Consider the following 144,179-nt stretch of genomic DNA (forward strand, 5'->3'; position numbering starts at 1 on the left):
AGTTCTCCAGCATCACATCCCTGTAGAGGTACCTCTGAGCAGGGGTCAACCTTTCCCATTCCTGCCTGGTAAAGTCCACAGCCACATCTTTGAATGTCACAGATTCCTGAAACAGCAAACACATTCATGTGCCTCTGAAGACCAAGCCTCTCATGGACCTGGGAGAAGGAGGGAGAAGTTGGCAGGGTTTAAGGAAACTGGGTAAAGTGGGTGGGATTCTGAGCATTCAATTGAAATACCCTGGAATTAACATCAGAATATCTGGGTTAAAGATGCCTTGCTCTATGCAATGTCCCAGAAGGCTCAACCCTGTCAAATCTGGAACTGCTCCCCCCTCGAATGCCTGACTGGTGAATATTCTGTGTATAATTCACATACAGGTGGGAGGATAAAGTAAAATATGGAAGGAGCACTGGCTCTGTGACCAGAGGGCTTGGACTCTTCTATAAATTTTTTAATTTTAGTTCAAAACTTTCTCCCTTTACCCCCACTCCCACTCAATGCAATGGCCAAAAAAAAACAAAAATGATATCCACTGTACATATAAAGTCATGCAAAATATATTTCCAAATTAGTCATGTCCTGTAAAAGAAAAAAATATGCTTCAGTCTGCACTGATAGCATTCTTCATCATTACTTTTGCATTGTCCTAGATTGTTATATTGATCAATTACTATCTTTTTCAGTTGATTATATAGCTGTTACCATGTACATTATTCTCCTGGTTCTACTTCATTTTGCATCAGTTCGTATAAATCTTCCCAGATTTTTCTGAAATCATCCCCTGTTATTCTTATAGTACAACAGTATTCCACATTCACATACCAAAACTCATTCAGCCATTCCCCAATTGATCTGTTTCTAGTTCTTTACCAACACAAAAAGAGATGCTATAAATATTTTTGTACATATGGATCTTGGTCCTTTTTCTTTGGGGTACAGAACTAGTAGGGGTATTGTTGGGTCACAGGGCCCATGGGTATTGTTCCAAATTGTTCTCCAGAATGGTTGTACAAGTCTACAACTCCACCAACAGTGTATCAGAGTGATTTTTGTTTGTCATGCCCAACACTTTCTGACCCCATTTAAGATTTTATTGGCAAAAGAACTTTGAGTGATTTTCCTTCTCCAGCTTCTCTTCACAGGTCAAAAACTAAAGGTTAGGTGACTTGCCCAGAGTAACATAACTAGTAAGTGTGTGGGATTGGATTTGAACTCAGGAAGAACAGTGTATTAGTATACCTATTTTCCCACAGCACCTCCAGCATTGATCATTTTCCTTTTCTGTCACCTTAGGCAATCTGATGGGTGTGAGGTAGAACGCCAGACTTGTTTTATTTTGCATTTCTCTTAATTATTAGTGATTTTGAAAATTTTTAAATCTATTGATAATTTTAAATCTATTGATAATTCATCAACCAAACTCCACTTAAATTCAATTCTTATGTGTATATGTGTATAAATTGTTTGTGTACATATGTGTATATGTATTTAAACACATTTCCATGTGTTTAGACATGTGTCTATGTATGTACATTGATCCATATATATAACATGCAGCCTTCTGGACAGCACTGACTATTTCACATCTTCAGGTGGTATAAATCTCAAATCATGCAACACAATACTGAGCATGCACCAAGCCAAAAAATTTCTCTGAATAAGTGAATGATGAGTAGCTACTAAGAAATGAGACAGGGGCAGCTAGGTGGCGCAGTGGATAGAGCACCAGCCATGGAAGTCAGGAGGATGTGAGTTCAAATCCAGCCTCAGATACTTAACACTTACTAGCTGAGTGACCCTGGGCAAGTCACTTAACCCCAATTGCCTCACTAAAAAACAAAGAAATAACTCCAACTCACCTGGACCCTAGTTGTGAGGAGGGAAGGATCTAATCCTTCATCTCCTGTGATGCCACTTTGGAAAAGGGCAGAATCCTGAGAAAGTGGAGCTTGAGAGAAAAAAAAAATAAGTCAACAAGAATTTATGAAGAACTTGCTATGGCTCAGGCACTTTGCTAAGCACTAGAAAGCCAAAGAAAGGCAAAAAAATAAAAAATAAAAAAGTCCCTGCTCTCAAGGAACTCAATCAATCTAATGAGAGAAAGCATGCAAAACAGTATGTACAAACAAGATATCTAAGGAACACCACCATTGCTTTTCCCCAAATCCCTGAATACTAGTCTTTTCCATCTGAGATTATTAGATTATGAAGAGTTTGAGATTACAGTTTCTTCTAGTTTCCAGGGTTGGCAAGTTACAAAAGGGATGGCATAAATCTCTGGCAAGAAAAGGAAGTCCTCTGAGGATTTACATTGAAATAGAATAACCACATACCCCTATCCCTCCCTCCAGAGAAGCCACCAATGGAAAATGTCTTCCTCTCTGTGGTTTTCATATATTATCACTGTTATCCATAGAAGAGTTTAATCAAACATATGGTACTGGATGCTATGATGGCATAGGCTTGTGTTAAGACCACAAAAAAGTGGTGTCGCTACAGTGGGCATGATCTGCCTGCCCTTTAACTTTATTCTGCAAGGGCACTTCCCTTTAGGTAGTTATCTTTATATCTCTTCCCCTTGACTTCCCCATTCTGCCTCCTTCCCCCCACCCCCATCTTTCTGCAAATTTTACCTCCCTTTTCAAACATCTGGGTCAAATGTTCCACCAGGATCATAACCTGTTCGAAGTTTTCCCACCAGCGGGGCTTGATTTCCCTGGGCAAGTTGTTCAGGAATTGCTTTGGTACATCAGCCACAGAAGACACAGCTCCTGCACTGAGTTCAATGCTTCATCGGCTTAGCCATTTGGTGAGTACTGGAACCAGAAGACTCAGCCAGAACACTCTCTTCCTTGTAAATTATATGTATAGCTAGGATCTCTAGAACTGAAGAAAAACGTAGCATTTCGGCAGCTGGGAACCTTCACATTTTTAAAGGTTATCTCATTCAGACTCAGGGAAGGCACAGTATACTTTTTACTAATGAATTCTGTTAAAACAGAAGATTCAGATAGGTAGAAACAACCCAGAAGCTTTGATCTCCCAATCTGTACACCAAGAACCCAGAAGACCCAGAAGACTCCACGTCCCTCTCCCTCTCCTTCCTTTTCTCCTTGTAGGCATAAATAATTAAGAATACAAGGGGCAGCTAGATGGTGCACGGATAAAGCACTGGCCCTGGAGTCAGGAGGACCTGAGTTCAAATCCAGCCTCAGACACTTGACACTTACTAGCTGTGTGACCCTGGGCAAGGCAAGTGTCCTTAAATTAGTTCTACAAGTTGACCCCAAACACAAGAAAATAGAAAGACAAAATAAAAATTTAGGACCCTTCTCTTCCCCAAGTCAGCCACCAACAAGCATTTAGTTGCTTAGTATGTGCCTGGCAATAAGGACACAATGATAATGGAAGATGCATGGATTCAGTCTAGAAAAGGAGACACGATGAAAAATACAAAATTTAATTACTCATTAAAGATACAGAGTCTGTTACTCCAAAAAGATCTTGATGACACAAGTCTTTTATGAGGTCTCTTAAAACTGCTAACAATTTACTGCATTCAGGCCTTCAGCTCTGACCTAGATTCATGGAAGGATCGCCTGACTGCTCTTTGCCTGGAGTTTCCCACTAATCCAGTTGATCTGCGACTAAAACCACTACTCTAGGAAATTTTTGTGGGACAATGAGGGTTAAGTGACTTGCCCAGGGTCACATACCTAGTGTCAAGTGTCTGAAGCCACATGTAAACTCAGGACCCCTCTAGGATAAATTATAAACTGCTCTGCTTGGCTTTTAAAGCCCTTCAGAACCGATCTTTTCTAGTCTTATTGGACACCATATATTGCCATATGTACCCGTCGTCTCCCCCATTAGCTCCTTGACAGTAGGGAGTTTCACTAATCGTATTTTTATTTCCTGCACCTAGCACAGCACCTGGCACATACTCTGATCAGGTCACTTAATGCCTACAAGTCTCTGGTTCTTTAAATGGGGCTAACAACGTCGCTTAGATCCAGGGTTGTTGTAACATACTAACTTGCAGGTGTGCCCTCAGGGGCGGGGCTAGTAGAGCCGTTTCCGGCCACAAGTTCCCCAGCTTCCGGTCCAGCGAAGCTCCCGCGCACATCTTTCTCCGACCCCCACATTCCTGTCCTCCTTCCCCTTAAACCTTTTCTCCCAGCCATAGCAAAAAGCCCATATCCCTGCGCCAGGACGGAGGAACGAACTACAGCACGAACTGGGACGCCCCTGAAAGCTCTTCGTACCTGATGGTCCCGGGTCGAACTCTGCCTGACGGAGCCTCCTGCCCAGGGACAACTTTCCGATGGCGACTGCCCGGCGTTCATGCCACACCCCGCCCACAGCCCAGTGGGCCTGCGCAAAGCCCTTTGCGGAACTACATTACCCAGAGTTCTTTCTCCTTTCACCGAAAACTGAAATTTCCCATAAACTTTTGTTAACACATCTCTGAACAAAGTTTCAGCCGGCCCTTTAGTAACTCGATAAAGCTGACTGTAGAGATCCACAGGAAGTGTTCATCAACCTGGAGGGCTGTTCTCTGCGCTCTCCCTCTTTTCGTGAGTCTTATCACTTGTCGGGAAACGAAATGCAACAATCCTTTAGTGGTCAATCCCACATGGACTCAACTTTTTTGTTGAAAAGTACCGTTTTCCCCCTTCTCAAATTTGGCCCACACCGACCACTTCCTGGCACTTCTACACCGCTTTTTTTAAGGCTTTACAAAATGCCTTATAAACCTCATTCTAACAACCTTATCCTGCAGTAAAGCCATTACCCGGATTATACAGATGGGGGGGGCGGAGAAAGTGGGGAGAAAAACCGGTTAAGTGCCTTACTAGCCTGGTTTTACACAGCTCTTATTTTCTAATTTCTGAGGTCAGATTTGAAGTCAGGATATCCTGACTCTCAAATCTAGCTCACCACCCACTAGAGCCTGAGGGGCAAAGCCACAAAAATCTTGTCATAATGCAAATGAGGCCACTTCATTTGAAAGTGAAAATGGGCACTTTAAAAAGTGCCTACTTAACTCCCCATTGCCCCACAAAAAAAAAAGTGCCTACTGCATGCTAATTGCTGGAGATTAAAAAATAAAATCTCCGTGTTCAAGACAGTCCCTGCTTTCAAGAACATGGCAAGTCTGTTGGTGCAACATGAAAAAAAACTATAAAAATGTAAGGAGGGAAGGGCCACACTTGTAATGAGACGCATGTAATGAGTGGGCCCACGTGTACCAAGGGATGCCTTTTGGACAGCCAGACATCTGTCTTTTCAATCCACCCTTCAAGACCTTCAAGTTCCTGCCAGGAGTAGGGCAAAGTGTCCTCAGTAGGCAGGATACATTATTCAAGTCCTGGAGGCCTCCCCCCCCCCCATCTTCTCTATTCCTCTTTTCCTGCTGAGTTAAGTTAACCAGTAGAGGATGCTCCTCTCAGATAAGAACTACAAAGTTCAAGTCCTTAGAGACATGCCCACTCCCCAAAACTTCCTTCCTTTCCCTGCTGAGGTTCGGTGGGGGGGGGGGAGGGAGGAAGATACTTATTTAGAAGTGTCACAAAGAATGTGAACCTGGATGGTTGAAATACTAGATATGTGCTGAGTAAAACTCAAATGTGTGGAAACCTATTCCTGTCCTGTAGGAAAAGCTAGCTAAGGTTTTTACCTTTCCCTGCAGGCCTGGAAGAGGGGGGGTCCCCACACACTGCTCCAAGCTGGTAGTATTTTATTCAATGAATGAAAGGTCAGAGTTCAGATGCTCTGGCAAGAACATCCAAATAACGCCTGGAAAATGCCTGGAGCAAAACTCACAGAAGAATGTGCTGAAATCTAACCAAGAACCACTTTGAAGGTCAGGAGGGAGCTGCTGTGCTGATATAGGAGTCGAGCCCAACCTCAGTCACCCTGACACAGATCCAGTCCCATATATATCTAAAGCTTCCAAGAAAAATATGAATTGGTCTCAGGCCATAGGAGAGGCAGAGGAAAAAATGGAAATAGAAATGAGGGTGATGCAGGGAAGACATAAGAAAGAAGCCAACAGCTTGAAAAGTCAATTGGCCAAATGGACAAAGTACAAAAGCTCTAAGATTGAACAAATGGAAGCCAGTGACTTCATGAGAAGATCCTAATAAAATGGCCTTGCACCAGACCTGGAGTCCTGCCAGTTTCTTTTCTGTTATGGACTTGGGGACTTGGGTAGTTTTCTTGGGGAAATCAAGCAATCTTGAGAAGCTAAGCCAAAAGGACAGACACCCAATATGGCCCACCACCCTTCTTCCAGTCTCCCTCATCCCTTGTGGTAATCAGAGCTGCCTCTGGACCAACTTATCCCAGCCACCAATAGTGGAGGATAGTTCTCCCTTGGTTGATCACCACAATAAGGTATCCATCTTGGTCCTCTATAAAAGTATTTCCCTGTTTCGTGATTGAGGAGATGAGAACCATGCTCTGTTCCTGTCTGTCTCATCCCAACTGGGAGCACTTTTGGTTATCAAAACTCACAAATGTGCTCTGAGTAAGGATTAGCCAGTCAAGGTTTTCTGGTGGAATATTCAAAAATCAATTAGGTTTCAGAAACAGCCTTTGCATGACATTCTCCTTAAGACTGTCTCTTCCTAACTGAGAACACTTAACCTTCCTAAATCTTAATTTAAAAAAATAAACACCAAACCTATCCCAAGGGGAAACTTGTATGTGTCCCTGGACTATCCTGGCACCATGCCTTTGTTCTGCTTCTAATTCCTGACCTGGCCCGGGTTGGTGCAGGGATCAGTGACATGATGCAAGACAGTCCCAAGGGAGTATTAATGAAACACACTCCAAGAAAAGAACAAAAACTGATGGAAGACAGACTGAAGCAGCTATTGCTTTTCATTTCAAATCTAATAAATGTTAGAGTGAGCAAGTCACTTGCATGGTATTATCCTAACTGAGGTCACTTATCTCTCAGGAGTCTAATAAGACTTAAGAGTTATTTTTACTACTTCAGAGCACCAGTGAAGGTCACATCAGTGGGTGACTCCCTCCTCTTGTCTGTCTCATGCCAATGAGGACCATTCATGGTCTGCTGGTGGAATGTACAAAAAGAACCCAGTAGGTACATTAAACCCAAGGTAAGTTTCCCTTCCAAAGAATTGTCCTCAGACTACCTCGCTGAGAGCACTTATCGTTCACAACAGATAAGTGCTGAGTTGGGGTAAGGCAAGGAGAGATGCCCTCTTCTTGTCTGATCAAGATCACCTTGTAATTTCCAAACAATAAAAGTTCTAACTAGAGACCAGAGGCTTCTTCCATTTACTTAGTCTGGGAGATAAATAGGGAAAAGGTTAAAAAGGTTAAATCTCAGTTTGGTGGAACACAGACTGAAGCATGCTATTGCTTTTCATTCTTATCCAAGTTTCCATAATTTATGTATAATCTGAGAACAATGGGGATAATTTTCTGAACTTTGAAGTGAAAGTTACTTTATGCAGAGCAATACCAGAGAATTTGCCACAATTCTGTGAAGAGTTCCTCAGAGCTTTGGAACCTCTGGATTCTCTGTTCCATCACTAGGGGCCTTCTTCCTGTCTGTCTCATCCCAACTGGGAGCACTTTTGGTTGTCAAAACTCACAAAATGCTCTGAGTTTGGATTAGCCAGTCAAGGTTTTCTGGTATTCAAAATCAGAATCAGAGCTGACCCTTCAAATTCAGGTTTCAGAAACAGCCTTTGCATGATATTGTCCTTAGACTGTCTTCCTAACTGAGAGCACTTATCCTTCATAAGAGTCTTAATAAATGCTCAGAGTTAGGATGAGCAAGACTGGCTTACTTGAGATTATTGCTTGAGAAAATTCACTTGACCTGCACTCACCTGTGACGGAGCTTCAATACTTGAGCTGATTGATACCCTAACTAGGGTCATTTATTCTTTTTGGTCATGGTTTGACAGTGGTATGTACACAAAATATTTTAACCTGGGGAAACAACACACCATAAAGTTCAGAATCTAATAAACCCATTAGAGCAAATGCAATGTTGAACAAGTTTTTCATGAAGAGGTCCTGGATACTGTCTCATCCCAACTGGGAGCACTTGTCAAAAGTCAAAAAATGCTTTCAGTTAGGCTCGGCAGTCAAGATTTTCTGGTGGAATAATCTCAAAAATCCTATCTGATGAAAGCTTCTCAGCACTATTAGATCCAATGGAATGTTGAACACAGGTTTCTGTGAAAGAGTTGTCCTCAGACTCCCTCATCCTAACTGAGAGCACTTATCCTTCTGAAGAGGATAATAAATGCTCCCAGTTAGGATAAGCAAGACAGAAGTTACTTCGTGGAGAGTATCAGAAGGTCACTTGCCATATTCTTCTGTTAAGGGATCCCCTTAATAGATAAGTATTTCTGTTGGAATATTAGGATGAGCAAGACTAAGCTATGTTGTAGAGAGTAATGCTTAATTCCAGGAAAGGTCACTTGCCACCCTCAGCACTCAGGATCTGATTCTAAAGTCCATTGTCCATTACTGTGTGAATCCTGCCACCATTGAGGTGACCCTTCCATTCAGGTTTCAGAACCCAGTAGGTCCATTAGATGTCCTCCAATGTCATCCTGAGGGAACTTCTGAAGAGTAATAAATGTAGTAATAAATGTACCCAGTAGGCCCATTAGACAGTGCACATGATACTATCCTTAGACTTGAGGGCATTTATCTTCCTCAAGAGTCTAATAAATGCTGAGTTAGGATGATCATCAAGACTAGTTATTTTGTGGAGATGATTACTTGTGAACAGTGAAGATCACTTACCACCTCTAGGTGAACTCAAAAGTGCTCTCAGGATTGGCCAGTCAAGGTTTTCTGGGGCAATTTCCAGGAAAAGTTGACTGTCTCATCCTATCTGGGAACACTTTTCCTTCCTGAGAATGCTCAGACTTAGGATGAGCAAAAATAACCTATTTTGTAGAATTACTGCTTGAGAAAAATGAGAAGTTCACTTGACACTCACCTGTGATGGAGTTTGTCAGCAAACATGATGAAATAACAGTTTGTCATTATGTGTGGAACTTGCTCCTGTCACATCTGAGAGCAGAAAAAAAGTGCTCAATGAAGATTCAAAATTATTTGAATCTGGAGATATACATACAGAATCTTAAGCTTTCAAAACGCAGTAGGCCTATGAGTCAATGCAATATTGAAGATTTCTCTTCCACAGAATTGTTCTCAGACTCCCTCATCCTAATTGAGGGCACTTATCCTTCTATAAGAATAAGTAAGACTAAGTTACTTTGTGGAGAGTACCAGAAGGTCACTTGCCATTCTTCTGTGAAGGGATCCCTAGCACTTTAGAATCTGATATTCTGTCCATCACTAGGTGATGATTCCTCCTGTCTCATCCCAACTGGGAGCACTTATTGTCAGAATTATTGCCTTTAGTCATGATTGACCAGTCAAGGTTTTCTGGTGGAATCTGCAGATTTGGAGCTGCCCCTTCAATTCAGGTTTCAGAACCCAGTGGGCCCATTAAACAATTAAAAAATTCCCTTACATGGTATTTCATCCTTAGAGCAATCATCTTTCTCAGAGTCTATTAAGTGCTTTGAGTTAGGATGAGCAAGATTGACACTATTGCTTCAGAAAAGCTGAGTTCACTTGATGTACCTGTGAAGTTGTTTCTCAACTGACAATGAGCAGATTGTTCCTGTCACATCCTAACTGGGAGAACCCAAATGCTGTTAAGATTTACCAGTCATGGTTGTTTACCAGTGGAATATACAAAATTTTAATCTGGAGAAACATCAGCAACCCATCAAAACCCAGTAGACCCATTAGAGCCAATGCAATGTTGAACACAGGTTCTTCCACAGAATTATGCTCAGACTTCCTCGTCCTAACTGAGAGCACTTATCCTTCATAACACTAATAAATGCTCCAAGTTAGGATGAGCAAGACTAAGTTACTTTGTTGAGAGTAATGCTTGGTGTAGCACCAGCCCTGGATTCAGGAGGACCTGAGTTCAAATCTGGCCTCAGACACTAGCTGTGTGACCCTGGGCAAGTCACTTAACCTTCATTGCCCTGCAAAAACAAAGAAAACCCAACAACAGAGAGTAATGCTTGAGGGCAGAGCTAAGATGGCAGAGGAAAGACTCTAGCTCTCAAACACAATTGCCATAGGAAAATGCCCAGAGCAGCAAAACTCAAAGAATGTGCTGAAATCTAACCAAGAAGAGCTTGGAAGGTCAGAAAGAGGGAGCTGCTATGCTGAACAAGCTCAACTCCAGTCACCCTGACACAGATCCAGTCCCAAGAAGGCCTCAGAGAAGGAGACCCCCCGAGCCTCTGAATCAGCTGAAGCTCCAGACTAAGCTCAGTCTGGTGAGAGGACTGAGCCCTGGGGTGGGGTGGTGACTAGATGGGTCTATGGTGCTGGGGCAGTCTCAGGCCATAGAGGTGCTCAAAAAGGGCATGAGAGGTAGAGGAAAAAAAATAAAGAGAAATAAGGGTGAGGCAGGAAAGAAAAAAGTCAGCTTGAAAAGCCAAATGGAAGATTGAACAAAGCCAGTACTGTGGAGCCCCAGTCAGGATAGCACAGGATCTAGCAGCTTCTACATTAAAAGACCAGAGGACATGGGATTACAACCAAGAATCACCTACCCAGCAAAACTTAGCATCATTCAGATATTTGTGATGGAAAGACCTGAACTGGCAAATTTGACTTTCAAATACAAGACCCTAGAGTTGGGAGACATACCTGGGGTCGTACAGTGGGTGACTGTCTTGCATCTGAGCCCTGGTTTTGGCTCTGATTCTCCTGGGTCCAGGGGTGGTGCTTTGTCCACTGTGTTGCCTAGCTGCCCCATACCCTAGGTCCTCATCCACTAGGTGATTCCTACTCACCTCATTCTAACTAGGAGCATTTGTCAAAACTCACACAAAAAAAGCACTGGCCCTGGATTCAGGTGGACCTGCGTTCAAATCCAGCTTCAGACACAACACTTACTAGCTGTGTCACTTAACCCTCAAATTTTTTTAAAAAACCCAACAACAACAAAAAAACCACAGAATCTGCAGAATTATTGAGTTGATAGCAGAACCCAGTGGGCCCATTATATAGTCGAAAGTTTCCCTTATTATGCTTATTTTTCTCAGGAGTCTACTAAGTGCTTTGATTTAGGATGAACAAGACTGACATTTTGTGGAGATTACTGCTTGTGAGTTACCAGTGAAGGTTACTTACCATATTCATCTGTTAAGGGGTCTTGATAGTCTCCCCAACTGGGAGCTTGTCAAAATGCTCAGTCATGGTTTTCTGGTCAAATGTACAAAAAATTATTTGAATCTGGAGAATCATAGTGACCCTGAAGTTTTCAGAACCAAGTAGGCCCATTCGAGTCAATGTAATATTGAAACAAAGGTTTCTCTCCACAGAATTATCCTCAGACTTCCTTATCCTAACCAAGAGCACTTATCCTTCATAAGAGTCAAAATAAATGTTCAGAGTTAGGATGAGCAAGACTTGACTTATTTTGGAGATCAGAAGTTCACTTGACAGATGTGAAGCCGCTCTGATGACTCTGAAGTTGTTATCATGAGCCGATTGATCCTGTCACATCCTAACTGGGAGCACTTATTCTTTTCAAAACTCAAATAAGTGCCCTCAGTTAGGATTTGCCAGTCATGGTTTGCCTGTGGAATGTATACAAATTTGAAGAACCCAGTAGGCCCACTGGAGAAAATGGAAGGTTGAACAAAGGTCTCTCTTCCACAGAATTGTCCTCAGACTGCCTCCTCCTAGCTAAGAGGACTTATCCTTCATAAGAGTCTAATAAATAAAAAACTAAGTTACATTTTGGAGAATAATGCTTGAAGTTAGAGGGTATTTGCCATGGGCATCTGTGAAGGTCTGTTCAGATCTCAGATCTCTTCATTCTTTGCCTATTCAGTCTGTCACCAGATCTCTTCATTCTTTGCCTATTCAGTCTGTCACATCAACTGGGAACACTTCCTGGTGGCAAAACAGGTGCTCTCAGGACTGTGTGACTGTCTGAAAGTGTTCTCATTTAGGATTGGTCAAGGTTTTTTGGTGCATACAATATATGCACATCCTAACTGGAAACAGAAAAAATTAAAAAGTGCTCAATGAGGATTAGCCAGTCTATGGTTTGCTGTGGAATGTATAAAAATTTGAATCTGGAGAAACATCGTAAAGAATTTCAAAACTCAGTCTGTCACATCCCAACTGGGAGCATTTACTGTTGTCAAAACTCAAGTAAATCCTCTCAGTTAGGATTTGCCAGTTATGGTTTGCCAGTGGAATGTGTAGAATAAAGTTCAGAAGCCAGTAGGTTCATCAGAGCCAATACCATGTTGAACGTAGGTTTCTCTTCCAGAGTTGTCCTCAGACTCCCTCATCCTAACTGAGAGCACTTATCCTTCTAAGAGTATAATAAATGTTCTCAGTTAGGATAAGCAAGACGAAGTTACTTTGGAGAGTACCAGAAGGTCACTTGCCACATTCTTCTGTGAAGGGGTCCCCAGTACTTTAGAATCACTTGGGAACTCTGTCCATCACTCGGTGATTCATCACAAAATTATTGAAATCTGCAGAACCACTGGCTTTCCATTCAGATGGAAGAAAACAGCGGGCCTATTAGATAATCATTTATTGGATATCATTTAGATATATTATATCTAAATACATTAGATATCATATATTAGATATCATTTAGAACTTGCCTTTCCCTTTGGAATGTACCCAAAATAATTTGTTAAATCTGGAGGACAATCAGACTTACCATTCTTTTCAATAGAATAACCTTCTACACTGCCTTCATCCCATCATTAATTTAGGGATTACTGCTTGAGGGTACTAGAATGTCCCTTTAGAATGGCCCATTAGAGCCAATGCAATGAACAAAAGTTTCTCTTCCACAGAACTGTCCTCAGACTGCCTCTAATAAAGAATCTAATAAATGCTGTTATGTTGTAGAGAGTAATGCTTGAGTGTACCAGAAAAGGCCACTTGCTATATATTTCTGAAGGGGCATCCTCAGCATTTCACATCTCTTGATGTGAATCCTCCTGTCTTCATCCCAAACTGGGAGCACATATTGTCCAGTCAAGGTTTTCTGGGGCAATTTTTACAAAGTATTTTTTGTACCCTTTGTACGGTATAGTCCTTAGACTGCTGGCCCTAACCAAGCATTTATCCTTCAAAGTCTAATAAATGTCAAATTAGGATGAGCAAGAGTAAGACCAAGGGGTCCTCTTGGTACTCTGAACATCACTAGGTGATTCCCTTTTGTCTGTCTCATCCCAACTGAGAGCATTTTTGTCAAAACTAAGAAAAAGGACTCTCAGTTAGGAGTGGCCAGCCAAGGTTTTCTAGTGGAACATTCATAATTCAAATCTGCAGAACCATTGCACTGAATTCAGGTTTCAGAACCGAGTAGGCACATTAGACAATGTACTGAAGAAAGCTTCCTTGCAAGAATTATCCTTAGACTGTCTCATCCCAACTGAGAGCACTTATCCTTCATAAGAGTCTAATAAATGCTCAGAGTTAGGATGAGCAAGACTAGGTTAATTTGTGGCGATTACTGCTTGAGAAAAATCAGAAGTTTACTTGACACTCACCTGTGATGAAGAGTTTCTCAGCACTTTTGGACTCGTCAGAGCTGATTGATCCTGTCACATCCTGAGAGCACTTATTCTTGTCAAAACTCAAATTAAGTGTTCAATTAGGATTTGCCAGTCATTTCCTGTGGAATGTACAAACAATTTCTTAAAATCTGGAGGAACGTTACACAGAGAATTCCAATAAATGCTGAAGGTCATGTGCCATACTCATACTGAAGAGGCCATCAAATGACATTTTGTCTTTTAATTCCTCCTGTTACATCCTGTGCCTGGGAGCACTTGTTGTAAAAACTCCAGTGTCCTCAATTATGATTTGACAATACAGGCATTCCTGTGGACTGTACACATAAGCAGAAACATTTTACTGGCCCTTCACAAAGTTTCAGAACCCATTAGGGCCACCATCCAATATATTTAAGAAAAGTTTCTCTTCCATAGTATTGTCCTCAGGCTGCCTTATTCCATGGGGAGCAGCTAGGTGGTGCAGTGGATAGAGCACCGGACCTGGAGTCAGGAGGACCTGAGTTCAAATCCGGATAGTATGTTGTCAAGTGTCTTGAGGCCGGATTTGACCTCAGATCCTCCTGACTCCAGGACCTGACACTTACTAGCTATGTGACCCTGGTCTAGTCACTTAACCGCAATTGCCTCACCAAAAATAAAAATATTATATATATTATATGTATTATATGTATAATATTAAGAATTGCTTAATGAGCAACTAAGTCATTGACTTAATACCAATTAAAGACTTTTGAAGATGCTAATGAATGGATGCAGAGAATCTTACATGTGTGTATTTTATATACATTTTTATATTTATACATGATATGTTTATGTCTAATGGTAGCCATCACTTTTCCTAAAGATGCCTTGAGCTCTTATTGAAAAATTCAAAATTAGGATTTATTTGGAAGCCTAGGATGTCCTCTGAGCACTAGATATTGGCTGCCCAACTGTGCTAGACAAAATTGGGCTACTCAGCTGGTGGCAGCCACCCTAGCCTTCCTTGCTAGGAATTTAAGCTCTGTACTATGGCATTTAGTATGTAGATTACTTAGCATTTACATGGATTCAAGGAGTGATTTACTCCCCTTTATTCAGGAAGGAAGGAGCTCATTCTCATGCAAGGATGTTAATATCCCAAGGCATGCGACTTGCTCACAAAAAGCCAGGTAAAAAAAGCCAAATTCTTTTCAAACTATCCAGGAATAGCCTCATTCTTTCCCTTATATCTTTTAGCTTACCCCCCCAGTTATTTGACAGGCCCAACACCCCTCTGTACCTCAGATCCCTTATTTCTAAACAGGGGAGTTCTTATAGCTTCTAATATATCATTCAACTCTATGACTCTCCAATCCCTTGAGTGTAAGCAGTCATTATTAAAGTGACACTAAGTACAAATGATTTTACCAGAAAGTGCTAAGTTCTGAGGTTTAAGTGACTACCACAAAGCTCCTATCAGAGACTGGATTCAAACCCAGATTCTCAGAGATTTCTCTTTCAGGTCTGTCACATTGGCAAAGGCTTTAGAAATGATATGGCTGGAGCAGCTAGGTGGTGCAATGGATAGAGCACTGGCCCTGGAGTCAGGAGTACCTGAGTTCAAATCAGGCCTCAGACACTTAATACTTACTAGCTGTGTGAGCCTAGGCAAGCCACTAACCCCAATTGCCTCACTAAACAAACAAAAAACCAAAAATGATATGACTTACCAAAGTAACCAAATTTCCTTAAGAAATGTTTAATATGCTAATGTTTTACATCACCATGCATGTATAACCCATACCTGATTGCTTGTAGCCTCAGGTATGGGGGGAGGGGAGAGAAAGCATAATGGAGAGAAAGAGGAATAAAAATAGGAACGCATAACTATTATCCATAGTTTTATACTTTTATTCAAAGTAAAGACTAAAAATCTTCCAAAAAAAAAATCCAAGTCTCTGGCTCTTCTTTTTTTAAAATCTAGGTTCCAGATTCAAGGCAGATCTACATTCTCACCCCCTAAGATTTTGGGCTGGTGACTGCAGAGGATGTGTAAAAGGAGATTGGGATTTTAAAAAAAATTTCCTAGCTCTGATTATGGAACAACCCCCTCAGGAGGGTAAGGACCAAATTAAGATACCACAAAGGCAGTAAAACTGGAACACTCTAATTTGAGAAGAGTACCTGTAAAAGAGAAGGGAGAAGAGGAAGAGAGATAGAGACATTCTCAATCCTGGAAAAGCTTTATAAGAGAAACAAGTAAAGGAGTTACTTACCTGGGTCAAGTCTAGGAAAGTTCCTTCTAATGAAAGGAGTTGAGGCACCAGAGTTCCAAGAATCTTCCAGAGATCTGAATTCAGAAGCCAGGAACCCATCTTATATCCCTGCCTTCCACTCTATCTTGCCCAACCCTCCTCAGCCCCCACCCACCTCCTACCACACCCACCTCCCACCTCCCACCTCCCACCTCCCACCCCACCCAAAGAGTTTGGACTGCAAACTTCAGGACCTGACTTCAGTCATTTAATATTCCCCTCCCCCATATGTCAAAGCCCCTTTAGATTGCTAGCATTCATACAGGCATTTTACATATATATTCTCATTTGTGAGGTAGGTGCTACTGATATTCCCATTTGAGAGATGAGGAAATCCAGGGAAAAAAAAAGTTGATAAATATCAGAGATAGAATCTGAGAGCCCAAAGTCCAGGCTTCTATCCACAGGTCCACCCAAATGCTTTGATCCAGTCTGCACTAGAGTAGGCTGGGAATCCCCAAAACTAAGCCAAACTTTACCATAACCATTAGCTTTGGATTCCCAAAGACTGGGGGAGGGGAAAGAAAGCACATTCCATGACATTATAAAGGGCAGCTACAAGTGGGAGGCTATTTCTTTTCAGACAGTATTCCTAAAACTATTTAAAGCTTTCTAAGAGTCTTAGAAAGACTATCTCATTTAATTATTACAACAACCCTGGAAGAGTGTTGCTATTAACCTCATTTTACAGTTGAGGAAACTGAGGCAGACAGGTCAGATGACTTACCCAAGGTGACACAGTCCAGTGAGCCTGAACATGCCAGTCTGGGTACAAAAAGAAGAAAAGTGAAAGAGGTTGGGGGATAAAAGGAAAAAGGGTAAGGTGTCAGAGGGTTGGGCATAAGTTTTCTCTCTGCCTCCTACCCCCCAGCAGCAATTCCAGACCACCTTTGGCACCTACTTTGCCCTTACCCAGGCTTTCCTAGGAGGGTAAGTGAGATGATCCTGGTTCTAGATCAATAACCCAATTAAATATTAAGTAAAATAAAACAATCCCTACCCCCCCCCCAGAAGTTCTAATGGATGATACAAGAATCATGTTAATCTAATTGGTATATATGAGATGTGGAAAGAGAAGGTGAAAGGTAACCTTAGAGGGGTAGGTGCTCTAGGTAGGGGGCTTGGGACATCTCTTCACCTAACCCAAATACCCATGGTATAAAGCCCATGCTGGGGGGTGGGAATTTAATGCCACCCCTCTCCCACAATCCAGAGACAGAGATAACAGGGTATTTCCCAGACCGCCTCTCTAACCTGAGATTTCCATGTTGTTCCTCCCCAAGTAGAAGGCTAACTCTGGGAGGCTAGTTTTTTCCCCATTTTTTTTTAGTGAGGCAATTGGGGTTAAGTGACTTGCCCAGGGTCACACAGCTAGTAAGTATTAAGTGTCTGAGGCCAGATTGGTACTCCTGACTCCAGGGCCGGTGCTCTATCCACCCCCAATTTGTTTTGATATCTGTAGGGCTTGCTTGCCATCAAATCCAATTCCCTGGTTTTCTGGATGAGGAAACTGAGGCAAAATATGATTAAATGACTTGCCCACGTGGGTCTGGTGGTATATGCTCTTAGTCCTTTCTGTTGGAGTACCTGGCTGGTGGATAACTTAAATCCAGGAGTTCTGAGTACCAGTAGGGCCAAAGCCAATCAAGTGCCACATCAAATAAAACATGATATAGTGAGTCACCAGGAGTGGAGGGGTCCTTGGTTACCTAAGGAAAGGTGAACCACACCTGGTCAGAAAAATGGAGAAGAAAATGGTAAACCACTCCAGTATCTCTGACAAGAAAAACTCACATGACTTAAAGGACTGAACAAAAATAAAAACAAAAAAGTTTCTGTTCCTATCAGTATTGAGATCAGGCCTGTGACTTACCACTGTACTTCTAACCTGGAGGAGATAGGGAAATTTCATCAAAATTAATAATAAATGACTTGCCCAGTCACAAAGCTGATAAGTTTCTGAGGTCCATTTGAAATCAGGTCTTCTTGTTTTATTCTCTATCTACTTTGCCTCTGGAAGGACAAGAGCCTCAGATAGTAGGCATTCCACAAGTATTTGTTAAGCCTCCCCAGCTTCTTTCAAGTCCAAGCTCAAATCCTATCTTCTATCGGAAAACTTTCCCAATTTGCCTTAATTTAGTGCATTCCCTCTATTGACTATTTCTTATTTATTCTGTATACAGCTTGTGTGGAGAGAGAGAGAGACAGACAGACAGACAGACAGACAGTTGTCTCTCCCATTGAATTGTGAGTTATTCTCTTGTCTCTTTTTGCATCCCCAACACTTAGTAAGTGCCTGGCACACCAAGGTCAAGAGTGTTGTGTGTGGGGAGGGTGGAAGTGTACACCAGGTTTAAGGCAAATGAAAATTGGAGAGGTGGAAGGGGTTAGATTATGAAGAGCTTGGAATGACAGACAAAAAGTTTTCTATTTTATTTGGAACGTGATAGGGAAGCACCAGGATTTATTTAGTAGAGGTGACAAGATCAACCCTGCACTTTAAGATTAACCCTGGGCAGCTAGGTGGCACAATGCATGATAAGTACTGGCCCTGGATTCAGGAGGACCTGAGTTCAAATGCAGCCTCAGACACTTGATACTAATTAGCTATGTGACCCTGGGCAAGTCACTTAACCCTCATTGTCCATCAAAAAAAAAAAGAAAAGAAAAGAAAAGAAAACTATTCTTTTATGTAACTGGGAAATAATGAAATACTCTAATTAAAAAAAAAGAATGGGGAAAAAAAAGATTAACCCTGTGTTTTGGTGGCTGAATGGAGGGTGGACTGAAGTGTGGAGAGATTTGGGGCAGGTAAAATAAATAGTAGGCTATGTCAATGGACAAGAGTGGGGAGATGAGGGGCAGCTAGGTGGTGCAGTGGATAGAGCACCTGGAGTCAGGAGGGCCTGAGTTCAAATTTGACCTCAAACACTTAACACTTACTAGCCATGTAGCTGTGTGACCCTGGGCAAGTCATTTAACCCCAACTGCCTCACCAAAAAAAAAAAGAGTGAGGAGATGAGAGTCTTCAATAGGGTGGTTGAAGTATTATAGAATAGTAGATGAAATCAGCAACAGATTGTATATAGTTAATGAACAACAGTGAGGAGCTGAGGGGGAGGGTACTGGGAGAACGATATTGAATTCAGCTTTGGACATGTTGAGTTTAGGATTTTCAAAATGGAGTTCTAGTTCAAAATGTGTGAAAGGTAGTTGGAAAGGCAAGAGAGGAGATTAGCAGAGGGGTTAAACAGAATAAATAGATTAAGTAGGATGAATAAATAAAGATAAATAGATTTGTCAACCATTAGCATAGAGATAATCATTAAATTCCCGGGAGCTGATGAAATCACCAAGTGAAACTGTACTGAGGGAGGAGAGGAGCCCCAGGACAAATCTCTATGGGATGCTCTTGTTTACGGGCTATGACATGAATGAAGATCCAGTGAGTGAGATGTCCTTAGGAATAGAACTCCGAAAGGGTGGTGGCCCAAAAGCCTAGAAAGAGAGTATTGAGACCTCTACAGAATCAAAGGGTATTGAGATTTCTTGGAGGCCCAAAAGCCCGGGGGCCCCAAGGCAAAAACATAATGCTAATTAAGTCAAGCCACAGTCACTCTCTCAAATGCAAATACTTGGAATATCTTCTGCACGTGACATCCCTTGCGATGAAGCTACAGAGCTGGCACTAGGAATGAGTTTAGTCTGAATTTACTGGCCCAGATCCTTACCATACTTCCCAATACCTCCAATCCCTATTCAACAATGTTGCATCCATAGCACCTTCACCATCCCAGTGCCTGGAAGTGGGGACACCAATCAGCTAGTATATCCTTGGTCTCATGCATGACTAGTAAATCCTTATTCTCCTTCTCTACTTCTCGATCCCATGTTGCAGTCTTCTACTTCTTCCCATACTTTCACACAGTGATGTAAGTCAAGAGTAATATAGCCCAGTCTCTTTAACCTCTGTTCTTCCTGCCCCTTGTATCCCCTAGAACTCCCCTTACATTGTCCCTAGTATATCCATGCTATTGAATGCTCAAGAATCAGGCAACCACTGTAGAAGAAATCCAGCAAAAACTCAAGGTACCTTATTTCAATTTGTCCCTCAGTGCAATCCTTTTATAGTTTCTTGGTTGATTATCTTACTCTCCTCTGCAGCAGTTCCAAACCTTTTCTCTTCAAGCCCAAATGCTACCCTAAGGGGAGACAGATGACCAAGGCTCCAGGATTCCTGAAAATACTGAAGCCATTTGTAATAAACTCCATCTCTCCTACTACTTCAAATCCTTCAAATTCCCTCCATCTTCACTTATCTTCCTCTCTACAGTCATGAAGAGGGTCCTGTCAAGTACATTCCCTTAATTGTATTCTCAATATCATCCAGTCTTCTCTTTTAAAAATAATAAACATGGGGCAGCTAGGTGGCGCAGTGGATAGAGCGCTGGCCCTGGATTCAGGAGGACCTGAGTTCAAATCTGACCTCAGACACTTGACACATACTAGCTGTGTGACCCTGGGCAAGTCACTTAACCCTGGTTGCCTCACCAAAAAACAAAATACAAAAACAAACAAAAAAAAAATAATAAACATTTTTATTTATAGTTTTGTGTTCCAATTTTTATCCCTCCTTCCCTTCCCCTCCCTGAGGTGGTAAACTTTCAGATATATGTTCTACATGTATAATTATATAAAACATTACCATATTGGGCATTTTGCATAAGAAAATTTGAATAAAAATGAAGGAAAGTGAAAAATATCATCTGTTAGTCTGTGTTCAATCAATATCAGTTCTTTTCTTTGGAGGCCGATAGTGTGCTTCATCATTAGTCCTTTGGGATTACTTTGGATCATTGTATGGCTGAGAATAGTTAAGTCATTCATAATTCATCGAACAATATTGCTGTCACTGTACACAATATTCTTCTGGTTCTGCTCACTTTACTCTATGTCAGTTCATACAAGTCTTTCCAGGCCTTTCTGAAATCATCCTGCTTGTCATTTCTTATAGCATAATAATATCACATCATAATCATATACCACAGTTTGATTAGCCATTCCCAATTGATAGGCATTCCTTTGATTTCCAATTCTTACCCACCACAAAAAGAGCTACTCTATTTCGAGGATGTCTCTGGGATAAAAACCTAGCACTGGTATTGCTGGATCAAAGGATATGCACAGTTTTGTTTTTGTTTTTTTTTAGTGAGGCAATTGGGATTAAGTGGCTTGTGTAGGGTCACACAGCTAGTAAGTGTTAAGTGTCTGAGGCCGGATTTGAACTCAGGTACTCCTGACTCCAGGGCCTGTGTTCTATCCACTGCACCACCTAGCTGCCCCTATGCACAGTTTTATAGCCCTTTGGGCATAGTTCCAAATTGGTCTCCAAAATGGTTGGATCTTTTCACAGCTTCACCAACAATGGATTAGCTCCCCAGTTTTCCCACCTCCCTTCCAACATCCAGTATTTTCCTTTTTTGTTAAATTTGCCACTCTGATAGGTGTGAGGTGATACCTCAGAGTTGTTTTAATTTATATTTCTCTGATCAATAGTGATCTAGAGCATTTTTTCATATGACTATAGATAGCTTTGATGTCTTTGTCTGAAAATTGCCTGTTCATATCCTTTGAGCATTTATCAATTATGGAATGACTTGTATTTTTATAAATTTGACTCAGTTCTTTAAATATTTGAGAAATGAGACCTTTATCAGAAATATTTGCTTCAAAAATTCTTTCCTGGTTTTCTGCTTCCCTTATAATCTTGGCTACATTATTTTTGTTTGTGTAAAAACTTTTAAATTTTATATAATCAAGGGGGCAGCTGGATGGTGCAGTGGATAAAGCACCAACTCTGGATTCAGGAATACCTGAGTTCAAATCCAACCTCAGACACTTGACGCTTACTAGCTGTGTGACCCTGGGCAAGTAACCGAACCCCTACTGCCCCGCAAAAAAAAAAATTATATAATCAAAATTATCTATTTTATATTGCTCTCCATATCTTCTTTGGTCCTAAATGCTTCCTCTATCCATCAATCTGACAGATAAACTATTCCATGCTCTATTAATTTGCTTATGGTATCAACCTTTATGTGTAAATCATGTACCCATTTTGACCTTATTTTAGTACACACTGTGAGATGTTAATTTATATCTAGTTTCTGCCATACTGTTTTCTAGTATTCCCATCAGTTTTTGTCAAATAATGAGTTTTTGTTCCAAAAGCTTGGATCTTTGGGTTTATCTTACACTAGATTACTATAGTCATTCACTGTAGTGTAATTTGTACCTATTCTATTCCACTGATTGACTTCTCTATTTCTTAGCCCGTGCTAGATTTTTTTGATAATTACCAGTTTATAATAGTTTGAGATCTGCTACTGCTAGACCACCTTCTCTCATATGTTATCATTAATTCCCTTGATACCTTTGAACTTTTTTATAATTTTTCTATAGCTACAAAATATATATTTTTTTTGGTGAGGCAATTGGGGTTAAGTGACTTGCCCAGGGTCACACAGCCAGTAAGTGTCAAGGGTCTGAGGCTGGATTTGAACTCAGGTCCTCCTGACTCCAGGCCGGTGCTGTATCCACTGCACCACCTAGCTGCCCCTTACAAAATATTTTTGATAGTTTTATTGGTATAGCACTAAATAAGTAAATTAGAATTGTCAAGGAGCTCACAATCTAATGGGAAACCACAAGAAAACAAATATATCCGAACAAGCTAAATACAGGATAAAAAAGGGAAAGACATTGGAATTAATAAGGATTGGGAAAATTGAATTTTAATCTGGACTTCTGTTGAGTTAGAAATACCTTGGGAGCACACAGTGGGAGGTGTTCTTTTTTTTTTTTTTTCCTTTTTGGTGAGGCAATTGGGGTTGTGACTTGCCCAGGGTCACACAGCTAGTAAGTGTCTGAGGCCAAATTTGAACTCAAGTGCTCCGGAATTCAGAGCTGGTGCTTTATCCACTGCACCACCTAGCTGCCCCCAGGACTTGTTCTTTAAACTCTTGGTGGTGCCTTCACTTTTCTTTCTCTTCATTCTCTCCCTAGGGTTCAAAAATCCTATCTATGTAAATTATTCACAAATCTTTTACTCTACCTCTAATCTTCCTCCTGAATTCCAGGCTACCAGTTGAACTCATACTGAATGTCCCCAAACTGTCTTAAGTAAACATATCTAAAAAATTGAATAAATTATCCACCCCACCCCCCTATATCTCTTCTGAACTTCTTTATTTCAATCAGTAAGAATGTCTTAAGTACCTACCATATGCTAGGCATGGTGCTAAATTCTAAGGATACAGAAAAGGTAAGACAGTCCCTGCCCTCAAGGGGCTTACAATTAAACAGGGCAAATAAAAGGCAAATAAATATATACTATATAGAGAGCTACATATAGGACAAGTAGGAAATATCAGAAAGAAAGCACTAGAATTAAGAGGGTTTACCCTACCCTTCTCCCTGTGACCCAGATTAATAGCCTCAACATTAGACTTTTCTGCTCCTCATATTTGACTGGATCTTCCACCTCTAGACCTCAATCCTGGCTGGCCCCACATTTGTCTAATGTATACATCTGTATATGTATATTTTATTTCCCTCATTCGAATGTAATCTCCCTGAGCCAAGGTTTTCCCTTTTTTCTTTGTCTCCCCAAGACCTAGTACGGTACCAGGCAGATTGGTTGTTGTTGTCATTGTTGTTTAGTTGTGTCTGATTCTATGTGACCGCCATGGATTTTTGTCCATGGGGCTTTCTTTTTTTGTTTTTTTGTTTTTAGTGAGGCAATTGGGGTTAAGTGACTTGCCCAGGGTCACACAGCCAGCAAGTGTTAAGTGTCTGAGGCCAGACCTGAACTCAGGTACTCCTGACTCCAGGGCCAGCGCTCCATCCACTGTGCCACCTAGCTGCCCCCATGGGGTTTTCTTAACAAAGATATCGGAGTGATTTGCCGGTTTCCCTCTCCAGTGTGTCTCATTACAGATGAGAAACTGAGGCAAACAGCTGTTAAATGACTTGCTTAGAGTCATACACTCAGTAAATATCTGAGACAGGATTTGAAATTAGATTTTCCAGTATTCTATCCACTGTACCACCTAACTGCCCAGCCAGACAGATAGCAGGTCCAAAATAAAAGTTTGTGGATTGATTGATCCTTCTTCCTTTGCCCTTATTTCCCAAATCCAATTAGTTGCCAAATCCTATCAGAACAAAGGGCCTGGGAGGGAGTGATTCTATTATGTATCAATATCTTTAAAAAAATAAAAAAGAATGGAAAGGGAAGGAATGAGAAATATACTGAGTGAGAGAGGGAGGGGAGAGGGAAGAGGCAGAGGTAGGGGGAGGGGAAATAATTAATGGGAGTATCAGGTGACACTTGAACCACACCCACACCCAATCCCCTCATCCCAAATTGTCAAAGGAGGGAAGAATACACATGTACACACATATACACAGGGCTGGCTACAGAAATACATTTCACTCAACTGGGAGAAGGGGGAAGTACATGTAAAGACCAACAAACTACATTATGATAAAAGGAGCATTAGATAATGAAGCAATATCAATATTCTGTCCATTGCCACTTACTTTAGTTCCAGTATCTCAACAGGGGCAACAGAGTAGAAAGCACTGGACCTAGAGTACAAAAGACCTGAGTTTACATTTGACCTTGGCCAGTTATTAGCTATGTGACCCTGGGCAAGTCACTTAACCTCATATATAAAATGGGGATAATAATAGTACCAATATCGTAGGATTGTAGTGAAGATCAAATGAGATAATACTTGTCCAATGCTTTGGAAACCTAATACTCATCCATAACTGAATACTATTAAAGAGCTATATAAATGCCACTCACTTCAATAATTTCAAAAGTTTCCAAATTAATAATAATTGCTGTTGTTTGTTGTTCAGTTAGGTTCAACACTTCCCACTTGGGGCTTTATACTGGATACTGGAGTGGTCTGCCATTTCCTTCTTCAATTCATTGTCCAGATGAGACAACTGAGGCAAACAGTTAAGTGACTTGCCCAGGGTCACACAACTAACAAGTGCCTTGAAGTCAGATTTGAATTCAGGAAGATGAGTCTTCTTGACTCCAGGCCTAGAGACTGACAATTAACTGACATCACCACCACAATAACAATAACAATAATAATTGGGGGGCGGCTAGGTGGTGCAGTGGATAAACCCCAGCCCTGAGTTCAAATCCAGCCTCAGACTCTTGACACTTACTAGCTGTGTGACCCTGGGCAAGTCACTTAACCCCCATTGCCCCGCAAAAAAAAAAAACAACAAAACAAAACAAAAAATAATAATAATTAACATTTATACAGTGCTTACTATGTGCTGGGCAACTGTGGGAAACTCATTCTCCAACGTGACCTTCACATAGCTATTGCAATAATTTCCCTAAGAAACAGGGCTGGTCCTGTCACTTCTTTTTTTTTTTTTTCCAATAACCATTTATTTTATTTTTTCTAGTTACATGTAAAGGTAGCTTTCAACATACATTTTCATAAGATTTAGAGTTCCACATTTTTCTCCCTCCCTCCTTCCCTCCCTTTCTTCCCCCCTCCACAAGACAGCAACCAATCTGATATAGGTTATGTATGTACAATCCACAGGTGCTCTTTTTATCAGTTCTTTCTATGGGAGTGGATAGTAAGCTTCCTCATTAGTCCCTTGGGATTGTCTTGGATCATTTTATTACTGAGAGTAAAGTCATTCACAATTGCTCCTTGAACAATACTGCTGTCACTGTGCACAATGTCCTCCCAGTTCTGCTCACTTCACTATACATCAGTTCATAAATGTTTCCAGGTTTTTCTGGGATCATACTGTTTGTCATTTCCTATAGCACAATACCATTCCACTACAATCATATAGCACACCTTCTTCAGTCATTCCCCAATTGATGGACATTCCCTTGATTCCCAATTCTTAGCCAGCACAAAGAGTTGCTATAAATATTTTTTGTACAATTTTTCCCTCTTTTTTCTTTTTCAGAATTACTATTGTTAACTGTTTCCCTCCATCCTTTTCCTTTCCCCAAGATATTTATTCTATTATCTATCTTCTTTCATCCCATCCCTCTTCCAAAGGGATTTGCTTCTGTCTGTCCCCTCCCCCAATCTGCCCTCCCTTCTTTTGCCCCTTTCTCTTTATCCCCTCCCCCTCCTATTTTCCTTCTGGGTTAGATAGATTACTCCACCCAATTGAGTGTGTATTTTATTCCCTCCTAGAGCCAATTCTGATGAGATTGAGGTCTTTGAGCCAATTCTGATTCTTTTCTTTAATAGTACTTTTTCCCAATTACATGTAAAAATAGTTTCCAACATTCATTTTTGTAAGATTTTGAGTTCCAAATTTTTCTTCTTTCCTCCCTTCCCTCCCTGCTCCCAAAGCCCTCAAGCAATCTGATGTAGATTATATATTACAATCCATGGAATTCTCTTGTCAAAAAAACTGAAGTCATCTGTTATTTCCTTTTCCAGTGGATTAAGGCAAATAGAGGTTAAACAGAGGCCAGATATGAACTCAGGTCTTTCTGACTGCAGATCTAGCACTCTATCCACTGAGCCAGCTAGCTGCCTCCTAAACAGTGTGCCTAAATTCACACAGTTGGTAAATGTCTGAGGCCGGATTTGAACTCAAGTCTTCTTTCTTTTCTTTTCTTTTCTTTTCTTTTTTTTAGTGAGGCAATTGGGGTTAAGTGACTTGCCCAGGGTCACACAGCTAATAAGTGTTAAGTGTCTGAGGCAGGATTTAAACTCAGGTACTCCTGACTCCAGGGCCAGTGCTCTATCCACTGTGCCACCTAGCCGCCCCAAACTCAAGTCTTCTTGACTCCAGGCCCTGTAGTCTACCCACTAAGCCATCTAGCTGCCCCCACCTCTACTTCCTACTGAATGTAGTCAATGGCTATTCCTGTCTTTACATGGGAATCTTGGGATGACCAGAGAGACCCATTCATTCATGATCAAGAGTTTAATTGTCAAACCAGAAATCTGCCACATCCCTGAGAATCCATCAGCAAGGTGGTACAAGTTTGGTTGTGACTGCTCAAGGCAGATAACTACTAAATGCCCAAAAGTGACTTTGCTGTACCTCTGGAGATGCTGGCAATTTGGTTCAGTCATGGCACCTACTGGTCCAGATTGATCTAAACGGTGGAGATAGGTATATGTGGCTGGGCTTTATTAAAATCACAGCCTACCTTGAGAAGAAGGGACCATGAATCAGGCCTGCAGTGAGTCACAACTGATCATCCTTCTGACCACTCCCAAAGGTACCCTTCTACAAGGCCCTCTCTTAACTCCCCATCCTCTCCCTCATTCCTTTCTGGAGACTGGTTTCCCATTGTTCAGCACCAAATACTCTGGCCTCAGGCAGGAAGCCCTCCTTAAAAGCAAAACTCCAACTCCATCCCTGGAGTGAAGCCTCTCAACACTCTTCTTCTTCAGTTTTGTTGCTGTACCCAAAGGTCCACAGAGGTCTTTCTATCTGACTCACAACTGAAAGGTCCTCTATTTGTTTTCTTGTAACACAGGCTCCTTGAGGATTGTCTTACTTTTTCTCATGGTTTTCCCATTCTTTAGCACAGTTTAGCACAGGAACCCCTAATAAATGCTTTGTTGATCATTCATACAAAGTAAACAGAACCGGGGGCAGCTAGGTGGTGCAGTGGATAAAGCACTGGCTTTGGATTCAGGAGGACCTGAGTTCAAATCCGGCCTCAGACACTTAAAACTTACTAGCTCTGTGACCCTGGGCAAGTCACTTAACCCCAATTGCCTTTCAAAACAAAACAAAATAAACAGAACCAAGAGAACAATATATGAAATCACTACAATAATGTTAAGAATAAGACACCATCTTAGGGAGCAGAGTTTGAGTTGTAGTGACTAGTCTTTCTCAAGGAAAACATGCCTCCCTCCTCTTTGGTTGGAGCTGCATAGCCACCCAAACATTTGTTTTAAAAAGCTCTCTGTCCTGAATCTACCAAGGGCCAAACTCTAAATAACCTGTAAACATCATGCTGCACTTAAGGTACAAACTCTAAATTTCCCCTGAGTGAGCAGTCATAATGCACTAAGGATTCAGAATTGGTTGAATGATATGACTCAAAGATTTGTGAGTGGTTCAATGTCACAGGGCAGGAGGTCCAGGGCAGTGGACTCCAGAAACATACACTTTGTCCTGTGCTATTTAATGTCATTATCAATGACTTGGATCAGTGTCTGGATGGCTTATGCAAGAAATTCCTCAATGTTGCCAAGCTGGAGGGATAATACAGCTGAGGACAATGTCAGATTCCGAAATTCCTGGATTCCTTGATTCTCCCTGACCTCTCTGCAGCCTGAGAAACAGTTGATCACTCTCTCCTGCTTTTCCTCTGACCTGTCTGACCATTCCTCAGTCTCCCTTGCTAGATCATGACCTCTAACCCCGCGTGGGCCTCAGGGTTCTATCCTGGGCTCTCCTCTTTTCCTTCTCTACTGCTTTTAACTAGGTGATCTTATTAGCTCTAGTACTGATTTAATTAATTTGGAGATTAAATTATCTCTATGTTGATGATGCTCCAATTTGTCTGTCTTGCCCCAGTCTCTTTGCTGACCTCCAATCTTACATCTCCATCTTTCAGACATGTCAAACTGGATGCCCAATAGACATCTTTTTTTTTTTTTTTTAGTGAGGCAATTGGGGTTAAGTGACTTGCCCAGGGTCACGCAGCTAGTAAGTGTTAAGTGTCTGAGGCCGGATTTGAACTCAGGTACTCCTGACTCCAGGGCCAGTGCTCTATCCACTGCGCCATCTAGCTGCCCCCAATAGACATCTTAAACTCAGGATGTCCAAAACAGAACTCATTATCTATCCCCCTAAACCCTCTCCTGTTTCTACCTTCCCTATTACTTCCCTGGTACGGTAGAGGATAACACGATCCTCCCAGTCCCTTAGGGTCACAACCTAAGAGTGATCCTGGGTTCATCTTTCACCACTGCTCCCCCCCACCCCGTCCCAAGCTGTCCCCAAGGCCTGTGGATTTCACCTTTGCCACCTCTCTAGAATATGCCCCTTTCACTCTTCTAACTCAGACCTTGTCCCTCCCACTTCCCCTACAGACTTTCATCACCTCATTCCTAGATTATTGCAACTGCTGACTGGTGCATCTGCCTACCTCTTCACAAAATCTTTCTCCATTTGAATTCTAGAGTTGCTAATTACGAAAATGGTTTTGGACAAGGAGGGACCTAAAAGAAATGACCACTGTGCAAATATAAATCAAGTATGGAACAGGTAGTTGATTCTCACCCAGAAAGGAATAAGAGAAACCAGAAAGGATCATAGAATGATTAGAATAGAATCTACTCCAGTGCAACGGGTACTGAGGCTACTACTTAAGCCTTATTGGAATAATAATGCCCACAGGATCATAAACTGCTGCACTGGGTGGAGACAAAGCCTGTTATCTATTCCTTAAGTAGAAAAATGCACACATTCAAGAACTGGTTGAATTGTTCTGGAAAAGTTTCCATCTGAAAAGCTTCCCCCACCCCTTTAGCTAGCTGACCTTTATTGTGATGGACTTAATTATTCTTATTAACTGCTGCAGAATGGGGCCAAAAGAGAAATATGTTAAACAGGAAATAGAAAGTTTCTACTTTTTTGGCTTTATCTCCAGACTCCTCTCCTTAGTTATCAACTCATGCACATAATGGCTGCTTAGAGTCATTTTCTAATATTATTCCACCACACCCAGTTTCCCAGATTCAGCTTCCCAGAAGGAAAAGGAGTTCTGGGGGTGGGAGAGTGGGGGTGGGGGTGTTATCTCTTTACTAAATCCAAAGGCTTTCTGGACATTAATGAATTAAAAGACTTTTTGCATTCATGGTACAAAGACCTGAGTCGTCTTGGCCTAAGGGAATCAGTCACAAGATAGCAATAAATGTTCTGAAGGGATTTGGGGGAGTGAAGGTATCCCTTTATTTGGCTGGAATGACAATTTATTCCTTTCTAGGTGGGGGTGGGGAGCAGTTGGGCACTAGGGATGCTAAAGGTGAATACTCTCCCTTTCTGGCCACATCTTCAGTGTCAGAATCTTCATGACTCCATTTGGGATTTTCTTGGCAAAGATACTGGAGTAGTTAGTTACTTCCTTTTACAGTTGAGGAAACTGAGGGAAACAGGGTTAAGTGATTTTCCTAGGGTCACACAAGCTAGTAAGTATCTGAAACCGAATTTGAATTCATGTCTTCCTGACTCCAGGCCCAGTGTTCTATCCACAGCACCACCCAGCTGTCTTATATGCCCATACTCCATCACAAAATTGGAAATAGATCTGACCAATTAGAGGCAAAAGATTTTGTGCAGCTTTTTCTTAAATGTACATAATTTATTAATAAGGACAACAGTAATTATTTATATCCAAACTTCATCAAAAGAGACGCGAACAGGGGCAGCTAGGTGGCACAGTGGATAGAGCACTGGCCCTAGATTCAGGAGTACCTGAGTTCAAATCCAGCCTCAGACCCTTGACACTATCTGTGTGACCCTGGGCAAGTCACTTAACCCCAATCGCCTCACCAAAAAAAAGAGAGATGTGAACAAATGGAGGGTATTAGGAGGGACTCAGGATGGACCCAGGTAGAGATTCGACCCTGGGAAAAATGGGGGTGAGATGGCTCGGAGCCCACAGCTCCAGGGGCTTCTCCCCCTCCCTAGATCAGGGCAGCTTTCCCCAGCCTCATCTCTCCCACTCTCCTCTTGGGCTCCAGCCCCAGGCCTGGGCTGAGAGTCTCCTCCCCTTGGGCCCTTGCTCACCCTCTTTTTCTTCTCCTGCTTAAGGCCCCCCCCCCCCCCCCCCCGCAAGATCTCCAACCCAGGAGCCAGCTGTCACTCTGGGCCTGAGCAGAAAACATCCCTGACCCCCAAATTATGTTTCCCACAAGGCTTCAGGGCCTGGCTCTGGAGGATTTCCCATAGGAAGGATAAGCAAGCTGGGCCTGTGCTTCTAAAAGTGGCTCCACTGAGGGGGGAAGCTTCCAGTGCCCCTGCCCAGGACTAGGGTGAGGTGGTCCTAAAGAGCCTCCCCAGGGGCCTGGCAGCCCCCATCCTTCTGGGAAAGGGGGAGTATCACATATTTGTTTCTTCACTTCCCCCTGAGATTCTCTGTTTATTCACCCATACATTCATTCTTTTCTTCAGCAATTCATTTATTTGTTCTCCCAGACATTCACTTGTCACCCAGTTCATTGATTCATTGATTCATCCATTCACTGATTTATTGATTCCCAGACTTTCATTCATTCATTTCATCCTGGCATTCCTCCAAGCATTCACTCATTCCTTAAGGAATTCAGTCATTCATTTCCCCAGAAAATCATATATCCATTTCTCCTGACATTCACTGGTTCAACATTCATTCCTTCACCATCCATTTCTTCCTTTATTCCCTCTGGCACTAATCTCTCCTGGCATGGGATAGCTAGGTGGTAGAGTAGATAGAGCACAAGTCCTGGAAACAGGAGGACCTGAATTCAAATGTAGCCTTAGACCCTAACTAGCTATGTGACCCTGGACAAGTCACTTAACTCTGAGAAAAATTTCTCAAGGCATTGACTCATTCCTTAAGGGATTCACATAATCATTTACTTCACCAGACACTCATTTCTTTGGACATTTGCACATTTGTTCTCCAGCCATCTGCTTCTAAGTTGCCCCATTTATTCTTTTTTTTTTTTTTGCGGGGCCATTGGGATTAAGTGACTTACCCAGGGTCACACAGCTACTAAGTGTTAAGTGTTTGAGGCTGGATTTGAACTGAGGTCCTCCTGAATCCAGGGCTGGTGCTCTATCCACTACACCACCTAGCTGCCCCCATTCATTCTTTCTAGAAGATATTTTACTCTTTCAAGGTTTCTCCCAGACATTCTCTCATTTATTTATTCCCCAATGAATTCACTTGGTGGTAAAGCAGATTGAGTGCTGCACCTGGAATCAGACCTAAGTTCAAATCCTATTTGAGACATTAAATGTCTGAAGCTGGGCAAATCATTTAACCTCACTCAGTCTCAGTTTCCTCATCTGTAAAATGAGGTGAAAATAGCACTTACTTCACTCATAGAATCTAAAGAGATACTATTTGTAATAAGCTCTGTCAACCTCAAAGTGTTATATAAGTGCTACCTAGCATATAAGTGCTATTCCTTCTAACATTCACTCATTTCTGTTATCTATGTGACCCACCCATTTACTTTACCTTATTGTGATGTAGTATGGTAAATACTACAGATGAGATTGATCATGAGGCTTCCCAAAAGAATTACAAGATTGAGTGACTCAGTTTCCTGTTTTACTGAAAGACTGTGATGACCACAGAGAGAATACCAGAAAAATTGCAAAGGTATCTCAAACAGAAAAGAAAAGATGGTTATGTTTATAATCAGAAAATAATTGATCATCTCATTATCCTAATCTCCTCCTTACAGGGGAGGGCCTATCCTAATTTGGAGTTCCTGGGGGCTTAAGCCAACCCCCGAGGCAGTTACCTTTTTCCTTGGAGGTATGTTTTTGGGGGTTAAGTCATAAGGTGAACCTTAAGGACACAGCTGGTCCTTTCTGCTCATGATCATAGTGACATTTTTAAACTTGTCAGACCCAGAGGGTCTTTGTGTTTATGATAATCTTTTTACTTAAGATCTGGTTTCTAGGTGTCCTGTCATCTAGGAATATTAATGGCTATTAATGGTTAATGATCCCTGGTTACTGTCTCTGTTGGTTGGTAGGGGCTGAACCCTCTTGGTTACTGTAAGAACACAAACCTTAGTTTCTCTATTAACCCTTTTACATACAATTTTTTTTTGGTGAAGCAATGAGGATTAAGTGATTTGCCCAAATTTGAACTCAGGTCCTCCTGACTCCAGGGCTGGTGCTTTATCTACTGCACCACCTAGTTGCCCCCTAGGTACAATTGATAGCTACTACTGATAGGTTATCTGTTAACCCTTTTTAGGTACAGTTGATAGATTATCTGTTAACCCTTTTTGCCTCCTCCATCAATTGAAGCCTCAGTTTTTTTCCCTGGCCAGTTCATGTGGAGAGAGTATACAGAAGGAGGGATAGTGATGCAGAAAGTTACCTTATAGGTAACTTTTAACTCTAAATCTGTGATCTTTGGAAACATGTCCTGATGTACATGGGAATCTCTGTAGAAACTATCTTGGCCCTAGTAGGCAGATAGATGATTTTAGGGTCTAGTAGCAACTAAGTTGTCAATAACCAAGAATTTGAAGGTTCATAAATAACTCTACAAAGAAGAGAGCTTCTCTCTTGGAAAAGGGAGCAAAAATAACTTCTGGAAATAAATGACAGAGTGTACAAAAAGCTCATACAGTCAACTTTAAGAAAGAAAATAAAGTTAAAAACCAAGAGCTAACAGTAGTTCTAAGCAAAATACTTTCTCCAAATAAAGAAACTAAATATATGTGCTGGGGCCTGCTCTTGGTCAAATCTTTTTTTTGTTTCTTTTTTTGTTTGTTTTTTTTTGCAGGGAAGTAAGGGTTAAGTGACTTGCCCAGGGTCACACAACTAGTGAGTGTCAAGTGTTTGAGGCCACATTTGAACTCAGGTCCTCCTGAATCCAGGGCCAGTGCTTTATTCACTGTGCCATCTAGCTGCACCATGAGGTCAAATCTTAATACTTATGGCAGTAACTGCCCACTGATCTATAGTGCTGATAATGAGAGGTAACAGCAACAGTAAGACAAGTTTGATTCACAGCAGGGCTTCATGACCAGAATATGGGTCCTGCAAGTTTCTGTCTCAGCTCAGGGACCACCTGGAGCTGGTGTGGAAAAAATTCTGGGATTTTGCTGCCTCAGTTCATCCAGAGGGTGAGCACAAAGGATTATTGTTATGCTAAGATCAGGGCACAGCTTTCTTTCTGGGCCTTATCTCTGGAAAACAGGGTGTCTCCTAATAGTAAAAAGAGAGGAATGAAAAGAGAGGGATAGTCTTATCCTTGAGGGATCCTGATACAGACATTTCTCCCTTTTGGCCAATTTCCCCCTCTCATTCTGGCCAGTAAAAGAGAGGCAAGTATAACCCAAGATGCTATGAGAAGCCATTTGGTCCAGGGTCCAGGATGAGGTGTTGAGTTGAGGGATAGCTCTGGGCTTAGGTTGGTGAGTTTAGGGTTTAAGGTAGCAGATACAACAATTAATTTTTTTTATTTTTAAATTTTTTTTAATGAGGCAATTGGGGTTAAGTGACTTGCCCAGGGTCACACAGCTAGTAAGTGTTAAGTGTCTGAGGCCGGATTTGAACTCAGGTACTCCTGACTCCAGAGCCGGTGCTCTATCCACTGTGCCACCTAGCTGCCCCAGATACAACAATTTATTAGTGCACCCCCCACCCCCTTAGCAATGATGGAATGGCATTTTTATCTCAAGAAGTTAGTTCTTTGAGGGGACCTATAGGGGAATTACATCCCAGGTAGTATTGAGAAATTCCCAATAGGGCAAAGAGCATAAGCAAATAGGTCTTGTCTAGCCATAGTTTGTCACAAGTAGAAAAGAAAGAGGGGCCAAGAATGTAGAAGGAGAAAATACTAACACATGCTTGAATTAGGGCTTTGGTAGTTAGACACACAACAGAATGGAAAAGAAAAAAAAAACAACAACAAAAGACTAGGACAGCATACTCAGTCCTCCTTGGGAATCTTGAGACAGTTGTCTCATCTGGATGGGTTCTTACTAGACAAACCTTGAGGTCCCTGGAGGGTTCTGCTGTCCACTCAGGAATGAAGGGCTTTCTTTAGTTAATCCAGGAGTACATACCCCCAAGTTTGGCAGTTGTGAGAGTAGTCAGAAGGACCTGGTAGGGGCCTTTAGATTGAGGGGGTGACTAAATAGGTGCAATTTCCTAAATTTAGAAAAGGAGACGTCGCCGTAGGTACAATAGTAATTTTTTTTGTTTTGTCAGGGCAATGAGGGTTAAGTGACTTGCCCAGGGTCACATAGCTAGTTAAGTGTCTGAGGCTGGATTTGAACTCAGGTCCTCCTGAATCCAAGGCCAGTGCTTTATCCACTGCGCCACCTAGCTGCCCCGTACAATAGTCATTTAATGAATGAGGACTAGCTGCTTTTTTTTTTCTGTTTAATTTCTGCATTTTTCTTATTAATTTAATATTTTATTGTTTTCCAATTACATTTTTTTTGTTTTGTTTTTGTTTTTTTTGTAGGGCAATGAGGGTTAAGTGACTTGCCCAGGGTCATACAGCTAGTAAGTGTCAAGTGTCTGAGGCCGGATTTGAACTCAGGTACTCCTGAATCCAGGGCCGGTGCTTTACCACTATGCTATCTAGCTGCCCCTTCCAATTACATTTGAAAACTTTTTTTAATTAATAAAGTATTTTATTTTTTTTCCCATTACATGTAAAGATAGTTCTCAACTTTTGTTTATACAAGCTTTCCAATGTCAGATTTTTCTCCCTCCCTTCCCTCCCTCCCCCTCCCCTAGACAGCAGGTAATCTGATATAGGTTATATATATATATATATATATATATATACACACATAATAACATTAAACATATTTCTGCATTAGTCATGTTATAAGAGAAAAATCAGAGCAATGATGAAAAACCTCAAAATAGAAAAACAACAGCACCCAAAACAAAAGAAATAGTATGGTTCATTCAGCATCTATACTCCACAGTTCTTTTTTTTTTTCTTGGATTTGGAGATCCTCTTCTATCATGAGTTCCCTGGAACTCTTCTGTACCATTGCTTTGGTGAGAAGAATATAGTCCATCACAGTAGATCAACACTCAATGTTGATGATACTGTGTACAATGTTCTTCTGGTTCTGCTCATCTCACTCATCATCAGCCCACCCAAGACCCTCCAGGTTTCTCTGAACTCCTCCTGCTCATTGTTTCTTACAGCACAATAGTATTCCATTGTATTCATATACCACAACTTGTCCAGCCATTCCCCAATGGATGGGCATCCCCTCAACTTCCAATTCCTTGCCACCACATAAAGAGCAGCTATATACATCTGAAAACTTTTAACATTATTTTTTTCAAATTTTGAGTTCCAAATTCTCTCCTTTCCTTTCCTTCCCCCTCTTGAGAAGACAAACAATTTGACATAGGTTATACATATGCAGTCATGCAAAACACATTTCCAAGTAAGTCATGCTGTGAAAGAAAACACAGACAAAAAAAAAAGAAAGAAAGAAAAATAAAGAAAAGAATATGCATGGTTTTTTGTTTGTTGGTTTGGTTTTTTGCGGGGCAATGAGGGTTAAGTGACTTCCCCAGAGTCACACAGCTAGTAAGTGTCAAGTGTCTAAAGCCAAATTTGAACTCAGGTCCTCCTGAATCCAGGGCTGGTGCTTTATCCACTGCGCCACCTAGCTACCCCAATATGCATGGTTTTATAGCTAGCTCTGTGGGAATAGTTCCAAATTACTCTCCAGAATGATTGAATTATTATAAAACTTCACCAACAGTACATTAGTGTTTTAATTTTCCCATATCCCCTCCAACATTTGTCATGTCCTTTGCTGTCATATCAACTAATCTGCTAGGTGTATGGTAGCCGCTCAGTTTTTAATTTGCATTTCTACATTCAATAGAGATTTAGAGCATTTTTCATATAACTATAGGTAGCTTTGATTACTTTGCCTGAAAATTACCTCTTCATTTCCTTTGATCACCTATCAATTGAGGAATGGCTTTTATTTATATAAATTTGATTCCATTTCTATATATTTGAGAAATGAGGTCTTTAATGTGGGGATTAATACATCCAACCTACAAGAAAAGAGACCAAGGCAGAGCTCTAAGCCAATGAAAATTTATTAATGGGTCCATGGTCCTCTCTAATGAAGTGGACCTCAGATCTTCCTCATGACCTGAGATGCCTCCTTCTTCTAGGACCTTGTTTTTACAGGGTTTGATATCCAAATATGCAAAAGAGGCATGGTGAAATACAGAATCTCATTGGTTGATAGATCTTGCATGTTAACAAGGGGATTGGGGGCAGCTAGGTGGTGCAGTGGTTAGAGCACCGGCCCTGGAATCAGGAGGACCTGAGTTCAAATCCAGCCTCAGACACTTGACACTTACTAGCTGTGTGACCCTAGGCAAGTCACTTAACCCCCATTGCCCCACCAAAAAAACAAACAAAACCAAAAAAAAAAACCCCAAGGGGATCTCAGGTTAGATGAAGCATGGGGCATTGCCACTGATTAAGTAAGATGGTTGCCTGCTCATGTTGGACAAGAGAGAATAGTCTGGACGTACAAAAATATGTTGGAGGACTTTCCATGTAATTGAGTCATGTCCACCACACTGGGCTTGGTCACCAAAGGAAAAACAAACATGGAGGATCTCTAGTTAGCTTCCTATGAGTAAACAAATGAACTTACAATCTGCAGCTCATAGCCCTGGGGACTAATATACAGACCTTTTAATCACTACCCCTATAGAATCATATCAAATTGACTAATAATGATTGAAATAGAATAGGGGTGGACAGCTAGGTGGCGCAGTGGATAGGGCACCGGCCCTGGATTCAGGAGTACCTGAGTTCAAATCCGGCCTCAGACACTTGACACTTACTTGCTGTATGACCCTGGGCAAGTCACTTCACCCCCATTGCCCCGCAAAAAAAAAAAAAAAGAAATAGAATTGGGGTCCAAACAAATTTTTTTTCACACTATCAGAGAAACTTATGTCTATGGGCTGTGAGGTCTGGAAACCACCACTGCTTCCCCTGATTCAGTAGCTGCTAAAGCCTGCTCCTTGTTTGCTGGGACCTGACCTGTTCAGACAAGGCCTCTACTGAACCGCACTCCACTTTCACCCAGGTGGGATAGACCTTTCCTGCCATCCTTCTAAGTGGTCTTGGGCTGGAAATTGTCTCACTCTATTCCTTTGTGGGTTCTGTCACTCTAGAATTTGTCTTGACACATTATTTAAAGGTATTTGTTGGGGCTTGGGGGAGAGCTCAGGCGAGTCTATACCTTTTCTCTGCCATCTTGGCTCTGTCGATGAGTAGTGACAGCTCTCTGTACCCTTTGGAAGTGAAAATCAAACGCTTGCTAGTGTGAATTGATGGTTGGCCATATCTGCTTTGTGCTGTCTGTTTACTGTAATTGACAAATATTAAGATGTGTGAATTTTTTTTTTTTTAATGGCAGGGCAATGATGGGTAAGTGACTTGCCCAGAGTCACACAGCTAGTAATTGTTAAGTGTCTGAGGCCAGATTTGAACTCAGGTCCTCCTGAATCCAGGGCCAGTGATCTATCCACTGCGCCATCCAGCTGCCCCTGCCACCTAGCTGCCCCTCAAGATGTGTGAACTAAAGGGATGTTAGGGTTTATTGTTATTATTGTTATTGTTGTTGTTGTTGTTGTTGTTGTACCCTGACCAGGAAGGTGATGTCATGACTTGTAGTGAATTAGATTTAAATGAGGGGCAGCTAGATGGTGCAGTGGATAGAGCACCATCCCTGGAGTCAGGAAGACCTGAGTTCAAATCTGGCCTCAGACACTTAATGCTGGCTGTGTGACCCTGGGCAAGTCACTTAACCCCAATTGCCTCACCCCCCAAAAAAAATATTTTAAAAGGGCAGGGCTGTGCAAAGTCACCTACCTCACTCTTTCTTCCTCCCTGTAGTCATGGTGTTGAATAGCAGGGATGTAAAGGATTTTTATGTAGATGGTGAAGTGAACAATAACGGCAAAGATTTGGGAGTAAACAGAATTCAGAGCAGTACTTAGTGGTCTCTTCCCCCTCAGTTTTCCTTCTTCTGGACTTATTTTGGTACATGTGATCCTCTAGTAGGTCAGCTCCTTCCTTGTTTGCAAGAAGCAATTTCAATTTTATCCTTGTTTCTGCCATGTCAGGTATGGCACTGTGCAAGTAGTAGGTGCTTAATAAATATTTGAGTAGAATTGTGGCTTATTGTGGACAGCACGTGCTGAGGATGACACATTATTGAGCAAGGTTTGTCAATCCATGATCTGGAAATAGCAAGGTAGATGGGGGTATGGAAAATAGTATCATGAGAGGCTTCACATAGTAATGGATCATTTGTGAATCAGGATCCCTGATTCTGTCGTTTGTTATGTGATTCTGGTCACCTGCTCAGGATTACACTTGTCTTGTGTGTGTGTGTGTGTGTGTGTGTGTGTGTGTGTGTGTGTGGCAATTGGGGTTAAGTGACTTGCCCAGGGTTACACAACTAGTAAGTGTTAAGTGTCTGAAGCCAGATTTGAACTCAGGTCCTCCTGACTCCAGGGCCAAGCCTGTGCTCTATCCAGTGCACTACCTAGCTGCCCCACCAGGATTACATTTGAATTTGAAATGCCTTGAAATGTTCCCAATCCTGAATACAGTAAGAACCAAAGCCTAAATAACCTGCAAACTTCTGGAGGAGGGAGAAGAAAGAATAATCACTTATTAAGTATCTTCTTTGTGTCAGGCACTGTGCTAAGCACTTTGTAATATTATCTCATTTGATCTTCACAACAACACCATGGAATAGTTGCTTTTATTATTTCTATTTTAGAGTTGAAGAAACCGATTCAGAAAAAAAAAAAGCTATGACTTGCCTATGATCATGCAATTAGTAAATACTGGGACTGGATTTGAATTCAGGTCTTCCTGACTCCCACAACAGCTCTCTGTTCCCTGAGCTATCTAGCTGCCTGGTCAAGTCCCGAGCCATGAATTGTCCCCCAGTGAGCAGGAAGATATTTGATATTTCAGCAATCTATGACCTTTGTATCAGTTGCTATGAATTTTGCTGAGGAGGGATGGGAATAGGTAAGCCTTGCTCAAAGGGACCTGTACTAGGATGTGATGCTAGAGAAATCAAATAATTTTGTGACCCTGGGTTAGGACAACGCTCCCTTTTGACTCAGAATCTGTGCAGCTCAAAGCTTTTAGATAATGAAAAGAAAGAAACTTATCTTGAGTTTCATTTTCATACAAGGAGATAGTGAAGAATTCCTATAATATGGAGCTATTCCTAATCCTTCTTTGGTTAAAAGACCGTTTCATTTCCTAGATGAAAGGGCTTCCTCTGTACAGTGGACATCAACAGAGTTAGGGTGCCTCTTCTCAAAATGTCTCTTCCCCATCTTCTGTTCCCTTATACAGATGGTCTTCCCTTAAAGGACAAGTCCAGTACCAGTCATGGAATGGGTCAAGTAAAGCAATTTTCTTTCTGAGCCAAAATAACTTTGTTTTTGTTCCCTATGTTTTGTGAACCCAGTACAGAGAGGTGCCTTGTGACCATCCCTGGGCTAGTAAGTGTCAAGTGTCTGAGGCTGAATTTGAACTCATTAGGTCATGCTGAATCCAGGACTGGTGCTTTATCAACTGTGCCACCTAGCTGTGTAAGTGGATATAATGAAAAGAAAAATCATTTAAAGCTGTAGCTGAGCATTCAGGGGCAAGATATTCAAACTTTCCAGGGCAATGAGGGTTAAGTGACTTGCCCAGGGTCACACAGCTAGTAAGTGTCAAGTGTCTGAGTGTCTAAGGCTGGATTTGGACTCAGGTCCTCCTGAATCCAAGGCAGGTGCTTTATCCACTGCACCACCTAGCGGCCCCCAAGATATTCAAACCTGAACAAATTCTGTTGCTTTATGGCTTCAGCATTTTTGTTTGTTTGCTTTGAGATAAGCTGAGGCTATGATGTATCAGCTCTCTCTTTATTGCTTAGCTTCATTTTTTTTTTTTGGCAGGGCAGTGGGGGTTAAATGACTTGCCCAGGGTCACACAGCTAGGATGTGTCAAGTGTCTGAGGCTGGATTTGAACTCAGGTACTCCTACATCCAGGGCTGGTGCTTTATCCACTGTGCCACCTAGCTGCCCCTTAGCTTCATTTTTTATAAAATCCCTTGGTTGATCTCCAGTGACTAGCCAGTCAACATCAACAGGTTGCTACCTTGTTTGAATAAACTTTTAATTCTCAAAAACAAAACAAAACAATATTTCCTCTTCATTTAATCTGGGCAATTTATGTTTTTGTAAATATTTGTCCATTTCATTTAGATGGTTAGATTTATTGGCATACATCTGGGCAAAATAGCTCCTATTTATTGCTTTACTTTTCTCTTCCTTAGTGGGAAAATTTACCCTTTTCATTTTTCATTTTTAAATTTTTTTTGTTTTGTTTTTGTTTTGTTTTTAGTGAGGCAATTGGAGTTAAGCGACTTGCCCAGGGCCACACAGCTAGTAAATGTTAAGTGTCTGAGGCCAGATTTGAACTCAGGTGCTCCTGACTCCAGGGGCCGTTGCTCTATCCACTGCGCCACCTAGCTGCCCCCTTTTCATTTTTGATACTGGTAATTTGGTTTTCTTCTTTATTTATTTTTGTGCGGCAATGAGGGTTACACAGGGTCAAACAGCTAATAAGTGTCAAGTGTCTGAGGCCAGATTTGAACTCAGTTCCTCCTGATTCCAGGGTCAGTGCTCTATCCACTGAGCCACCTAGCTGCCCCTGACATATGTCCTGCCACTGGACTCAGATGACTGGCAGAGAGTGTGAAGCTGATGACCCTGCATAGCCCTGCCTTACTTAAGACATCACCCTCCTGATGTCATTGACCATTGACCCTCTTCAAGAATGAAGGACATAAATAAGTGTGAATAGTGTGTCAGCATTCAGACTATTTTCACTTTTGTTGTTGTTTTTTGTTATTGCTCTTGTTTTTTCTTTCTTTTTTTTGCCTTTTCTTCTGATTCTTCTCTTACAACATGACTAATGTGGAAATATGTTTAACATGATTGTAAAATATAACCTATATCATATTGCTTGCTAGCCTTGGGAGGGGGGCAGAAAAATTTGTAACTCAAAAAAATATCTTTACATGTAATTGGGAAAAATAAAAAATAAATTAAATTAAAAAAAGAATAGGGGGCAGCAAGGTGGCGCAGTGGATAAAGCACTGGCCTTGGATTCAGGAGGATCTGAGTTCAAATCTAGCCTCAGACACTTTACACTTTCTAGCCATGTGACCCTTAGCAAATCACTTAACCCTCATTGCCCAGCAAAAAAAAAAAAAAAAATGAAGGATGAACAATAAGAGAACTGGCCATGATGATAAAGCCATCTCTTTATAAGATTAATTCAAATTAATACAATTATTTTGAAAAAAATCTAAATTCTTTCACATAAATTTCGGATATAGGTTATACATGTACAATGATGTAAAACATGACCATATTAGTCATTTTGTATAAGAAAACTCGAATAGAATTTAAAAAAAGAAAACTCGAATAAAATAAAATAATGAAAGTGAAAAATAGCATGTTTCAGTCTGTGTTCACTCAATATCAGCTCTTTCTTTGGATGTAGAAAGTATGCTTCATCTTTTTTTTTTTTTTTTGGTAAGGCAATTGGGGTTAAGTGACTTGCCCAGGGTCACACAGCTAATAAGTGTTAAGTGTCTGAGGCCAGACTTGAACTAAGATCCTCCTGAATCCAGGGCTGGTGCTCTATCCACTGAGCCACCTAGCTGCCCCAAGTATGCTTCATCTTTAGTCCTTTGGAATTGTCTTAGATCATTGTATGGCTGAGAATAGTTAAGTCATTCACATTTCTTCATCAAACTATATTGCTGTCACTGGATACAACGTTCTCTTGAAAACTCAATTTCTAAGGCCTCAGGTATTATATCCTGTTAGAGAGAGGATATGGTTAAAGAGACCATTTGAAGGGCAGCTAGATGGCGCAGTGGTTAAAGCTCCTGGATTCAGGAGTACCTGAGTTCAAATCCGGCCTCAGACACTTGACACCTACTAGCTGTGTGACCCTGGGCAAGTCACTTAACCCCCATTGCCTGTGCAAAAAAAAAAAAAAGAAAAAGAAAGACCATTTGAAACACAGAATTATGCAATGCCATATAATTGAAAAGAGGGGTTGGAGTATCTTATGTTAAAAAATATTTTTTTAACAATTGTATTTTAACAGTTGAACCTTTGAGTCTATATAATCAGAAGAATTTTCACAATAACAAATCTGTTGAGGGGGCAGCTAGGTGGCCCTGCGGATAAAGCATTTGCCCTGGATTCAGGAGGACCTGAGTTCAAATTTGAGTTCAGACGCTTAACACTTAATAGCTGTGTGACCCTGGGCAAGTCACTTAGACCTCATTGCCCCACAAAAACAAAACAAAACAAAACAAAACAAAAAAATTCCACCCAAACAAAATAGTTGAAATAATTAACCACTTCCGGCAAAGTTGCAGGATATAAAATAAACCCACATAAATCATCCCCATTTCTGTCTGTTACCAATAAAAACCCAGCAGGAAGAGGTAGAGAAATTTCATTTAAAATAACAACAGAGTATATATTTGGAGGCTATCTGCCCAGAAACAGGAAGGAATTATTTGAACTCAATTAACAAAATAGTCTTCACACAGAGAACTACAAAATTGACTGAGAACTGATTCCCCACCCAGTCCCCTCTTTCCCAGGCAGGTGAATTGCCTGGGGCTGACTGTCTTTGTCATTTCCAGACTCTTGATGGACTTATGGACCTTCCCCCCAAGCAATTTATCCCCTCCCTATGTTCCCCACCTTACTCCCAGGACTTTATCTTATTATGTAAAAAAGGGTCCACCTACATTAAGTAGCTTCTATTCAGAGTCAGTAACGCCTATACTTAAATTAGGAGCTGTTCTATTATTTCTTTTGTCAAAGGTTCATTTACATTAATTAGCTACATGTCACTCTGGAGCAATCTTTTTGTTCTGTTACCCCATTAAAACCCTGTCCTCTGTTCCCATCTTTGGGTATCCCTAGCTTCCTATATTGATTGTTTCCTTAATTTCCAGGTTAACAACACAAAGACAAATTTAAAACCTGGAGAAATATTCATTGCTAATGGGTAAGCCAAGACCACATAAAACAAATAGCACTACTACCTAAACAAATATATTTATTCATGTCAATAAAAGTGCCAAAGAATTATTTTATTGAGCTAGTACAGAGGTGACGTGGCATTGGCTTCCAGGGTGCGGAGGTTTCTGTGGCATGGTAGAGAATTATTCCATTCGTTTGCAGGGGTAGCGAGCTTTTCTTACCCAAGAGGTGGTGGCTCTGCCACACCAGGAGCATCACTGCCCCTGCTAGGTTTGGGTCACGATGTCACAGAATGGGAACAGACCATCCTCACCAGTCTGCTGGGAGGCAGTATTTTACAAACCAGTATGGGGGAGGGAAGGGCGTGCCCAGGAGAGAGTCACTTCCATAGCCTTGGGTTAAACTATGCTGACCTCCTAGGTAGTAGAAAGGGCATGGCATAATCTGCCTAGATCATGATTGTGCCCTTTGGGGACCGAAGCTCTCATTTCCCTAGGGCACTTGCTCCATCCTTCTCTTCCACCTCTTTCTCCCTCCTTAAGGCACCCTCCGTGCGGTTGCAACCCAAATGCCTAAAGTAACTACTGTCTTCAGCGGGGATCCATCACCCCGCGCATAAGTGTAGAGCGTCTCTGTTTCCCGGACTACATTTCCCAGAAGGCCGCGGGACTTGCCTCCACAAGATTTCACGCCGTTGAGTAAGTCGAACTGGGCATGTTCGGCCGGAAGTGGCCTTGTTGAGAGCGGAAGCTGTGAAGAGTCTCGGGTTCCCTGCGCTTTGGGAGGTCCCAGCTCCTTCCTCTCCCAGAGAGGCCCCTGCTCTGCCCCGCTACCCTCCCACCCCTCCTGCTCGGTATGGCGGCACAGCCCTACGCCGGGTCAGCCTCGGAGCCCTGGGGGGCAAGCGCGGGCAGAGCGGGGGTCGGGACGGAGGGTCTCCTGGGGCTGGGGGCGGCGGAGGGGCCGGGGCCGCTCGGGGTGCGGGCCCAGGCTGAGGGCGAGGTGAAGGTGGCCCTGAGGAGCCTCCCCGAGGGGGCCTGGCCAGCTCCGGCCTGCCAGGTGAGGGGATAAAAATGGGCGGGTGGGCTGCGCAGCGGGGATGAAGGGGCCCCTCCCGGGCTCGGATTCCTTCATTCCCTGATTCATTCATGCCTGCAATCGCTCTTCATTCACTCATTTCCCCCAGACTGGCACTCCTTTGTCCCTGGGGCATCGGCTTCACAGGGGGCTCAGTGAAGTCAGTTCTGGAGGCCACACTAAATGTCAGAGAAGACATTCAATCCAGAAGCTTTTCAGTGCCACAGGAGAAACAAGACCAAGCCTAATTTGAACGTGTTAGACATACATTTTGTTTTATCGCCTTTTCTTTCTTTCTTTTTTTTAATAAATTTTGCTATCTTTTGCTTCTATGCCACCTGCATTCCCCACTGTAAGCCTTTCTCTCCTCCCAGATAACCACCCCTTAAAACAAAGTAAGGGAGAAGACTACATCCATTTCGACCAAGTTAACACATTGGAAAAGTCAGAAGTAGGCAGTGATCCACACCCACACTGGGCTGCTTCAATAGGATTGGGTTGGAGGTGCCTTCTATGTCTTATTTGAGGACAGACTTGGCCATTATATTTTCACACCATTGAGTTTTAGTTGTATTGTTTTCAGCATTGTTGTAGTAATTATATCTGTGCTTTTATTTCACTTTGCATTAGTTCGTAGAAGTCCTCCACGATAGTCTAGTCATCATATTTATAATTTCTTTTTTTTTTTTTTTTTTTTTGGTGAGGCAATTGGGGTTAAGTGACTTGCCCAGGGTCACACAGCTAGTCAGTGTTAAGTGTCTGAGGTCGAATTTGAACTCAGTTACTCCTAACTCCAGGGCCGGTGCTTTATCCACTGCGCCACCTAGCTGCCCCCCTAGCCATAACTTTGAAGGAAAAATAATCTTGTTCTCTCATTTTTTGATTTTGTTTTGATCATTAATATTCGGGTCATGTGTCTGTTTGAATATATTATATTAAATGAAGTAAGATGTTGATCTAAACTTAATTACTGATAGACTGCTTTCCAGTTTTCCTAGCAGTTCTTGTCAAACAGGTACTTTTCTTGTGGATAACTTATATTTTATAGTTTCATGAACAGTTTTCTTGAGGTCAGTTATTTCTCATTATTCCTTTTTTATTCTGTTCTCCTGATCTTTCTATTTTTTAACCAGTACCAAATAATTTTTAATGATTACTGCTGTTTAATATAGTTTGAGATCTAGAAGTGTTAGTTTTCCATGCCTACAATTTGTTTTTATATAACTTCCTTAGGTATTTTAGATATTTTGTTTCTCAGAATTGATTTTGTTATTTGATCTAGTTCTGTAAAGTTCTCTTGATGGGGGAGGGTGGAGGAAGAGAAGAAGCCTTTATTTATTTATTTATTTATTTATTTATTTATTTATTTATTTGCTCATTTATTTATTTATTTATTCTGATAAAAGTATTTTATTTTTTTCCAGTTACATGTAAAAATATTTCTCAACATTTGTTTATACAAGCTTTCCAATTTCAGATTTTTCTCCCTCCCTCCCCTCCCTCCCCTCTCCCCTAGACAGCAGGTAATCTGATATAGGTTTTATATGTGTGTGTATGTGTGTGTATACATATACATGTATATGTATGTATATGTATATATAATAATAACATTAAACATATTTCTGCATTAGTCATGTTGTAAGAGGATCAGAACAATGAGGAAAAACCTCAAAATAGATAAACATCAGCACCAAAAACAAAAGAAATAGTATGGTTCATTCAGCATCTCTACTCCACAGTTCTTTTTTTTTTCCTGGATTTGGAGATCTCCTTCCATCATGAGTCCCCTGGAACTCTTCTGTACCATTGCATTGGTGAGAAGAATCTAGTCCATCACAGTAGATCAACACACAATGTTGATGATACTGTGTACAATGTTCTTCTGGTTCTGCTCATCTCACTCATCATCAGGAGAACAAGCATTTATGAAGCCCCTGCTATGTGCTAGGCAGCTTGCTAAGCATTTTATAAACATTTGATCTTTACAACTACTCAGGGAGATAGTTGCTGTTATTATCCTCATTTTGCAGTTGAGGAAACTAAGGCAGAATTTTTTTAATGATTATGCAAAGTATTACCATATTTGTCATTTTGTACAAGGAAACTTGGTTAAAAGAAAAAAATGAAAGAAAATGAAAAATAGCATGCTTCAGTCAGTTCCATCAATATCAGTTGTTTCTTTGGAGGTGGATAATATGTTTTATCAATAATCCTTTGGGATTATCTTGGATCACTGTATTGTTGAGAAAAATCAAGTCATTCACAGTTCTTCATCAAACAATATTGTTGTCTTTGTGCACAAGGATCTCTTTGGTTCTGCTGACTTCGTTATACATCATTTCATACATGTCTTCCCAGGCCTTTCAGAAGTCATCCTGCTTGTCATTTCTTATAGCACAATAATACTCCATCAGCGTCATATAAAACAGTTTGTTTAGCTATGTGAGAATCAGGGTGCCACCCCCTTCTGAGAAAGACATTATGAGAAACAGGGTGATGCCCCCTGAAAAGGAAGCATGTGACTAGCATCTGGAAGCTGCCTGTCATCCGAAGTTACATCTATTCATAGACTGCTTGTAAGTCATGTCATCAGCCAGTTAGCTTGGAGCTGTGTGTGGGGACCGCCCCTCTTCTGGTCTGCAGGAAATTTCCACTGCAATGGAGGATCTGCCTTTTCATTCAGGAACCAGCTTGTGGCGGCAGGGGCAGGCAGAGTAGACAGATATAACTCCACATGTTATCTTTTTTTTTTTTTTTTTGGTGAGGCAATCGGGGGTTAAGTGACTTTCCCAGGGTCACACAGCTAGTAAGTATCAAGTGTCTGAGGCTAGATTTGAACTCAGGTCCTCCTGACTCCAGGGCTGGTGCTCTATCTACTATGTGTTCTCTTTTTACTAATACCTGGTATACTTTAATAAATGCTTAATGCCCAAAGACTGATGCTAAAGCTTCTAATTTAAGGCGACCACATATTTAGATTTTAAACATCACAGCTATTCCCCAATTTATGGTCATTCCTTTAATTTCCAGTTCTTTTTTGGGGGGGGGGTGGGGTGGAGCAGTGAGGGTTAAGCAACTTGCCCAGGGTCACATAGCTAGTAAGTGTCAAGTGTCTGAGGCCAGATTTGAACTCAGGTCCTACTGAATCCAGGGCTGGTGCTTTATCCACTGTACCACCTAGCTGCCCTGAGTTAATTTCTAATTTTTAGCCACCACAAAAATTGCTAGAAATATTTTTGTACAAATGGGTCTTTTTTCTCTTTTTGGGGATGTCTTTGGGATATAAACCGTGCAGTGGTATTGCTGGATCAAAGGGTATGCACAGTTCTAAAGACCTTTGGTTATAGTTCCAAATTGCTCTCCAGAATGGTTGAATTTTTTCACAACTCCCCCAACAGTGGATTAGTGTTCTAGCTTTCCCACATCCCCTCCAACATCCAGTATTTTCCTTTTTTGTTGTATTTGCCACTCTGATAGGTGTGAGGTGATACCTCAGAGTTCTTTTAATTTGCATTTCTCTGATCAATAGTGATCTAGAGCATTTTTTCATATGATTAAAGATAGTGTTTCATCAAGGAAACACTACAGTGTTCCTTGAAGAAACAAAGAGGGGACTGTAGCAATTGGAATGATGCTACCTGCTGGAGAGCTACTGTAGGAAAGTTCTGCCATGAGGAGAAGGCGTCTGAGGGCAAGCCATGTGGTCAGTTCCTTGGCATCAGGAAGTGATGTTTGCTCATGGGTACTGTCTATCAAAGCTACCAGCCAGTCAACTTGAGAAGCCTCTCATTTCTGGGAGGAGGACATGAAATAGGAAACGGATGCTGGCGGAAGGGTTCTTCCTCTTTTGGTTCCTGACCATGCCATGGTGGTTCGGATGATGGGGTCTCTTAGAAATAGTTAGATTTTTACCTTTCTCTCTGATCCTAATGCTCTAATAAATACTTAAACACTTAAATACTCTTGCTAAAGCTTATAATTTATTGGCAACCACTCATTAGATTTTGGATAGTATAGCTAGAATTTTAGCCCCTTATAATAGCTTTGATTTCTTTGTCTGAAAACTGTCTGTTCATATTCTTTGGCCACTTATCAATTAGCGGATGACTTATATTTTTATAAATTTTACTCAGTTCTCTATATATTTGAGAAAAGAGACCCTTCTGAGAAATATTTGTTTCAAAAATTCTTTCCCAGTTTTCTGCTTCCCTTGTAATCTTGGTTACATTAGTTTTGTTTGTGCAAAAGCTTTTTAATTTTATATAATCAAAATGATTTATTTTACATTTTGTTTTGCTCTCTATATTTTCTTTGATTAAGGCAGAATTTTCAAAAAATTCTATATTCAGTTCATTAAATGTCACTTTTTTTTTTGTTAATATATGTTCTCAGGGATAAAATTTTTCCTCCGAGAACAGCCCTTTTGGTAAATTGTCTCATCATCATCTTTCACATTTTTGCTGTTGTTATTCAGTTGTTTGACTCTTCCTGACTCCATTTGTGTATTTTTTGGCAAAGATATTGGAGTTATTTGCCATTTTCATCTCCAGCTCATTTTACTGGTGAGAAACTGAGGCAAACAGGGTGAAGTGACTTGCCCAGGGTGACATAGCTAATAACTGTCAGAGGCCAAGTTTGAATTCAGGAAGAGTTTTCCTGAGTACAGGCTTGGCACTCTTAACTACTGTACCAACTAGTTGCCCCTGTCTTTCACATAGGTATTCTTTCTTTGTTTTATGACTTACTTATTGTGCAGAATTTCATTAACTCTCCATGTAGGTCTGTGTCTTTTGCATTCTATGTTAATTACTATTTTTATTGCATTATGTTCTGTAGAGAATAGTTGTTTCAAGTATAAATAACAAAAGTAATTTTGCTTTTTACACTTATATATAATTTCTTTTTTTTTTTTTTTTAGTGAGGCAGTTGGGGTTAAGTGACTTGCCCAGGGTCACACAGCTAGTAAGTGTTAAGTGTCTGAGGCCGGATTTGAACTCAGGTCCTCCTGACTCCAGGGCCGGTGCTCTATCCACTGCGCCACCTAGCTGCCCCATTTATATGTAATTTCTCTCTGCCCTATTACATAGTCTGTTTCTGTAGATGCTGAGAAAAAAATATATTCTTTAATATTCTTATTCTGTAATTGTCAAGGCTTTCACTTCTAAATTCTCCACCATTTTGCTCAGTTTTTTATTTTTTGTGTTAGGTTTGCCCACCTTTGAGTTCAACTAACTTTTCCTTTATGAATTTAGATCCTGTCTGATTTGATACATAATTTTTGCTTAATCTACTTTATTTTTACTTTTGGTGGGGCAATGAAGGTTAAGTGACTAGCCTAGGGTCATACAGCTAGTAAGTGTCAAGTGTCTAAGGCTAGATTTGAACTCAGGTCCTCCTGAATCCAGGGTCAGTGCTTTATCCACTGCACCACCTAGCTGCCCCTGATTTGATACATATATGTTTAGTATTGCTATATTGGTTCATTTTCTGTGGTTCCTTTAAGCATAATATAATTTCTTGGTTTATCTCTTGACAGTGTTATTCATGTATTTCTTTGTTTTGCTTAGAAGAAATTAGTTTTTGATGAGTTAGAATAAAAAATGAATTAATGGGAGTTTTGGGTTTTAGTTGATATAGAGTTGGTATAGAGATTTGGGTTTGGGCTAAAATGACTGGGAAATCTTCACCGGGAAGGTGAACTTTCAGTTGGTGCTGAAGACTAGGTAGGATTTGGTTGGTTCTATAGGTTTGAGAAATGGATTTAAGATAGGGGGAATTTTATAAGAACTGTTCAGAGTCAGTGATATGTAGTCGAAAAAAGCAATAGATTTTAAGTCAGGACCTTGGTTTGAATCCCAGTTTTTTTTATTTTTTTGCTCAATTTCTTTGTAACCTCTCATAAATCATTTAGCCTCACTGTAAACTTATGTTCCTTGGTTGACCTACGTATATGTGTGTATATTGGGGGGGGGGGGGAGGGGATAAGAGAGGAAAGTTCAATGTCTCTCAGATTTCAATCTTTCATGACATATCTGGGAACCAGCATGAAGGTTGAGTTGGCTGTAGAAAGCAGTGTCTGTTAGCCAGTAACAGGACATATGTTGAGGTTAATCTAGATTGTAAAGAGTTATGAATAATAAGAAACTTTTTATTCTTAACTCTGTAAAGTTAGAAACATTTCACCTAGGAATGGAAAGCAAAAAATGACTTTTTTTTGAAGTCATATCTGACTTCCTGACCCCATTTAGGGTTTTCTTGGTAAAGATATTGGAGTAGTTTGCCATTTCCTTTTCTACCTCATTTTACAGATGAAGAAACTGAGGCAAACAGGGTGACACAGCTAGTAAGTACCTGAGGCCAGAGTTGAACCCAGGAAGATCAGTCTTCCTGAATCCCAGCCCAGCATTATATCCACCTAGCTGCCTCTGAAAGGAAATAGGAGAAAATAGGAGAAGACAAATTTTAATGGCCTTGCTATGTCATGATGAAGGCCAGATACTTCACTTTGAGTATCTGTGGTACCTGTTAAGGACTAAAATTCTAGTTAAACTGTCTAAAATATCTAATGAGTGGTCGCCAATAAATTATAAGCTTTACCAAGAGTTAGACTTTTAAGCATTTATTAAGGAGAAGAAGAATTTGGTAAAGAGAGAAGAAAAGGCCTAGATTCCTATCTATTAAAGGGAGAGCGCATTTCTAGCTCCCTTTTCCACCAGCGTCCCCAGGAAAAGAGAGCTAGACAGAGCACCCAGCTCCCCCTTCCTCCTCCCACCAGCAAACATCACTTCCTGACGCCAAACAAAAGCCGCATGGCCTTGCCCTCAAAGACCTTCCTTTCATGGCGGAGCTTTTCTACAGTAAGTCTCCAGTAGGTGGGGTCATTCCAATCATTACATACCCGACAGAGTATCAATATCATCTTTCTTTTCAAAGCTGAGCAGCAGTCAGATTTCAGTTCGTTCAATTGTGGCACAGTTAGACTTGACTGAAATCACTGAACACTGGTGAAGAAAAAGGAGCATATTTTGTGGTGTGAGAGATCTGTGGAGAGAGAACAGCTGAGGTTGGGATTGTGTGAGGGTTTTTTTTGTTGTTTAGTTTTGAATACGTTTTTATTGACACTTTCTGTTTCTTATCTCCACTGTATCCCATGTGCTAGGGATTTAACGAGAGAGAAATAGCTGATTTCTGTAGCTATTCATAGGATGTTGGACATCATGAATTTGTGTTTGCTTTGCTCTGTATCTGCCTCCTATAGCTGTCTGATAGGAAGGAAGATGTGAATCAAAAGGACATTGAGGTTGATAAAGAGTGTAGGACATACCCTTTGAAGAAGGTCAGGATTGTGGGAGGTCACATTAGAGGAATAGATGTTCTTTTTTATTCTTTGTCAGAATTGAACTGTTCTATAGGGGGAGGGACAGAGAGAAGGAAAGAATATGTTGGGAAGTGTAGATCATGTAAAATCAATAAAAGTCTTTTCTTTTTTTTAAATGTAAGAGTTACATGGAGTGGACCAGCCTTGTTTATACATCACCTCTCAGCCTGCTACTTGACTTATTAGCATATTCATTCTCATCATCCCAGTGTAAGGGCAATCTAGGGATATGTTTGGATGATTACTAAATCGCTACATCTCTCATCTCCATAAAAAATTACTCAATTAAGCTCAGTCTCTGCCCCAGTTTAATTGGAGAAAGTTCTTTTACCTTAAGCAGTTATCCGTATCTCTCTGTACCAAAACTCTTAGTCTATTAAAATTAAATCAATAGGGGCAGCTAGATGGCACAGTGGATAAAGCACCGGCCTTGGAGTCAGGAGGACCTGAGTTCAAATCCAGCCTCAGACACTTAACACTTACTAGCTGTGTGACCCTGGGCAAGTCATTTAACCCCAATTGCCTCACTAAAAAATTAAATAAATAAAAAATTAAATCAATATTAAAGATATTGGCTCTATAATTAAATTAATAATAACAACAAGACATAATTCCATATAATAATTTAGCTGTGAGAAAGATCACAGCCAGAGTCACTGCAACCCTAACTGCAAATGACTTCTGATACACAATACTACCACTCAAGATACCAGGCAATGTGTTTTCTCAAGAATTTTCTTCATTTTTTCAAGAGTTGTTTAAAGTCCATCAGGAGAGACATCTGCATCTTCTTTACACACAATTTCCCCCAAACTATCATATAAAATTTTTTTTCAATTAAAATGCGTGTTCCCCCCTCTTTTCCTGCCCTTTCCTTTTGGGAAAGAGAAAGAAAAACAAAACACTTGTAATAAATATGCATAGTCAAGCAAAGCAAATTCCTACATTGGCCATGGCCCAAACCATGTAATATTGAGTCCGTCTCCTTCCTTCCTTAAGAGGTAAGTAATATGCTTTATGGTCATTGCATTGAGCAAAGTAATTTTGTCTTCCCTGTTCTTTCTGAAACCATGTTTGTCATAATTTTTGACTCCACAATTTTATTCTTTTATGTTAATATACGCATTTTGGTTAGCCATTTCCCAATTGATGGTTACCCTCTTAGTTCTTTGCTATAACAAAAGAAGCTGCTAGAAATATTTTTGCACATATGATGGATCTCCTTCCTTTTCCCTCAATCTCTTTGGGGTATAGACCTAGTCCTGGTATCTCTGTGGATGCATAACTTAGTGACTTTGGGGACATAGTTCTAGGTGCCCTGGGTGTTAGAAATATGAAATGTAATTCCTTGGAAGACAGGAAGCTGTTGCTTCTTTAACAAAAGCATGCGGGGCAGCTAGATGGCGCAGTGGTTAAAGCACGGGCCCTGGATTCAGGAGTACCTGAGTTCAAATCTGGCCTCAGACATTTGACACTTACTAGCTGTGTGACCCTGGGCAAGTCACTTAACCCCCATTGCCTGCAAAAACAAAAAACAAAACAAACAAACAAACAAACAAAACCAACAAAAAAAACCCCAAAAGCATTCATCCAGCTTTCTTCTTCTTTTTTTTTTTTAATTTTAGTGAGGCAATGGGGGTTAAGTGACTTGCCCAGGGTCACACAGCTAGTAAGTGTCAAGTGTCTGAGGCCGGATTTGAACTCAGGAACTCCTGAATCCAGGGCCAGTGCTTTTTCCACTGTGCCACCTAGCCACCCCAATAGGCTTTTAATAAATATCTGTTGAGTTCATAATATCACAAGATTGTAGATTTTGAGCTAGGAAAAACCTGACCTTAAGTCATCTACTTTAACTCTTTCAACTTATAGAAAGAGGAGGCAGAATGAGGTTAAGTGACATTTGTATAGCTACTACATAGTCAAGTAACAGTGAAAACTAGACCTCCATTTTTCCTACTACCTTGTTGTTTTTCATAAAGGTTGTGTCATTAGGAAGAGAAGGAAAGTTACAATGTTAAGTGCTCATTAGAACTACTTAGTAATGGAGAATGATTGCTATGAGATATACATACAAACACACACATATTTACATATTTATATGATGTATATATAGCTATATATGTACACATTTATACATATACATGGATATATACATGTATGTGTATACATACGCACACACACCAAATGAGTCTTTAGTGTGCCATTGCTGCTAGGAGTTCTCTGAGTTCTAAGAGATATTTTATTATGTATAATGCGATTTGAAAGTTGAAGAGTAATGGGCACCATTTGCTTGAACTCACTTTGGAAGATGATCTCTGAACAGTGTGGAGAAGCTACGTGCATACTACAGTCTTTTACAAAGTGAGACACATAACAGATCCTCATGATTGTCCTGACATGCCAAAATTCTGAGTGCTGTGAGAAACACTTCCTAAGCCACCTTCATACTTCATGTCTTGTTCAAGGTCCATGCAAGGAACCACCCTTGGGTGAGCAGAAATGTGTTTGCTATTTCAGCAGTTAATGACCTTCAAAGATGTCACTGTGGACTTCACCCAAGAGGAGTGGGATCACCTGGGCCCTGCTCAGAGGGACCTATACAAGGATGTGATGCTGGAGAATTATCAAAACTTTATCTTCCTGGGTAAGGACTGTTTTCCCAACATGGTTCAGAATCAGTCTTCGAGGACAGAACCTGTGAGGTGTTTTTGCATGTACTTCACAGCTCGCAAGACTGAAGAAACTTCTTGGTTTGACAGGATGTTCAAGAATACTTTGGAATTATTCCTAATCTCTTTTTGTTTAAGAGACAGTATTTCTAATCTTAGATGAAAGGGCTTTCTTTGTAGAGTGGAAATCCATAGCATTATTGTCCTGCTTCTGAGATCGATCCTCCCAATTCTCTGTTCCCTTCAAGTCAGATATTCTCCCCTAAAGCACAGAGTCCAATGCCAGTCATGGAATGAATTGAGTAAAATAATTTTCTTTCTGAGCCAAAAGAATACCTTGGTTTGGTTCCATACTTCTGTGAGCCAATGCAGAGGGGTCCTTCAGAGATGCTTGGTTGTCAGCTGGAGGCCTTCCTAGGCTTCTCTCTGTCTCTGAAGATAAAGGGATTAGGACTGACTTGACCCTTTGTACCCAGCACTTTCCTATTTCTTTTTCCACGAGCAGGGTTTCCAATGTCCAAACCAGAGGTAATCTCCCAGCTAGAAGTAGGTGAAGCACAATGGTTGATGTTGCTGAAAGAAGTTCCAAGAAGCTTCTCTCCAGGTGAGTAAATGAAAATCAGGGAGACAAGAATGATTGCAAGTTATAGCTAAGCAGTTGGGGACAGGATGTTTGAACTATTAAATGTTGTCATTAATCACTTGTAGGTTTTTGAGATGGGATATATGTTACATGAGCTCCCATGGTCACTCACCTTTAGTTTCTAAAAATTGAAAGGACTTCGAGATGATGTAGCCCTCCATTATGGAGATCCAAACTGAAAAGGCAGTAAAATGGTTTGGTCAAGGTCTCCTGACTGTTGAGAGCAGTTATCTGACCCCTAGATCGATCTAATGTATGCATTTGGGGACATGCCCACCATGGGCCTCCCTGTATGATACTCATTTTTTATTCTTCAGAGGCTATAGTATTCCATCATTCTTAGTCATATAGCAACATTGTCATATACTATGGCAAGTAAACCAGATATTTGCTGACTAAAACACTTTAGTGGGCTCTTGTCTACTGTTGTGGCAATTAATTTGTTATATTGATTAAACTTATTAAGTCATAATCAGTGTTACGATTTCTGTTGTCCATTTTACACTTATTTGTTTAAATTGTTAAAAAAAATATAGTGTTTGATATCTATGTCATATTGTTCTCATCATTAGTCTTTCTTTTAATCCTCATTTTAACTTTAAGTTGATGATATGATTGTATGTTACTGTCATTATTCAGTCGTGTCCAATTCTGTGACCCCTTTGGGGGTTTTCTTGGCAGGGATACTAGATTGGTTTGACATTTCCTTCTCCAGCTCTTTTGATGGATGAGGAACTGAGGCAAACAGGGTTCAGTGATTTGCCCAGGGTCACATAGCTAATAAGTGTTTGAGGCCAGATTTGAACTCAGGAAGATGAGTCTTCTGACTCCAGGCTAGCACTCTATCTACTATGCCACCTTGATGCCCTAATATGATTGTATACAAATGAGCTAATTCGAGGATAGCTCTGCCACATCAGTAACAAATCTTACTCTGTATGTTAAAGACGTTTCATTTTTTTGTATTGTTATTTGGTGCTTGCCATGTCCAGTACCCACCAATGCTTTCCTTGAAGAAAGTGTTTTTGATATGAAGTCATGAAACTTCCATATTTTCCCATGTATTTCTACCCATCCTTACCTATTTTGATTTTTGCATTGAAGTTATTAAGTGTAGGGTGATTTAATTTTGAAGAACTTTTCATGTTCTTTGTAAAATTTCTCTACCTTTTCATCCTCAGCAATTGATATTAGTACTTCAATTATTATCATGATGGTCTTTTTACAAATATTTCTGAGTACTGCAATGTGTATTGACAAAATAGTCTATAAAATAGTTTTTCCTGTTGTCACTGGGCATATAATTAAGTGTATCAGGCCTTGTGACATGTTAAATCCACTCCACTAATTCCTTTTTTTGCCTCTCCAAGGAGCACCTGTAAGCCATTCTTCTATTTAACTGTAACATCTTTATTTTTTCTGGTTTTGTTTGCCACAAGAATATCAAATTTGATTTAGTTCCTCCAGCAATATGTCCATTCATTTTGGTCATTTGGTCAAAAAAAAAAAAAGTCAAATCAAAGGGTATATACGATCTAAAATCAAGTGATTTTTAACACCTTCTGCTTCCTTTCCCACCACTCTGCTACTGTTGCTACAGAAATAGGAGGGGACTACATGAGACTGAGAGTGGTTTTTGTTGGCTTCGTTTAATGGGTTGCTGTGTCCAGCCTACTGGTGACGTAGTATCTCCATACTTAGCTTTGATAGTCCTCAGGAAATAGATTCAGTCTGTTGCCTGGGCCATTCTAAAACCCAGTCAGCTTAAATTAGTCTTTGGATACCCAGAGTTATCTCTAATTCAGAATAATAAATACTGAACAACTCAATAGCAAAACTGAAGTTAAAGCTTTTGATTTTGATCTCCAGAATCCCTTTTGGAGATCTTTGTTCAAGGCTGTCCCCATTCTTGGCTGAGAATCCCTCTTCACCTCTGAGACCTTTGGGAAACTTTGTGGTTAGTCATTTTCAGTTGTCTGACTCTTTGTGACTCCTTTTGGGATTTTCTTGGTAAAAATACGTAAGTTTGTCATTGTCTTCTCCAGCTCATTTTACAGATGAGGAACTGAGGCAAACAGGCTTAAGTGACTTGCCCAGGGTCACACAGGTAGTAAGTTTCTGTGGCCAGATTTGAATTCAGGAAGAGCAGTCTTCTGGACTCCAGGCCCAATGATCTGTGCTCTATGGTGCCACCTAGCTGCCTTCCTTCAAGTCTCAACTAAAGTACCATGTCCCGTGTGACACCTTTTCTGATCCCTCTTAATTGTGCCCTCCAAAAATGATTTTGTTTTTATGATGTACACATTGGTTACTGATTTGTTTCTATACCTGTTGTTCCTACCCATAGAATGTTCTTTAATGCTTGCCAGGTTTATGGCATTCAGACTTTTGGAACAAAGTGTTCATGATATTCAGGTCAGTGCTTTTTTTTTTTTTTTAAAGTGAGGCAGTTGGGGTTAAGTGGCTTGCCCAGGGTCACACAGCTAGTAAGTGTTAAGTGTCTGAGGCCGGATTTGAACTCAGGTCCTCCTGACTCCAGGGCCGGTGCTCTATCCACTGCACCACCTAGCTGCCCCTGGCAGAAGTCAGCGACTTCTAATTAATTTACCTTTCATTTCTTGATGCCCTCATCCAAATGTAGTTTTCATACCCATTCTCCTACAAGATAATAAACAGGTCAGAGACATCAATAATATCTCCTACAATTTGTTCACCCAGATCAGAGAAGGCTATTTCTGTCTCTCTTACCAGAAGTAGTTACTTCACAGAAACTAGATCAGAGAATGGATAGGAAAAACATCATATCAATTTAATATTTTGACCCAAGAAGGAAGACATAACACACGATGTATCTGGAGTCTCCCCTCCTAAGAGAGAAACTCAAGGAGTCCCTCTTTCTGAGGGTATATATAAGCTTTCCTTTTCCCAAGGGTTACAGAATACAGATCAACCCATTACAAATGTAAATCAGTTCAACAATACAAATCAGTTTAATAGCTCAACTTAAAGCAGATGCTATGGATAAATAGGTGGAAACAGGAAGGGTGTTTATCAAAGACAAAGAGGTCTCTTTTTTCTTTTCCTTCCTGGGGAAAGAAGATAGTGAATGGGAATTTCAAAGGGGCCTTTGAGTTTGTTTATTCTCTTGGGGAAAGTCAATAGGGACTGTCTGGTTCACTTTGAAGTATTCGAGCAAAGGGCATTTTGCTCCTATTAATCCAGGGTTCCATAAAAAATACTTTTGGATAATAAGGTATCTCCATCAAATCCAGGTTGTGATGTTTAAAATCCAAATGTGTGGGCACCTTAAATTAGAAGCTTTAGCACCAGTCTTTGGGCATTAAGCATTTATTAAAGCATACTAGGTATTAGGAAAAAAAAGAACACGTGGAGTTAAGAAAAGGCCTGTCTAGCCCAGAGTTCCAGCCTGGTTGGTTCTTCCTCAAATCCCCCACCATGAGCCTGCTTCAACCATGAACTCCTCTCAAACCGAGTGGAAGCTTTGTATAGGTCTGGAGCAGAGGGGGTCCTTACACACTGCTTTTAGCTGATTGGCAGGCATCAGCCAAATCCACTGGTTTACTGGACTTGAAGGTGGTCTCAAGTTCGAAAGTCTTTAGCTTCTGAGAACAATACCGCTTTAAGAGCCAGCCAGGTGTGGTTACAATCTAATTAACTTGAAGTAGGCTAATCAGCAGTCAATCACTCTCACTTAATTGAATCAGTTTAGATTAATCTCCAGGTAAGCCTTTGAGTATCTGCCAAATCCCATTATTTTCTCACAAGGTGATCCAAATATTCATATTAATAGTTCCAACATACTTTTTCTGGCCATACTTCCCTGTGCCCTCTTTCATAAGCTAGTTCCATTTTGGTGTCTCACCAGAGTTCTACTTTACCTCATTGTATCCTGGCAATGGGCCTGAATTCTAGACAGCTGGTAACAGAAGAATACTTAGTAAGTGCATGTTAGTTGATTAATATTAGGTCCAGTATTTCTTCCCTATAGATTTTAGGCATTGATTGATGCTAGTTTTGCTTTATAGAACTAACAATAAGTCTGATATCTCTTCTAACAAGTTAGCCCTTTAAGTGTATGAAAATCATATATTTTCAAAGCTAATAAACCTTCCCAGTTTTTTTTCATTCATTCCTCATAAAAATGTTTCTTTCTCGAGGAAGCCAACAAATAGAATGAGGGTGAAACATATGTGCAGAAAAGGAAAAAAAGGTTCTAGATTATTGCATATTCTATTCGCAATCCTATGGACACACTTCTGTTTGTCAATGCTATATTTAAAAGGCATATGGTATACAAAACTGCACATAAATTCCAAATGTGGTCTGAAGAGTACAGAGTACAGTTAATCAGTTGTATTGTGTGATCTCATCACTTTTATATCCATTATTTCAAACTAAGATTCATTAGCCTGAAAGATTGAGATTTTGAGGCAGTATAGTATACTTGATAACTGGTCTCAGAGGTAGGAAGACCTAGATTCTAGTCTTGCCTTTGACACCTACAGCTTTTGTACCCTTGGGCAAATCAGTTAACCTTTCAGTGCTCAAGGCAACTTTTTTTTTTCTGCATTAGTCAAGTTATGAAAGAAGAATCAGAACAAAAGGGAAAAAAATCTCAAAAAAGAAAAAAAAACAACAAAAAAGTAGAAACAGGGGCAGCTAGGTGGCGCAGTGGATAGAGCACCAGCCCTGTAGTCAGGAGGATCTGAGTTCAAATTCAGCCTCAGACACTTGACCCTTACTAGCTGTGTGAACCTGGGCAAGTCACTTAACCCCAATTGCCTCACCAAAAAAAAAAAAATAGAAACGGTATGGTTCAACCTGCATTCCGATTCCCCAGTTCTTTTTCCTTTATGTTGAGAGCATTTTGGATCATTGTATTGCTGAGGAGAGCTAAGTATCACAGTTGATCATGACACAATATTGCTGTTAACTGTGTAGGATGTTCTTCCTGGTTCTGCTCACTTCACAAGGTAACTCTTAAGACTGTAAGCTTTAGCGAAAGACTCAGATCTGTATTAGTAGAGGAAGTTCCTGGAGGGGAACAGTTTGTACCAATAAAGTCTCAAGGCCAGTTCCTATTCCTAAAATTGATTTGGATTTTTTCATGGCTACCACAAGCTATTGAACTTATGGTGAACTAAAACAGATTCTGAACATGATTTGCCCTTAAATCAAGACTTGCTATCCTGTAATGATACAATTAATATTTTAAACCTAAATCTGGAACATTACATTTATCTTCATTAAATTCTACTCCTTTTATTTATACATTTTTCCATCCTGCTGAATTTACTGAAAATTTTTATGGATATATTTTATTTTTACATTATCTATATTTCCCAATATCCCTTTCTCTCTTTTAGAGAGCCATCTTAAAAAAAAAGAGAGAGAGAGAGAGAGAGAGAGAGAGAGAGAGAATAAGTAAATTCAGCAAAACTAACCAATACATTAGAGCTGCTGAATGAAACTGGAGGAGGTCTCATCACTATGCTGACTGGTGACATTACAAATTCCTGTTATCCAATCTCACCTGGACCCTGTTTGCAGCAGGGCAGTGCTTTTATTCCTGTCTAATTGGTTCCCTATCTGATTCTCCACAGAAGCTATTCTAAACTTTCTTTTCCCTCTTTAACCTCCTGATGCCTCCTTCCATCTTCCTTCTCAGCTGAAGACCTTGCCTTTAACTTTACTGAAAAAATTTGGGTCATTTGATATGAGCTCCCTATTCTCCAATTCTCTCAAAACCAATTGACGTTATCTCCCACGTTCTTCTTTTCCCCTATTGTCAGTCAGAAAAGTAGCCCTTTTGCCAAATTAAGCCCCTCTACACGTGCACTTGAAAGAAACCTTTCTGCCATCCTCTCAAGTGATTGTCCTCATCTCTCCTCCTTTTCTCAACCAAACTCCTTGGAAAAGTTGCCTCCATTTTTCTCTTTCTGCTCAACCCTTTGTAGTTCAGCCTTTGACCACATCTATCACATGAAACTTCCCTCTCCAAGATTACCAATAATCTCTTAATTGCCAGATCTAATGGTCTTTTCTCAGTCCTAATCCTTCTTCTCTGCTATACTTGATACTATTGTATATACCATCCTCTAGAATGCTGTCTTCTCTCTGGGATCTTGTGGCACTGGTGTCCACTCCTATGCTTTCTACCTGCCAGACTGCTCCTTCTCAGTGTTCCTTGCTGCCTAATCCACCACCTGAATGTTCTAGAGACATCTTAAACCCCTAAAACCTAAGATATTATATTTTCCTCCAAATCTCCTCTTCAAGAATTTGACTTTGTGGAGTTTTATTGAACTTTGAGATGTTGAGCTCTTAAAACTGAACTTGTCTTTTCCCCTAAATCCTCCCCTCTTCCAAAGATTTCTTTGATCTGTTAAAGGAGCCACCATCCATCCATGACCTCAGGCTCATAATCTTGGCAATATCATGGACTCTGCCTCATCTCATATCTAAACAGTTGCCACATCTTGCTATTTCTGTCTTTACAACCCCTTTCTTCCATTCACAGAATAAATAGAAACCTTAGACTAGGCCTTAATCACCTCTGGCCTAGATTATTGTAATACCTTCCTAATTAGTCCTGCTGCTTCTCATCCTACAAATAGCTGTTCAAGTCATTTTCTTTAAGTTCAGATCTGAGCATATGATTTCCTATCAACTTCCAGTTCTCCAGGAGAAATTATAAGCTCCTTTATATAGGTTTACACCTACAAAACCTGGACCCCAACCTCTTTCTAGTCTCATTGGGCATCTCTTCCAGCACTCTGCAATCCAGGTAAACTGTGTTTTTGACCTTTGATATCCCAATGCTACAGGACACTTTCTTCTGTCTTCATGTCTTTGCACTAGCCATTCTCATGTCTGAAATACACTCTTTTCCTCAAAAAATCTCTCTTCCTTTAAGATGCAGACTCTGAATAATACCATCTTCTGCATGAGGCATTTCCTTACCACAACAGTTAGTCCTTTCTCCGCCAAATTAACTTATGTTTAACCACTTTGTATACTTTTATATTTATGTTACATATATTTATATATGTACTTATCTGTCCCTTTAGAATGTAAGCTTATTATAAGTATGGATTATTTCTTTTATTTTACTTGTTTCTCCAACACCTAGTATACTGCTTGGCACATAGTAGGTGCTTAATAAATTCTTGTTGATTGAGCACAATCCAACATTATATGTAGCATTACACACCCATAGTTCCACACCTATAGAAAAATGGGAGACAGATGCATTCTCTTATTTCTTCTTTGGTGCCAAACTCCATCATTATATTTTTTTTGGTTCTTTCTGTTTACATTGTTATAATTCTTGTGTAAATTGCTTTCCTGAGTTTTAATATGCTTCTCTGTATTCTTCATACTCATTGTTTATGACAGCACATTAGTAGTAATAGTTGGTGTTTATATAATGCTCTAATGTTTGTGAAGAACATTACATATATTATCTCATTTGATCCTTACAACAACCTTTTGAGTTAGTTAATATTATCCCCATTTTACGGATGAGCGAAGTGAAATTAAGAGAGATCAAGCGATTACCCAGGGTTACACAGTAAGTATCTGGAGTGAGATTTGAACTCCAGTCTTTCTGACTCCAAGTCCAGTGTACTGTATGATAAGTTCACTATACAATATACATAAAATATTCCATTACATTTCTGTACCACAGATTATTTAAGCCATTCGTCAATCAATGGGCATACTTTCCCCCCATTTCTTTGGTATTACAAAAAGTACTGCTATAAAATTTGGAGCTTTGGAATTATGCTAAGAAAGTGACTAAAGTATCCATAGCTTTTTACCTTTGATATCCCAATGCTATGCATATGTTGCAGGAAGATCAATGATAATAAAAAAAGAGAAATGTCTCATATGAACCAAAATATTTTTAACAAAACTTTTTGGAGTAACAAAGAACTGGAAACAAAATAGATGCCCTTAGATGGCCTTTTTGTGTTTACGTTGTACATTCATTTGGAACTTCTTAGATGTTGTGAGATACATGCCTCTGATATGAACATCTTTGCCATTTTTCTCAGGAGTTTTCATTTAATAACAGCCAGTCAGTCAACAAGCATTTATGTATTAGCTTATTTTTTTTTGGTTTATTATAAATTGGTAATGAATAAAAATTGTTTCATCTAGGTCAGAGGTTTTTATTCATTTTGTACCATGGACCCTTTAACAATCTGGGGAAGACTATGAACTCCTTCTCAAAATGTTCATTTCCTATATTCATAACAAAAGAAAATGCTAAATTTCAGTTAGAAATTAGAGTAATTTTTTTCACATCAATTTACAGACATGTGAACAGTAGGGGGTGGGGAGAGTCTATCTGGAAATCCACAGATTCCTTGGGGAGCAATGGAAGGCAGATTAAGAACTTCTGATGTAGGGTTTTGACAAAAATGTGGATTAAGGTCTGGACAATTATAAAGAATCTTATTTAGGTTTTTAGTAGCCCATTAAATAAAGAACTCTGCTTAAAATTATTCAGAGTCTAAATTCTCCTAGCTCTTTTATCATCCAACCTATATTTTTCTTTTTTTTAAAAATAATAAACATTTTAAAGTTTTGAGTTCCAAATTTTCTCTCTCCTTGTCTCCCTTCCCTCCCCTCTTTCCTGAGACAGTAAGCAGATATAGGTTATATATGTGCAATTATGTAAAACATTACCATATTGGTCATTTTCTATTAAAATCTTTGAATAAAAGAAAAAATGAAAGAAAGTGAAAAATAGCATGCTTCAGTCTGTGTTCAGTCAATATCTGTTCTTTCTTTGGAGGTGGATAATCTGCTTCATAGTCTGCTTCAGTCCTTTGATATTGTCTTGGATCATTATATTGCTGAGAATAGCTAAGTCATTCACAGTTCTTCATCAAACAATATTTCTGTCACTGTGTACAATGTTCTCTTGGTTCTGCTCACTTCACTATACATCAGTTCATGCAAGTCTTTTCAGTTCTTTCTGAAAATATCCTGCTTGTCGTTTGTTTTTTCTTTCTTTCTTTTTTTTTTAGTGAGGTAATTGGGGTTAAGTGACTTGCCCAGGGTCACACAGCTAGTAAGTGTTAAATGTCTAAGGCTGGATTTGAACTCAGGTACTCCTGACTCCAGGGCCGGTGCTCTGTCCACTGCGCCACCTAGCTGCCCCTCTGCTTGTCATTTTTTATAGCACAATAATATTCTATCATCATCATATACCACAGCTTGTTCAGCCATTTGCCAATAGATGGTCCCAACCTATATTTTTCTAAACATTGACATCCAATACCTTGCTGAAATTTAAATATCAAATGTTTATATAGTATCTTTGTTAATGAAGTAGGGAATGAGGTTAGTTTTACCTTATTCACTTTCAAAATGCACTAGGCTTTCATTTCATCAGTGCTTTCATTTCTGAGTTGAACATTCAGAAACCATCTGGTTGAAAGTAAGATCATAAATCTAGATGGGACCTCAAAAGCTATGTACCCCAAACCCTTCATATTGTAGACAAGTGAACTCAGACCCTGAAAGGTTAAGTAATTTGCCCAAATTCATACAATTGGTAAGTTTCAGAGGTGGGATTTGAATCCATATCCTCCAGTTTCAGGACCAGTGTTCTTTCTGCTGGACTGTTGCCTCTTCAGGCTGGTTTTGTTTGGCTTTGTTTTTGTTTTTATTTTTGTTTTTGGTGAGGCAATTGGGGTTAAGTGACTTGCCCAGGATCACACAGCTAGTACGTGTCAAGGGTCTGAGGCCGCATTTGAACTCAGGTACTCCTGACTCTAGGGCTGGTGCTCTATCCACTGCATCACCTAGCTGCCTCATTGTTTGGCTTTGTTTTGAGGAAGAGGTCAGAATTAGATTAGGATTAGAAAACTTTCATTGCCAGATTCAACTTGTTTTAGCTTTCTTAAAATTTAGAAATTTTCCCTAAGCTTACTAACAGTTGTTCTATTATGATATTTACAGATGCCTTAATATAGATGGGAATTCCTTTTGTATTGGCCACCTAGTTATCCTAATTGCTTTAGTCCTTTAGTTCCCTGTTACTCCTTTACAGACTAAGTATCATTCTAATTGATTTAATTTCTCATTTAGAGAACAATAATTCCCTTCCTTTCAGAACAAAGAGAAGGAATTATTGACATTATCATTTCTTTCAGGTCCCCTTTGTCAGGAGAATACATGTGAAACCAAGGATTCAGCCATAGAGGAGAGTAATTATTTGGGAGAATCATCCATGAGAAGATTCACAGTGAATACTAATGAATGTGGTGAAACCTTCAGGCAGATGGAACACCTTATACATCAGAGAATTCAGACTGGAGAGAAATCCTATCAGTGTAATGAATGTGAAAAAGCCTTCAGCTGTAACTCAGGCCTCACTATACATCAGAGAAATCAGACTGGAGAAAAATCTTATCAGTGTAACCAATGTGGGAAAACTTTCAATTACAACTCATACCTTACTGTACATGAAAGAATTCATACAGGATTAAAACCATATAAATGTACTGAATGTGGGAAAGCATTCAGAGAGAGGAGATACCTTACAATACATCTTAAAATTCATACTGGAGAGAAATCATATAAATGTACTGAATGTGGGAAAGCCTTCAGCCAGAGGGGAAGCCTTAATTTACATCAGAAAATTCATACTGGAGAAAAATCCTATAAATGCATTGAATGTGGAAAAGCATTCATCTCCTACTCGGTCCTTACTATACACCAGAGAATTCATACTGGAGAAAAACCCTATAAATGTAATAATTGTGAGAAAGCCTTTAGACAAAGAGGACACCTTACTGATCATCAGAAAATGCATACTGGAGAGAAATCCTATAAGTGTAATGAATGTGGGAAAGCATTCAGAGATAGGGGATACCTTATGATACATCAAAAAATCCATACCGGAGAGAAATCCTATTTATGTAATGTATGTGGAAAAGCCTTCAGGGAGAGAGGACACCTTACTATACATCAGAAAATTCATACTGGAGAGAAATCCTATAAATGTAATGAATGTGGGAAAGCCTTTAGGCAGAAGGGGAATCTTGCTGTACATCAGAAAATTCATACTGGAGAAAAACCATTTAAATGTAATATATGTGGGAAAGCCTTCAGGGATAAGGGATATCTTATTGTACATCAGAGAATTCATACCGGAGAAAAACCATTTAAGTGTAATGTGTGTGAAAAAGCTTTTACAGACAAGGGATACCTTACTATACATCAGAAAATTCATACTGGAGAGAAATCCTACAAATGTAATGTATGTGGGAAAGCCTTCAGAGATAAGGGATACCTTGCTGTACATCATAGAATTCATACTGGAGAAAAACCATTCATATGTAACATATGTGGGAAAGCCTTCACAGATAAGGGTTACCTTACTATACACATGAAAGTTCACACTGGAGAGAAGTCCTATAAATGTAATGAATGTGGCAAAGCATTTAGCTCCAACTCAGGCCTTACTATGCATCATAGAATTCATACTGGTGAGAAGCCCTATATATGTAATGAATGTGGAAAAGCCTTTAGACAGAGGGGAACCCTTAATGATCATCAGAGAGTTCATACTGGAGAGAAATCCTATAAATGTAATGAATGTGGGAAAGCCTTCAAAGAGAAGAGATACCTTACTATACACCACAGAATCCATACTGGAGAGAAATCTTATAAATGTTGTGATTGTGGGAAAGCATTTAGGCAAAAGGGAAACCTTGTTGTACACCAGAGAATTCATATTGGAAAGGAACCTTTTTAATTCAAAAGATATGAAAAAGACATCCTTTATCATAAGATAATTTATACTAGAGAGAAACTCAGTGTGCAAAATCTTTCACTTAGAAGGAAAAATGATCAAACATTAATCATGGAATAATTGGATGTGACATTTGAAATCTATCCCAATCCTTTCTTAATTTTACAGATGGCAGAGCTGATAACTAGGAAACTTCATTGAGTTGATTATGATCATACAGATAGTGAGTAACAGACCAGGGAGTGGAACTCATGTCTTAACTAAAGAGAGAGTTCCCACCCACTATTTTGTGCTACCCCTATGATCCATGACGTGTCAGTTGAAAGAATGTGAGCAACACTTTATCAGCATACCATAGTCTGTAGAAATAGCTTACATTACTCTAGGAATTTCAAAATTGGAAAGGACTTCAGAAGATAGCTTATCAAACCAATATATGAAAGAAATCTTACATTATATACAAGGGATCACCCAGCCTTTGCTTAAAGATGTCCACTGAGGGTTAAAATACCACCTCCAAAGGCAATCCACTTCTCTTTAGGATAAGCTTGAGTATGGGAAAGGGTATGAGAGAGAGAGAGAAAAATATTCTGAAATGAATGTGATGTAAAACAAATGGCATTAATTACATATGTGAGAGTTGAAAAGCAACTCTTGGTCTTTGTTGATAAAGGGAGTTTTCTCACAGGAAATTACCTATTTCAATGAAATCACTGATCTGTTGTAAAAAAACAAAACAAAACATCTTTTCATCAAATGAGATAACGTGTAAAGTGCTTTGCAAACCTTAAAGTGCTATATAAATGTTAGTTATTATATACATGAACATTTATGTGTATATATTATGTAATATAACCCAGAACCAAACATGGTACTAGAGATGTAGCTTTGCCAGTATGCAGCACAAGATAGCATTAGGGATTTTTTGGCACTGGCCCTGGATTCAGGAGTACCTGAAGTAAAATCTGGCCTCAGACACTTGACCCTTACTAGCCGTGTGACCCTGGGCAAGTCACTTAACCCTCATTGCCCCACAAAAAACAAAAACAAACCAAAAAATGCACGGAGTTAGGAGATAGAGTGTCTTGCTCAAGAAACAACAAGGAGACTAATGTTGTTAGAGTGTAGTGTGTGAGGTCCTACAGGAATAGGGGATGGTGGTGTGAAAGGAGACGATGGTCAAGGCAGTCTTCTATCCTCAAAGTGATTTCTTAGGATTAAACTGGAGACCTCCACTATGAAAGCTGTTAGATGTTTAAATACCTGACTGTAGTTTGCTGGTTTTCTACAAGCCCCACAGAATGTGGACAAATCATCCAGCTAATCCAAACATACTTCCTCAGAAAGGTTACTACAGTTCACTGAATGCCTTCCAAAGACTTACATGGATCAGATTTTTTTGCACTTAGTCTAAAACCTATTAATTGAAGAATAATTTAGATTGCCTGGTTAAGGTGTCACTGCATCTTGTCACATTCTTTAGATGTGATAATTATCTATCCTGAGGATCTTGAGGACTGTTACTTTTTTTTTTTCTTGGCTGGGCAGTGAGGGTTAAGTGACTTCCCTAGGGTCATACAGCTAATAAGTGTCAAGTGCCTGAGGCCGGATTTGAACCCAGATAGGTCCTCCTGAATCCAGGGCTGGTGCTTTATCCACTGTGCCACCTAGCTGCCCCCACTGTTAACTTATTTTTGTTTTGTGTGGTTTTTTTGTTTGTTTGTTTTACTTTTGGTGAGGCAATTAGGGTTAAGTGACTTGCCCAGGGTCACACAGCTAGTAATTGTTAAGTGTCTGAGCCCAGATTTGAACTCAGGTCCTCCTGAATCCAGGGCTGGTGTTCTATTCACTGTGCCACCTAGCTGCCCCTTATTTTTAAAATACTTTATAACTTCATTTAACAATATTTTCCTTTGTCATTTTGTGTATTGAGGCAACTATGTACAGCAGAAGATAGAGCACTGGACCTAGAATCAGGAAGACCTGAGTTCAAATCCAGCCTCATGCTTTGTAGCTCTCTGACCCTGAGTATGTCCACCTAACTTCTATCTCAGTTTCCTTCACCTGTACAACAGGGATGATGATAGCATCTGCCTCCCGAGATTGTTGTGAAGATAAGATGAGAATATTTGTAAGTCTCTTTGCAAACCTTAAAGTACCCTATCAATGCTAGCTTATCACCACTATTGTATTTTCTGAATTTAAAAACATTAGGAGAAGTCTTTGGGCTATTGCCAAAGGGGCACATCAATACAGTTAAGAACCCCTGCACTGGCCTGACCCCCCAGCATACACATACACACCTTTACATTTATGTAGAAAGAAGCTACAGATGACACATGCAGGCCAGCAGACAACATAGGATACATTTAGAAACTCAGAAATGCATTTACTATATGTATAGTATTGTATAATTATCAATCTATTGTATTTTTTAATACCATAATTCAGACTTCTCTGCTACAAAGGGAGGGCCAAAAATTTTACACAGACTTTCAGATAGCTAGTTGACACCGTGCCCCTAACTACTTAAATGCTTTTTGAATTAGTGGATGTTAACAGGAGACAAAAATCACTTATTCCTGAGGTTGGTCGCTGAAGACTTCTTGTCGAGGTGAAATTGAACAATTAATGCTATCCAGTTCAGTAACTCTTTAAAAAAAAAAAAAGATAGTCTGCCATGCCTTTTTTTTCCTTTCTTTTCTTTTTTTAGTGGGTCAATGAGGGTTAAGTGACTTGCCCAGGGTCACACAGCTAGTAAGTGTCAAGTGTCTGAGGTCAGATTTGAACTCAGGTCCTCCTGAATCCAGGGCTGATGCTTTATCCACTGCGCCACCTAGCTGCCCTGCCATGCCTTTTTTGATGAAGGCACACTAGCTTTCACTGGTTTTATTTGTTCTATCACTTTTCTACATAATCACTAACCATTGTACAGTAATGTGGACTCTAATGTACGCACTAATAATACATTCTGGAATTTTGTCAGGTTCATAGCCTTATACTTTTTGGATGATGTTCTGTTCTCATTGTCAGAACATCTGCCCTTTAGCCCTGTGATTTCTCTAGAGCTGCCTAGAAATAGCTAGGTGGCATAGTGGATAGAGCTCTGGGCCTGGAATTATGAACACCTGCCCTTGAGACACAGCAGTTTTGTGACTCTGGGAAAGTTACAACATCTACCTGCCTTAGTTGTCTTGTTTTGGTGGGTTTTTTTTTTTTTCTGGGCAATGGGGGTTAAGTGACTTGCCCAGGGTCACACAGCTAGTAAGTGTCAAGTGTCTGAGGCCGGATTTGAACTCAGGTACTCCTGAATTCAGGGCCGGTGCTTTACCACTGCGCTATCTAGCTGCCCCTGCCTTAGTTGTCTTAACTGTAGAATGGGGATAATAATACCTATCCTGCAACATGTGAGGATTAGATATGAGAGTATTGTAAAGCAGCACAATACCTGGCTGATAGTAGGCACTATATAAATACTTATCCCCATGTCATCCCAATTCAGCCTTGTCCAAAGGATTTCAGATGTTAACTGTGGCTCAGTAATTAGTACCTGGTAGATAAATGAATGAGTGAAAAAGCATTTATTAAGCACCACATGTACTTGTGCCAACCACTCTTCTGCCAGGCTAGGTTCTGGGAATATAAATACAAAAATTAAGTTCTCTGCCCTCTCAAGGAAATTATATTCTATTAAGAAGAAACAACTTAGAGAGGTGCTTACTGTCATATATATACCCACCTAACCAAGAGAGAACTAGGCTATCAGTGCCCCTTCACTATTTTTTTTCTTGAATTGGGAGCACCATACTATATTCTGTCAAATCATCAAATTATCCCTGGATGCTCTTTTTGTCAAATTTGGAGATTACCTGAAATTGAAACTTGGAAGGATGGCTAACACACTGACGTCTCTATTTAGAATTTTATTTTTCCAAATTACATGTAAAATACAAATTTTGACATCAATTAAAAAAAAAACAACAACTTTGTGTTCCAAATTATCTCTACCCCCCCTCCCCCCAAGAACTCAAGCAATTCAGTATAAGATACATGAGCAGTCATGCAAAACATTTCCACATTAGCCAGGTTGTAAAAGAAAACAGACAAAAACAAAACTTTAAAAAGATAAAAGGAACTAACAAAAAAAATTATGCTTGAATCTGTATTCAGATACCATCAGTTTTCTCTCTGTAGATGGACTGCATTTTTCATAAGACCTTCAGAGTTATCTTGGATCATTGCATTGATGAAAATAACCAAGGGATGACATCTCAAGATCCAGATCTTGACATGGTAAGGTAATGAACCAAACTTAACAAGTTAACACTTAATAACCATACTTATGGCAAAAATGATGATGTGAAAGTTTTGGGCTAAGCCCAGTTTCGAGAAATATCCCAAGAAAATTTGAGTACCAAATGAAGCAACAGTTCAGTGAAACTAAATTAGGAATACTCATTTTACATCTAGGAAGGTGGCCGAAAGCCTGCTGCTGTTCTGGTTAGGGTTATCTGAAGCTGGAGTTGTCTTGTAAAGATAGCTTAAAGTCTATGCTATATCCCTTCCTGGCCTTTTGGAGTACAGCAGGGCAGACCCAAGGAGCCAAGGCAGCAATATGAGATCTCTCCCCTGGAGACAAAGAGCATTCTCATATCTAGTTGGGTCTTTTCAGGACACAAGAAGAGGGATTGGACTGAGACCATCACATGCATTTGGACAACCAGAAGGCAGGTTTTAACTCCAGTTCCTTATCTCATGTTAGTGCTGCAGTAGAGGGTATGGAAAGAGACCTGGAACCAGCCACCCTATAGGAAACAGAACCTGGCACTTAGACTGAAGATATGAGTAAAGAAAAAAATAAGTCCTAATATAGAGAAGAAATACTATTAGTTAAATAGAATCCCTAGAGGTAAATTCAGGAGAGTAACTCCACAAGTAGAGCCTTATTTAATGCCTTGGTTACAGGGATTTCTAAAGGGGCTATAGGAAATGAAGCACTTTTTGTTTTGTTTTGTATCTTGGTTTTGGTGGGGCAATGAGGGTTAAGTGACTTGCCCAGGGTCACACAGCTAGTAAGTATTGTCTGAGGCCAAATTTGAACTCAGGTCTTCCTGATTCCAGGGCCTGTGCTCTATCCACTGCACCACCTAGCTGCTCCCATGAAACACTTTTTAAAAAGAAATTTAAGGGGCAGCTAGATGGCGCAGTGGATAGAGCACCGGCCCTGGAGTCAGGAGTACCTGAGTTCAAATCCAGCCTCAGACACTTAACACTTACTAGCTGTGTGACCCTGGGCAAGTCACTTAACCCCAATTGCCTCACTAAAAAAAAAAAAAAGAAAGAAATTTAGAGCACTAAGGGAAAAAATGGGAAACAGGACAAAAGAAAAAGAAAAGAAAGTTTATCCAAGTGATGGACTATCTAAAAAATAGGACAGGGAAATGAGACAAAAAGTTAAATAAAAGACTGAAAAATTAGAAGAAAAAGGGAGAAATCTGTTATCAAAACATCTAACAGAGGATGGGAAGAGATAATTTAAAAGTACTCTGCAAAATAAACACTATAGTTAAAACTGTCCAGAATCATTAGAACCCCAGGGCAAGGTGAAAATAGAATTTACCAACCAACCCTCAAAAGAAACCCAAATTTAAAACATTCAAGAATATCACAGCCAAAATCCAGGTTAACATCCAGGTTAAAGAAAAAACTTGTAAGAATCCGAAAAGCTCAAGTACCAGTCATAGAAGAATATGCTATAAAGGAAATTTGGGAACTCAATATTCTAAAAGGCTTACAAACAAGAATAACATCCTTCAAAACTTTAGTTATCCTATGATGGGGGGAAGGAAGGGGAAGAATGAATCTTTCTTACTCTAGAAGACTTACTTTCCTGATTAAAAGATCAGAAATGAATAAATCTTTGAAACAAACATCAGAGACAAGAGAAACCTAGAAAGGTAACTGCATATGAGTGATCTGAAAGATAGAAGTAATGTCATGGAACTACTTTTTACTAGGGGGGAGAAGAGAACTCAAGAATTCTTTTTTATTTATTTATTTTTTAATAGGGCAAAGAGGGTTAAGTGACTTGCCCAGGGTCACACAGCTAGTAAGTGTCAAGTGTCTGAGGTCAGATTTGAACTCAGGTCCTCCTGAATCCAGGGCCAGTGCATTATCCACTGGTGCCACCTAGCTGCCCGAGAATTCTTTAGAATACAGCTATCTTTGGGGCAGCTAGGTGGCTCAGTGGATAGAGCACTGGCCCTGGAGTCAGCAGTACCTGAGTTCAAATCCGGCCTCAGACACTTGACACTTACTAGCTGTGTGACCCTGGGCAAGTCACTTAACCCCAATTGCCTCACTAAAAAAAAAAAAAAAGAATACAGCTATCTTTAACACTCACTAAGAGTTGAAAAAAAAAGACAAATAGGACTTGTGTGATTTTGTTGATTTTTTAAAGAAAAAAGGGAGGTGAGGAAAGAATTATTAGGGAATAAAGAGGAAGATGGAAGAATTTACTATTCATAATTGGGATATGCCAAAAGCAATATACAGACATGGAGGTAGAACCTCTTCTCAGAATCAGACCAAAATGGTACAAGCACACAAGAGTTTGGTGTACATTTAACAGAGAAATAGGCCGCATCAGGGGAAGAGTCTAAAAGAGGGTAAAGTTGGAAATAGTCATGGGAAACCATTAACACAAATTTCAACAATGGAGGTAAGATTAAAAAAAAGTATTAGCCCTTCTGGGTTGAGGGAAGAGGAAAGAAAAGTTGGATAAAACCACTAATTGCAGAGGACTAGTGTAGATCTCCCACCCACCCCACCCTTTTTTTGTAAAGGGGTCAGAGGACACAAAAAGATGATGGAGTGATGAACATAGTTGTGAATTGGATGAACTTGCTTATAAAATGAGGGTAGAAATCAGACAGTGTGAGACTTGCTAGAATTAGAAATCTAACAAGTTGTTTACAAGAAATATTTAAAACTATTCACACAAGTTAAAGTGAGGTAGAGCAGAATTTGATGTGTCTGATGAATCTAAAAAAGAGTAGCCTTTATGATCTCAGTCTAAAAAATGCAAAGCAAACGTGGTTGTAAGAGATAAGGAGGGGACATCTAGGTGGCGCAGTGGATAGAGCACGGGCCCTGGAATCAGGAGGACCTGAGTTCAAATTTGGCCTCAGACACTTAACACTTACTAGCTGTATGACTCTGGGCAAGTCACTTAACACCCAACAAAAAACAAAAAAAGAGAGATAAGGAAACTTTTACACTTAGAGGCATGATAGATAATGAAGTCATAGAGATAGGGAGTAGATCTATAATTTCATTGTTAAAGAAAACTCCAAAATACTCATTCAGGTTAAGAACTCTGCAAATTAGAGAACTGTTTACAGCTCGAGGAAGTTAAATGATTTGCTTAGCTAGTATGTCACAAGGCAAGACTTGAAGGCAGATCATCCTGGCTTTGAGGACAACTTTCTATCCACTATACAGTGCTGTATGATGAAATGTCATAAATGTACCAAGTAGTAAGAATAAGCAAATTGAATCAGAGAAATAGACAGCAATACTATGATAGTGTGGGACCTCATTGTTCACCTTTCAGTTATGGACCTTAATACTATTTTACGGGGGCAGCTAGGTGGCGCAGTGCATAGAACACCGGCCCTGGAGTCACGAGGACCTGAGTTCAAATCCAGCCTCAGACACTTAACACTTACTAGCTGTGTGACCTTGGGCAAGTCACTTAACCCCAGTTGCCTTACCAAAAAACAAACAAATAAAAATACTATTTTACAAAAGTTAGATATGATAGGTCTCTGGTGATTACTGAATAAGACTGGGGAAAAGTCTTGACTTTCTCATATTTTTTTGCATGACACCATTACAAAAATTGATTATGTGTTAGGGCATGAAGAACTCCTCAATGGAAAAAGATAGAAATAGTAAACATTCTTACCATGGCACAAAAGTTATCATCAATAAAGGGCCTCTGGAGGCAGCTAGGTGGCGCAGTGGATAGAACACCGGCCCTGGAGTCAGGAGGACCTGAGTTCAAATCTGGCCTCAGACACTTAACACTTACTAGCTGTGTGACCCTAGGCAAGTCACTTAACCCCAATTGCCTCACTAAAAATAAAAAAAAAATAAAGGGCCTCTGAAAAAAAATTCTATTAAATGGGCTAAATAAAATATGGCATCTGGGTAATGCAGTTGATAGAGCACTTGAGGATCTGGATTCAGGAAGGCCTGAGTTCAAATACAGACACTAAGCAAGTCACTTTACCTCTACTTGCTTCAATTTCCTCATCTGTGATATGGAGCCCTCAGGGCTGTATGTATGTAGAGACTAACATGCATAGAATGGAAAAAAAAAAACCCAAAACAGTAAAATCCTTTCCAGTTAGATCAGGCAAGCCTTTGCCACATGTAGGCCTTGAAACAAAAGATAGTATTCTCAAGGAATTTAGCCACCAAAGAGAGGGGAGATGTAGGAAATGGCTAATGGGTATGGTTAGATAAAGTGAATAGTTTTGTTTTGCTTTATTTTTTTGGATAGGGGAGAAATGGGCTTGTCTGGAGGTAGTAGGAAAGCAATCAGTAGGAACATTAGTGGGAGAGTAGGAATGGTAGAATGGACAGTCTATCAGAGAAGATGGGAATGGAATTATTTATGCATGTGGAGGGTATGTCTTGGCAGGAAAAGGGTCCACTTCATGAAGGAAGAGATAGTGATAGAAGACATCTTAGTGATGTGAGAAAAGAAGGGGAGAAGAGGGTTCTGAGGAGGAGGGGGGATTAAACTTTATATCCACCTTTATGCATGATTACGTGTGTGTGTGTGTGTGTGTGTGTGTATGTGTGTATAAATGAGCTGGAGAAGGAAATGGCAAACCACTCCAATATCTTTGCAAAGAAAACCCTAAAAGTGTTCATGAAGTTGGACACAACTGAAAATGACTCAAAAACAACTACACATAGATGGATATATATGTACACACATGTGTATACGTATATAAACTTGCATATATAATACAGATATATACAAACATAGCTGTACATGTGTATGTGTGTTAGAAGTGACCAATTGAGTTCACCAAATTAATTCTTATCCTGAGGTATGGGGTTAATATTCACTATGCATAAACAAAACCACTTTATATCTACAGCTAAATATACAAGGCAATTGCACATACAAAAGATTTACATTTAAAATCATAAAAAATAAAAAAGGTATTTCATAATCTATAATTGATCATAACTTGCAATTCTTTGTGAATAAACCTAGGACCACGATGAAAACTGTACGGTACAGGTTCTATTGAACTTTCAACCAGAGTCTCTTGCTCTCTATAAGTTCAGCGTTTCTGCAGGATTGTTGAGGGATAAGTCATGGTACTTTGCTTTCTTATATTTTTCTCATATAGATTATTGTGTATGCTGTGCTGCTTTGAGGTATGTCTAGTAGAGATCCATAAAACATGGCTTAAGACTTTCCAGAGTACATCCTGTTTTTTGGATTCATGATTCAGATCAATTTTTCCCAGTGATTGCATAGAGTGTCATGACAGCTCACCCAGTAACTGATGGTAAATATTTCAGATATGTGTCCACATCAATTAAACTTAACCCTTTAGATTTGCTTGCTTGGGGGCAGCTAGGTGGCACAGTAGATAAAGCACCAGCCCTGGATTCAGGAGTACCTGAGTTCAAATCCAGCCTCAGACACTTAACACTTATTAGCCGTGTGACCCTGGGCAAGTCACTTAATGCTCTTTGCCCTACAAAAAAAAAATTTTTTTTTTGCTTGCTGCTGATGCAAAACATACCATGTGAGAAACTGGTTGACTGTTGGTGCTGTGAGGTCAAAAGCAAGCACTTTCAAGATCAGGTGCTCCATTCTCAAGACATACTTTTTAGTATGTATCATCTATGATGTACACAAACTTGACCACTTCTGGTAGATGGATTTTTTTCAAACTTTGAGGCTAGGAACATGGCAACAGTCCAATCTGTTGAAGTTTTCCCCACAGTACTAGCATTGAGGAGAGGAATCTATTGATAAAGTAAGGCAGCTAGGTGGTCCAGTGGATAGAACACCAGACCTAGAGTCAGAAACACCTGAGTTCAGATCCAGTCTCAAATACTTACTATCTGTGTGACCCTGGGCAAGTCACTGAAACCTGTTTGCCTCAATTCTTTTGTAAGATAAGCTGGAAAAGGAAATAGAAAACACCTCATATCTTTGCCAGGAAAACCCCAAAAGGGGTCATGAAGAGTTGGACACAACTGAAAACTACTAAACAATACAAAAAGTTCACAGCCAAGTGTAGAGTCTCATTCTTGAGCTTCTATTCTTTCCCTACCTCTACTGGCTAGTCCACCAAGAGAGCCCTCATGCTGTTGGTTATGTCTGGTTGCTTCTTCATGTAGCCTACTTTTTAGGCTTACATTTAACTTCTGTTTCCCTAAGGTACAATATCTTCATAGTAGTCAGGGACTTCATTGACATTTGGTGGCTTTTCTTCTGGTTCCAGGACCATGGTCATGTTTATAGTAAGGGGGGGCTTCAAAATGTCATCCGTTGGATAAGAAGAGGACACCAAAGATTTTCTTGTTCATGGTAGCAAAACACCTGACAGGAAATCCAGCACATCATCCTCAGGCTCCACCTTTTTAGGGACAGGAAGTTCCTTCCATTCTCCCGCCCTGGTTCATTCCCATGAATTGTGAAAGCAGCCTGCTCATTGGTGGGATTGCGGGATGGGCCAATATCCTGCTCATCATTGACAGGAATATCATTAAGAGGAGCAACCACATGGCAGTTGGGGGGCTTTCCCAGCACCATGACTAGCTATGGCTTGTGATCAGGCCAGGCTGATGTTGGCCCACAGAATGCTCAGCACGTGCGTGTGCGCTCGCTCACACACACACACACACACACACACACACACACACACGAGCACCCTGGGGGCCCTGGAAAGTTGGGATCCTGGCAATGACTATTATTCAAACTAAAAATCTGGCAAAGGGATGACAACATCATGAGAAAACTAATGGTGTGAGACACAATTAGGTGGAATAAAGCCATATACATGGAGCACTTCAGTGATATGAGACACTATGCAGAATGAATAAAAATGAAGGATGATAAATTTCTTTTGCTATTTTAGGAGGCTATAATTTTGTTCTCTTTTAGTCAGCAAGTGACTTTCTTTTAGAGGAACATTATAAGTAATGCTCTTGTTATGTCATCAATATTTATTTTATATACATATATAGATTCCAAGTTTATGTTATTTATCATGTATTATTCCTAATATTCAGAAGGGAGTTTTTGACTGGGGGGGAGGGAGTGAGGCAATTGGGCTTATTTGTCTGGGGTCACATAGCTAGTAAGTGTCAAGTGTCTAAGGCCGGATTTGAACTCAGTTACTTCTGACTCTAAGACCGGTTCTCTGTCCACTGCACCACCTAGCTGCCCCGGGAGTTTCTGATTGGAATCATGGTAAGTTGTTGGTTGTGTATATGTTTTTAAAATATTAGTTGAATAACTGACATTTATTTATCTTTTAATATTTTGGTGGAGCAATGAGGGTTAAGTGACTTGCCCAAGGTCACACTTCTAGTAAATATCAAGTGTCTGAGTCTGGATTTGAACTCAGGTCCTTCTGAATCCAGGGCCGGTGCTCTATTCACTGCTCCACCTAGCTGCCCCAATAACTGACACTGATATACCAACTAAATTTTACAGAGTGCTTTCCAAACATGATCTACTTTGACTCTCACAATTCCCCTGTGAAGCAAGTTTTTATAGGCAGTATTATCCCCATTTAAAAGATGAGAAAGGTGAGACTCCAATACAGTTGGATCAAAAGTCAAAGTCTAGGATTCTGGACCCAATATTTTGTTGTACTTCTAGAAACAGCATTCTGCAAAGGGCTCTGGAGAGCTTATGTGTTGAAGCCATAGAGAACTCTAGGAAAATAGGCTTGTATATTTTGTGTAGTTGTTGATAATCCATTATTTTATCTTTCTCTGAATAGATCCGAGGTTTCAACAGAGCTTGCTATGCCTCAGCATTTTTCCTTCCCCCCCCCCCCTTATTTTGGTTAACACCTCTATAGATTCATTGTTTCCTTTTTTGCTTCCCAGTACTGAATCTTCCATCATTTGATTCTCTTTTTTTCTTAATAGTATTTTTTCAGGTACATGTAAAGATAGTTTTCTTTTTTTTTTTTTGCGGGGCAATGGGGGTTAAGTGACTTGCCCAGGGTCACATAGCTAGTAAATGTCAAGTGTCTGAGGCCAGATTTGAACTCAGGTACTCCTGAATCCAGGGCCGGCGCTTTATCCACTGCGCCACCTAGCCGCCCCCAAAGATAGTTTTCAACATTCATTTTTGTAAGATTTTTAGTTCCAAATTTTCTCCCTCCCTCCCTTCCATCCTCCTTTCCCAAGACATCAAGCAATCTGATATGTTATGTATGTACACTAATGTTAAACATATTTCCACACTAGTTATGTTGGGTTTTTTTGTTTGTGTTTTTTTTTTTTTTTTGGTGGGGCAATGGGGGTTAAGTGACTTGCCCAGGGTCACACAGCTAGTAAGTGTCAAGTGTCTGAGGCTGGATTTGAACTCAGGTACTCCTGAATCCAGGGCTGGTGCTTTATCCACTGTGCTACCTAGCTGCCCCCAGTCATGTTGTTAAAGAAGGATCAGAACACAAGGGAAAAACCATGAGAAAGAAAAAAAAAAGTGAAAATAGTATGGTTTCATCCATATTCAGACCCCATAGTTCTTTTTCTGGATGTAGAGAGCATTTTCCATCATGAGTTTTTTGGAATTGTCTTAGATCACTGTATTACTGAGAAGAGCTAAGTCTATCACAGTTGAACATTACACAATATTGTTGTTACTGTATAGAATGCTCTTCTGTTTCTGCTTATTTCACTCAGCATCAGTTCGTATAAGTCCAGGTTTTTCAGAAATTTGCCTGCTGATCATTTCTTTTTTCTTTTCTTTTCTATTTTTTGCAGGGCAATGAGGGTTAAATGACTTGCCCAGTGTCACACAGCTAGTAAGTGTCAAGTGTCTGAGGCCGGATTTGAACTTAGGTCCTCCTGAATCCAGGGCCAGTGCTCTATCCACTGCACCACCTAGCTGCCCCCTGATCATTTCTTATATACAGCACAATAGTATTCCATTCCATTCATATACCACAGCTTGTTCAGCCATTCCCCAGTTGATGGACATCCTTTCAATTTCCAATTCTTTGTCACCACAAAGAGCTGCTATAAATATTTTGTACATGTGGGTCCTTTTCCCATTTTTATGATCTCTTTGGGATACAGATCTAGTAGTGGTATTGCTGGGTCAAAAGGTATGCATAGTTTTATGGTCCTTTGGGCATAGTTCCAAATTGTTTTCAAGAATAGTTAGATCAGTTCACAACTCCACCAACAATGCATTAGTGTTCCAGTTTTCCCTCATCTTCTTCAACATTCATTGTTTTCCTTTTTTGTCATATTAGGTAATCTGATAGATGTGAGGTGGTACCTCAGAATTGTTTTAATTTGCATTTCTCTGATCAATAGTATTTGAAAACATTTTTTTCATATGACTATAGATAGCTTGAATTTCTTCATCTGAAACCTACCTTTTCATATGTGACCTTTTCTCAATTGAGAAACCATCATTTGATTCTGCTGCTCCCATCCCTTGATTCTATTTCTCTAATATTACAGTTCTGCTTTGTTCCATTGTTTTGAAAGATTCTTTTTGTTTACACCCTCTTAGAACTAATGCAATGAGTTTCTCCCATAAAGCTATATACATCAATAAAATAGAGTTGGCGGAATATTCTTGGCCATTTTTTCCAACAAAAGGTTAAATGATTTGCCTACATAGTAAGCATCAGAAGTAGGATTCAGTCTTCCTTTTAAAAATCTTTTTTTATTATGAACTTGACAATCACAAGTATTTCAATATACAAAGAATAAAAGTTTGTATATGAAAGTATCAATGTTATATAACATATTGATTAAAAGCTATACTAATTTAAGGCAATGTGTCTCCTTCAAAACTTTTGTTTTCTTGTTGTAGAGGAATTTTTTTTGTCTCAATATGTGCATCCTGTCTTTAAGATCCATATGTTTTGCTTGCATAGATATTATTTTCTTTTAATGTTCTTGTTTTTGCTCCTCTTCTAGATTGTCTTTTACTTCTATGTATTTGCATTATTCCCAAGCCATTATTTTCTCTTGCTTCTTTGGGGAGGCTTGCCATGGCAGATTATTTTTCTATTCTGCTCATTATTTTTATTGTGTAGGACATACATTCTGCTCTAAAAATTCTCTTCTCTTTTAAACCGCTCAGAACAGTGTTTTGTGGTTCCATGTTTTCCTCAACTTCCACAGGGTCCTCTGTCTCATCAAGTAATAGATCATTTTCCTTTGTTTTGCTGTATTTATTCATAGATGTCTGAATTTGTTTTCTAGGCCATATTTCCTTTTTTTGTTACTGTTTTTACTGTTGATTTATGTTTATATTCAAGGTCTCAGTGATTTCTTCTTCCTGAATTCTTTGGTACTTTCAGCCTCTCTACCCCCATTATTTTCTTTATTGCTAACTTCTGACTATCTCCACTTTGTGGTTTTCTTGGGGGCTGGATCTCAAAGAGTGTCAGCCTCCTTCCACATTAGGCAATTCACATTTCACCAAGCTGGGTCTCTGCCCCAATTGAGTTTTGTGTTGTCAGAATCGGCCCTAGGTGAATATTGTGCTCTTCCTTCAGGGTTCACTGAATGTTGCATAGCTTCCCACATGCACAGTGTCCTTCCTGGCGACCTGACCCACTGCTCCTTTTCTTTAGTTCTTTGGACTGGCACCAGCACTTCAGAGCCTGCTTTCTCTAGCATTGACAGTTCAGAGCTTTCCAGTACCAGTGCTTCTACACTGCAGTGCCCAGCAGGCTTTTGCTTCTTCTTTTTTGTTTTGGGGGTTTTGGGGTTTTTTTTGTGGGGGTGAGGCAGTTGGGGTTAAGTGACTTGCCCAGGGTCACACAGCTAGGAAGTGTTAAGTGTCAGGTTGGATTTGAACTCAGGTCCCCCTGAATCCAGGGCCGGTGCTTTATCCACTGCGCCACCTAGCTGCCCCCCGGGCTTTTGCTTCTAAAGAACTGTGGCCAAACTGGCTGCTGAGGCCCAAGAAAACTTCCACAGGCTAGGGCTGGGATATCTATAGCACTAGAAAGAGGGAAGGGAAACAAGGTATAGGGGTAAATTTTGATGGAAGCCTGTATAGAATTCCTTGGACCTGTTTGTGCAGCTTTGTTGTTGATAGAGTGTAAAATGGGGGATGGGTGCTGAGGTCAGTGAGTGTCAGTTACTAGGACTGGGATTTTTTTTGGTGAGGCAATTGGGCTTAAGTGACTTGTCCAGGGTCACACAGCTAGTAAGTGTTAAGCATCTGAAGCCGGATTTGAACTCAGGTCCTCCTGACTCCAGGGCTGGTGCTCTATCCACTTCTCCACCTAGCTGCCTCAGACTGTTTTTGTTTTAACCATGCTTTAGATTTTTGGTGTCCCAGACAATGGAAACAGGTGCAGTTGCTTTGTCTTTGGCACATAATTTCTGTTTTAGGGAGGTCTAAGAAGTGGGTATTGGAGAAAATGTCTAGTCTGTAATCTTGTTGCTCATGTGACACAGAAGTCCTCAACAAGTCTTTTGAAGTAATTACTGGTTATGCTGATACAGTTCTGAAGTCTCTCAAACTTAGGTTCCTTTATGTTACTGGTGTAATCGTGGATATTGTTCTGGTTCTGCTCATTTCACTCTGCATCATTTGACATAAAATTTCTCAAGTTTCTCTGTATACTTTCTCCTTTTTTGTGTGGCACATATTCCATTACATTTATATAGAATTTATTCAGCTCTTTCCCACTTTAGGGGCACCATTTTGATTACACTTTGTTATTACAAGCAAGTGCTCCTATAAACATTTTTGTACCTGTGAGTGTTTTCCCTGTCTTTGAACTTTTTGGAGTATGCCTGATAATGGCATCACTGGATCAAAGCATTTGTACCATTTTATAACTTTTTTTTTTTTTTTTTTGGTGAGGCAATTGGGGTTAGTGACTTGCCTAGGGTCACACAGCTAGTAAGTGTCAAGTGTCTGAGGCCTGATTTAAACTCAGGTCCTCCTGACTCCAGGGCCAGTGCTCTATCCACTGCACCACCTAGCTGCCCCCATTTCATAACTTTTTGAGTATAGTTCCTACCTACTCTCAAAAATGGTCAGACTTCTTTACTACTCCACCAACAGTACTGTAGTGTGCCTCTCCTTCCAGCACTCCTACAATTGCCATATAATGTAGAATCTAAGAATGGTTTTGACTTGCATTTCTCTTATTTACTGATTTGGAGCATTTTCTTTTTCTACTTGGCTGTTGATCAACTTCCATTTCTTTATTTGAAACTTTTCTTTAACTAATTGACTATCAGGAAATGGTTGGTGTTCTTTTATGAAACTGCATCAATTCTTAGATAATAAACCTTATCAGAAATATTTGCTGTGAAAATTTTACCAGTTAACTGCTTAGTAATTCTAATTACCTTATTTTTTCTCATACAAAACTTTTTCAATTTTATTACATATAAACGAAGTTTCCCATTTTCTGGGATAATCTCTATCCTTTTAATTAATTTTTCTACTAGCCATAGTTATGAAAGGCATTTCCTTACCTTCTGATTTTGGGGGTGGGGTGGGGTAGGACAATGAGGATTAAGTGACTTGCCCAGGGTCACACAGCTAGTAAATGTTAAGTGTCTGAGGTCAGATTTGAATTCAGGTCCCCCTGAATCTAGGGCCAGTGTTTTATCTACTGCACCACCTAGCTATCCCACCTTCTGATTTTTAATGACATTTTATATTTAAATGATGTATCCATTTAGAACTTGTGACACGGTGCAAGATATTGCTCTAAACCTAACTTTTCACAGACAGTTTTTGTTTTCCTAAGGTTTTTTTGTTTGTTTTTTCAAATAAAGAATTCTTAACCTAGTAGTCGATGTCCTCATGTTTATCACATTAAGTTGCCATGTTCAATTATTTAGGGTGCTTGATTGCCTAATCTTTTCCACTTATCTACTTTTCTTTTTTTTTAACCAGTAAAAAATAGTTGTCATGAATATTAATTTAGTCAGTCAAAAGGGATGTAGGCACTGTGGTAAGTAGTGGGGATAAAAAAGCAAAAATAGTTCCTGCCTTCACAGAGTTTACATTATAATGGAGGAGATGGCATGTAAATAACTAAGAACATAAAAGATATACACAGGGGACAGCTAGGTGGTGCAGTGGATAAAGTACCAGCCATGGATTTAGGAGGACCTGAGTTCAAATCCGCCTCAGACCCTTAGCTGTGTGACCCGGGGCAAGTCACTTAACCCTTATTGCCCCTCCCCCCAAAAGATATATACAGAGTAGATTGAAGGTAATCTTAGATGGGAAGGCACTAGCAGCTGGGCCAACTAAGAAAGACTTCCTGCAGGTGATAAATTATTTGAGCCAAGTCAATGGGAGCCAGATATCTAAGACATGGAGGTAAGTAGGGAAGAGTTCTAAGCATGGAGGCCAATCACTGTAATGGTGTGGCATTGGGAGATAGAGTGTCATATCTGAGGAAAAGCATGTAGGTCAGTGTAGTTGGATCATTTAGCATGTGAAGGGAAGTAAAATATAAGAAGACTGGGAAGATAGAAGGGGACTCTTTAGAAAGAACTTTAAATGTCAGAGGGATTGATATTTGATCCTGGAGGTAATAAGGTGCCATTTTAGTTTATTAAGTAGGGGCATGGCATGGTCAGATATATGCTTTGTAAACATCATTTTAGCAGCTAAGGTAGAGTATAGATCAGAATAGAGACTTGATGTACAGAGATTAATTGGAATGCTATTGCAATAATCCAAGAAAGAAGGGAAATTTAGCCATGGATTGGATGTATGGAGTGAGAATGAGGAGATGAGGATAACACCAAGATTGTGAACATGAATGACTGGAAAGATGGTGGTGCTTTCAATAGTAATGGTAGGGAGAGTTTGGTTAAAAGATGAGTTGTTCTGGACACCGTCAGTTTGAGATGCTTATGAGAAAGCCATTTGGCATATCCAAAGGCAGTTGGTGATATGGAATTATGTACATGAGAGTGACTAGGGTTATATATACCAATGTGGGAATCACATGCATAGATATATATAACTGAATCCATGGGAGCTGATGGGATCACAAAGATACTACAGGGGGAAAAAGGGAAGAAGGCCCAGGATGGAGCCCTGGGAAACTTAATTATTAGTTTGCATAATGTCGATGGAGAATCAGCAAAGGAGTCTGAAGTTAGACAAATGGGAGAACCAAGATAGAGCATCACAAAAACCCAGGGAGGAGAGAGTATCTAAGGGAAGTAGATGATAAAAATTGTCAAATGCTGCAGATAGGTCAAGAAGGTAAAAGAGTGAGCAAAAATCATTAGAGATCACTCGACAGAGCAGTGTCACTCGAATGATAACAGTTGAAAGCCAGATTATAAAGAGTTTGGAAGTAAGACGAGAAGGAAGTGAAGGCAGTGAGTTTAGGTGGCTTATTAAGCAGTAGACTGCAAAAGGGAGAATATAGGCTAGTGGGAATTATAGGATCAAGTAAAAGATTAAGGATGGGGGAGACTGAGTATGTTTGTAGGAAACAGAGAAAGCCAATAGATAAAGAGAGTGAAGATAAATGAGTAGGAATGACTGTAGGAATAATCTGTTGGAGATGGGAGCAGCTTGAATAAAGGATGTGTGTAGAGGCACTGGCCTTAGCAAGAAGGGCCTCCTCAATGTTAGGCCCCATCCAGACTTTTTCCCCTTTGATCCCCTTGAGATTCTTGGCCCTTATTTCCATTTGATAAATTGGTATTTTGTCTAGTTGTAGAAAGCAATTCCTTGGTAGTTTGTTATACCTCCAAAGCTGTAAATGAATTTAGGTAGTTTTTGTTATTTTTATTATATTGGTATAGTTCAATCATGAATAATCATTTTCCCAATAATTTGTCTATTTCTTTTTTTTTTGTGGGGCAGTGAGGGTTAAGTGACTTGCCCAGGGTCACACAGCTAGTGTCAAGTGTCTGAGGCCCGATTTTAACTCAGGTCCTCCTGAATCCAGGGCCGGTGCTTTATCTATTGCGCCACCTAGCTGCCGCCTAATTTGTCTATTTCTATAAAGGGTCTCTTATAGTTGTAGTTACATATGGATCCTGAATGTCTGGGTAGGTTGATTCACATATTTTATACATGTTGTAGTTATGTAGAATGAAATTGTCTTCTCTCTGTCCTCCCACTTGGATTTGCTAGTGATATACAAAAAGATTAATATCATGATTTTATTTCATATCCTGTCATTTTGCTAGTTTGATTTTTTTTACATGACTTAGAGAATATTTTATTAGTTTCTGTAATCAAATCCATGTAAATAAGACCTTACATATTTAATACAGTGTGTTACCCCTGTACAAATGGAAAAAAAGTTAAGTTTAACGTTTCTAGACCAATATGACTGTCAATTTCTGTACAATGCCAACTCAACACAGTACAAGTGGGATACTTCTTCTAAAGTTGACATCACAGCTAAAGTTTCCAAAAATTCAAATTATATATATATATATATATATTTATATAAAAGGATAACCAATAGCAATTTGCTAGGCATCAATATGAATTTTGTTTTAATATCTAGGGATCTCTTAAGTAAACCATCACGTGATCTCCAAAATAGCAATATTCTTGCTTTTTGCTAAGCAGTGACAACTCACACTCCTGTTTTATTCCTGATTTTATTGAAAAGGCTTCTGGGGGCAGCTAGGTGGCACAGTGGATAGAGCACCAGCCCTGGATTCAGGAGTACCTGAGTTCAAATCCAGCCTCAGACACTTGACACTTACTAGCTGTGTGACCCTGGGCAAGTCACTTAACCCCCATTGCCCCGCAAAAAGAAAAGAAAAGGCTTCTAGTATCTTTCCACTAGAGATAATGCCACTTCTTGATTTTAGATAGTTTACCATATTTACAGTGTTTACTTTATGATTCCATTTCTCAATGTTTTTAACCTGTACTGTATTTTGCCAAAAATATATTTTTTTTGTATTTGACATAATCAAGGGATTTTGACTGTTGCTAATTAACGATCCATTATTAAGCCAACCCTGAATTCTTTGTATAAATCCAATTTGGTCAGAGTGACTAAGTAAGGTCACTTCATATGTATAAATCCAATCTGGTCTTTTGAATATATTGCATTCTTTGCTAATGTTTTATCCAATATCCATTATAGATACTGGTCCATAGCTTTCTTTCTCTGATTAATTTCCAAGTGGTTTGTGCATTTGGGCCATATTTCTCTTAATAATTTGGTAAAGCTCATGAACTTTTTTCAACTTTTTCAAGTAAATTTATTTAATATTATTTAATGGTTTTTTGAGTATTTGATAGGATGTGCACACAAATCCATCTAGACTATGTTTTTTTCCTTCGAGATGTATGACTTCTTCATATTCATTAATCAAATTGCAAAATTTTGTAAATATTCATAGTAGTATAATAGGATTAGAGTTGGAAGGGATCTTAGAGTCACTGAGGCCAACCACCTGAATTTACTGATGAGGAAATCAAGGCACAGAGAGTGACTTCCTCAGGATCATATTGCTAGTGTGTTTGAAGTAGAATTCAAACCCAGATATTCCTAAGTCCAGTGCTCTTTTATGCTATGGTGCTGCATCTTTATCTTCATCTATTTATCAGCTTTGTTGGCATATAATAGGATAAACATTTCTAATGATTTTTTCTTCATCTGTTGTGAATTTTTTTTTTTTGTGAGGCAATTGGGGTTAAGTGACTTGCTCAGGGTCATATAGCTAGTAAGTGTTAAGTGTCTGAGGCCAGATTTGAACTCAGGTCCTCCTGAATCCAGAGCCGGTGCTCTATCCACTGTGCCACCTAGCTGCCCCCCTGTTGTGAATTTTTAAAATGATTTTGGTTTTCTTATTTTATCAAATTAGGTAATGGTTTATGTATTTTATTAGTCTTTAAAAACAATTCCCAGCTTTATTATCTCATGTAAAAAGTTATCTTTTTTCTGGTTTTCAAATTGATATCTGTAGAATTTTTTTTGGGGGGAAAGGGCTTCTAGCTTTTAAAGTTTCATCAATTTCTTTTTTCTTTTATTGATAAATATACTTAAGAGATGGCACAACTAGGTAACACAGAAAATAAAGTGCCAGGCCTGAAATCAGAAAAACTGATCCGCTTGCATTCAAATCTGGTTTCAGACATTCACTATGTTATCCTGGGCAAGTCACTTAATCCTGTTTGCCTCAGTTCCTCATCTATAAAATGAGCTGGAGAAGGAAATGGCAAACCATTCCAGTATGTGTGCCAAGAAAATGCCAAATGGGGGAACAGAGTCAGACACGATTGAAATGATTTCACAACATTTTCCCTTAAGGGCGGTTTTGGATACCTTCTGCAAACTTTGATAAAATTATTTGTTTAACTGGCCTTTTGAACCATTCAATTCTTTAAGATTATATTATTCAGCTTCCATTTAAGTTTGAATTTTCTTCAAATTCTTCTAGTTGACTATAATTTCCTTTTGGGGGGGGGCAGGGCAATGAGGGTTAAGGGACTTGCCCAGGGTATAAGTGTCGGAGGCTGGATTTGAACTCAGGCCCTCCTGAATCCAAGGTCAGTGCTTTATCCACTGCGCCACCTAGCTGCCCCTAACTATATTTCTTTTTACTGTTGCCATGTCTGAGATTATGATTTCCACCCGTTTTTTTTTTTTTATTCACCTGAAGCATAATAGATTCTACAACATCCTGTCACTTTATGTAAATCTTTATCCCAGGGTAGCTGTAAGCAATAAACTAAGATCTTAAGTTGACTCTCCTAATTGTTCCAGTTTCTTTTCTAACCCTTCATTTTCCTGTAAGCACCCCTCTTTCACATGTAAGAATCTATTCCCCATTTACCAAGCTTCCTCCTGGAATGCTCAATTACAAATTATCAATGAGACGGGCTCTAAACCTCTTTCCTTGTGGTATACATTGTAAAAGTTTTTAATGATTCTCCTAGAATCATTACTAGATCACTACTAGAGAAACTCAATACTCAGATTTAAAAAAAGAAAAGAAAAAACAGGAGCAAGTAAAACCATTGGAGCTATCAGTAAAAAGGTGACCTAATAATGGTCAGAAGAAAAAGACAGCAGCTGTAGTGGGTGATGACTCAGTACTCAGGTGTACTAGAGCAGCTAGATGGCGCAGTGGTGAAAGCACCGGCCCTGAATTCAGGAGTACCTGAGTTCAAATCCGGCCTCAGACACTTGACACTTACTAGCTGTGTGACCCTGGGCAAGTCACTTAACCCCCATTGCCTGCAAAAAAAAAGAATATATTTAGGGGCAGCTAGATGGTGCAGTGGTAAAGCACCAGCCCTGGAGTCAGGAGTACCTGAGTTCAAATCGGGCTTCAGACACTTGTCACTTACTAGCTGTGTGACCCTGGGCAAGTCACTTAACCCTCATTGCCCTGCAAAAAACCAAAAAACCAAAATAATATATTTACAGGCAGCTAGGTGGAAGTTCAAATTGGGCTTCAGACACTTGACACTTACTAGCTGTGTGACCTTGGGCATGTCACTTAACCCCAATTGCCTCACTAAAAAACGAAACAAAACAAAAAGAATATATTTAGGGGGCAGCTGGGTGGCAAAGTAGATAAAGCACTGGCCCTGGATTCAGGAGGACCTGAGTTCAAATCCAACCTCAGACACTTGACACACTAGCTGTGTGACCTTGGACAAGTCACTTAAACCTCTCTTCTCCCCCCGCAAAAAAAGGGTCAACATTAAAAAAATAATATATTTGTCTGGTGTCCTATAAATCTAATCAAGATGATTCAAACTGAATATGGAGAGAAAAACTCTGTATAATCACCATGCTAGATACCTTAAAGAGTAAGCTTAATGAGAGGAGAAGAATGGCAACTGACATACCAAGATCAAAGGAAACAAAATACAAGAAAGGAAACTAAACTAAAACCTAAATATGCCTACACAAAATTAAGGCAATAAGATGAACTAAAGGTCCTCATCCAGGAAGGCAAATTGATTTCACAAATAACACGAAGACTCAGTAGGATGAATCCCACGACTGGAAAATAACTTTAGATAAGTAAGTCTTATTCAAAAGGAACAAGATAGTTAATAAAGTATAACTGGAAGACTTCAATTAAGTAACTATTTGTTGGAGTTCTTTCTCTACTAAAACCAGAACAAGAATAGTTAATAATTTATGGGCTTTCCTGAATGCTAATTTCAACCTTCAAAAGATAGGTAAAAAAACAAGGGGTAATTTTATAATTGGTTGGGAAATCATAATGATAGAAATCATGGGGAAAAGAGTATTAAATAGAGTATATGATAAAGAAAGCAAAGCCAAACATACTTTAACATTCATTCTAGAGCTTTCAAAAAAGTTCAGAGGAAGAGTAGGCAGAAACACATGGGCTAAAATTCTATGGGCACCTAAGCCCCAGATGAGGGAGAAGCTTCCAAGAATGAAATTCTAAGGACACAAAGGGAAGCAATTCCAATGAGAAGGAAAATGGGAGCTGAAGATAGCAATGTAGATAGATGAAAAGAGATCCTACTAAGCAACTCAGATTTGTTTTTTAAAGATGATCTACACAAGATAAAAGACGAATAAAAAAGCATGGTGAGGGGGCAGCTAGGTGGCGCAGTGGATAGAGCACCGGCCTTGGAGTCAGGAGGACCTGAGTTCGGATCTGGCCTCAGACACTTAACACACTTACTAGCTGTGTGACCCTGGGCAGGTCACTTGACCCCAATTGCCTCACTAAAAAAAAAAAAAGAGCATGGTGAAATTTCTCAAGACCAGGTATAGGAGTAACAGAATTTAAAATGAGATTAGGCTAGTGAAAAAGGCTAATTACAGAAGAAAGTTTTCTTAGCCATACTGTAAAAACAGAGTGCAAAGGCTAAGATTTGTTCCAGGTGGATGGGATAATGGACAAAAGAGAAAAGGCAGAGTTGCTTAATTTTCTGTTGCCTGCCAAAAAGAATGACCAGTGGTATAGAAAGTATTGGACAAAATAGGTATTAGGAAGTTAATACTAAAGATAAATGGGCATATAGTAAGAGAGGCCCTTGAAGAATTCACAAGTCCGGATGAACTATATCCTCACTGCCAGTGATAACTGAAAGACTGGATAAAAGAGCTGAAGGATTGAATAAAAGAAAATATTGACCTCAGAATAAAAAAAAAGGAAAGCTCTCTGAAGATTAGCAAATATGTAGAAAAGGAAAATGTGATCACTCAAAACCAACATAACCATCAAAAATACATAATGTCAGAATAACCTTATATCCTTTTAAAAAGGGTTTATTATACTAATGGGTCAGGTTGATCTACATTTTAACAAATGCTCTGATCAAGAATCTCATGCTATTCTTGTGGAAATGGAAACGTGGGCTAAACGACAGTAATGTGATATATTTGAACTGATCAGATGACTAGCATCTGAATTACAATTTTGAATCTCAAAGTTAGAAAGGCCTTCAGTAGCCATCAAGACCCAAAAGGAATAGCCACTTTTACATCGCTGATACATGGTTATCCATCAATTGTTCAAAGACCCATGGAAATTCACTGTCTCTCAGGGTAACACGCCACTTTCAAACTCTACTTGTAAGTTTTTCCCAAAATCAAGCCTCTTTGCAGTTTCCACCAATTGCTCCTGGTTTTACCCTTTCAATAGGCCTTTAAATACTTGCACACAGCTGTCAGGTCTTCAAGTTTTCTCAAATTTAGGCTAAAAGCAACTCTAGTACCTTCAACCAATAATGATGAACCTGACTTGGTCTTATTCACCATCCTTATTGCTCTTCTCTGGACACTTTCTACCTTATCAATGTCCTTAAACTCTGGTGCCCTAAACTAAACAAAGTAGTCCAGGTAAGATCTGATGAAGGCAGAGTACTGCCTCCTTATTCCTGGAAGTTAAGCTTCTTTTTTTTTTTTTTTTTTTTTGCGGGGCAATGGGGGTTAAGTAACTTGCCCAGGGTCACACAGCTAGTGTCAAGTGTCTGAGGCTGGATTTGAACTCAGGTACTCCTGAATTCAGGGCCGGTGCTTTATCCACAGCGCCACCTAGCTGCCCCCTGAAGTTAAGCTTCTTAATGAAATCTGAGATTGTGTGAGAATTTATGGTTCCCACTTCATAATACTGATACATATTGAGTTTGAAGTCCATTAACATTTTCAGATCTTAAGCTGCTTCATATTCCCATTCCTGAACTTGTGAAGTTAATCTTTTTCACCCTAAAAGGTAAAACATTACATATATCTGTACTGAATCAATCACAACCCAAAGAGAAATCATTAAATGTTCAATGTCGCCTTGGCATAAGGTATTCTGTAAAGTGTTCCTGGGATGAGCATTTGGCTTTGTGCCATTTGACACTTATTCATTTAACAAATAGTTCTGAAGAGTTGATGCGGGGTTGGTGTTAGGGATAAACTCAAAATTATAGTCCTTACAATCCTTACACTTAATGAAATTTAGGTTCTATTTTTATCAATGACTTGGAGAAAGGCATAGATGGTATCCATATCAAATTTGTAGACACATCAATCTGGGAAGTGTAGCTAATACATTGGATAACTGGATTTAAATTTTAAAAGATCTTGACAACAGCACATTAGGCTGAATCTAAAAAGATAGAAATTAAATGTATGTGATTATGTATATAAAATTTATACTTGGGAGTGAAATCAACTTCACAACTAAAAGATGAGGGAAGTATGCTTAAGATCAGGTTTATGAGCAAGAGATCTGTGGATTTTAATGGTCTGCCAGCCCAATGGGCCAAAAGTTTGATATGCCAACCAAAATAACTAATGTTTATTGTATGCTGCAATAAGACAAACACATCTTCCATGAAAAAGGAGGTGACAGTTCCCTTGAACTCTGGAGAGCTGAGACTACATCTAGAGTAGTTAGTTCTAAGTACCATGCTTCAAAAAATACATAAATGATATTTTACATATATTACACATATAACTGTTGCCTTTTGTTTTCCAGAATATCTCATTTTGATGCCTCTGCACTCTCACCCCTGAGCTACTCCAAATAGGAATGGGCTGCCTCAGGAAGGAGTGGTTTACCCCTTATGAAACACCTTCAAGTAAAAGCTGAATGGTCACTTCCTGGGAGTGTGTGTTAGTCATATTCCCTTTAAAGTATGAGTTACATTTAATAGCTAAGGAGGCCATTTCCAATTCTGAAATTCTTTGTGGAGTAAGCATGAATTGCTGCTGAAGACAAGTTCATATTCTGCATTCTAAGGTTTTTTCTCCAATATGAATTCTGAGGTCAGCATGATGTAATGGAAAGAAAACTGGATTTGGCTCAGATCTCAGTTCCAATCTTTGACCTGCTAATTACTACCTGAGTAACATTGAGGAGCTCACTTTGCTTCCAGCCCATTTACCCCATCAGCTGTAAAAATCAAGGAACTAGAATGCATGATTTTATAAGTGACTTCTAGGGGGCAGCTAGGTGGCGCAGTGGATAAAGCACCAGCCCTGAATTCAGGAGTACCTGAGTTCAAATTCGGCCTCAGACACTTGACACTTACTAACTGTGTGACCCTGGGCAAGTCACTTAACCCCCATTGCCTCTCAAAACCAAAACCAAAAAAAAAAAAAAAAAGTGACTTCTAACTCCAAACCCTCTAATTCTATGAATGTCTAAATTCAGTAATTTTTTTCACTTTGAGTGAAAACTCTCCCACAGTCATTATATTGAAAGTTTGTATCTTGCATGAACTGTCAAGATAAATAAAGAATGTCTTGTGACTGAAGTCTTTCAGCATTCATTGCATTAAAAGGATTTTCTCCAATATGAATTCTCTGATGTACAGCAAGGTGTCCAGTCTTTCTGAAGGCTCTACCACATTCATTACATTTATAGGGTTTTTCTCCAGTATGAATTCTCTGATGTACAGTGAGGTGTCCCTTCTGCCTAAAGGCTCTCCCACATTCATCACATTTATAGGATTTCTCTCCAGTATGAATTTTCTGATGTATTGTAAGGTAACTTCTCTGACTGAAGGCTTTCCCACATTCATTACATTTATAGGATTTCTCTCCAGTATGAATTTTATGGTGTTTATTAAGACTTCCCCTCTGGCTGAAGGCTTTGCCACATTCATTACATTTATAGGATTTCTCTCCAGTATGAATTTTATAATGTTTATTAAGATTTCCTCTATCAATGAAACCTTTCCCACATTCATTACATTTGAAGGATTTCTCTCCAGTATGAATTTTCTGATGTATATTAAAACTTCCCCTCTGGCTAAAGGCTTTTCCACATTCATTACATTTATAGGATTTCTCTCCAGTATGCATTGTCTGATGTACAGTAAGGTGTCCTTTCTGGCTGAAGGCTTTCCCACATACATTACATTTATATGATTTCTCCCCAGTATGAATTTTCTGGTGAATAGTAAGGTATCCTCTGTCTCTGAAGGCTTTTCCACATTCATTACATTTATAGGATTTCTCCCCAGTATGATTTCTTTTATGTTTCGTAAGGTTTCCTTTCTGGCTGAAGGCTTTCCCACATTCAGTACACATATACGGTTTTAATCCAGTATGAATTCGTTGATGTACAGTAAGGCTTGAATTGGAATTGAAGGCTTTTTCACATTCATTACATCTATAGAGTTTCTTTCCAATATGAATTTTCTGATGTCCCCTAAGGTATCCGTTCTGTCGTAAGGCTTCAACACATTCATTACTATTCACTATAAGTCTTTTTGTTGATGAAATATAATCACACTGCTTTGGAATGGAATCCTTGTTTTTACCTGTACTCTTCTGAGAAAGGCGACCTGAAAAAAACAACACATAATAATGTCAATATTACAGTCTTTTGGGACTATAATAAAGGATTCTTTGTTATTCTTGTTGTTGTTGTGAGGCAATGAGGGTTAAGTGACTTGCCTAGGGTCACACAGCTAGTAAGTGTCAAGTGTCTGAGGCCGGATTTGAACTCAGGTCCTCCTGAATCCAGGTCCAGTGCTTTATCCACTACACCACCTAGCTGCCACCCATAAAGGATTCTTTATAGTAAATTATACAGTATTTGTACTTTTTCAACAAAAATGAAAATCAATCTAAAATGAATAGAACAAAGACTGATGACAGAAAACTAAAGCTTCATGTATATAAGATACTTATCTCGTCACTACTAAAGGAATTGTTTCATAGTATTTAAAGCATCTGATCATAACATTACAAAGTAATTGTAGAGGGCAGCTAGGTGGCTCAGTGGATAAAGCACTGGCCCTGGATTCAAGAGGACCTGAGTTCAAATCTAGCCTCAGACACTTGACACTTACTAGCTGTGTGACCCTGGGCAAGTCACTTAACCCTCATTGCCCCACCAAAAAAACCAAAACAAAACAAAAACAAAAACAAAGTAATTGTAGGTAAAAGTAAAGAAAAATAGGGCAGCTAGGTGGCGCAGTGGATAAAGCACCAGCCCTGGATTCAGGAGGACCTGAGTTCAAATTTTGACATTAGCTGTGTGACCCTGGGCAAGTCACTTAACCTTTACTGCCCTACAAAACAAACAAACAAAAAAAGTAAAGAAAAATAAAACAGGTTGTTTTTGAAAATGAAAGACTGCTGGGGGCAGCTAAGTGGCACAGTAGATAAAGCACTGGTCCAGATTCAGAAGGACCTGAGTTCAAATCCAGCCTCAGATACATGACACTAGCTGTATGACCTTGGGCAAGTCACTTAACCCTCATTGCCCCAACAACAACAACAAAAAACCCCAAAAAAGAAAGAAAATGAAAGACTGCTAATCCTAACAGTGATCTCTCTCTCTCTTTTTTAAATATCTCAGTCATCTTTGAACACCATGCTCAAATTAAGTAGTGACAAAATACTTATGGGAACTTAGTTCTATCTACTTTCCTGGTTATACATGTAGTTATAACGAACTCATCAAATTCCAGGTTATAAAATATAAGCTATAGGCACAACTGTCCCATTTAAAAGAATCTCAAGAGGCAGCTAGGTGGCACAGTGGATAGAGCACCGGCCCTGGATTCAGGAGGACCTGAGTTCAAATCTGGCCTTAGACACATAACACTTACTAGCTGTGTGACCCTGGGCAAGTCACTTAACCCCAATTGCCTCACTAAAAAAAATAAAAAAATAAAAAATAAAAGTATCTCAAAGAAAAATATTCAACATTTATTCAAATAACTATTTTTAAAAATCAGTTGTTAATTTACAGGGCTAATCAAGGGCAAATTTTAAGGAATTTTATCAGGTTTCTATGCAAGAAGATTCATCCATTTTTGGTACTGAGTTCTGCCAAGGAATAGTCAGTCTCCATTTTTAGAGCAGTAGGTGAAACTTATCTTCATTCATAAGGAGAAACTAAGCTGCTATCAGTAGGACTTTCAATCATGGCTTCCACCACTAAAAACTCCAGGTGGGAAAAGTAAGTTTGGCTACAGCATCACTTCTCTCTAATACTAAGTGCAGCTTCTGCCTTGCAGTCATGCACATTAAAACTGAACAGCTCTCTGAATATTCTAAATCAAAGTTATTGCCATGCTACCTGAAAATCTCAATCCTAGTTAACTTGGTCCGTGGTACAACTGAGACGAGGAAGTTTTGATTTTCTGGTGTACTTCTGCCTCCCAGCTTTGCCCACAGAGCGATGTCTCCTGCCCTGCCAAGGATTTAGCCCCCTTTCCACCAAAAGCCGAATCCATCTTCAACCTTACAGACACATGGATGGGGAAGAACAGGGAAAGGTGCCAGGTGGGAAAGGTCAGAATCCTTATTCAGGCTCAAATCTGCATACTCTCTGGCAAAGAGGCAACATTAGCCTGATGCAGGCTTTCATTAAAAAGGCCTGTAGCTATTCACAAATGCCTTCCCTGTCCTTTGGAAGCCTCAAGCCCCCACCCCCCCCAGATCTCTGGCTTATCATCTGATAAAAGAAAAAACAAAAAACGAAAAAACTGAAACAAGACCTATGTGGTGCAACTGACTAATTTTGAGTACTTAAAAAAGCAAGCAATGAAACCCAAAATTCAGGGGGGATAATTAAGAAATCATGCAAAGCTAATCTAATTTTTTATATCCATATGATTTTATGGGTTGGTTAATGAATTAGTATTTAAATTTCAGCAAGTTTTGGATGTCAGAGTTGAAATATCTTATGGTCAAGATGTCTTGAGAAATATGGATTTGATAACAGAAGAGCTAAGAAGATTTAAAATTGTTTGAATAACTAACAAAAAAGTTCTTAATAGATTTAGTTAATTTGTTTTGTTTTGTTTTGCAGGGCAATGAGGGTTAAATGACTTGCCCAGAGTCACACAGGTAGTAAGTGTCAAGTGTCTAAGGCCAGATTTGAACTCAAGTCCTCCTGAATGCAAGGCTGGTGCTTTATCTACTACACGACTTAGCTGCCCCCTGATATGTTGGTTTTTGTTACTAAACTGCTTTTCTTTCCCCTTTCCTTTTTTTTTTGCGCAGGGCACTGAGGGTTAAGTGACTTGCCCAGGGTCACACAGCTAGTAAATGTTAAGTGTCTGAGGCGGGATTTGAACTCAGGTTCTCCTCAATCTAGGGCTGGTGCTTTATTTTATCCACTGTACCACCTATCTGCCCTACTAAACAGCTTTTTAAAAAGATTCATTTTGGGGCGGCTAGGTGGCGCAGTGGATAAAGCACCGGCCCTGGATTCAGGAGTTCCTGAGTTCAAATCCGGCCTCAGACACTTGACACTTACTAGCTGTGTGACCCTGGGCAAGTCACTTAACCCCATTGCCCCGTAAAAAAAAAAAAAGATTCATTTTAGAAATATCAAGATGCCAATATTTAGACATATTTAAGATGCCAGTAGGACGGAGAGTTTAAAATGTCTGATAGCCAATTGATGATGTAGCCTTAGAGCTCAGGAAGCTGACTAGGGCTAGATAAATTGATCTGGAAATAATTCACAAAGAGACGTTAATGTAAATTGAATCTATAGGAGCTGAGATCACCAAATGAGAAAGTACAGAACAAAAAGAGAAAAGGGATCAGGACAGAGCTCTGGGGGATAGTCAGTGGGTTTGATATATTTGAAGGCCCAGTAAAGGAGACTGAAGAGTAGTCATAGCGATAGGTGTACTTGGGGAAGGTAGCACTACAAAAACCTGGAGGAATGAGTTTCTTGAAAGACAGTGGTCAGTGTTAAATGTTACAGAGTTTACATCTTAATCCTCATAAAGATAAGGATGATGAGAAGGCCCTTAGACTTGTCCATTAAATACATTACTGATGACTTTTGAGACCAGAGGAGATGGGGTTGAGTCAGCTGACTCATTAAGCATTTATTTATTTATTCAATAATAAACATTTTTATTTAAAGTTTTGAATTCCAAATTTTATCCCTCCTTCACTACCTCCCCTCCCCACTCCCTGAAGTGGTAAGCAATCACATATAGGTTACACACGTGCAATTATGTAAAACATTACCATATTAATCATTTTGCATAAGAAAACTTGAATAAAAGAAAAAAAGGAAAGAAAGTGAAAATAGCATGCTTCAGTCTGTTCCATCAATATCAGTGCTTTCTTTGAAGGTGGATAGTATCATTAAGCATTTATTAAGTATCTACTCCATACCAGGCACTGTGCTAAACCTTAGGGGTTAAAAGAGGGGGAAAAAACCGTCCATGTTCTCACAAAGAGCTCCCAATCTTATGGAAGAGATGATAAACAAATATGTATGATCAAACTATATATAGGATAAATAGAAAATAATTGAAAGAGGGAAGACTCTAGAGAGGTTGGGACAGGTTGCTTATAGATAAGGCTACAACCAGTGGGTGGAGCACCGCACGGCCTGTGGAGCCCCAGGCAAGTGTGCGCTGAGGCATAAAAACCTCAAATAACAATTCTTTACCATGCTATTAACTCCATTTTACAGTTAAGGAAGCTGAGGTAAACAAAGGTGAAGTGACTTGTCCTGGGTCACACAGTTAGTAGATGTCTGAGGCTGGGTTTGAACTCAGGTCTTCCTGATTCCAAGTTTGGTGCTCTATCTCCTGTGCCAAGTAGCTGCCCACAGGTGGGAAAGCTTAGGAAGTGGTTGCAGAAGAATGGAGACTAAATAGGAGCCTTGCTGAGTAATTCCAGTGTGTGGCAATGATGTTCTAAATCTGATCCTAAATTTCCCTCTCTAGTCCCTTCATAGCTTCTCTTATCCCTCTGTTTTACTTCATTTGGTGGAGGTACAAAATGAGACACAGGTCTTTGTATTACAGCCCCAAGGCGAAGCTGTTCTGCTTGCCTGTGCACATTTGTTACAAGGAATTTATTTTTCTTTTCTCTTTTTTCAGTGGAATAGATGATGAGGTGAAAACAGGTTTCTGCCAATTAAAAATAGAGAGGTTGGGGGAGATGCTATAGATATGGAATGTGGCTTGTACGTTGAGAAGTGGTTACTAGGGGCAGCTAGGTGGCAAGTCACTTAACTTTGATTGCCAAAAACAAGCAAATAAAAAAACCTCCCAAGAATAACAGAAGTGGTTACCATTATTAGTTTTGGGGTTTTTTTTAGTGAGGCAATTGAGGTTAAGTGACTTGCCCAGGGTCACACAGCTAGTAGGTGTCAAGTGTCTGAGGCTGGATTTGAACTCAGGTACTCCTGACTCCAGGGTTGGTGCTCTATCCACTGCACCATCTAGCTGCCCCACCATTATTAGTTTTGCTTAATTATTTTACTTACAAGAGAGGTCTCACAGAATGGGGATAATATGAAAATGTTTGTAATGTAAAAGCAGAACATGTCACCAAAACTTAAAAAAGAAACTACCCAAGGTTGAATGACTGCTCAGAAACCCCATATTTAGATACCTTGCATATTTTCTTCAGAGAGTTGGAAATGCTGGACATGGTAAGCCCTGAATAATCCTGTACTTAAAAATCTAAGATTACATTGTCCCTTTCACCAGCAAAGGTCACAAGCCCTCTCTAACTCAGTCTTCAAGATCTGATAAGGCTTAAACCTTTATCACCATGTGGTAGGTGAGCGGAGAGAAGCTGCCCTAAACTTACCCAGGCTGGTCCTTAGACAAGGGACCTAGGAATTATCAGAGGCTCTGCTCTGCTGTTGGTGTCTAAAATTCAGAACTCTGGTGCAGGACTACCCACTTCCAAAAAACTGCTGGAAAGAATCCTGCTGGAAAAGAAACATCCGGGAATCCAGGGAAGAGATGCTAACACCTGTCAGACAATTCCAAGTCCCTGCACCTGCAATTCAGGACTATTTTCTTCAAGAGAATGTGACTATACTACAACACGCTTGTTCTCAGCCACAAGTGCCTAGGACAGAGCAGGCATTCAGATGCTTTCTGACTGAGGGATGACCAGATAACTGCAGGGATAATACATACATTTTTGGGAGGGTCTGGGAAAGGCCTCCTCTGCCAGGCTGTCCTTGAGCTCAGGCATGACAGAAAGCACTTACTGCGATGGTGGGAGGTGATGGGAGAATGCATTCCAAGGATGGAGGTCAGCCTTGGCCACTCTCTTCATTTTACAGATCAGGACAAAGAAGGTCAAAGAAGGATGCCAAAAGCCAAATCAATGAACAGCAGCAGAGCATAGAGCTCTCAAATCCTGGGGCTGATGTTCTTTGTACTTTGGCAATCTGGACAATAAATGCCACCCAGCCACCCAGCTCTTCTGTAGTTTTCTTTTTTTTTTCTTTTTTTTTTTAGTGAGGCAATTGGGGTTAAGTGACTTGCCCAGGGTCACACAGCTAGTAAGTGTTAAGTGTCTGAGGCCGGATTTGAACTCAGGTCCTCCTGAATTCAGGGCCGGTGCTCTATCCACTGTGTCACCTAGCTGCCCCCTGTAGTTTTCTTATTCATGATGCAGTCAAGCGTGTCACATTTGAGCACACAGGGCACAAACCCTGCACCATCTTGCCTCAGTCACCTCCCTTCTTTCTTTCCTAACTCTGGAGCTGCAAGGAGCCTCAGAGGCCGACATTCTCATTTTACACAACATGAAGGCGCTTTTCGAGGACGAAGGGTTTGACCTAGATGGTTTTCTTAGGTCATTTCCTATCATTTAACGGTAAGATTAAAAAAAGATGAATGGGGGCGGCTAGGTGGCGCAGTGGATAACGCACCGGCCCTGAATTCAGGAGTACCTGAATTCAAATCCGGTCTCAGATACTTGACACTTACTAGCTGTGTGACCCTGGGCAAGTCACTTTACCCCCATTGCCCCGCAAAAAAAAACAAAAACAAAAACAAAAACAAAAAAAGATGAATGACTAAGATGGCATTTACATGGGACAGTCTCAGGTCATCTAACCCCCACCCCTTACCCCAGGGAAAACAATGAAGAACAACTTATCTAGTTTCTGCATCCTCTCCTCTGACCACAGCTAGCAGTCATTCTTATCCGCTGGCCTTTTCACTCACCTGGGAAGGGCCTCCTTGGAACTTTTTTCCCAAGCATCCATTGTGCCGCTCCTCTTTCTAACTTGGAGATCACCTTTGGTTTGGAAATCGAAAACCCTGGTTGTGGGAAAAGAAATGCGAAACTTTTGAGTACAAAGAATCACTTCAGAATTCAATCCTAACTTCTTTTTTTTTTTTTTTTCCGTAAGGCAATTGGGGTTAAGTGACTTGCCCAGGGTCACACAGCTAGTAAGTGTTAAGTGTCTGAGGCCGGATTTGAACTCAGGTACTCCTGACTCCAGGACCGGTGCTTTATCCACTGCGCCACCTAGCTGCCCCCAATCCTAACTTCTTTATCTTCAGGGAAAGGAGGGAATGGGGGGGGGGGGAAGCCTGGGGTGGTCACAAAGCACCTTTGTAGTGGATCACGGGCAGTATGGAATAAAACAAAGGAGTCTGGCTCAGATAGAAAATGAATGTACTTGACTTAATCCATGATTGGTATTGGACTTTGTACTTTGGGAGGGGCTGGGGAAAGATCTGACCTAAGGGAACAGAAGGTGGGACAGAAGAAGCTTCAAGAAAAATACAACCATGCTAGAGTGGGAAGAGAAACAGTCTCTTTTTTTTTGTTTGTTTGCTTGGTGGGGCAATGAGGGTTAAGTGACTTGCCCAGAGTCACACAGCTAGTGTCAGTGTCTAAGGCTGGATTTGAACTCAGGTCTTCCTGAATCCAAGGCTGGTGCTTTATCTACTGCGTCACCTAGCTGCCCCCGAGAAACACTGTCTCTTCATTAGAAAGGGATTAAGAATAACTTTACAGGGGCAGCTAGGTGGCGCAGTGGATAAAGCACTGGCCCTGGATTCAGGAGGACCTGAGTTCAAATCTGACCTCTGACACTTGACACTTACTAGCTGTGTGACCCTGGGCAAGTCACTTAACCCCTATTGCCCACCCAAAAATAAAAATAAAAAGAATTTAAAAAAAGAATAACTTTACATTCAAATTCTCCTTGAATGTCCTGTCACACCAAGAATAAAATCAGTAAATTTCTTCAGATTCCCTGGCTAAAAGCTGAGAGGCATCTGAAAAGAGTCCTTCAGGGACAGACCCTTGATGGCAGAGGAGAACTGTCCTTACCCAGGGAGATGAGGTTCTTGTAATTCTCCAGCATCACATCTCTATAGAGATCTCTCTGGGCTGAATCCAAGTGCTCCCATTCTGCCCTGGTGAAGTCCACTGCAACATCTTTGAAGGTCATTGATGGCTGAAATAACCAACACATTCCTGCTCACCAAGCCACATTTCACTGCACAGACCTCAACCACAGCAAGAAGCTCGCAGGCTATTTCAGGGGTGGTTCTTACAGCTTTTAGGATTTGGAACATTTCAGGACAAACATCTGAGTGCTCATGAGAGCAGAGTGAGGCTTTTTTGGTTTTTGAATGTAGCCAATTTGGGAATTTGTTTCACTTGGTTGGAAAACAGGGAACTTGTTTTTCTTTCTTTTTTAGTGTTGGGAGGAGGAAAGATAGAAGGGAGAGAACACGATTTCTGTTCATGGAAAATACCTTTAATTTTAAAAGAAGTACCCTGGCTTGGTTAAAGTATCTAACCTCTTTGGAAGGCAAACTCCTTGCCTGTCACACAGGAGGTGCCTAATAAATGCTTGTTAAATGGATTAGTTTTTTGAAGGGTGGGCTCTGAATGGCAAGCAAAAGTGTGGAACAATGGAAGGCTCTCTGAGTGAGAATTCTGTGGTCAGACTCAAGGACGAAGATGAGAAATCTGGCAGCAGGACAAGAAGGGTTAGCTAGGGGACTGGTACTATCATCCAAGAAGTGACAAAAGGGGCCAGCCCAGGACAGAAGTCCCCAGCTACAACATACACCTCACTAATTATCCCAGTAACAGCTCTATTGGGTTTTTTTGTTTTGTTTTGTTTTTTTGGTTTTTCTTGGTAAGGCAATTGGGGTTAAGTGACTTGCCCAGGGTCACACAGCTAGTGTCAAGTGTCTGAGGCTGGATTTGAACTCGGGTCCTCCAGAATCCAGGACCAGTGCCCTATCCACTGCGCCACCTAGCTGTCCCACAGCTCTCTTGTTTTAGCAGCATACGTGGTGAGCCAGGTGGCATAAGGAATTACCACCCCACTTTACAGGTGAGGCAACTGTCTCAGGAAGGAAGGTAACCAACCCAACATCATAGGATAAATAGTAGAATCAGGATTGAAGACATTTCTACAGCACCATGGCGTGCCTCTGCCATGCTATGCTCTTCCTAACACAGTGACCCAGTCATACAGTTGCTCCCTGCAGCTGATGGTGTGGACAGAGCAATTGGGACTAGAGTCAGGAAGACCTAAGTGCAAATCCAGCCTCAGGCCTTTAGTAGCTTTCTGACCCTAGGATGTACCTAACTTTTGTCTCAGTTTCCTTATCTGTAAAATGTATATAATAACATGTACCTTGCAAAGTTGCGTGGATCAAATGAGCCACATAGTACCAGCTATATAAAAACTACTTCCTTTTCTTTCTTCCCTGTTTCCCCACATCTCACATTGCCCAAATGCCTTCCTCCCACTTTCCTCCTTTCCCCATATCACACTTAGAAGTGACCCTTCTTCTTTCTGAGACACTCTTCTACCTGCATGAATGATCCTATTCTATCTTGTCTCTTCAAAAGGACTCCATTCTCTATCATCCCTTTTCTCGATAAGCTTCAATCTTTCCTACTCTACTGGTTGCTTTCCTCCTGCCTGCAAACATACCCATCTCTCCTCCATTCTTTTTAGTGAGGCAATGGGGGTTAAGTGACTTGCCCAGGGTCACACAGCTAGTCAGTGTTAAGTGTCTGAGGCCAGATTTGAACTCAGGTCCTCCTGACTCCAGGGCCGGTGCTCCATTCGCTGCGCCCCCTAGCTGCCCCGCTCCTCCATTCTTGAAACACTTCCACTTGTTCTATCCTTTCTCTTTAGCTATTATCCCATCTATTGCCTTCCCTTGTGGCTTAACTCGAGAAGGCTGAGGCTGTCTACAATAAGTGCCTCCACTTCTCCTCTCTTTTAATTTTCTGCATGTCTGTCTTCAGGTCTCATCATTTTACTGAAACTGCTCTCTCCAAAATTAACAATGGCCTTACTCACCAAATCCAAAGGTCTTTTTACAATCCTTCCTGTTCCTCTCCAGGCTTGGACAATAATGTCCCTCATCCCATGACCTAGATACTCTCTGCTTTCTAGGTTTTGGGGATATTACTACGGAGGAAATGTACAAAACCTGTGTGTTGTTATTTTCAGGGAAAATAACTCCCCAGAAATATAGGCTCAGAGGTCAGAGAGAGCAGGGTTGCGTAAAGACAGACTCTCAGTCTGATTCCATTTCAGAGGGAGGCCTGTACTCTCAGACCTCTGGTCCAATCCAGGCATTTTGATGAAACTAACTAGATATCTACCCCCACCAAGATGGTCTGATGAGATTTTTCCCCCCAGTCATTTCCAACTCTTTGTGACCCCATTTGGGGTTCTCTTGGCTAAGATACTGAACTGGTTTGCTGTTTCCTTCTCCAGCTGATTTTACAGATGAGGAAATGGAGGAAAGCAGGGTTAAATGACTTGCTCAGGGTCACACAGTTAGTGTCTGAGGCTGGATTTGAATTCTGGAAGATGAGTCTTCTGGCTCCAGGTTCAGCATTCTCTCCACTGTGACAAAGTTAATCCAAAGTTAAGACATCTCCCCCCTCTCCCCAAGCTCCCAGACAACCCGTCCCAAACTCAACCTCTAAAATAAGGAAAACAGCCGAGCAGTCTCACTGCCCTAAAAATGCAAAATCCTGTGTGTGGATCTCTCTCTACTGCAATCCATCCTTCAACTGTCAAACTGATCTTCCTCAAGGGCAGACCTGACCCTCATACACACCCTCATTCAGTAAACTTCAGTTCCCTATCACTTCCAAGATCAACTACAAAATCGTATTTGGTTGTTAAGCCCTTCATAACCTGTCCACTTCCACACTCTAGTCTTCTTATACCTTATGTCCTTCCATATTCTTCGATCCATCTCCTGACTTAAGGCATTTTCATTAGCAGTCCTCCATGCCTGGAATGCTCAAATCCTGACTTCCTTCAAGTCTCAGGCCAATTCCCATCTTCTGCAAGAAGCTCTTCTCAATCTTCCTTTAAATACTGCCTTCACTCTGAGACTAGCTCCCAGTTAATTGTCTATATCTTATTTGAACATAGTTGTTGACGTGTTGCCTTCCCCATTAGGAGTTCCTTGAGGAAAGAAACTATTTTAAAATTTTGGTCTTTGTTTTCCCAGCACTAGCTCAGCACCTACTTTTATGCCAAGGACTAAGCTAGTGCTTGACTGATTGACTCATCCTTGCCTTGTGACTTCCTTCAAATCTCAACTAAAACCCCACCTTCTGTAAGAAGCCTTTTCCTGTTCTCTTGCATTCCCCCAAAGACCATAACCCGACCTATCCTCTATACAGCTTATCTGAACATAGTTGTATGCATATCATCTCCTTTATTATAAGACTGCATTCCTTCAGAGTAAGTTTTCCCCCCCTTTCTTTGTATACTCAGTGCTAGCATAGTGCCTGCCAAACAGTAGGCCATTAAAAAATGCTGGCTGGGGGTAGCTAGGTGGCGCAGTGGATAAAGCACGGGCCATGAATTCAGGAGTACCTGAGGTCAAATCTGGCCTCAGACACTTGACACTAGCTGTGTGACCCTGGGCAAGTCACTTAACCCTCATTGCCCTACAAAAAAAAAAAATGCTGGCTGATTTGGCTTGACCTCAGAACCTCTTTTTCACATTTTAATGTTACTAATTCAATTTAAGTTTTAATGTTACCACTTCAATTTAAAAGTACCTCATCTACTCACTCTACTCACACTTGTAGGGATGCATCACATTCTGTATGAGCCTTCCGAATCCAGAGTAAGTCCAATTTAAGTCCAAAGGTTTAATTGGACTGCTGGGGCCAGGCCAATTCTGCCTTCACTTAATTCCTAGATTTATCCCCAAATATTTTACAGGTTCACAGATTTGGTCTTCAGGAATCGTTTGCTTCATTTTCCCTACCTCCTTCTGCACCCCATTTCCCAATCACACACCGGCCATACCACGAGGAAAGATAGAAAGTTTATACCAATATTAGCAAAAGAACTGGGGTTCAAATTTAGATCTTAGTACACCAAGTCCAAAGCTTTCTATTGCCCCACATGGTCTCACTGGCAGTTCTCCCTGAGCTAAATCTCTTTGCCATTCCCTTGGACTGAATGAATGATTGAATGAATGTGTGAGTGTCTGAGGGCGTGAGTGGATGCAACAATGAAGAAGGGAATATCTAGAGGAATGAACGATCAATCCACGCCTGGAGGAATGAACCAGCCCCTTCCCTAGGCCCCCCTCACCTGGCAGACCGGGGCTTGTCGGGCCCCCTCGGGGAGCCTCCTCGGGGCGCCGTCGCCCTGGGCCTGGGCCCGCGCCCCAAGCCGCCCCGGCCCCTCTGCCGCCCCCAGCTCTGGGGGACTCCCGGTCCCCCATGTTCCCGCGCGCTTCCCCCAAAGCTTCGAGGCTGGTCGGGAACAGGGCTGCGCCGCCATCCCAAGCAGGAGGGCCCGGAAGGTGGAGGGGCAGCGCCCAGGCCTCTAGGTTAGAGGGTGAGCCCGGAGTAAGAGCTGGGGGTAGGGGGGGGAAGTACACCTGGGAAAACGAGCCGACGATTCAGCGCAGCTTCCGGCCCGGAGAGAACACTTCCGGCCGCCCATGCTCAATTCGATCCCTTTCTACGGGGGAAAGGTTTTTCTCCTGCGCCTTCTGGGAAACGTAGTTCGGGGGCTAAGGACGCTCTCTGCGCATGCCCCCGCCCTCCCGAGGGCTGGCGCACACTCCAGTCAGTACCTAGACTGCCTCCCAGTGGTTCTATGAAGCGCTTACCTTTATAAATGCTCCCAAACCGTCCCCTGAATATCACATTCATTTGGTATTGTCAAAATACACAATCGCTCTGGGGCAGCTAGATGGCGCCGTGGATAGAGCACCGGCCCTGGAGTCAGGAGTACCTGAGTTCAAATGCGGCCTCAGACACTTAACACTTACTAGCTGTGTGACCCTGGGCAAGTCACTTAACCCCAATTGCCTCACAAAAAAAAAAAATACACAATCGCTCATGATAGGTATATGAGACATTTACAAGCAATTGCTTTTTGCAAGGCAAAGGTGGAGGTCAAGGGTTATTGACGTGGGTTATGATGTGGGACGGAATTAAGGTGATCAAATTACTCGTGAGGCATCCCAAAGGAATTACAAGACTCAGTGACTCAGTCTCCCAAGTTTTATTGCAATACTGTGAGTGACCACAGAGAGAGCACTATGAAGGTGTCTCGAATAGGGAAAGAGAAGCTGGTTATATTTATAGTATTGGATAAGTTGATTATCAGTCTCATTACAATAATCTCCACTTTAGGGAGGTACATGGGGTTTCATATCCTAATTTGGAGTTCTTGGGGTCCTGAGCCAAACCCCAGGCGGGACCTTTTTCCGTGGAGGTGTGTTTTGGGGGTTTACGTCAAAAGGTGAATCTGGGGACAAAATAGGCCTTTGATATACATGTTCCTAAAGGCATAATTCAATTTGCCAAGGTCAGAGTGTCTCTGTGTTTTTTGTTTTCTTTTGTTTTTTGTTTTTGGTGAGGCAATTGGGGTTAAGTGACTTGCCCAGGGTCACACAGCTAGCAAGTGTCAAGTGTCTGAGGCCGGATTTGAACTCAGGTCCTCCTGAATCCAGGGCCGGTGCTCTATCCACTGCGCCACCTAGCTGCCCCCTTCTTTGTGTTTTTTTTCTCTTTTTTCTTAGGCCTGGTTTCTGGGTATAAACATTTACCAGTTAGGGTCTCTGTGACCTGTCTCCTTGGTGTGGGATATAGAATTTGGGGTCAAATTGATCATGAGTGATCCCAAAAGAATTACAAGACAGTGATTCAGTTTCCCAAGTTTTATTGCAATACTGTGGGTGACCACAGGGAGAGAACCAGAAAAGTGGAAAGGTATCTCTCAAATAAGGATAGGAAAGACAGTTATATTTATAGTATGGATAAATTGATCACCAGTCTCATAATAATCTCCACCTTGGGGAGGTACAGGGGAGGGCCCATCCTCATTATAATATTCTCCACCTAGGGGTGTTACAGGGGAGGGTTTATCCTAATCTGGAGTTCCTGGGGTCCTAAGCCAACCCCTGAGGTGGGTACCTTTTTCTGTGGAGGTGTGTTTTTGGGGTTTACACATCGTAAGGTGAATCTGGGGACAAATTTGGCCTTTTCTATGTATGTCTCTTTCTGATTCCCATGGCTAGTTTCAAAATATCTCCATTTTTCATTAGAATTTCTATACCCCTGTCATTTCCTTTATTGTAGTCAGGTCTCCTCAGTCTAGGTTCTTCTGTTCCCATTATGGGTACTGATCACTGTGGGTATGATAACCTAGCATAAGTTATCCATTTACTGGGGTCTCCCTTTTAGAGCTAATATCTGAATTAGAGCTTGGATATTAGGTTTTTCTATTAACCCCTTTTTGCCTCCTACATCATCTTTATGTTTATGTTGTGGGTGGTAATTAATGGAAACCGGACCTCCAAGTAACAATGAACAAGAACCTAGGCCCTGGCTTATGTTGATGAGGGCCCAAGTCTTAAATGATCTATTAATCCCTTTCAGACCTGGGGTCTACAAGTTATCTACTAGCCCCTCTAGGAGCTCAGATCTAAATTAGAGCTCAGGTCTTAGGCTTGTCCGTTAACCCCTTTCTTTACCTTCTCCATCAGGTTAGAGGTTGGTTAGAGACAGTTTTGCAAAGATGGCAGTTAAAAATGGGACAGATGTCCATAATCACAGATGGGAATAGCAAAACAATAAGTGCACTGTGAAAAGCATAAGCAAAGGCATCTGGAGTGTATTTGTATTTTGTGGGTAGGGAATGGGTACCCTAGTATACAGAGGCTTGCCCCTCACGTATGCCCAGGCCGCCTAAGGTGGAGGCGCTCAGCAGCAGCTGGTACCCTCCCCTGCCCTGGGCTGCTGGAGCCTCCTCTGATTGGCAGTGATGTTTGTTATTGGGGGGTGAGGCAATTGGGGTTAAGTGACTTGCCGAGGGTCACACAGCTACTTAAGTGTCTGAGGTGAGATTTTAACTCAGGTCCTCCTAACTCCAAGCCAACGCTATATCCACTGCATCACCTACAGGAAATCAATAAATTGATGGTCAATGCTTTCTCTCAACCAAAGACACCAAGGAAGATCTTGAAGCATCTGAAAGTGAACTCCCCTGACAAATGAAGATCTACTCTGATTGGTGTATATTTAATGAGGAGGAAGGCCAAGAGTCTTCAGTTCCTCTTGCTAAGAACATGGCTTGACCCTGAGCCTCAGCAGCCTCAACGCATCTGGCCAGGGGAAACCCTCTCCCTCTGGACCTCTCTAGCTAGCTTGCTCTTTCGTGAGCTGGGTTGCCTTGAACTGTAATAGAGGGGTTCAAGGACAGGAGTTTCCTCCTCCAGGCAGAAGCTTATTCACACTGGATTCTGGTTATATTTTATTTATTTTTGTTTGGTTTTTTGGTGTTTTTTTTTCTGGTTATATTTTAAACAGAAATTAGGTCTCCCATTTGGGTGTGCATGAGGGCTAGGAGCCAATCTTATCCCCCAGCTATGCCCTTCAGAGACTGACTGACCTTTTCAGGAGTTGGGTTTTAATAGAAATATAAAGAAAAGTGTGGATCACAAATTAATATTAATTTCTCTCACCAGTCTAGACCTCTTAGCTTAAAATATTTTATAGGTGTAAGGTAGGCATTCTAGGGATTAAAATTTTCCAACTCCATTAACAATGCATTAGTCTCACATATTTGTGTATGTGTATTTTGTTTTGTTTTGTTTTTGTTTGTTTTTTGGCAAGACAATTGGGGTTAAGTGACTTGCCCAGGGTCACACAGCTAGTAAGTGTCAAGTTTCTGAGGCCAGATTTGAACTCAGGTCCTCCTGACTCTAGGGCCAGTGCTCTATCCACTGCATCACGTGGCTGCCCCCTCAACCCTATCTTCTGTTTACCTAAATGCAATAAAATTTTGTGGATACATCCTCATAGTGAACATTGGCATTTAGTAGACTGTCATTGTAAAGAGGAGAGACAGATACTGTGTGAGAGGGATGAAGTTCTTGGAGTTTACTCGGAACAAGAAGAAAAGGGGCATGCATTATGTGAGGAGAGGATCCACTCAAGTGGTCACAACAAGGGAACAAAATTTCATGGGTAAAATCATATTGAAAAATGAAAGAGGGGCAGCTAGGTGGCACAGTAGATAAAGTACCAGCCCTGGATTCAGGAGGACCCGAGTTCAAATCTGGCCTCAGACACTTGATACTTACTAGCTGTGTGACCTTGGGCAAGTCACTTAACCCTCATTGCCCTGCCCTCCTCCCCCCCAAAAAGTGAAGGAAATGTCAACATCAATGCTTTTGAATTACTTCCAAATTAACCAATTCATTTTAGCCTAATAGATTCATTCTCCCACTCACTGCAGGAGCTGTTCCCAACATTTTGAGCCCTCTTCAAGCTTCTCCCAGCACCCTTTTTCAATACTTACCATAGCCATTGCTGTAGATATCCTTGGCATGATCGTCTTTACTGTGATGGTCACTAGGGTCACTTCTGCTGTCATCTTTGTCATTGCTACCATTAGAATCATCACTATCACTGTAATAACTGTTGGTGTCTTTTAAAAAAGTTTTTAAAATGTTAACATTTTTCATTTTAATTTTTTCAGTTTATCTATTTTAGTTGATGTCTTTTCTGTCATCAGTCCGGTAGGTAGGACACATAAGAGCATCTTTAAGTCTTCAAACTGTCTTGGGACAAACTCTGATGGCAAGGCAAGCACAATGAATTTTTTTTTTTTAGTTTTCAACATTTGTTTTTATAAGATTTCTAGTTTCAATTTTTTTCCCTCCCTCCCGTCCCTCCCCCCTCCCCAAGACAGCAAGTAATCTGACATAGGTTCTATATATACATATATATATATATATATATATATATAATAACATCAAACATATTTCTGCATTAGTCATGTTATAAGAGAAGAATCAGAGCAAAAAGGAAAAACCTCAAAAAAGAAAAACAGCACCACCAAAAACAAAAGAAATAGTACGGTTCTGTCTGCATCCATATTCCACAGTTCTTTTTGTTTTCTGGATTTGGAGAGCCTTTTCTATCATGAGTCCTTTGGAACTATCTTGTACCATTGTATTATTGAGAAGAATCAAGTCTAACTTTTTTTTTTTAAGTGAGGCAATTAGGGTTAAGTGACATGCCCAGGGTCACACAGCTAGTAGGTGTTAAGTGTCTGAGGCCAGATTTGAACTCAGGTACTCCTGACTCCAGGGCCGGTGCTCTATCCACTGCACCACCTAGCTGCCCCAAGAAGAATCAAGTCTATCACAGTTCATGAATACATAATGTTGATGATACTGTGTACAATGTTCTCCTGGTTCCGCTCATCTCACTCATCATCAATTCATGCAAGTCCTTCCAGGTTTCTCTGGACTCCTCCTGCTCATTGTTTCTTTTTTTTGTTTGTTTTGTTTTTTGTTTTTGTTTTTTTGCAGGGCAATGAGGGTTAAGTGACTTGCCCAGGGTCACACAGCTAGTAAGTGTCAAGTGTCTGAGGCCGGATTTGAACTCAGGTCCTCCTGAATCCAGGGCCAGTGCTTTATTCACTGTGCCACCTAGCTGCCCCCTGCTCGTTGTTTCTTACAGCACAATAGAATTCCATTACATTCAAATACCACAACTTGTTCAGTCATTCCCCAATTGATAGGCAGTTCTTCAATTTCCAATTCCTTGCCACCACAAAAAGAGCAGCTATAAATATTTTTGTACATGTGGGTCCTTTTCACTTTTTTATGATCAGCACAATGAATTCTTCAGCTCTCTGTTTACTTCCACTGTTCTCTGGATCAGGTGAAACAGATATGGTGGTACCTATGACCAACATTCCTCCACTTTCTGTAATTCTCCTTCCTTCTCTCCTACTTCCACAACTTTGTCACTTCTTTCTACAATTTGTCCTTTGGAGTCCTGAAACATCTCTGTCAGATTGAGAAAATGGAGATCAGCACTGTAGACTGTTTTCCCCTAGAAGTTAAACTGTGAAAAGGATGAAGAAAATGGATTATCAGAAGAGATTAGGGTCATGTGTTCTCAACTATGAACAAAAATATATAGAAACTATTAGTGAAAAAGAAAAAAATTTTTTTTTGAATTGGTTTATATTTAGTCAGCATTTTCCAGTCCTTTTATAACTCTGTATTTGGTTCATAATCTCACTCCTCATAGCATTTTTCCTAAACATTTCCATCCCTCCCCACCAGACTTTTTTTTTTTTAAGTGAGGCAATTGGGGTTAAGTGACTTGCCCAGGGTCACATAGCTAGTAAGTGTTAAGTCTCTGAGGTCGGATTTGAACTCAGGTACTCCTGACTCCAGGGCTGGTGCTCTATCCACTGCGCCAACTAGCTGCCCGAGCCACCTAGCTGCCCCCAGCTTACACTATTGCTGTTATTTTGTACACAGTACATTTCTCTCTGCTTCAGTTCATGTAGGTCTTTCCAGGCTTTTCTATTTATTTTATTTTAATTTTTTTTGCAGGGCAATGAGGGTTAAGTGACTTGCCCAGGGTCACACAGCTAGTAAGTGTCAAGTGTCTGAGGCTAGATTTGAACTCAGGTCCTCCTGAATCCAGGGCCAGGGCTTTATCCACTGTGCCACTTAGCTTTCCCCTTTTATTTATTTGTTTGTTTGTTCATTTTTTCCTCCCCCCGCCATGCCCCCCCCTGCCGCTTTCCTGATAGCATCCTGTTCATCATAACTTTTATATGGTACCTTAAACTTGACAAAGAATTTTCTTCACAATAGCCCAGCAGAGTAGGTACCATACATTTTGCCATCATGGTCAATCATCATAACTATTTCCCTCCATCCTATTCCCTTGTCACAATATTTATTCTATTTTCTATCTTCTTTTACCCTATTCCTCCTCAAAAGTGTTTTACTTCTGGGGGCAGCTACATGGCGCAGTGGATAAGGCACCGGCCCTGGATTCAGGAGTACCTGAGTTCAAATCTGGCCTCTGACACTTAACACTTACTAGCTGTGTGACCCTGGGCAAGTCACTTAACCCCAACTGCCTCACCAAAAAAAAAAAAAAGTGTTTTACTTCTGACTGACCCCTCCCCCACTCTGCCCTCCCTTTTTTCACCCTTCCCTCCTTAACCTCTTTCCCTCCTACTTCCCTGTAGGGTTAGATAGATTACTTCTCCCAATTGGGTGTGTATATCATTACCTCCTTGAGCCCACTCTGATGAGGTTAAGGTCTTTGAGCTAATTCTGAGTTCTAAATTTTTCTTCCTCCTCAACTCTCCCTATGAAATCAAGCAATTCAATATGTCATACATATGCAGTTATGAAGAACATCTTCACCTTCCTCAAAAGTGTTTTGTTTTGGGGGGCAGCTAGATGGCGCAGTGGTTAAAGTACTGGCCCTGGATTCAGGAGTACCTGAGTTCAAATCCAGCCTCAGACAATTAACACTTACTAGCTGTGTGACCCTGGGCAAGTCACTTAACCTCCATTGCCCCGCAAAAAAAAAAAAAGTGTTTTGTTTTTTACTGCTCCCTCCCCCAATCTGCCCTTTCCTCCTTCCTCTCCAACTTTTCCTCAGGGCAAATTTATATTACTATACCCACTTGAGTATGTATGTTATTCCCTCTTTGAGCCAATTCTGATGATAGTGTGAGGGCCAAAATTTGATATATGGGGCGTATTAGGGTGACTCATCTTAATATTGGGGTCCCGGAAATAAAGATTTTAGGTTGGGCTCCTAGCTGGCTCACCAAACTGTGAGGGCCAAAATTTGATATATGGAGCATATTAGGGTGACTCACCTTAATATTGGGGTCCTGGAAATATGAGGGACTCTTTTAGGTTTAATTTTCCCTTTGACCTTTCCTTGAAACCAATTAAGGAAATAAGGAAGTAGAAATACAAATAGTCTTAACTCTAAGCTTAGTTCATGAAATCCCAGAGTGTTCCCAATTAAGCTAGTTCAAAGGAATTTAGGGTTTTCCATAAGTGATTCACCGACCTCAGGGTCAGTATGCAGTTTTCCAGCACCACACTGAGACCCAGACTGCTAACATGACGCTGCCACACTGAACGCCACCAGACTGACTGCCAGGCCAAAGAGTACAAACTCCTTGAACATGCTCCGCCTCCCAGAAGTTCCCTCCCTACCAGTTGTATTCTGTTTTTTCCTCCCCCAAAAGGGGAGGTCCTTCTCAGTAGCACACCTAATCTCAGGGTGGGCCAGGTGTGGCCCCTCCCAAATGATTCAGCTAAAACGTTCAATATTAATCTTTATCAGAAATAATTTTACCACAATAGTAAGGTTCACTCACTCCTCTACTTCTTCCCCCTCTTCCCCTACTCCATAAGCTTTTTACTTGTTTCCTTCATGTGAGCTCCTTCTCCCCAATCCACTTCTCCCCTTCCCCATCCCCCAGTGCATTCTTCCTGCCCCTCAACCCTATTTTAAAGATGTCATCATGGGTTAGCTAGGTGGCAAAGTGGACAAAGCACAAGCCCTGGACACAAGAGGTCCTGAGCCCAAATCTGGCCCCAGACATAAGACATCCCACCCTGCTTGCCCCACAAAGAACAAGGTTAAACAAAAAATAAATGCTTTACAGATATCATCCCCTCATGTTCAGTTCAGACCTGTGTCCTCTGTCTAAGTGTATTCCTTTCAGCTTCCCTAATACTGAGATAGTTCTAATGAGTTAGAAGTATTATCTTGGGGCAGCTAGGTAGTGTAGTGGATAGAGCACTGGCCCTGGATGCAGGAGGACCTGAGGTCAAATCCAGCCTCAGACACTTGACACTTAACTAGCTGTGTGACCTTGGGCAAGTCACTTAACCCCAATTGCCCAGCAAAAAACTAACAAAACAAACAGAAGTATTATCTTCCCATGTAGGAGTGTAAACAGTCTAATCTTTTGATATCCCTCGTGATTTCTTTTTCCTATTTACCTTTTTATGCTTCTCTAGGGTCTTGTATTTGAAAGTCAAATTTTCTATTTAGTTCAGGTCTTTTCATCACAAATACCTGAAAGTCCTCTTTTTCATTGAAGTTCCATTTTTTTCCCCTGAAAGATTATACTTGGCTTTGCTGGGTTGTAGTTCCAGTTCCTTCGCCCTCTGGAATATCATATTCCATGCTCTCTGGTCCATTAATATAGAAGCTGTTAGATTTTGTGTTATCCTGACTGTGGCTCCACAGTATTTGAATTCCTTCTTTCTAGCCGCTTGCAATATTTTTTCCTTGACCTTGGGTCTCTGAAATTTGGCTATAATATTCCTGGAAGTTTTCCTCTTTGGATCTCTTTCAGGAGGTGATTGGTGGATTCTTTCAATTTCTATTTTACCTTCTGCTCCTAGAATATCAGGGCAATTTTCCCTGACAATCTCTTGGAAGATGCTGTCTGTTTATTTATTTATTTATTTTTAGTGAGGCAATTGGGGTTAAGTGACTTGCCCAGGGTCACGCAGCTAGTAAGTGTTAAGTGTCTGAGGCCGGATTTGAACTCAGGTACTCCTGACTCCAGGGCCAGCGCTCTATCCACTGCGCCACCTAGCTGCCCCTTTTTATTTATTTATTTATTTATTTTTGGAAGATGCTGTCTAAACTATTATTTTGGTCATGGTTTTCAGGTAGTCCAATGATTTTCAAATTACCTCTCCTGGATCTGTTTTCCAGGTCAGCTGTCTTTCCAAGGAGATATTTCATATTGCCTTCTATTTGTTTATTCATTTGAATTTGCTTTACTGTGTCTTGGTTTCTCATAGAAGTCGCTAGCTTCCATTTGTTCAATCCTAATTCTTAGGCAATTATTTTCATCAGAGAGCTTTTGTATTTCCTTTTCCATTTGTCTTTACAAGCTGTTAACTTTTCTCATGACTTTCTTGCATCACTCTCATTTCTCTTTCCATTCTTTTCTGCACCTCTCTAAATCTTCCTTTTGAGTGGCTCCCTGGCCTGAGACAAATTCATATTTTTCTTAGAAGCTTTGGATGTAGGGGCCCTGAGGTTGTTATCCTCTGAGGGTGCACCTGGATCTTCCTTGTTGCTAAAGAAACTTTCAATAATTCTCAATTTTCTTTGCCTGCTCATCTTGCCATCTGTTACTTGACTGTTAACTTGCTCTTACAGTGGGGCCCTACTTCCAAGCTACCCTGTCCCAAGTTTCAGAGGATCAGTTTGAGGGAGGGCAGGTTTTTCTCTCACCTGGCCTGTTCTCTTGTCTGAAGATAACCTCAAGCCAATTTGCTAATTAACCAGCCAGAACTTTGTGTGTTGTGGTGGTTCTTAGCTCTGAGGAGCCTGTGCCCCTCCCCCACCTGGACCTCCCACCACTCAGGATTTCTTCCTGGTTCCCCAGTGGGGTGGGACAGCCAAATTCCTCCCTACATCCCTCAGACACCCCTGGCACTTTCCCCCCTGGCCAGCCATCCAGCTCTCTCACCCGACCACAAGCTTGGTTCCAGAAAACACTGGTGCCCCAGCTAATTCAAAGGCTTGGGGGTAGGTTCCTCTGGCACAGCATGTCTGGGGTCTGTGTCAGCATGATCTCAGGGTTGGACACAACTTAAAGCCCAGCTTAGCCCCCTTTAATTTTTCTTTGGCTAGAAAATAATCTTCAGCCAATATTTTTGTGGGGTTTTCTGCTCCAGGGGTTCTTTTATTGCAGTTTCTGGGGTAATTGTATCAGGAGCTCTGTGCATTTAATGTCTTTCCTCCACAATCTTGGCTCTGCCCCCAAATTTTCTTTTAAAGGAAAATTGTCAAATAGTATTGCTTAAGCAAAAGAGTTTTTAAAAAAGTTTTATTCAAACCTGTTTTTCTCAATCACCAGAAATGTTAATCAGTATTCCTTCCCCATCCTCCCCAAACAGACATCTCAGATTATAAAAGAATTTTTTTTTAAATTTTTTTTTTAGTGAGGCAATTGGGGTTAAGTGACTTGCTCAGGGTCACTCAGCTAGTGTCTGAGGCCGGATTTGAACCCAGGTACTCCTGATTCCAGGGCTAGTGCTCTACTGCGCCACCTAGCTGCCCCACAAATGAATTTTATTCAAAGGGTGAAAGGCAAAGATAAAAAATCAGCAAAACTGAGTAATGCATTATGTACCCCCAACCTCCCACAAAACTTAAACTCTCATCTTTGTAAAGTAGAGGAATAGATTTCTTTTATTTTTTGTTGTTTTTATTTGTTTTGTTTTTTTTCTTGCAGGGCAATGTGTCTGAAGCCAGATTTGAACTCAGGTACTCCTGAATCCAGGCCTGGTGCTTTATCCACTGTGCCACCTAGCTGCCCAGATTTATCTTTTCTTTGGGGATGTGTTTTCAACTATTATGAGGAATCTTAACTTAAATTTGTCATCTTAAAAGTTGCCTCTAAGAAGGGAGAGGGTAGGTAAGTGCAGTGAGACTGGCTTCCCCTAGTGTAAAGAAGTCCATTTTCCTTTTATCCAGTTCTTAACTTGAGAAAAAGAAAAGCAGCAGCAAAAGAGGGAGAGAATGCGAAGGCAGCCACAGAGGCAAGTGTCAAAAGGGGCCTCATCAACCTCCTCACAGCATCTCTGCTGGTCACTGGCAGACTCCAGAATCTGAGTGCACATTGGCTGCCTGGAGTTTCCTGATGGCATTGGAATGTGGCACCGGGGTTCCTCCAGGCTCAGCCTAGAACAGTCAGAAAAGGACCTGCAGCTGGGACCCTGGCATAGCTCCACCCACTCAGGAAGGGCAGACTCCCTCTTGCTCCACATCTGGGAGCGATGACGGAGTCTGGGACGCATAAGGTCATCTTCCAATCCTTCCAATGGTTGTTGGACAATTTTGGGGGACAAAGGAATCACAAAGAATTCTTCATCTGAACTCTCTTCACTTCCACTGCTCTCTGGGTCGCTTGAAGCAGACATGGTGGCAACATCAACTGAAGTAGAGCCTGAAGATGTAGATTCATGAATTTTCTGTTGACTTTGGAGTTTGACTGTGAAAGAGAAGAAATGAGGCATGCATCACGTGAGAAGAAGGTACACTCAACTGCTCTCAATAGGGGAACAAGACTATGTGTGGAAAATCATATTGACAAATGTCAACATCAATATTTGTTAATTACTTCCAAATTTACTAGTCCTTTTTATACTCCCTAACAGATTCCTTCTCCCACTCACTGCAGGAGCTATTCCCAACATTTTGAATACCCAGAGTACAGATTGGCTGCCTGCGGTTAGCTGCTGGCATTGTAATGTGGCACATGGGTTCCTCCATTCTCAACTCAAAGGTCAGAAGGGGACCTGAAGCTGGGACACTGACCAGAAGGTATAGATTCACAATCTTCTTATTGACATTGGAGTTTAACTGAAAGACAAGAAAAGGGGCATGTAGCAAGAGAGAAGAGGGTCTGATGTGGCATGGAATTTGGGGCCAAATTGATCATGAGTCATTGTGGCAAACCCAGAGGGCTCTCTGTCACCCCTCTGAGCTCCCCCTCCTCAGGCTTGGGCTATGGTCGCTGAGGCAGCAAGTCTCCTAGGAAACTTTGTGGTCAAGGCCTGAATTCCTGAGACAATGCTTGACTGGCCTCCCAGGGGTCCAGGAGACCCCTGTACAAACCTTGCTCTGCCTAAGCCTGGAACAAGTTCTGCAGGTCAAGGCTGAAAGGTTGAAAAATTATTCCTATTCTCTCTATTCTATTCTTTAATTATTCTAGCAGAGACTCGATTTTATTTCTTTATGGCTATAAATACTGAGCTATCCTGGATAATAAAGAGCACATAGTTTATCCCACATAATGTGGTGCTAATGTGTCAATGATTGTCTCCGATCCTCAACTTCTGTCAAGGGAATTAAGCCCACAATCCTGACAAGTCATCCTAAAAGAATTACAAGACTCAGTGACTCAGTTTCCCAAGTTTTATTGCAATGCTGTAGGTGATCACAGGGAGAGAATCAGAATATTGGAAAGGTATCTCTCAAATAAGGAAAGGGAAGACCTTAAGGAGGTATAGGGGAGGGCCTGTCCTCATTATAATATTCTTCACCTAGGGGTGTTACAGGGGAGGGCTTATTCTAATTTGGAGTTCCGGGGTCCTGAGCCAACCCCTGAGTTGGCTACCTTTTTCAGTGGAGGTGTGTCTTGGGGGTTTGCATGTCATAAGGTGAATCTGAGGACAAATTTGGCCTTTTCTGCACATGTCTCTTTCTGATTCCCATAGCTAGTTTCAAAATAGAATCATTTTTCTTTAGAATTTCTATAGCCTGGGGTAACTAGGTGGCACAGTGGATAGAGCACCGGCCTTGGATTCAGGAGGACCTGAGTTCGATTCTGGCCTCAGACACTTGACACACTTACTAGCTGTGTGACATTGGGCAAGTCACTTAACCCCAATTACCTCACCAAAAGAAAGAATTTCTATAGCCTTGTCATTTTAGTCTAAGGTTATCATGGCCTCTCTTCCTCTGTTCCTGTTATGGACACTGATTTCTGTGGGCATAAGAACCTAGTATAAGTTTTCCATTAACTGGGGTCTGACTCCCTAATATCTGGTAATATCTGAATGAGAGCTTGGGTCTTGGGTTTTTCTATTAAGCCTTTTTTGCCTCCTACATCAGGTCCACACTCAAGTGGTTTCAACAAGGGAACAAAATTTTATGGGTAAAATCATAGAGAAATGAAGGAAATGTTAATATCAGTGCTTTCAAATTCCTACCAAATTAACAAAATCTTTTTTTTTACCTTCCCCACTAGATTTATTCTGGCAGTCACTACAGGAGCTGTTCCCAACATTTCAAGCCCTTCTCAAGCTTCTCTCAACACCCCCTTCTCAATACTCACCATAGCCATGGCTGTAGACAGCTTTGGCATGACCACCTCGACTGTGATGGTCACTGGGGTCACTTCTGCTGTTCCCATTGTCACTGCTGTCATCAGAATCATCACCAGCAGGGTAATCGCTGCTGTTGTGCTTATTTTCAGTCTGGTAGGCAGATGGGAGGTCAGGATACATAAGAGTATCTTCTAAGTCTTCAGACTGTCTTGGGACAAACTCGGGTGGCAAAGGAAGCACAATGAATTCTTCTTCAGTACTTTGTTCACTTCCACTGTTCTCTGCCTCACTTGAGGCTGACATGGTGGCACCTATGGCCAACATGGAGCATGAAGCTGAGGCTTTCTTATCTCCAGGCTGCTTTCTTGATCCCTCCTCTTTCTGTAATGTTCCTTCCTTCTCTCCCACTTCCACAACTTTTTCACTTCTTTTTACAATTTGCCCTTTGGAGTCCTGAAACATCTCTGCGAGGTTGAGAAAATGGAGATCAGCACTGTGGACTGTTCTTCCCTAGAAGTTAGACTGTGAAAAGGATGAAGAAAATGGATTATCAGAAGAGGTTAGGGTCATGTGTCCTCAACTATGAACAAAAAAAATATAGAAAATCAGTGAAAAAAAAACAAATCATATTATTTTGAATTGCTTTACATTGTGTCAGCATTTTCCAGTCCTTTTGGTGTTTTTTGTTTGTTTTTGGTGGGGCAATGAGGGTTAAGTGACTTGCCCAGTGTCAAGTGTCTTAGGCCAGATTTGAATTCAGTGTAAACGCTCATTCTATTTAGCCCAGATGCTCCACACCTAATTAGCAGGGGATATTAATCCAGACACTGCTCCCTTTGAGTGGGTTTGGTCTCCTGTTATCATCCTGCTCACCTCATGGCCCAGAAGTGCCAGTCTCTGGATATTGCACACCAAAAGGCTTTGGGAGGGAGGATATAGGAGACAGGAAATTCCCTAGTTTGCCAGAAAAGAAGACTGAGTCTCAGGCAGGCAGGGAGGAGTTTGACTGATCTAGGAACAGAGACCTTGTCCCAAGCACTGAGTGAACCCCAGTCACTGCATTGACTCTGTCTCCTAAATAAACTATCTCCCCATTTCTATAGAAGTCAAAGAAAAAGGAATCTCCCCAGGAGGGGACATACCTTTGATGTACTTCCAGGAGGCTTCTCAGCCAGGAACGCAGCTGCAGTTGGAATTTCTGCTCTGAGCAGGAATCACTCTAAAGGAGCTGGTGCTGGCCTTTTATATGCCTTTTCCCGGGGATCTCTTTTCCTGTCCTATTTACATTGAGAAGGTGGGAATCCCATCCTCATCACGAATGAATGGCACAAGAGAGAAATCCTTTTGTCTCTCTCCCTTTCCCTCAAATACTTTCTGTCCCCTCCCTACTCAGCTCTCTTGATAGCACTTCATCTAGTTACCTTTAGCCCTGAGATACTTCCAGAAAACAATCCAACTATACACTCCCCACAAACTATTAATCATGATTAATGAGCTCAAGAGCATGTGCCTAGTGTCAAGTTATTAGGACATGGAGGACTCCTGTCTTAGCGGTTAAGAGAGCTTTCATACCAACTGAAAAAAAAAAAAAGAATGTCAAAGAATTTCAACTTTCAGGGAGTCAACTATTTAAATATGACTGGGGAGGTCATAATTTTTTTTTTCTAGTAAGGCAATTGGGGATAAGTGACTAGACCAGGGTCACACAGCTAGTAAGTGTTAAGTGTCTGAGGCTGCATTTGAACTCATGTCCTCCTGACTCCCGGGATGGTGCTCTATCCACTGTGCCACCTAGCTGCCCCAAGAAAGAGTATATTTCACTGAAGGGCATTTCATTTTTTTTTTTTTTTGCAGGCAACGGAGGTAAAGTGACTTGCCCACGGTCACACAGCTAGTAAGTGTCAAGTGTCTGAGGCCGGATTTGAACTCAGGTACTCCTGAATCCAGGGGCAGTGCTTAACCACTGCACGATCTAGCTGCCCCCCTATCTATCTTTTTTTTTTTTTTAGGGCATTTCATTTTAAAGAGTTTTATGCACAATGTCTTTTTCGAATTTAAATTCTTTAGAAGTAATGTCTCAGGAATGTTAAAAGTCATAATCAACACTGGATTGGGAAAGGGATGAAGTGTGCTATCACAAAAGGCATCCCTAACAGAATGTGAGAGGTTCAAGCAAACAACAAACAATGCCAAAAGATGAAGAGGTACCTTGCCTGGATTAACTTAAAAAGTTAATAATCATAAAATACATGAATTGGTGAGGTTTTCTTTTAGTAGTTTTAAGGCAATCCTAAAAACTTTAAAGAAATACTTATACTTCAATTAAATGTAGATTATACACCATTTTTCTTTGTAACACCCAAACTCTGCTGGACCTAATAGAAAAAAAAATTTAAATGCAATTATCTATAGTCATCTAAAATAAATTCCTACATTAGCCATGTTAGACAAAAGACAGAGAAAGAAAGAAGAATGAAAGAAAGAATAGAAAGAAAGTGAATAAAATATGCTTCATTTTGCAATCTAAGTCCATCATTTCTCTATCTGGAGGTGAGTGGAATGTTTCTTCATGAGTCCCTTGGAATTGTCATTTATCATTGTGGTTATTGAAATTGCTAAGTCTTTCAGGGTTGATTATCTTTACAATATTGCTGTGTTTGCATCACAGTGTTCCACTGGTTCTGCTCTTTTCACTCTATCAGTTCATACAACTCTTCTCAGTTTGTTCTGAAACCACCCCTTTCTATTTTATAGCACAACAATATTCTATCATATTCAGCTGTTCAAAATTGTTCAGTCTTTTCCCAAGTTATTAATATCCTTTTAGTTTCCAATTCTTTGCCATTACACAAAAGAGTCATTTCAAACATTTCTTTACATATGGCTCCTTTCCCTCTTTCTTTGATCTCCTCAGTCCTTAAGTGAAATAGTGAGTGGATTAACAAACTCTTTGTACTTGTAGTTGATTGCTCTATGTGAAGCCTCAGGTATATGTTCAGCCCAAGGCTAGGATAGGTAGAGGTGTATCTGCTTATCCTAGGGCAACCTTGCTTCATTTCTACTAGGTCTCTGTGTGTGGACTAAGCCTGAGGTCTGTGCAAGATTACCCACGGAAGACCATGTCTCAGGTCTGTTTGTGCACTCAGTAGCACTAGTGATAACTACAAATTTACTGAGAACTGACTGATCCCCACCTACTCTCCATTCCCTGGTCAATGAATTGCCTGGGGCTAACCAATCTTTGTTAATTCCAGACTCTTGATTGACTTATGGATCTCCCCCAATAAAACTATCCCCTCCCAATGATTCCCCACCTTACTCCTTGGACTTTATGTTATTATGTAAAAAAGTCCACCTACCTTAGGGTTGGGCTTTTTTTTTTTGGTGGGGAAATGAGGGTTAAGTGACTTGCTCAAGGTCACACAGCTAGTGTCAAGTATCTGAGGTCAAATTTGAACTCAGGACCTCCTGAATCCAGGGTTGGTGCTTTATCCACTGCACCACCTAGCTGCCCCCGGGTCTACCTACATTAACTAGTTTCTATTTAGAGTTAAATAGCATCTATACTTAAACTCTAGAGCAGTTCTATACTATCTTTTGTCAAAGGTAAATTTACATTAAGTAGTTGTGAGTCTGGAGCAGTCTTTTAGTTCCCTTTTGTTCAATTACCCCATAAAAATCCTGTCCTCACTTCCTATCTTTGGGTATTCCTAGCTTCTTGATTTTTCATACCACAAGCTATAGTTCCTCATAGTTCCTCTTTCCTGATTAAAGGCCTTATTTCTCCTATATTGATTGTTTCATTGATTTCCAGGTTAACACTAGTGATGGCCGGGGTTACTGGCAGCTTAATTTCTGATGTCTTGGAAGAATGGCCTCAGAAGTGGCAGACAAGAAGCTGCTGTGGTGGAGGGATTTACCTTGTCAAGTTTTTTATTTTTATGCCTGTCTCCTATAGAAAAAAAAACAGATCAGAGAAATTATTTTCATAATGTCTCCTACAGGGGGAGCTAGGTGGCACAGTGGATAGAGCAACCGAGTGGATTGGCACCTAGGAGACTCACTAGCTAGGAAAGCTTCTTCTTCTTCTTCTTTTTTTTTTTTTAGTGAGGCAATTGGGGTTAAGTGACTTGCCCAGGGTCACACCGCTAGTAAGTGTAAGTGTCTGAGGCTGGATTTGAACTCAGGTCCTCCTAACTCCAGGGCCGGTGCTCTATCCACTGCACCACCTAGCTGCCCCGGAAAGCTTCTGAGAACGTGCCGGGTGTTCCGTTGCTCCCCCTGGAGGGCACTGCAGGGCACGAGGAGTCTGGGGCTGCACCTCCTTCGCCAGGAGCACGGGCACCCGGCCTTTGCATTGAGGAGAGAAGACCTTGCAACTTTCAGCCTCTGCTTCAGGACAGGCTTGCCAATCGCCCTCTCACCAGTTAGCTAGTAGGGACGACGGACCGAGCTTGCAGTACCCTCACAGAAGGAGCTTCCTGTGTGAAACTTAGAGAATCCTGAAACCACCAGAGTGACAAAGGTGGTCATGCTTTGCAAACAATTTTATTGAAACGTTCGTGTTCTCCATCACCAGAATTTGCAGCAGCAGCAGCAGTCCTCCCCCATGCCCCATTCAAACAGACAGATATCTCAGGTACAACACGGTCTTCGTCAACAGGCTGAACGGGAAGAGTAAAGTCGGTCCTACTGATGAGCCTCTCACTCAGCCCGATCCGCAAACGAAAATGAACAAGCACCTGCCACCTGGGCAAAGCAATGGGACAGCGATGTCTTGTCTTCTCTTCAGTGGGCATGTGTTTGTCTCTCTGGGTGGTACGTGGTCATATTTCCTTTTCTAGTCCTCGTGGGCTTCTTGTTTTTGACCAGAAGGTTTCATGGCCCTCTTAAGTATTATCCCATTTGATTCTCACAACCTTCTGAGGTGGGTGCTATCATTATGCCCATTTTATAGTTGAAAGTGAGGTAGACAGCAGTTAAGAGACCTATTAAGAGAGCAGCTATTAAGCATCTATGACCCTATGCTAGGCTTAGCTATTCTCAGCAATACAATGATCTAAGGCAATTCCAAAAGACTTACAAAAGATTTACACATGGTTGGAATGTTGAGATATAATCTTTCCAGCTAACACTCAAAAGGGACTACTTGATTAGCAAAAGTGTATACAGATCATGTGGAGTTCCAAAAGCGTGGAAACAACGTCACCTTCTGTAAGATAACTAAGAACCTGAAGAGTACATCCAGAAATAGGCCCAGAATACAATTATGCTTTGTCACAAATTAATAAAATTGATTTTCAAAACACTATCTTTGTCAGTGGCACTGCTGAAGTATTTTGTGTGACCCTGCTCAGGTCACTTCATCCTCATTGCCCCACCCTACTCCCAAAAGAAAATAGTTTACCTAGATTTTTTTATAATGCATTTGAAAGTTTCACTTGTTTTTATCCTGGAGAAGTCAAAGAGAAGTAGGTAAGGGGAAGCTAGGTGGTGCAGTGGAGAGAGCACCAACCAACCCTGGATTCAGGAGGACCTAGTTCAAATTTGGCCTCAGACACTTAACACTTACTAGCTGTGTGACTCTGGGCAAGTCACTTAACCCCAATTGCCTCAATGAAAGAAAGAAAGAAGTAGGTAAGTCAGCATCTAATTACTGGAAGTTGGAAGTGGTTGAATCGGCTAAGCCCAGAAGGCTTTATTTCAAGCATTCATATATCAGAGTAGAGATAAGATAGAAAAAGGAAGAAAAGGGGGAAAAGCTATGTAGGAATTACTAAGCTCCCATATTAATAGGTGCCACTGTCTAGCCAAGCCCTCTTTAGTATTAATTGTCTAATTGTCAAAACACAAAAAACAAAAACACCACAAATCTTGTAAAATAGATTTATTAGGGTACTGGAATACATAGCCAGGGGAGTGTCATGGAGACACCTCCTTGGCCAGGAGCACTGGCACATCCAAATTACATTAATTAAAAAAAAAAAAAAAGGAGAGCTTCTTGCTATTGTTTGCACTTCCTTTCCTGGATTTCCACTTCAGTGAGGTTACATGCCTTCAAGAACAAGCCCGAGTAGTGATTTCATATTGTCTGGAGATGTCATATTGTCAGTAAATCAGAAGATCAAAGGGATCAAGTTGAAACTAGCTTTAGAAAATTTCTACTTATTGCGGAAATGTAGTGGAACCAAGAAAGTTATAGATCCCAAAGCCCCAAAGGATCCTTCAAAAACTTTCCCACGAGAAAAACAGGAATAAGGTGTGGCCAAGCATGACCCTGCTATGCTAATAAGCAATATCAAGGTCAGCAAGACAAATTATATTAATAAAACATTTCTAACTTTCAACCTCTGCTTCAGGAAAGTCTTCCCAGGCACACTCACATTCTCATTAGTAGCACTGACACAAGATTGCAATGTTCATATACAGAGAAAAATGCTCCTTTTTGGGGCAGCTAGATCGCGCAGTGGATAGAGCACCGGCCCTGGAGTCAGGAGTACCTGAGTTCAAATCAGGCCTCAGACACTTACTAGCTGTGTGACCCTGGGCAAGTCACTTAACCCCAACTGCCTCACCCATTCAACAAAGACTCCTTATTGCTCTGGTAGCTAGGTGGGAGTCTGGGATGCATGAGGCCATGTTCTAAACCTTCCAGTTGTCCTGGGACAAATGAGGGGGACAAAGGAGCCACAAAGAATTCTCCATCAGAACTCTCATTACTTCCACTGCTCTCTGGGTTACTTGAAGCAGACACAATGGCACCATCAACCAAAGTGGATCCTGAAGGAGGATCTCATGATCTCTTGATTTCTTGCTTCATGCTCTTTGTGCTTTTTCTTCCTCCTCTTGCACTTCTACAGTGATAGGTGAATCTTTTCTTTGGCAATGTGTTTTCTGTAGAGTTTTGCCACTTAATTATGGGGAATCCTTAAAAAAAAAAAGCTGTCTCCAAAAGGGAGAGGTTAGGTAAGTGCAGTTGTAAAGACTTCTACACTTCCCTTCTGTAAGATAACTAAGAACCGGAAGAGTACATCCAGAAATAGGCCCAGAATAAAAGAGAATAAAAGCAAGAGCAAAAGAGGGAGAGAATCTGAGGAAAGCAACAGAAGGAAGTGGCCTCATCTACCTCCTCACATAATCCCTCCTGGTCACTGGCAGACTCCAAAATGCAGACTGGAATGTATTGAATGGGTTCCTCCAGGTTCAACTCACAAAAGTGAGGAGAGGATGTGTAGCTGGGACACTGATAGGGCTCCACCCATCCAGCAAGGGCAGACCCCCTCTTGCTCCACATTTGGTAGCCAAGTTCATCAGAACTCCCTTCACTTCCACTGCTCTCTGCATCCCTTGAAGAAATGGAGGCACCATCAACCAAAGTGGAGCCCAAAGGTGGGGATTCAGGACTTTTTACTTCATGCTCTTTGTGCTCTTCTTTCTCCTCTTGCACTTCTAAAGTGTAGAGTTCTTGTTCTCGGCATTTGACTGTGAAAGAGAAGAAATGGGGCATGTGATGATGAGAGGGTACACTCAAGTGGTCTCAAGAAGGGAACAAGACGGGGCGGCTAGGTGGCACAGTGGATAAAGCACCAGCCCTGGATTCAGGAGTACCTGAGTTCAAATCTGGCCTCAGACACTTGACACTTACTAGCTGTGTGACCCTGGGCAAGTCACTTAACCCCCGTTTGCCTGGCCCCCCAAAAAGAAGGGAACAAGACTATGTGAGGGAAATCATACTGACAAATGTCAATATCAATATTTGTTAATTCCTTCCAAATCAAGTCATCCTTTTTGTGCTCCTTGACAGATTCCTTCTCCCACTCACTGCAGGAGCTATTCCCAACATTTTTAGTCCTCCTCAAGCCTCTCCAAGAACTCTTCTCTCACTACTCACCATAGCCACTGCTGTAGACATCTTTGGCATGATCATCTTGGCTGGGATGTTCACTGAGGTCAGTTCTGTAATCATTGTCAATGCTACGATCAGAATCAATGTGATCACTGCCGTCGTCTTTGTCAGTCTGGTAGGAAGAAGGGAGGTCTGGACACACAAGAGCATCTTCCAAGTCTTCAAAGTGTCTTGGGACAAACTCAGGGGACAAAGAAAGAAAAATAAATTCCTCGGGACTCTCTTCGCTTCCACTATTCGCTGGGTCACTTGAAACTGACATGGTATCTTCAGGCTTTTTTCCAGATTCCTTCTCTTCCTGAAGTTCTTCCTTTTCTTTAACTTCCACACCTTTTTCACTTCTTTCTCTCTGCCAGGTTAAGAAAGTGGAGGCCAGCACTGTATACTGCTTTTTTACCTAGAAGTTAAACTGCAAAAAGGATGAAGAAAATGGGTTATCACTAGAAGTCAGGGTCATGTGTTCTTGCCTAACATTTCCAGCCCTCCCCTCTATCCTTTCTTAGCATGCCCTCTTTCCTATTTCCTCAGCTCAAGGCTATTACCTAATTCCGAACTGGATGACTCTGAAACCACTGGATTAGGGCCCTTTTTCCTATCTTCTTCCTCTCAGTGGACTGACTGCCCACTGAGGTCATAGCAATTAGTGCACTATTGCTCCAGTGTCCTTTGGAGGCTAGTTCAGGAGTTCTCCCATGACTTCAGTGTGAATACTCATTCTAGTTAAGATACTCCACACCTAGTTAGCAGGGGATCCCAAATCCAGACACTGGTCCCCTTGAGTGGACCTGGTCTCCTGTCATCATCCTGCTGACATCATGGCCCAGAAGTGCCAGTCTCTGGATACTGGACACAAAAGGCTGTGGGAGTAAGGATACTGTAAGGCAGGAAGTTCCCTATCTTGGCAGAAGAGGAGAGACTGAGGCTGAAGCAGGCAAGGAATTTGATTTTGGATCTAGGAACAGGGACCTTGTACCTAGCACTGAGTGAACCCCAGTAGTCACTGTATTGACTCTCAGTCTCCTAAGTAAATGATCTCTCCTCAGTCCCTCATACAAGGTATCTCCCCATTTTTATAGAAGTCAAAGACAAAGGAATTTCCCCAGGAGGGGACCTACCTTTAATGTCCTTGCAGGAGGCTTCTCAATCAGAACACAGCTGCAGTTGGAATTTCTGCTCTGAGCAGGAATCACTGCAAAGGAGCTGGTGCTGGCCTTTTATATGCCTTTCCTCAGGGATGTCTTTCGCTGTCCTTTTTACATTGAGAAGGTGGGAATCCCATCCTCAGCAGGAGTGGCACAAGAGGGAAATCCTTTTGTCTCTCCCCCTTTCCCTCAATACTTTCTGTCCCCTCCTCAATCAGCTCTCTCCTTAGCACCTCATCTAGTTACCTTTAGCCCTGAGAAACTTTCTGAGAATCATCCAATTATTCACTCCCCACAAACAATTAATCTTGACTAATAATCTCTCATTAGTCTTCCAAGCATGTCCCAAATGTCAAGTTATTAGGATATGGAGGGCTCCTGTCTTTTCTGCAGTTAAGAGAGCTTTCATACCAACTATTGAGAAGTTCAAGGTTGAGAGCATTCCTTATCTTACTACTGACCTCTTCCTCTTCCCATTCACTCTCTTTTTAGAGAAAAAAGCTAATTTGAATTTTAATTTCTTTCTCTGCCACTTGTCCCTTCACCAACCATAGAGAAGACAAGAAATTTTTTAAAATACAAATATCTATAGTCATTTTGATGTAGGAGGCAAAAAGGGGTTAATAGAAAAACCTAAGACCCAAGCTTTAATTTATATATTACCTCCAAAAGGGAGCCAGACCCCAGTTAATGGATATCTTATGCTAGGTTCTCCTACCCACAGTGATCAGTACACATAAAAACGGGTGAGGTTAAATAACAATAAAGGAAATGACAAGGCTATAGAAATTCTAAAGAAAAATTATTATATTTGAAACTAGCCATGGGAATCAGAAAGAGACATGTGCAGAAAAGGCCAAATTTGTCCTCAGATTCACCTTATGACATGTAAACCCCCAAAACACACCTCCACTGACAAAGGTAACCATCTCGGGAGTTGGCTTAGGACCCCTGGAACTCCTAATTAGGATAGCCCCTCCCCTGTACCTCCCCAAGGTGGAGGATATTATAATGAGACTGATAATCAATTTATCTATACTATAAACATAACTGCATTTCCTTTCCTTATTTGGGAGAGATACCTTTCCACTATTCTGGCTCTCTCCCTGTGGTCACTCACAGTATTGCAATAAAACTTGAGAAACTGTCACTGAATCTTGTAATTCTTTTGGGATGACTCACAATCAATCAGACCCCAAATTCTATCCCACTTCAATCTAAAATAAATTCCCACATTAGTCATGTAGAAAAAAGAAAGAGAAAAAAAGAAGAAAGAAAGTGAAGAACATTGAGAACTGCAAAATTTACTGAGAACTGATTGCCCACCCAGTCCCCTCTTTCCCAGGCAAATGAATTGCCCGAGGCTGACTGTCTTTGTCATTTCCAGACTCTTAATGGACTTATGGACCTTCCCCCAAGCAACTTATCCCCTCCCTATGTTCCCCACCTTACTCCCTGGACTTTATGTTATTAATGTTAAAAGGGTCCACCTACATTAAGTAATTTCTATTCAGAGTCAGTAATGCCTATACTTAACTTAGGAACTGTTCTATTATTTCTTTTGTCAAAGGTTCATTTACATTAGTTAGCTATGTGTCACTCTGAAGCAATCTTTCTGTTCTGTTACCCTATTAAAAACCCTGTCCTCTGTTCCCATCTTTGGTTATTCTTAGCTTCCGAGCTTTGCGATACCACGAGCTATATAGTTCCTCTGCCCCGATTAAAGACCTTATTTCTCCTATATTGATTGTTTCCTTAATTTCCAGGTTAACAGCATATACTTCAGTTTGCAATCTAAGTCCATCATTTCTCTATGTGCAGGTGAGTGGAATGTTTCTTCATGAGTCCCTTGGAATTGTCATTTATCATTGTGGTTATTAGAATTGTCAAGTCTTTCAGAGTTGATTATCTTTACAATATTGCTGTGTTTGCATCACAGTGTTCCACTGGTTCTGCTCTTTTCACTCTATCAGTTCATACAACTCTTCTCAGTTTGTTCTGAAACCACCCCTTTCTATTTTATAGCACAACAGTATTCTATCATATTCAGCTGTTCAAAATTGTTCAGTCTTTTCCCAAGTTATTAATATCCTTTTAGTTTCCAATTCTTTGCCATTACACAAAAGAGTCATTTCAAACATTTCTTTACATATGGCTCCTTTCCCTCTTTCTTTGATCTCCTCAGTCCTTAAGTGAAATAGTGAGTGGATTAACAAACTCTTTGTACTTGTAGTTGATTGCTCTATGTGAAGCCTCAGGTATATGTGCAGCCCAAGGCTAGGATAGGTAGAGGTGTATCTGCTTATCCTAGGGCAACCTTGCTTCATTTCTACTAGGTCTCTGTGTGTGGGACTAAGCCCTGAGGTCTGTGCAAGATTACCCACGGAAGACCATGTCTCAGGTCTGTTTGTGCACTCAGTAGCACTAGTGATAACTACAAATTTACTGAGAACTGACTGATCCCTACCTACTCTCCATTCCCTGGTCAATGAATTGCCTGGGGCTAACCAATCTTTGTTACTTCCAGACTCTTGATTGATTTATGGATCTCCCCCAATAAAACTATCCCCTCCCAATGATTCCCCACCTTACTCCTTGGACTTTATGTTATTATGTAAAAAAGTCCACCTACCTTAGGGTTGGGCTTTTTTTTTTTTTGGTGGGGAAATGAGGGTTAAGTGACTTGCTCAAGGTCACACAGCTAGTGTCAAGTATCTGAGGTCAAATTTGAACTCAGGACCTCCTGAATCCAGGGTTGGTGCTTTATCCACTGCACCACCTAGCTGCCCCCGGGTCTACCTACATTAACTAGTTTCTATTTAGAGTTAAATAGCATCTATACTTAAACTCTAGAGCAGTTCTATACTATCTTTTGTCAAAGGTTAATTTACATTAAGTAGTTGTGAGTCTGGAGCAGTCTTTTAGTTCCCTTTTGTTCTATTACCCCATAAAAATCCTGTCCTCACTTCCTATCTTTGGGTATTCCTAGCTTCTTGATTTTTCATACCACAAGCTATAGTTCCTCATAGTTCCTCTTTCCTGATTAAAGGCCTTATTTCTCCTATATTGATTGTTTCATTGATTTCCAGGTTAACACTAGTGATGGCCGGGGTTACTGGCAGCTTAATTTCTGATGTCTTGGAAGAATGGCCTCAGAAGTGGCAGACAAGAAGCTGCTGTGGTGGAGGGATTTACCTTGTCAAGTTTTTTATTTTTATGCCTGTCTCCTATAGAAAAAAAAAACAGATCAGAGAAATTATTTTCATAATGTCTCCTACAGGGGGAGCTAGGTGGCACAGTGGATAGAGCAACCGAGTGGATTGGCACCTAGGAGACTCACTAGCTAGGAAAGCTTCTTCTTCTTCTTCTTCTTCTTTTTTTTAGTGAGGCAATTGGGGTTAAGTGACTTGCCCAGGGTCACACCGCTAGTAAGTGTTAAGTGTCTGAGGCTGGATTTGAACTCAGGTCCTCCTAACTCCAGGGCCGGTGCTCTATCCACTGCACCACCTAGCTGCCCCGGAAAGCTTCTGAGAACGTGCCGGGTGTTCCGTTGCTCCCCCTGGAAGGAACTGCAGTCCACGAGGAGTCTGGAGCTGCACCTCCTTCTCCAGGAGCACGGGCAACCGGCCTTTGCATTGAGGAGAGAAGACCTTGCAACTTTCAGCCTCTGCTTCGGGACAGGCTTGCCAATCGCCCTCTCACCAGTTAGCTAGTACGGACAATGGACCGAGAGTGCAGTACCCTCACAGAAGGAGCTTCCTGTGTGAAACTTAGAGAGAGAATCCTGAAACCATCAGAGTGACAAAGGTGGTCATGCTTTGCAAACAATTTTATTGAAACGTTCGTGTTCTCCATCACCAGAATTTGCAGCAGCAGCAGCAGTCCTCCCCCATGCCCCATTCAAACAGACAGATATCTCAGGTACAACACGGTCTTCGTCAACAGGCTGAACGGGAAGAGTAAAGTCGGTCCAACTGATGAGCCTCTCACTCAGCCCGATCCGCAAACGAAAATGAACAAGCACCTGCCACCTGGGCAAAGCAATGGGGCAGCGATGTCTTGTCTTGTCTTCTCTTCAGTGAGCGTGTGCTTGTCTCTCTTGCTGGTACCTGGTCACATTCCCTTTCCAAGTCGTGGTGGGCTTCTTGTCTTTGACCAGAAGGTCTCCTGGCTTTCCAAGTTGCCTCCAGGAGGGAGAGGGAAAGTGGTTCCGGGAGTCGTCGTCTCCCCCCCCCCCCCCCGCCCCCCTCCGTTGAATGCCGAAGCGCCAAGGTCAGGTAAGCGACTGCAGCTGGGGCAATGCAGCCGTGGCTCCATACTTCCTGCCCAGGCTGAAGCCCTCCTGTTCCCTATCTGGTCCTCAGCTGGGAGCTAGGCACACTCGAGGACATCTTCCAAATACTCCAGTCTTTCTGGGACAAACTGCAGTGACAAAGGAGGCTGGTCTTCAGCCGGGAGCTTGGCACACCGAAGGGCATCGTCCAAATCTTCCAGTCTTCGTGGCACAAACTGGGGTTTCAAAGGAAGCGTGAGGAATTCTCCGTCAGCACTCTGTGTACTGGCACTGTTCCGGGGATCTTTTCTGGAAACTGGCAGGCTGGCACCTTTGGGCAACGTGAGGAGCCAGAAGAGGTGGAGGCTCCCTTATCCTCAGACTTTTATCCTGAGTCCGTTTCCCTCGGAAGTTCTCCTTCCTTCTCTCCCGCGTTACCACTTTTCCCTTCTCTCAGGGTTTGTCTATGGGTGACCTCCAAAAGAGCTTCCCGGGGAGAAAGGGCAGGTCGGCACTCTTGCCTGCCTTTTCCTCGAAGTTGCCTTAGGAAAAGAGCCTCTGCATCTGTCTAGAAGTGCAAGAGAAAGGCGTTTCCCAGCGAGAAATCCTTCCTTCAATGTGCTTCCACGAAGCTTGTCAGTGGGGCCGAGAGCTCTAGTTGGAATGTCTGTTCTGAGCAGGAAATGCTGCACATGAGCTGGTGCTGGCCTCTTCTTCTTTTTTTGCAGGGCAATTAGGGTTAAGTGACTTGGCCAGGGTCACACAGCTAGTAAGTGTCAAGTGTCTGAAGCCGGATTTGAACTCAGGTCCTCCTAAGTCCATGGCCGGTGCTGTATCAACTGGGCCTCTTAGCTGCCTTCCTTTCCCCCTCCCCCCGCCCCCGCCCCCGCCTTTTTTTTTTTTTGACGGAAAGTTATTCCTTCTCATATATGTTCCACTGAAGACATTATTGAAAACCGTTTATTTCTTTAGCACAGCAAAAACCCCAATGGTTTTATTCCTAATGGTCCACTCTGCACGTCCTAGGAATGTTTTAAGACTGGCTGTAGCTCAAATTTTGGATTCCATTTGCACCCGGTTCTCCTTCAGTGTGTGGAAGTGGTTTTGGTTTAGGCATCTTACTAAGGATAGTTGCCACCTCTTTTCTTTCATCAAAATTCTTCCACTGCTCATACAATTTTAAAATCACCCTGATTATTTCCAAAATCTTCTCCAGATCAACAGAAAGCTCAGCAAACCACTGTACAGCATCCTTTTGTTGTGCTACACAGGCTACATGTAGGCTAGCTAAGGCTATCATGAAAGGAGGATAGAGAAGGCAAAGATCCGTTCTGTAGGTATCGTTGACTATCCTCCATGCAACGCGAAGTAACCTGTCTTCTTGGCCCATGTTCTGCACATACTGGAGCAAAGGCCTATAAGGATGATAGACTATCAAGCAACAATCCATTAGTTCTACAAGGTAGAATTCACATTCTAATATGTGGTTCATCCTATAAGGGAATTTCTTTGGAAAGGCATATGAAAATCTAGTTTTTAATACAGACGTAGCAGCAGAAATCAAACTTGTCTTTGAAACTTCTCCAAATTCTTCTACTTTGGATGCCAAAAATACACATGTAGGTGCCATTAATACAGGATCTATACTTGTCAAGGAATATCTGGCGTAGAACCTTTTGAAATAGACTGTAGCAGTGGCAACAACTTGCTGTCTTAACTTAAGATGCTCACCTAAAGCTTGAATAACATTTGTAAAAAATAGCTGCAGTTTCCAATACTCTTCTTCTGAGAGAAACTTTAAGTCCTTCTGGCGTTCCTTCAACAGATCTTGTTTCTCGAAAATCCATTGTAAATTGTGGGAGCTCTGCCAGAAGTTCCCTGCCATGGGGAGCAGCTTCCCCGAGATGAAAAGCAGCAGGCAACTGAGCGACCACGCCAGCAGCCGGACCGCTCGGCTCCGCTCGGCTCCGCTCGGCTCCGCTCGGCTCCGCTCGGCTCCGCTCGGCTCCGCTCGGCTCCGCTGCGTTCCGCTGCGTTCCGCTGCGCTCCGTTCCGCTCCGCGGCAGCGGCGGAGGCAGTAGCGAAAGGAAGAGGGGAAGCACCTGACCTCTTCGGGGAGGCCCAGCAACACAAAACCCCACAAAGCCGTTCCCAAAGACACAAGTTCCGGTCCGGCAGCGCGGGTGCTGGCCTTTTATAGGCGTTCCGGGCCAGCGCTCTCCCGCCGGGTCCCAGTGCTGTAGAGAAGGTGTGAATTCCCCAGCTCAGCCTGAGGGCCAGAGGAGAGAAATCCTTGGGCCCCTCCCCCTCTCGCTCAGGCTTCGCACCTCAGTGCTTGCTGCCCTTCCAGCCTTGCCAGCCCCACTCCTTATCTCCGGAGTGCCATCTAGCGACCTTGAGCCCTGAGGCCCTGGCCCTCGCACCTCCAACTATTTCCTCGCAGTAACAATTCCTGCGAAGGAGTTCATCTCCCGAGTCTTCCAAGTACCTGCCGAGCCTCAGGTTCGGAGAGAATGGAGGGCTGCTCTCCCCCCTGGAGTGAAGAGAACCTGCCTGCCCAGCATTGGCCCCCATTCCGGCAGCTTGGACAGCGGCAGGCCAGTATATGTGGGGAAGCCAGGCGTGCCTCATGCTTGGCCTTTTCTGATATCTGGCAGGGACGCTGATCAGCAGCCCCATGGACTGAGACAAATCCTAGGGGCCCTGACCCAGTAGGTGCCGAATCGAGCCGAGGAACGAAATCGCCTTGCGAGGCGCCTGAGGTGAACACCAAAGAAGCGGTTTCTCTTCAAGGGAAAGGAGGACGGAGAGGATGGAAGGGGAAAGCGAAAAGAGACCTTGCCTTGGATTGCTGCGCCAAGGCTACGGGCTGATTGGAATCGCCACTTCCTTGCCCGCATGGTCACCCGCAATCCTTCAGCGAGGCGGCCTGCCCGCTCTTCCTCAAGAGCAAACTCCTCTACCGACTTGGTACTTTGTCTTGAGCGGGTCCCTAGAGAGTGACATCAAGGGAACTCAGTAGAATCACCTGACCTGGGGTTGTTTGTTTGTTTTGTCAAGCACTGAACATCATTTGTCATGTTGGTTTTGTGGACAAGCACAAGAGAAGAGGCCAACCGTATCCCTGCCCTTGTAAGTAGTGGAAGGGTCAAGGGCCCGAAGGAGTTCTGGAAGGGTCGAGGTCCAGTGGCAAGACCGTCTTTTGTGGAGTGCCCTGGGGCTTGCTCCACGTTCTAGGATCCTGACGACTGGATGGAAAAGTGCAGGTGGTCAAGAAAAGCCAGTGAGGTGGAAGCTGCAATGATATGCTCCTGTTCCATGCAGTCCTTGACAGAAAGCCTTGGCCTCTCCCTTAGCGCGGCCTTAGCTCTCTTTCAGCTCATTCCACAGGCAAGGGAGGGGACAGCATTCAAGCACTCTCCTCACTCCAATGGCTGCTGCCAAGAGTTGGCAAACGCAAATGAAATGGGATTCCTCCTAGCTGGCATCTGCTGAACGAAGAGGAGGCTGGAAAACAAGGAGGGACAGAAAAGGCAAGTGGGAGGCTAGGAAGAAAGAAGAGAAAGCAGGTAGGAGCTATGGGAGTCGGAGGAATCCCTAAGCGCCTACTGACTTGGAGCCCAGTACCTGGTCAAGCTGTCTTCGTGATTTTCTCATGGGATGCTCAAGACAACCGTCCCAGGTCCCCGCTCTTCTTCTGGCCATTGCCGAATTGAGACAACGGAGTGGGATGGCACCTAGGAGACTCACGCAGGGTCACTAGCTAGGAAAGCTTCTGAGAACGTGCCGGGTGTTCCGTTGCTCCCCCTGGAGGGCACTGCAGGGCACGAGGAGTCTGGGGCTGCACCTCCTTCGCCAGGAGCACGGGCACCCGGCCTTTGCATTGAGGAGAGAAGACCTTGCAACTTTCAGCCTCTGCTTCAGGACAGGCTTGCCAATCGCCCTCTCACCAGTTAGCTAGTAGGGACGACGGACCGAGCTTGCAGTACCCTCACAGAAGGAGCTTCCTGTGTGAAACTTAGAGAATCCTGAAACCACCAGAGTGACAAAGGTGGTCATGCTTTGCAAACAATTTTATTGAAACGTTCGTGTTCTCCATCACCAGAATTTGCAGCAGCAGCAGCAGTCCTCCCCCATGCCCCATTCAAACAGACAGATATCTCAGGTACAACACGGTCTTCGTCAACAGGCTGAACGGGAAGAGTAAAGTCGGTCCTACTGATGAGCCTCTCACTCAGCCCGATCCGCAAACGAAAATGAACAAGCACCTGCCACCTGGGCAAAGCAATGGGACAGCGATGTCTTGTCTTCTCTTCAGTGGGCATGTGTTTGTCTCTCTGGGTGGTACGTGGTCATATTTCCTTTTCTAGTCCTCGTGGGCTTCTTGTTTTTGACCAGAAGGTTTCATGGCCCTCTTAAGTATTATCCCATTTGATTCTCACAACCTTCTGAGGTGGGTGCTATCATTATGCCCATTTTATAGTTGAAAGTGAGGTAGACAGCAGTTAAGAGACCTATTAAGAGAGCAGCTATTAAGCATCTATGACCCTATGCTAGGCTTAGCTATTCTCAGCAATACAATGATCTAAGGCAATTCCAAAAGACTTACAAAAGATTTACACATGGTTGGAATGTTGAGATATAATCTTTCCAGCTAACACTCAAAAGGGACTACTTGATTAGCAAAAGTGTATACAGATCATGTGGAGTTCCAAAAGCGTGGAAACAACGTCACCTTCTGTAAGATAACTAAGAACCTGAAGAGTACATCCAGAAATAGGCCCAGAATACAATTATGCTTTGTCACAAATTAATAAAATTGATTTTCAAAACACTATCTTTGTCAGTGGCACTGCTGAAGTATTTTGTGTGACCCTGCTCAGGTCACTTCATCCTCATTGCCCCACCCTACTCCCAAAAGAAAATAGTTTACCTAGATTTTTTTATAATGCATTTGAAAGTTTCACTTGTTTTTATCCTGGAGAAGTCAAAGAGAAGTAGGTAAGGGGAAGCTAGGTGGTGCAGTGGAGAGAGCACCAACCAACCCTGGATTCAGGAGGACCTAGTTCAAATTTGGCCTCAGACACTTAACACTTACTAGCTGTGTGACTCTGGGCAAGTCACTTAACCCCAATTGCCTCAATGAAAGAAAGAAAGAAGTAGGTAAGTCAGCATCTAATTACTGGAAGTTGGAAGTGGTTGAATCGGCTAAGCCCAGAAGGCTTTATTTCAAGCATTCATATATCAGAGTAGAGATAAGATAGAAAAAGGAAGAAAAGGGGGAAAAGCTATGTAGGAATTACTAAGCTCCCATATTAATAGGTGCCACTGTCTAGCCAAGCCCTCTTTAGTATTAATTGTCTAATTGTCAAAACACAAAAAACAAAAACACCACAAATCTTGTAAAATAGATTTATTAGGGTACTGGAATACATAGCCAGGGGAGTGTCATGGAGACACCTCCTTGGCCAGGAGCACTGGCACATCCAAATTACATTAATTAAAAAAAAAAAAAAAGGAGAGCTTCTTGCTATTGTTTGCACTTCCTTTCCTGGATTTCCACTTCAGTGAGGTTACATGCCTTCAAGAACAAGCCCGAGTAGTGATTTCATATTGTCTGGAGATGTCATATTGTCAGTAAATCAGAAGATCAAAGGGATCAAGTTGAAACTAGCTTTAGAAAATTTCTACTTATTGCGGAAATGTAGTGGAACCAAGAAAGTTATAGATCCCAAAGCCCCAAAGGATCCTTCAAAAACTTTCCCACGAGAAAAACAGGAATAAGGTGTGGCCAAGCATGACCCTGCTATGCTAATAAGCAATATCAAGGTCAGCAAGACAAATTATATTAATAAAACATTTCTAACTTTCAACCTCTGCTTCAGGAAAGTCTTCCCAGGCACACTCACATTCTCATTAGTAGCACTGACACAAGATTGCAATGTTCATATACAGAGAAAAATGCTCCTTTTTGGGGCAGCTAGATCGCGCAGTGGATAGAGCACCGGCCCTGGAGTCAGGAGTACCTGAGTTCAAATCAGGCCTCAGACACTTACTAGCTGTGTGACCCTGGGCAAGTCACTTAACCCCAACTGCCTCACCCATTCAACAAAGACTCCTTATTGCTCTGGTAGCTAGGTGGGAGTCTGGGATGCATGAGGCCATGTTCTAAACCTTCCAGTTGTCCTGGGACAAATGAGGGGGACAAAGGAGCCACAAAGAATTCTCCATCAGAACTCTCATTACTTCCACTGCTCTCTGGGTTACTTGAAGCAGACACAATGGCACCATCAACCAAAGTGGATCCTGAAGGAGGATCTCATGATCTCTTGATTTCTTGCTTCATGCTCTTTGTGCTTTTTCTTCCTCCTCTTGCACTTCTACAGTGATAGGTGAATCTTTTCTTTGGCAATGTGTTTTCTGTAGAGTTTTGCCACTTAATTATGGGGAATCCTTAAAAAAAAAAAGCTGTCTCCAAAAGGGAGAGGTTAGGTAAGTGCAGTTGTAAAGACTTCTACACTTCCCTTCTGTAAGATAACTAAGAACCGGAAGAGTACATCCAGAAATAGGCCCAGAATAAAAGAGAATAAAAGCAAGAGCAAAAGAGGGAGAGAATCTGAGGAAAGCAACAGAAGGAAGTGGCCTCATCTACCTCCTCACATAATCCCTCCTGGTCACTGGCAGACTCCAAAATGCAGACTGGAATGTATTGAATGGGTTCCTCCAGGTTCAACTCACAAAAGTGAGGAGAGGATGTGTAGCTGGGACACTGATAGGGCTCCACCCATCCAGCAAGGGCAGACCCCCTCTTGCTCCACATTTGGTAGCCAAGTTCATCAGAACTCCCTTCACTTCCACTGCTCTCTGCATCCCTTGAAGAAATGGAGGCACCATCAACCAAAGTGGAGCCCAAAGGTGGGGATTCAGGACTTTTTACTTCATGCTCTTTGTGCTCTTCTTTCTCCTCTTGCACTTCTAAAGTGTAGAGTTCTTGTTCTCGGCATTTGACTGTGAAAGAGAAGAAATGGGGCATGTGATGATGAGAGGGTACACTCAAGTGGTCTCAAGAAGGGAACAAGACGGGGCGGCTAGGTGGCACAGTGGATAAAGCACCAGCCCTGGATTCAGGAGTACCTGAGTTCAAATCTGGCCTCAGACACTTGACACTTACTAGCTGTGTGACCCTGGGCAAGTCACTTAACCCCCGTTTGCCTGGCCCCCCAAAAAGAAGGGAACAAGACTATGTGAGGGAAATCATACTGACAAATGTCAATATCAATATTTGTTAATTCCTTCCAAATCAAGTCATCCTTTTTGTGCTCCTTGACAGATTCCTTCTCCCACTCACTGCAGGAGCTATTCCCAACATTTTTAGTCCTCCTCAAGCCTCTCCAAGAACTCTTCTCTCACTACTCACCATAGCCACTGCTGTAGACATCTTTGGCATGATCATCTTGGCTGGGATGTTCACTGAGGTCAGTTCTGTAATCATTGTCAATGCTACGATCAGAATCAATGTGATCACTGCCGTCGTCTTTGTCAGTCTGGTAGGAAGAAGGGAGGTCTGGACACACAAGAGCATCTTCCAAGTCTTCAAAGTGTCTTGGGACAAACTCAGGGGACAAAGAAAGAAAAATAAATTCCTCGGGACTCTCTTCGCTTCCACTATTCGCTGGGTCACTTGAAACTGACATGGTATCTTCAGGCTTTTTTCCAGATTCCTTCTCTTCCTGAAGTTCTTCCTTTTCTTTAACTTCCACACCTTTTTCACTTCTTTCTCTCTGCCAGGTTAAGAAAGTGGAGGCCAGCACTGTATACTGCTTTTTTACCTAGAAGTTAAACTGCAAAAAGGATGAAGAAAATGGGTTATCACTAGAAGTCAGGGTCATGTGTTCTTGCCTAACATTTCCAGCCCTCCCCTCTATCCTTTCTTAGCATGCCCTCTTTCCTATTTCCTCAGCTCAAGGCTATTACCTAATTCCGAACTGGATGACTCTGAAACCACTGGATTAGGGCCCTTTTTCCTATCTTCTTCCTCTCAGTGGACTGACTGCCCACTGAGGTCATAGCAATTAGTGCACTATTGCTCCAGTGTCCTTTGGAGGCTAGTTCAGGAGTTCTCCCATGACTTCAGTGTGAATACTCATTCTAGTTAAGATACTCCACACCTAGTTAGCAGGGGATCCCAAATCCAGACACTGGTCCCCTTGAGTGGACCTGGTCTCCTGTCATCATCCTGCTGACATCATGGCCCAGAAGTGCCAGTCTCTGGATACTGGACACAAAAGGCTGTGGGAGTAAGGATACTGTAAGGCAGGAAGTTCCCTATCTTGGCAGAAGAGGAGAGACTGAGGCTGAAGCAGGCAAGGAATTTGATTTTGGATCTAGGAACAGGGACCTTGTACCTAGCACTGAGTGAACCCCAGTAGTCACTGTATTGACTCTCAGTCTCCTAAGTAAATGATCTCTCCTCAGTCCCTCATACAAGGTATCTCCCCATTTTTATAGAAGTCAAAGACAAAGGAATTTCCCCAGGAGGGGACCTACCTTTAATGTCCTTGCAGGAGGCTTCTCAATCAGAACACAGCTGCAGTTGGAATTTCTGCTCTGAGCAGGAATCACTGCAAAGGAGCTGGTGCTGGCCTTTTATATGCCTTTCCTCAGGGATGTCTTTCGCTGTCCTTTTTACATTGAGAAGGTGGGAATCCCATCCTCAGCAGGAGTGGCACAAGAGGGAAATCCTTTTGTCTCTCCCCCTTTCCCTCAATACTTTCTGTCCCCTCCTCAATCAGCTCTCTCCTTAGCACCTCATCTAGTTACCTTTAGCCCTGAGAAACTTTCTGAGAATCATCCAATTATTCACTCCCCACAAACAATTAATCTTGACTAATAATCTCTCATTAGTCTTCCAAGCATGTCCCAAATGTCAAGTTATTAGGATATGGAGGGCTCCTGTCTTTTCTGCAGTTAAGAGAGCTTTCATACCAACTATTGAGAAGTTCAAGGTTGAGAGCATTCCTTATCTTACTACTGACCTCTTCCTCTTCCCATTCACTCTCTTTTTAGAGAAAAAAGCTAATTTGAATTTTAATTTCTTTCTCTGCCACTTGTCCCTTCACCAACCATAGAGAAGACAAGAAATTTTTTAAAATACAAATATCTATAGTCATTTTGATGTAGGAGGCAAAAAGGGGTTAATAGAAAAACCTAAGACCCAAGCTTTAATTTATATATTACCTCCAAAAGGGAGCCAGACCCCAGTTAATGGATATCTTATGCTAGGTTCTCCTACCCACAGTGATCAGTACACATAAAAACGGGTGAGGTTAAATAACAATAAAGGAAATGACAAGGCTATAGAAATTCTAAAGAAAAATTATTATATTTGAAACTAGCCATGGGAATCAGAAAGAGACATGTGCAGAAAAGGCCAAATTTGTCCTCAGATTCACCTTATGACATGTAAACCCCCAAAACACACCTCCACTGACAAAGGTAACCATCTCGGGAGTTGGCTTAGGACCCCTGGAACTCCTAATTAGGATAGCCCCTCCCCTGTACCTCCCCAAGGTGGAGGATATTATAATGAGACTGATAATCAATTTATCTATACTATAAACATAACTGCATTTCCTTTCCTTATTTGGGAGAGATACCTTTCCACTATTCTGGCTCTCTCCCTGTGGTCACTCACAGTATTGCAATAAAACTTGAGAAACTGTCACTGAATCTTGTAATTCTTTTGGGATGACTCACAATCAATCAGACCCCAAATTCTATCCCACTTCAATCTAAAATAAATTCCC

General features: G+C 41.1%; 3 protein-coding genes and 2 pseudogenes across 6 annotated transcripts; 1 reads left to right on the forward strand and 4 right to left on the reverse strand.

The window, feature by feature from the left end:
• Nucleotides 1-4,360, reverse strand: part of LOC122746496 — a 13,686-nt pseudogene extending 9,326 nt beyond the window's left edge.
• Nucleotides 4,361-44,602: 40,242 nt separating this feature from the next.
• On the forward strand, nucleotides 44,603-69,028 carry LOC122746498 (zinc finger protein 260-like). 3 transcript variants are annotated; one of them, XM_043992139.1, is made up of 4 exons: nucleotides 44,603-44,912; nucleotides 54,826-54,952; nucleotides 55,483-55,581; nucleotides 65,814-69,028. In XM_043992139.1, exons 1-4 carry the CDS (start codon nucleotides 44,709-44,711, stop codon nucleotides 67,418-67,420), a joined length of 2,037 nt encoding a protein of 678 aa, XP_043848074.1. In that variant the 5' UTR covers nucleotides 44,603-44,708; the 3' UTR covers nucleotides 67,421-69,028. The 3 variants fall into 3 exon arrangements, with proteins under 3 accessions (XP_043848074.1, XP_043848075.1, XP_043848076.1); XM_043992140.1 differs by having other exon boundaries at nucleotides 54,829-54,952; XM_043992141.1 differs by having other exon boundaries at nucleotides 44,833-44,912; nucleotides 54,774-54,952.
• A 7,391-nt stretch (nucleotides 69,029-76,419) lies between these two features.
• Nucleotides 76,420-78,275, reverse strand: LOC122748328 (annotated as a pseudogene).
• A 14,325-nt stretch (nucleotides 78,276-92,600) lies between these two features.
• On the reverse strand, nucleotides 92,601-107,887 carry LOC122746501 (zinc finger protein OZF-like). Of its 2 annotated transcripts, none has more exons than XM_043992149.1 (4): nucleotides 107,760-107,887; nucleotides 103,186-103,312; nucleotides 102,066-102,161; nucleotides 92,601-95,438 (listed from the first exon to the last, which is right to left on the reverse strand). In XM_043992149.1, exons 2-4 carry the CDS (start codon nucleotides 103,304-103,306, stop codon nucleotides 94,372-94,374), a joined length of 1,284 nt encoding a protein of 427 aa, XP_043848084.1. In that variant the 5' UTR covers nucleotides 103,307-103,312; nucleotides 107,760-107,887; the 3' UTR covers nucleotides 92,601-94,371. The 2 variants fall into 2 exon arrangements, with proteins under 2 accessions (XP_043848084.1, XP_043848083.1); XM_043992148.1 differs by having other exon boundaries at nucleotides 107,468-107,779.
• Nucleotides 107,888-135,406: 27,519 nt separating this feature from the next.
• Nucleotides 135,407-136,285, reverse strand: LOC122746508 (cyclin-C-like). Its single transcript, XM_043992156.1, has one exon. It carries the CDS (start codon nucleotides 136,256-136,258, stop codon nucleotides 135,407-135,409), a length of 852 nt encoding a protein of 283 aa, XP_043848091.1. The 5' UTR covers nucleotides 136,259-136,285.
• Nucleotides 136,286-144,179: the final 7,894 nt, after the last annotated feature.

The sequence above is a fragment of the Dromiciops gliroides genome, chromosome 3, assembly GCF_019393635.1.
Source record: "Dromiciops gliroides isolate mDroGli1 chromosome 3, mDroGli1.pri, whole genome shotgun sequence".
Classification (NCBI taxonomy): domain Eukaryota; kingdom Metazoa; phylum Chordata; class Mammalia; order Microbiotheria; family Microbiotheriidae; genus Dromiciops; species Dromiciops gliroides.

Excerpts from the sequence above, each read along its gene's own strand:
- LOC122746498 (XM_043992139.1), top strand. The coding sequence starts at position 44,709 with ATGGCGGCACAGCCCTACGCCGGGTCAGCCTCGGAGCCCTGGGGGGCA. Across the intron at positions 44,913-54,825 it reads GGCCAGCTCCGGCCTGCCAG|CAGTTAATGACCTTCAAAGA; the intron begins GTGAGGGGATAA and ends TTGCTATTTCAG. Across the intron at positions 55,582-65,813 it reads TCCAAGAAGCTTCTCTCCAG|GTCCCCTTTGTCAGGAGAAT; the intron begins GTGAGTAAATGA and ends CATTTCTTTCAG.
- LOC122746501 (XM_043992148.1), bottom strand. The coding sequence starts at position 107,659 with ATGGCGGCGCAGCCCTGTTCCCGACCAGCCTCGAAGCTTTGGGGGAAG. Across the intron at positions 103,313-107,467 it reads GACAAGCCCCGGTCTGCCAG|CCATCAATGACCTTCAAAGA; the intron begins GTGAGGGGGGCC and ends TGGTTATTTCAG. Across the intron at positions 95,439-102,065 it reads TCCAAGGAGGCCCTTCCCAG|GTCGCCTTTCTCAGAAGAGT; the intron begins GTGAGTGAAAAG and ends TGTTTTTTTCAG.
- LOC122746508 (XM_043992156.1), bottom strand. The coding sequence starts at position 136,258 with ATGGCAGGGAACTTCTGGCAGAGCTCCCACAATTTACAATGGATTTTC.